Consider the following 136,760-nt stretch of genomic DNA (forward strand, 5'->3'; position numbering starts at 1 on the left):
TTCTGTCAATTTTACTTTCTCCTGCAGGCCCTAATTGGACGCTCTAAAGGGCCGGTTTTGGGCCCTAGGCCTTGAGTTTTACACATGTGGATTACAGCTATGTTGTCTTCCCTACATTATACGGATAATCCATCCCTCTTATTTCGCCTTTCCACCTGCTCTCAGGATGTGCGTAAGCGAGATACACCCTGTAGGGTGTTCCAGTGTGTTCCGTAACAGAGAGACTACAATTATCAGAACGTGTAGTGTTTTATGAATGTTGGAGGACTCTGGTCTCCTCCCACAAGACGAGTAAAGGAGAGAACAAGCATCACAAAGAAAAGATCAAAGTTCTAACTAATACACCTCAGAGCAAAATCTGTAGTGACTAACCAGTACTCTCTACTCATTGGAAAAGGCAGAAATTCTTTATAATAACAGGTAACATGCGTTGGTATAAGGCAGGGGGCGGGTTAACCAAAACTCTTCCATTGTTGACCTTTAAAAAAAACTGAGCACTTTGTGGCAACATATTAAAGTCCCATTAAACCACCCATCCATTTTCAGACACACTTTGTCCTATTTCGGGGTCGTGGGGGTCTGCCGCTGCCTATCACCAGCTCTCACTGGGCGTTAAGCGGGGGTACACCCAGAGTGCCACTCCGTCGCAGGGCAACAGACACACAGACAAACAACCACTCACACATTCACTCCTATGGGCAATTTACAGACTCCAATCGACCTAACGGTCATGTTTTTGGACTGTGGGAGGAAGTACCTGGAGGAAAACCACGCAGCACGGGGAGAACATGCAAACTCCACACAGAAAGGACACAAGTGTCAACCCCAGGGTTTGAACCCAGAACCTTGCTGTGAGGCAGACCTGACAACCACTAAGCCACAGTGCGACGTGCGTCTACAAAACATTGCACATAATTATTAGGGATGTCCCGAGCAGCCTAGAGTATTGGCCGATAGCGATATCGGTCCGATACGATAACAGCACGAATCATACATACTTGTATTTATTTCGTAGTGTGGAATGTTAGAAAAGGCTTGATTATTTAAAAAACAGACCCATTTATTATAAACCAAAGGATTACATATAATTAACCTTTTAGAATAACAATATTCTATAATTGAATTAAATACATTTAAAAATAAATAATATATATATATTTTTTTTCAATATAAAGATATTGAAAAAATAAATCCAAAAAACCAATATATGTCAAATCAAATTAAATGTAATCTTCCATGTAATCCTGTTTACAATTTCTGCATTGTAATTGATAGTCAGTACTTTTCACATAGGAGCATGTTGAAGACCGAGTCTTATTATATACGCCCCTTTCTGTTCAGTAAAAGAATGTCCAAGTAGATGGTCGCCGATCAATTCTGCGAGATTTTTTTACATTATAACAGGCACAACGTTACCAAATCAATTGTTTGTTACAAAAAAAAAGAAAGAAAAAACAAAAAACAAAAAAACTATTTTGTTTGTTACAGATGTCAATAGTTTAACGTATGTTTGATTTACAGATGACTGTAGTTTTCAATCAACAACATTTCATAAATATGTTTAATTTGAACAATAGTATGACAAGTTTTTAAATTGTCATCCAATGAATTCCACAACCTAATCCCAGTGACAACAAAACCTCTCTGTTTGAGTGAATTATATATAGTATAGTATATTATATCGGAGATTTTGGATGCAGTCCGATAAAATCCGATTTTCGTTTTCTGGCTGATATCGAACCAATATTCGATATCAATATCGGATCGGGACACCCCTAATAATTATTATTGTGGCGGGTTTGTGCGAATTCAGCCTCCAGGACATGAAAACAGCCATGAAACGTTGTCTGTACAAAGTAAAAGTCAAAAACCTCATGATGGCAGCCTCTGCAGAAATCCCATTTAGTATATACAGTATGTTTGATGTACATGTATAAACTGTGTATATAAAACTTGTGCAGAATATTTATTGAATGTATCTTGTGAAAATAGTGATATGTTATTTTTTTGTGTGTGTGTGTGTGTGTGTGTGTGTGTGTGTGTGTGATATTATGTAAAGGATCTTGCTTTGTTTTGTTGTGATGGGGTAGGTACGTATAAGCTCGGCTTCAACCTACAGCCTTTTGGCTGAAGAATAAGACAATTGAGTGTTGTTTGTTCTGTTTTGTTTTTCAGAAGACTGCCAAAATAAAATTCCAATAAAAAAAAATAAATAATTAAATTAAATTTAATGATTGATTACTCACAAGGATCAATGTTAATTTTGTTCATTTTGTTCAGACTGAATATTAATTAAATGTTATAATAATAATAATAATAATAATAATAATAATAATAATAATAATAATAATAATAGATTAAGACAGCATTTTTATAGCTCTGTCAATCAAAGTGACAACATAAAAAGTCTAATTCAACCTGTGGTATAAGGAAGCTGTTGTCACTACATGAACCATACTGGAGCTCCTCCACCACTAACTGGGCTTGGCTACAGCTAACGCCTCCAGTAAAGCAAATGCAAAAGCAAATGAGTGTCACTTTATCTTTACCAATAAATGCATCAGTATAACGGTATCCCTCCATAAAGTCCTACTTAGTACAGAGTAGAAGTTCTATAAGCAGCTCAGACTCATTTTTTCAGATGTGTATGAAAAGCATAAAATAATACGTTTGTGTCGCCTCCAAACTACAGCAGGAAAGTCACTTCAGGAAATTTGCTTCAAACAACAAAATATCATATTGACTTTCACAATCTGCATAAAAAATAAACATGGTTGCACATGTGCAGAACTACTCCCACAATCCATTGACCACATCATACAACGGTCCAAGATCAATACTGTCCATAACATAATAATGAAGTAGATCTGAAGGAAGGATCCAAGTGTCCGCTTCTGCAGTTTTCAGGCAATTTCTGATTATTCAGGGCCTGAAAGTGCATTGGGCTGTGACTTGGATCAGACATGAGTAACTGCAGACACAGTGTACAATAAACAAAACGGAAGCAAAAATACACAAAATTACTCTAAAAACACACAAAATGATTTAAAATACAGTAAATCAACAGAAAAGTATACAATATGACACATAAAATGAATCCAAAAACAACAAAAACACAGAATGACAGAAAAATACACAAAAACAATATTAATCAAGTTGACTCCAACGATACACAAAATGACTCCAAACCACACAAAATCAACAAATTACAAAAATGTTCTCCAAAAACACACAAAAGACAACAAAATATACAAAATTTCAACAAAAAATACAAAAAATGACTGAAAAACACACAAAGCAACAACAAAAATACTGAAATTGACAAGAAACACACAACAAAAATACACAAAATCGCAAAAAACAACAATATACAAAAGTTTACACCAAAAACACACGTGATTGCAACAACAATGCACAAAATGACATAAAAAAAATCTAAAATCAACAACAAAAATGCACAAAAATATCCAAAATTACAAAAAAAATGCACAAAATCACAGAAAAATATCCAAACGGCAAAAAAATACACAGAATGACAGAAAAACACACAAAGCAACAATGCTCATTTTGATGCCAATAACCCACAAAACAACAGAAATTCACAAAAAACAACAAAACAGAAAAAACCCTTTGTTTCTCTCCTGTATTAAAGTCATTATTCTAAATACTGACATGAATAAAAGTTCACTCACGTTTTCACTGTCTGTTAGACGACGTGTTACCTTATCTTCAGCAGAGGCTCGTTCACGCCATCAACCTCAAACAAACTAGCCACGGCTCGGATTTATGTACAGAAGCTTCAAGTGGGTATGTGGTCCCCAAACAGCCGGTCATGGCCCAGTGCATGGCCTTGAGTCAGCAGATGACGGCCCACGATTGAACCAGTAGCGAACCATTTTTGTTTTACCCAGTTTACAACATTTAAGGAGTGATTTTTGTGCCTTTAGATTTAAAGTCAGCGTGTGTTTTATGAGGTTCAGCACTTTAAACAATGAATACTGAAAAGTTTTTACACCCCAGACCGTTTCCGTTTGTCGGAATTGTGACATCGCATCACAACTTTTAAGAAAATGAACTGAAAATACTGAGGGAAAAAGACCCTGAAGGACCGTCTATGGTGGGAAAATCACCACCCAGCAATAATGTAGCTCTCCACTAAGGTGGTGTGAACACAGGAAGTGATGTCACTGAGAAATATCTGCAGAGGATGGGTGGGTTCCTCTGGCTGTCAGTGTTTCCGCAGAAGATGACGCTCCACCCTGTGGCTTCACCCACCGGCCGGAGTGAAAAAAGGGAGCTCGGATTTAAGGAAAACAGCAGCACTCTGACTTATCAGTGCTTACACAATCGCTGCGTGTCACCCCGTGTCACCCTGTGTGTGTGTGTGTGTGTGTGTGAGGCGTGGCTGCAGAATGTCCTCCAGAGCTGGAAAAGCCGTCACACTAACGAGCTTCTAATGAGCTGCATGAGCCGGCAGCCGCAAACCGCTGCATGCACAGCAGCCAGATGTTGGAGGAGGTGTGGGGACACTGGGCTCAGGAAGTGTGTGTGTGCGTGTGTGTGTGTGTGTGTGTGTGTGTGTGTGTGTGTGTGTGTGAGTGTGCTGGTAATCTTGTTGTGTTTGGCTGAGCCGAGGCCGTCAGTGACCCCAGGCTGCAGCATCAGCAGAGGGTGAGGCACCTCCAGTGTGCTGCTGCTTCAGAAAACTAGCTTCGCTAGCAGTTAACACACCACGATTCCCAACCTGTGGTGCGCAGACCTCCAGCACATTGCATAGGTAACTAAACTTTGCAATATTTGCAGATGCTTGCAATGTTTTCAGAATTCCTGCACTTTATTCCTGACATTCCAGCATGTGCAGAGAAATAATCACACACACTGGACTATTTTCTGTGCTTTTAGACAATAAAAGGCACATATGGAAAAGGTCATAATTAGGGCTGGGCAATATATCGAGTTTTCTATTTTGGCGATATAGAAAATTACAATATCGCCTATATCATATATGTCAAAGTCAAGGCCCGGAAGCCAAATCCGGCCCTTTGTTGGTGCATCCAATTCGGTCTTCAGGAGAAAATAAAAATGACAGAAAAAACATGAATCATTGTGTGAATGAAACTCATCAATATTTGCAGCAACTCACAGTTGTCCCGGTGCTTATAGTGCATGATTGCAGTGACTTTTAATGTTAAACTGTTGAAAAAAATGCTAAATTCTTACAAAATTTTTCAATTTTCCTCAAATTATTACATCATATTTCTCTTAATAAAATAGAAATTGGTCACAAAATCTAGGAAATATAAAGTGAAGATCCTGCTGGGACTGATATCTGTCTACATGAAGTGCAAATCCTGGCCTATATCGATGTACATACAGTCTTTTTCATAGCTTGTTTTGTCTTAAAATACTTGTTTTCGCAGTCGCTGCCTTTGCTACTACTTAGAAAAGCACAGTTAGATGGACTTCTGAGTGTGTCCTAACCCTGGCCTTCCTCTAAGCATCCAAACTAAAGAACTCACTCACACATGCTGTCCCTTATCAAAAAAGAAAAAAAAAGTGGGACATATTGTTCAGCTTTTTGTTCATAAATGAGCATATTTGGTATTTTTATCAGCAAATTTAACCCAGAATTGTCTTTTTGGTAAGACTTAGTTTGAATTCAAATATCAAAATATGAGTTTCGGTCTATATCGCCCAGCCCTAGCCGTAATGTGATGTATCAGTGAAGACAAAGTAGTCAGGTATGCATGAATAAAAGGGTTAAACTCCAACTGCACACATAGGAGAGTGTTGAGAGAAGCTGCTGATGCAAAGAAACAAATTAACCTGGAATGATGATGATGATGATGGGGGTAAAAAGGTTCAGGGGGCTGCTGGTCTGAGGACCCTCTCCTCTGCTCTCCCTCTGCTGAGATAAGGAGCCCCAGGCAGCAGCAGCAGCACCTGCAGCAGCAGGCGGCGCATTCTTGTGGCCGCCGTCGACCATTTAGGCGCAGCTGGTGGGTCAAGCCAGGAATCTCACCCCGCCCTCGCAGTGCAGGCCCGTGTGTGTTTGTGCTGCACTTAAGCTCCACCGCACTCTGGAAACTGGGTGTGCAACACGGACCTTCTGCTTGGAGTAAATCAGTACCCAGAGGCCCCGCTGGAACATTTATCTGAGCAGGTTAGTGACGGCCGGCTGAAGGGAGCTGGGGTAGGGTGCGGTTTCCATGACGACAACTCACATTTGTGTGGTTGTTTCGCCACATGGACGTGCTCCATCACTGCTCCATCACGGTTCCTTGGATCAATCATTCACTCAGACTCGCCCGCGGCAAGAAACGCTGAGCGGTGCAAACGGTTGTCCTGCAGGACAAGCTCAGACCTGAGCACAAAGTCAGCAGACCAACCTTTAAACATCTGGAGACCTGCAAGAGCACCTGATGGCTGCTTTCTGAGAACATCAGCTGAGGAACCACATCTACAAAAACTCATGCAGACACGCTTCTAATTGATTTAATCGATCTTGAATCGATGTAATTGAAATTTTCCACAATCACTTCATAGGTGCAGGAGTAGATTATGTTAGTGTTTTACTCTAACACCAGTAGGGTTGTGCTTTAGTCAGTGTAGACTACTGCGCCTGTGCAACGCCACAGTGCATTCAGTGCAACCGCTTGGTGAGAACCATCTTATTAATATCCAAGAAAAATTTGAAATATGAATTAATCAATACTGAATCAAACCTTATTAATCAGAATGGAATCGATTCCAGAAATTGGCCATGATACCCAGCTTTGGACTTCTAATCATCTCGAGATCTGCAGAAACCTCAGGAGAACTTCATCTACACTTCCAGACGCTGCACTGAATCACATGTCTTCATCACAATGTAAAGAGCCCCAACTACAACCATATGAGCACTTGCAGGTTCTCCTGAGGCGCACCGTGGGGACCTCCTCATGCAGTGCACCTTCCTCTGGAGATACAAGGACCAGCAGGAGGTCCACCATCATACACTTTATGAAGGTGTGTGAACTTCTCATGAATTCTCCCAGGATCACAACTCTCTCTCTCTCTCTCTCTCTTATTAACACACACACACGCGCGCGCACGCGAACACACACACTATACAAAGCATCAGCGATCCGCGTTAAGCCCGCTTGTGCGTCCCTTTAAAGCCACCTGTGGACATCCGACCAATGACAGCCCTAGTTTTCTGCCTTACCCGAAGTACGCAGCGGAGGGTCCGGGTGTGCTCAGGACCAGGACTAGCAGAATGATTGAGCACCATCCCAGGAGAAGGTGTCCATCCAGCATTTTGCTGCAGCTCCACAGAAGATCATCTCGGTCCTCCTCAGGGCGGTGTGCGCGCTGCGCCGCTCCGACACGGCTCTTAAAGCGCAGCCCGAGGCCACGCCCACCGGGCTGGAACCAAATGCGTGTGTGAAATACAGTGTGTGCGTCTCTCTCTCACACACACACGCACACAATATGGGTTCATTATAATTTTATATATTCCAATAATTCTGATTTAGAATATAATATTGACTTTAACAGCATAATCATGACTTGGATCTCATAATTTGAATTTAATTTATTTTTATGATACTGAGTTTAATCTAATATTTCTGACTTTATATATTCCAAGATTTAAGATATAGTGTTGACTTTAACAGCATAAATATGACTTTAATCTCACAATTCTGATTTTATATAGTCCATTAATTCTAACTTTAATCTGACAATTCGGACTTTATATAGTCTCGTCATAATTCAAATTTTTATCTCATAAATATGATATTCTCATAATTCTGATTATCGAGAGATTTTTTTTCCTGACATTACATAATCTCAGAATATATAGAATTTTATTTTATACACTATAATAACAGACCCTATTTGGTTTACAACACGTCTCAAACTCAAATATTATATGATTGACCTGTTGAAATATTGGTTTGCGTAAAAGTTACTGGAAACACAAAAAAAACTATTCCTACTCTATGCACTTGAGCGTGTGCGTGTGTGTGTGTGTGTGTGTGTGTGTGTGTGTGTGTGTGTGTGTGTGTGTGTGTGTGTGTGTGTGTGTGTGTGTGTGTGTGTGTGTGTGTGTGTGTGTGTGTGTGTGCAACTGATGCAATGCATACAGAGTGTATAACTCGTGCCAATTCTCAACTCCTGTGCCTGGTTGAGCTTTTCCCTAGAAACAAAATACAAAATGTATAAAAGCACAATCTTAAACACATATTAACTTATTTACAACAGTGATCTAGCATGTATACATTCCCACATTCAGCTCAAACAGATATGCGCGCAATTAAAAACATTATTTACAAGTGGGTCCAACTTTGATTTGTTTTAAGCCACAGCTTCAGCCTGGACGTGAACATTTTGAACTCTGTGATGAATTTCAGATGGGTAGGCAGTGAGTTCCACAGTTTGGCCAGTTTGATGGAAAAAGCAGACTGACCAAACGTGGTCCTATGACTGGGGATTGTGCAGTTATTGCTGGAGGTGCTTTTGGTGACTCTGTTGCTACTTTGTCTCTGTATAAAAGAACTTAGTGGCTCAGGTGCAAGGTTATTGATGCAGTTTAAGAGAATATAATTTATTAGGGGGGATTCTGCAGCTATCCTGACTATTTCCTCTCCATCATCCCCTATGCTGCATGTTGGATATAATAAATCATGTGTGACTTTATTTGCAAATCGGCCTTGATCTGATTGATGTCTCCTCCCGCCTGCCCAGATCCTCTCTCTGTCTGTGCTATTATGTGTGCAAATAGACAAATTTGACATTTCAGCCGCACACCACATTGTGGGATCGGGTTGAAGGTCACAGTAACCAAAATTTGAGTAAATGGCCAACAAGAGAAATGCAAACTGTTGTAGCGGTTTTGATGAACAAGATGGAGTCAAGCTTCAGGGTTGCTGGTCAGATGCAGTGTCATGTTTTAAGCACTTGGAAAGCTCCGCAATTTTTTTTTTTTTTTGAGGATTTACAGTTTCTGTAAATCAATTAGATACACTTGTAGTACTTCGGTGTGGAGACTGAGACCAAAAGTGTTCATGTATGAGAGCATGTCAGCTGATAAACATGAATACAACAACCTGCTGCGTTTTAGACAGCCTGAAACCAACCAAGCCCCTTTAAAATCTTGTTGAATTTAACTGAAAGGAATGAAAGATCGTAGCATGGATGAGGTCACATGAGGATCTGGTCTTTTTGTGTGAATACAATACATACTTCTCACAATACTGTATATACAATAATGTACATTGCATTTCTGCTGTTTCCATTTTACAAGTGCATCAGTACCATTTGCACAGTTCTTAATAGAACAATGTGGGTGGGGCATACTGACTTAAGGCGCTTTAATACTAAAAACACCTTCACAGATCACTAATGGCAACCGATGAAAATGGGGTGCAGAGACTGTATATTAGGTCAAAAGTCACATTTATTTTGAGCTTAAAGGATTTTGACATATTTAAATATTCAACAATCCGCCATTTCATAATATAATAAGTTATTATTTAATCTACATATTGATTTAGTTTGAAGAATCCCCCAAAAAAACAACCTGTTTTTTTTTTGTTTTTTTTTTTAATGGTGTTTTTTTATTTTAGTTTCAAGGATACAACTTGTTTCCAGCCACTGTAGGACCATGGAAATGTCATTTTATGACTCAGGATGATGTCTGTCATGGAGAGTTACGGCTCATAACCGGACATAAATCCCTTATTTACCTCTCTCCTGTCAAAGTGAACTTCATATCCACTCTGAGACATCCGTCATGTCAGCACAGCACAGCACACACTTTTCCAGGCCCTCGCGTTTCCTTAGAAGAAGAGCTTTTTTTTTTTTTACTCAGTTGAGAACTGACTGCTGCAGGACCTTAATTGACCAGTTTCATCCTACTGGACTGGCCTGACTGGACCACAATCAGTGTCTTTGGCACAAACACAGGCTGGGAGTGAAATGCACTGATTTACTTTGTGTTTTCCAGCCTGTCCTTTAGCTCAGGTGAAGCCTGAGGAATGCAGGCTGTGAGGACATAAGGAGAGTGGACACTAATCCTTGCATGTCTCTGAGAGCTGAGTCTGATTCCCACAACCTTCTTAACACCCCTCCTCTTCATCTCAGGACCAGCAAAACAGAGTCGGCTTCCCCCGAAGTGCGGCTGGGGGTGCAGACATGTTGAGTAACACTAATCTGTTCAGGCTGTCGGGGTTTCCCCTGCAAGCCTCACCAGTTCTCCCAGCTTGGCTGAAGACGTGATGGTGTTGTTGGAGGATCGGGTTTCAGGAGCACAACACTGCACATATGAACCTGCAGGATCTGAGGGCGGAAGCAGAACCAACACAGGACGGGTTCCTCTTATCCTGCTTTCACACCGTGATAGTCCCGGACTCAGGCCTAATGGGCGGAGAACAACTAATGATCCTTTAACCTTGGTTTGGCTCTGTTTGAGTTCACTGGGCAACCCAAACAGCCTATGATGCAATTGTATAGTTAGTCACTTGGAGCAGTTACTGAAATAGAGCCATTTCTGGGGAGACAAATAGAAATGAGAAGACGAGTCTTTTCTATTGGTCTTCACAGCCTACAGTGCCTTGTGCTCCATGTCATCTTTGTTACTTCTTGTGTTTTTCCAAGCCGAAAGCTTTTGCGTTCATATCGCAACTGAATTGCTCTAGATTTCCATCGCAAACGCTACAAGTTCGGCCAAACAAATGTTGTAGAATTCGGTGCCGGATCCACTCTAGACTTTGCATGTTCACACTCTCCGAAAACAAGGCGTACTTTCCTGGCAAATGTACTTAGAGTGGTTCCAACGCCCTAGGATTGGACTTGTGAAAGCATCATGAGAAACATCTACAGTCTGAGGAGGAGGGGGAGGCGCTGTAATGCAGAAACATTACGTCTGTAGCAGAACCAGGTACACGCGGTGACCAATGATCACTACAAGTTCATCAGCTAACACAGGTTGGTTAACGGTAGGGATGGGTAGCGAAATCAGTACCGATTCACGTAAAATCAAACGGTACCATGTTTTGGTACCTAAATGCATCCTTGTGGCTGTGAGACAGTGAAAGAATAGGCAGTTTCCCGTGTCAGTCTGTTAGCAAGATAACTTAAAAAGTTATGAATGGCTTTGGATAAAAAAATTTCAGGAAAATTGATAAATGGGACAAGGAACAGGTGGATACATTTTGGTGATGTTTGATGAAAACATATACTCATTTTAATCTAAATTAAACATTGAATCTGAATCTAACATCGCATGTCGAGATTTAGTCCCCAAAAGTCTGATTGTGAGGCAAAGTTTATGATAAGAGGCTGTCATTTATATAAACTACTATGTAGTAGAGTTATTTACAGCACTAACACCATTATATAATTACATATAATATAGTTTGTGAGATCATCATCACAATTCTTTTTCTTTTTTATTCTTTGTCTCAAACTTCATGGCAGAATCATCATCAAAACAATAAAAACAAAACATGGAATACGTATGTTTTCATCACTATAGAATGAAAAACAAACAACAAAGATTTAACACAAATTGAACATATGTATCTTTCAGTTTGAGCAAATAATTATTTAGTCCTGACCCTCCTTACTATCAATGACCAACTGTCAGCACAAAGTGGTCAACATGTCCGATCAGCCAAATGAATTGTAATGAACAATGAACAATAATGTAACACACACACACACACACACACACACACACACACACACACACACACACACACACACACACACACACACACACACACACACACACACACACACACACACACACACACACACACACACACACACACACACACACAGGTGAATGTGTTGTATTTATATTGTGTTGCAACTCCCTCCTCTTTGTTCTTTTTCACAAATCCTTCCAAAAGCTTCAACTGGATTGAGCTGCCCACATCATCACCAGAACCCCCTCCATCCATCACATTACCCCCGTCCTGCAGGCAGCAGCTCCACTGGACTACCACCATAACATTTTAGATGGTTCTAACAGTCAGATCCATTCACAACCTCACCCCTCCATATCTCCCTGACCTCCTTCACATGGCCAATTCCTCCCTTACCCTCAAATCGTCTGCCTCCATCCACCTGACTGTCTCCTCTGCCCGAACAGAGAGGCTCTAGAACTCACTACCAACTGAAGTCAGAAATCACTTCCACTCATTACCCATTTATTCAAGCTTTCACCCTTGTTTTTAGGCTGGGCTACCGGACAAAAAACACCACTCACTTTGTTGTTGTTGTTGTTCTTCTTCTTCTTCTGTACACTAGTTAAAATTGCTACTCCTCTGTTATTCGTGAATGTATTGGCCTGAAATTGGCCTGAAATTTGCTAGGTATAATCTACGGATGTGTACGCATTGACGCTCGGAGCCCGGTTTTTGATTTGAGGCCCAGAGGGGCCCCAAGGGACCCAAAAGGAAAAACAAAAGTTGATTTCTCATTTATTTGCGAGTCAAATATTACGACGGTTGGTGGTACCAAATCATTGGCACATACCAATATATAAATAGTGTCCATTACCCTGTGCGTGTCATGGGGGCGCCAGGGGGGCCCCATTTTTCAAATGACTACTCCTCCCTTAGTTCTTGTTATATCGGAAAGCAGTTTGGTATGAATACTTTATGAATGAATATGATGAGACGCTCTGAGCTCTTTTTTTGAAATGGGGCACGGGGGCCCACCCCCCATTTCCGGTCATTTCCAAATTTATGGGAACATAGTTGTGTGTTATATTGATTCAAAGGTAATTCAACATATATTACAATTATGCCTCGCAAAATTTGATTAGGGGCCCACACCCCTTTTTTTTGTCAATTTCCATCAAAGTCGTTTTCTCATATATTTGTGAGTCAAATATTCCGACAGTTGGTGGTACCGAATCATTGACACATACCAATATATGAATGGGGCCCATTACTACGTATGCGCCACAGAGGCGCCAGGGGGCCCCCATTTTTAAATGACTACTCCTCGGTTAAAGCTCGCTGAATCAGGCTGTAATTTGACATGGATATTCGATGTCAAGAGCCTTTTTGAAAGAGGGGGAGGGGACCCTTTTCCGGTAAATTCTAAATTTATCTGAACGTAGTCGTGTGATGTATCTTTTCAAAGGCAATGCAGCATAGATTACGATTTTACGTAGTCTAATTTCATTTGTTTTACTCATTAGAACTTGTTAACAGTAATATCATCATCAAATCTTGACCTGTTTCTATAACTTGTGCACTGTTGTGGTTTTTAGAGATTGTTTCTTTTGTCATGTACGTAAGAATTCCCCAGAAACCCGAGAGAGAAGGTAAGGAGGTAGGAAAGCAGTGAGGTCACACACACACACACACACACACACACAGAAAGCCACATACTGTGTTGACATGTGCAGACTTGTCTGCTTATTTAGTTTGATGGAGCGTCCGAGCTGCCCCTGAGGAACTGTGGAAACAGCAAGTACATTGAAGACAACAACACCGTTTGTTTCTGAGGTCCATTGCACAAAAGTAGGATTCAGTCATCCAGGACAAATGACTGAGCTGAGTTCAATGAATCCAAAACAAGAGCGTCCAGGTTTCAGTGGTGGTGCAAGGACCAAGCCAGGCTGAGCAGACATGGATCCATCAATCCAGGTTAAACCAGCCCTGGATCAGTGCATGCACGGCCACCATCGATCGTAGAGTCCCAATGGCAACCAGAGCACCGTACTTTTCTCCGTCAAAGGCAGAAATCCTCATAGAGTTATTAAACAAGGAAAGAAAGCATTACAAAGGCTTGCCGAGCGGAAATACATTTGCTGAAAGCATCACAATTACAATACAAATAGTTCATTAGCATATCCCTCTGATTATAGATGTGGGTGACATTGTGCAAATGTAACTCCATCAGACTTTGTAACTCTTAGATAAATAGACCAACTCAATGACTTAGCTTTGTGTTACAGCTTAATGAGTCCATCGGTGCATTGGACACCCCTCAGGTGCCCAAGAGGCAGAATTTGTGAATAGGAAATCCTTTCACAGCATGAACGTTCAGCTGAACATGAACTTTTTGATATTGTCAGGTAATGAACACTATACATTGGTTGTGATGCGCATGGATTGGGTTAATAGTGACCAAATTACCATCTTATCATTTCAGATGGTCTGCATTCTGCAGTGGTGACGGTCTGATCAGTAATGTTGTGGCAAAGTGGTCTGACTGAGTCTAGGACCTCTGGAATCTATCAGCACTAATCACAAGGTGAGCCACACATCTATTAATCAGCACTTTTTACATCATGACCGCGCCAGAATGTCACTGTATTTCTGTGGTATTGACAAGTGAAAGATCTGCTATGTTGAGGACGGACGGGGGGCGGTGTCTCCTGACACCATACGCAGACCTATATGTGTTCAATATTTTGAGTTAACATGCATGCTTTCCCCCCCCCCGAGACCCTGAAAACACGGAGCAAGCGAGTCAGAAAATGGATGGATGGTTGCATGCTTTCAATTGAAGTCAAACAAGAGGAATTTGTGTTTTTTAATTCAATATGAATTGATTTGGCTTTGTATGATATTAGTGCTGCTGTATACTGTGTGTAAGCCTTGAAGAGAGGCTACTGCATCCATTCATTCATCTGTTCTTTTGTTGCATATTTATTTGTCCTGCATTTTTTTTCAGTGTGCAGACATGCACGTTATAATATTTTCAGACCTTTGAATTTGTATTTATTCTCGTGGTGTATTATATGCTTTGTTTCTTTGCTTTCTGACCTCAGATTTGAAGGAGCTGATGGTTTACCTGCTTTGATTCATCCCAATTCATGTTCCTCTTTTACGTGTATTCATTTTTATATGGGATGTGTTCTTTATATATATTTCATATATATTTTATGGGAAACTGTAAATCACGTAATGATTGCTACATCATCTAAAACAGCTATTCTCAACTGGTGGGTCGGGACCCAAAAGTGGGTCGCGGACGTGTACTGGGTGGGTCGGAAACAGCTGGTCAAAAATAAAGACTTAATGTCTCTCGTAATGGACTTGTCTTTTATTTTGAAAGACACTTTTCTTTTGACAGGCACGTATTGCACAGAAAAATATGTGGATTTATGTTTAAGAAAAACTTTATATATAAGCTATTTTTTAAATACTGACTTTGGTTGGTCAAATTCTAAAAAAAAAATAAAATAAAGTGGGTCATGATTTAATGACCGTAGCAAAATGTGGGTCCCGGGTGAGACCAGTTGAGAACCCCTGATCTAAGACACGTGTCAAACTCATGGCCCGGGGGCCAAATCCGGCCCTTTGGAGCATCCAATTTGGTCCGCAGGAGAAAATAAGGGGCTCACAGTTTTTCCAGGGGCTTATATCACATGATTATAGTCATTTTTAATCTTAAACATTTAATAAATAAATAAATAAATTACGAAATCCTTAAATTTTATTTAAATTATGACATAATATTTCCCTTTATTAAATACAAATTGGTCACATAATCTAGAAAATTTTAAGTGAAGATCCTATTGGGACCCATATCTATCCCTTATTGCTTCGATATTGTCGGTTTAAAACATATTTTGTATTTTATATATATACGTAGAAGTGCAAACTATGGCACAATAATGTGGAAAATGACTTGTTTTCCAGCATTAAATCTGTGGCCCACTCAGAACAAACTGCTCTGTGTTTGGCCCCTGAACTAAAATGATCATTCATCTGAAAAATGTTGAAATAACAACAGTGGGTTTAGTTGAATGTGTGCAGTGGAATAACTGAGTGTTGACTGAGATACAGTAAGAGATGAAATAGATCCTGATCTGGAGCAGGCTTGCTCCACAGAATACATCGCCATGGTAACTTATGTACAACCAGATCATGGATAAGATAATCCAAGATATCCCGACTTAATCCTTATCCTACTTTTGTACAATGGGCCTTTGGTGACTGTGTTCCATGTATCCTCATAGCATGGACCACATGTTTCCATCATCCAAAGTAACTCTGTTCTATAAGCTAACATACATGAGACATGCTAGCAGAAACAGCTGTAAAGCAGTAATAAATCACATTTACCACCTGCAATAATTTGGATGCAAATATGCAGAAAGAAAGGAAAACATCTTTAGGTTAAAAAAAACAAAACACACACACACACAAAGGAGACAAAACGACAGAAATAATACAAAAACTACTCCAAAAATACACAAAACGACAAATAAAACCAACGCATGCCATGTGTAAAACGTGAAACGCAACGCTTCACCGCAAAAAGACAACATCAACATGGCAGCATTTGAATATGACACGACCGCTGCACAGACTGTCAGAAACAAGCTGTGAGAGATGTGGAGGAAACATTTTAAAATTTTAGAAATGTCCTTCATTGCAGTTCTCATCTTTACAGTTCTACCACTGCACGTCATATGTATCTTATTGCATTATTTGGTTTTAGGTTGTTGCATTTTCAAAATCATTTTAAAGGCTCAAAATGTCTTTTGTTACAATACTCTCAATTTATCTTTTTTTTTTATTTTATTTAAATGTCCTGTAAGAAACATTTCTTGCACTTGTTTTATAAGTCAAAATATTGGGGGAAAATTAGCCTTTTTTTTTTGTTTACGTTTGACATGCTTCAGAAAAAGGACTATTAAAATGATTGTTGCTTAGTATTTATGATGGTTTAAAATTTTCTGTCCCTTAAAAAGATATATTATTATTATTATTATTATTATTATTATTATTATTATTATTATTATTATTATTATTGAGGGATAACATTGCAATCCTCTGCTTGACAAATCGCAACACAAATAGTTGTTCACACAAAACAGTGCTAGCCCGCCCTCTGCTGGATGAGGTCCGTACTACTGCAGGAGTTCCATTTACTAAAAATGGAATACTAAATAAAAAAATACTAAATTAAACGAATTACCTGTATAAAAGAACAAATGTCAAAGTGCAGTAGAAAACAAAACAAAAGGAAATTCAGTGCAAGAATGAAATGAACTAACAGGGAACAAATAACATAATGTTTCATAGTGCAAGTAACATTTTCTTTGAATAAATCAAAACTATATTAAACTGATCACTTCCATAAAAAAAAAAATAAAAAAAATAAATAAATAAAAATGTAAAAGTGCAGCAGTCAAAAATGCAGGAAATAACCAAACACTCTTTACAATCAGTGGCAAAAAAAAAACTTCAGAAAAAAAAGGATTTTTTTTTTTTTTAATTCAGCTATTTTTTGGTCCACAAAATGTGGAGTACAGTACATGCCGACGTAAATCAATATTTTTGCACTTTAGTTTCACATTACATTTTGTTCCCGGTCCATATCTAATGCAGTCTAATCATTTAATGTCCTTTTTTTGTTTCTGCTACATTTTTATGCTTCTCATTATTACTTCCTTTGTGTGTAGGCGTTTAGTTTAGTGTTAATGATCTTTAATGTCAATAAGGAAAGGATTTTAGGAAGATTGGCATGAAAATGTCTGTTTGTCGCACCACACCTGTCGTACCGCTATCCCCCACCAGAGGACGCGCCACACACTTTGAGAAGCACTGAGCAAACTTTCAAAGTCTTTATTTTTTAAAGAACAAACACCTGAATTAAAAGTTAGTAGTTAGTTCATTTTATTTATACCAAAACATTTTCATATAAATTTGAAAACTGAAACTTTTTTTTTAAATCTAAAAACAAGCATAATGTGTATTTATGTACTTTTATTTTTATGTATCTATTCACAAACAGAAATTACAGAACTCAAACTGAAACTATATGACAATGTAAATCTGTATTTATTCATTAATTTGTGCGTTTTGGAATGTCATCATTTCTATTTATAATAATATTCAAACATAAACCATTGCTGTAGCTGTTTATGCTAGTGGTTTTAAAATCTGGTTCAAAGTACAATGTAACTGAACACAGTGTTTACTATCTGTAGTTCTCTCCTGCCTTAAAATATCTTTGCAATAGACACTTTCCATCTCAGAGAAGAAGAAAACATTGTTAAAATATTATTTTTTTATTATTCTGAATCACTTTAGATATCAGAATTCTGACTTTAATTACAGAGTTCTGAGTTTTAAAGTCAGAATTCTGTCTTTATTCTCAGAATTCTGAGTTTATTCTCAGAATTCTGAGTTTTAATTTTAGAATTATGAGTTTCAATCTCAGAATTCTGACTTTAAAATTCACATGTGGCCCTAATCCTCTTCTTTAGTTTCAAGACTAGGTTCTGAAATTGTTTATTTATTCATTATTTGAATTTAACGTATTATAAATAAATTAAATTGATACGACGTTGCCGATTTCAGGTTTAGATTCGGTATGAAACTTGATTTATGTAAATAAACCACTAACTACACATATACATTGTTATGCTAGTTTCAAGTTTAAGTTCTATAACTGTCAGGGTGGGTAAATCAATATTTAATACAATTTATTTAATACGTATAAATTTATAAATAAATGAATAAAGAAATAAATTCATAATACATGCACAGTGTCCGTGTCCTTCCAGACCAGCAGGGGGCGCCTGTCCGCTGTCCCGGTGGTTAGCAGTATGACAGGAAGCAGCAGGAGGACATTCCCCCGGTGTCCGTGGATCAGTGCGGGCTTAATGCGGATCAGGGCGTGTGTTATGAGTGTGAGGGACTGAGTAAAGGTGGGAAATGTTGCCGCTGCACTGCTGCAGGCTCAGCGGCCTGTCGGTGCTGCGTTCACTGACCTCAGCGTCTCTACACAGCAGCTCACGGTGAGTTTCTGTTAATGAAGTGTGACAGCTCGACCGGTGACCCCCTTCCTCCGGTGATCCACTTCCGCCTGCTGGTTGCTATTGGTTACCGTAAAAAACACAAAGTTTAGCTGGATGAGTGATACAAGCTATACATTTAACACAATTATTTACTATAATTTAACACAACCTCTTAATTTTATTTTTAAATTCAACATATTATTATTGTTGTTGTTGTTATTATTATTATGTTTTTATATAAAAACAAGACGCCTTACTTTGACAGTTTAAAAAAAGCATGAACAATATTAACAAAATAAAATATGATCAACTGAATTAAGGTCATTCAGAGAGAAGATTGATGTACTTTTGTTTAAATTTTGGACATTCCCATTTATAAGTAAGTGTAAGTAAATATTCAGAAATATTTGCAGAAAATTCAAATTTTAGTTAATTCTTCATCTTTTGACCAACTTGATTTTATTTATTTTAATCATCAGATAGCTTCTTTAGTTTTATTCTAGTGTCAGTCAAATACATTTAAATAATGTTATTTATTTTATGTTATTTATCATTTAGTTTATTATTTTGAAAAGTAGTGAAATTACTGTTGGGGGGGTTATGTCATAACAGTCTCACAATTTTAACACTGATACCTAGGTCTGGGCAATATATTAAGATTCACGATATATCAAGATTTTCATTTTGGCGATGCAGAAAATTACAATATGAGCTCTAACGATATGTTTTTATTTTATTACTTATTTTGTATTTGAAATACTTGTTTTAGGAGTTACTAAAGTAGAGTTAGATGGATTTCTGAGTGCAATACCGAACCCTAAACAAGCCACAATACGGAACTCACTCGCATGTACTGTCCCTTATAGGAGAAAAAGCCAAAAGTGACCGATGTTGTGCAGTTTGTTAATAAATGTGCCTATGTGGCATTTTGCACCAGCAAATTTGTCCCAGATTTGTCTTTCTGGTCAAACTTTATTGAGTTAAAATATTTATATTTATATCGTATATCGCTATTTTAAGGAGAAAAAAAAATTGACACAATGAATTTTGGTCCATATGGCCCAGCCCTACTGACACTGTGATGTTACAAACTTGACTATGGTTCATGTGTCTATGTCGGCTCTCTGTGCTCTTACATTTCATCCTATGGTCTTCATTGCAGGTTTTCGGTGCTCAGCACCTCAGTGCAGCAGCCAGGGGGCGCTGTTGGTCGTATTTGGACCCTGACCCATAAAGCCGCCTCCCGCTGCACACTCCGTACCAGAGCCAAGCCACCTATCCTGAGGCTGGTCCTGGTTCCAGCAGCAGCACTGACCGCCTCCGCCCGTCTGCTGTGTGTGTCCGCTCGCTGTGAGGCCGACGTAAACAACAATAAGAAAGCTCCTGGCTCCGCCCACAAAGACGCAGCGCCGGAGTTTAAATGGCTCCTCCTGTGGGAGTTCATCAGACCGCAGTTGCTGGCTCTCGTCGGCGCAGTGGTGGTGAGTGTTTAACTGACCATTAGTAAACTTGTTTCTGTGAGGACATCAGTGCAGAGTCGTCTCTCCACAGCTCGCCTTTGGAGCCGCCGTCCTCAACATCCAGATCCCGCTGATGCTCGGGGATCTGGTTAACGTGGTGGCGCGTTACCTGCGGGAAAACGTCGGGAATTACACCAATGAGATCAGAGGCCCCGCCCTGCAGTTACTGGGACTGTACGGCATCCAGGTGAGAGGAGAAAGGAAGTGACACACTGATGTGAAATGTAGAATGCTGCTCTATGCTGATTGGTTGAAAGCTCATGTGGGCGTGTTAGTGATGAAATAAACTTGTTTGATGGTGCAGGGCCTGCTGACCACAGGTTATATCATCCTGCTGTCTCGGGTCGGAGAGCGTGTGGCTGCAGACATGAGAAAGACTCTCTTTGCTTCATTACTGAGGTACAAACATAGTCAGACACACATTTCTATGGTAACATACATTTTATACAGGCTGACCTACTGTGGTCCCCTGACTGTTTCCACGGTAACATAGCTGGATGCTATGGAGCCAATGTCTACTTCCTTCTTAGTGAGGATGTGTTTACATACGTATCATGGTATTAGTGACTGTAGTAACAGGAAGTTACTATGGTGTGGTAATACTGTGGTACCCAGATTGTTACCATGGTAACATGTCTGCATGTTGTAGAGGTTAGCTTTAACCTAGTGAGAATGTGCTTTAAAAAAACGAATCACAACATTAATTGCTATATCAATTAAATCGGTTACTATGGTAGCAGAGTCTTTTTACAGGCTGACATAGCGTACTGTACTTCCCTGAGGGTATTAAGCTGATGTGGCTAGATTGAGCTTCAAGAGGCATCACAGAATTACTATCTGTTGTAACAGATTCGGTTACTATGGTAACATTCAAGTTAAAAGCTAATATTTGGCCGTGCTAGGGTTACATGGCTGTCAGTGTGGACAATATGGTACTTTTGCTGTAATTGGAATGTGTCTCAGTGGGTATAACAAAGTTGATTACCATGGTAACAGTCAGGTGGGACAGAATTCTATTTACTATTGATGTGTAAAGTTTGTGCTCGCAAATGTTTTCAGCGCGTCACCTGAGATCGGATGTAACTGTGTGGTTGCTGTGGTAACTTACCATTTCCCATCAGGCAGGATGTGGCTTTCTTCGACGCCAACAAAACGGGGCAACTAGTCAACCGACTGACGGCGGACGTTCAGGAGTTCAAGTCGTCCTTCAAACTGGTGGTTTCTCAGGTAGGCTGAGCTCCTGTCCCACCCTCTGCCTCTGACTCTGTGTGCTGCTGATACGGTGTGCTTGTGCAGGGCCTTCGCAGCATCACGCAGACGGTCGGATGCTTTGTGTCGCTGTACATCATCTCTCCCCAGCTGACGGGGCTGACAGTGGTGGTGCTGCCCTGCCTGGTGGGCTCCGGCGCTCTCATCGGCTCATTCCTCCGAAAACTCTCCAGATTGTCTCAGGAGCAGGTGTGTGTGTGTGTTAATGTAGCACCAACAGGCTTTGGTTAGCTTTGCACGTCAAAGATTAAACTAAACTGGATCAGAGGGTAAAGGGGCGGGGCTATGTTACCATGCCAATTAATATGCTATATTTGCCTATAAGCTATCAGACAGTCTGTGTGTAATCTTTCTCATTGCCCATGCTTTTATTTTGAAGGTTGCCAAAGCAACAGGCGTGGCAGATGAGGCCCTCGGCAATGTGCGAACGGTCAAGGCATTTGCTATGGAGGATCGAGAGCTGCAGTGAGGACACACATATGCACACACACACACACACACACAGACATGGAAGTGTGTGTGTGAGATCGGTCTCTGTGGCGTTCCCAGCTTATACGCGGTGGAGGTGAATAAGTCCTGCATGCTGAGTGAGCGACTTGGAGCAGGGATCGCCGTTTTCCAGGGTCTTTCCAACGTTGCCCTGAACTGTAAGCAGCATCCTGGTGCCCTGGACAGACTGAGAGGGATCGGATGGATGTGGACCTCACCCAGTCTGCCTCTGTCCTCTCAGGTATCGTCCTGGGAACCATATTTGCCGGCGGCACACTAATCTCCAGTAACCAGATGTCTCCAGGGGACCTGATGTCCTTCCTGGTCGCTTCTCAGACAGTCCAGAGGTAAAACATTATGGACGCGTCACCAACATATCCCGACTGCTGCTCACACTCCTGTCTGAGCTCACCTCCTCTCTGTGCAGGTCTCTGGCCAGCATCTCCATTCTGTTTGGACAGGTGAGGAACAGACGGCACAGACACACACACAGGTCTGAGGTCATGGGTATGGAGCACTACATAAACAGCAACTTTTCACAACATTTAGCAACAAACCACATTTCTCATAAAAATGTAGTATCAATGTTAAATATATGTGTTACATTTAAACATAAATGTTAAATCTAAATGCAAAATAATAAATCTAAATGTTACATTTAAATATAAATGTTACATTTAAATATAAATGTTAAATCTAAATGCTAAATATTAAATGTAAATCTAAATCTATTCCATCTATTGTTCAATCAATGAGCTTTTGCTTTGGTACTTTCGGTGAATTTGCATATTAGCTAAATATTTAGTTTTACTTTTGATATTTAGATTTAACATTTACATTTAGCGTTTATACATAATGTTTGGTAATGTTTGGGACTTCATACTGAGCTGACAGCAGCAAAAGAGCAGAGCGGAGCTCACAGAGGAATTTATTTACTAAACATGAACTTTTTCTTCTGAGAAATGATACGATACCTCAACATCAAACTCTATCATTTACCATCTGACTCTGGCTCTGAGGTAATCATCTACTGCTTTTTTATTTGCTGGCTCAACTGGAAAGCTAAGTAGCAAGCTAGCTAGCTACAAGTAGCAAGCTAACTAGCAGAAGAATGGCTCTTTCCACAACAGAATACAGCAGTCTCCTCCAAAAGATTACTGAACTGGAGACTACAGTGCGAGGAATACAAGTAAACATTGAGGTTAATGGACACTGTGGATATGATAATGATACGACTGTGCCGCTGTTTCAAAACAGCGGAGTGGATAAAGCTAACTCGCTACCAGCCCGTGCTAACAAAGCTATCAGGCCTAGGGAGGATCCTGTTCCCGTTGATAAGCCAACAGGTGCGAGTCCTCCCTGGAATACTCTGGGAGCTAAGCCGAAGAAAAAGTCATATCCACTTCAAAGGCTAACGGGCCGAGCAAAGCGCCCTGATATCAATAATGAGACGGACTGGCCTGCACTGGCTTCGCAGACTGCAGCCTCAACATCAACTCCCTTGTCTGCCCAGGCACAAAAGTGGACATCTGCTAAAGGCAGGAGTATCACCAAGTCACAAACCCAGTTTCATGTAGAACTGGGTAATCGATTCGCCCCACTGCTGAATGACCAAGGATCTGGCTCTAATGAGGTCAACACACAACCTTCTGGAACTGCGAAGACTGAAAGTGCTTCAGGAAAACAAAAGCGACATGGTAGGCCAAAGCAACAACCTCACACACTGATAGTGGGAGACGTTTCTGTTAAAGATGCTCAGAAGATGTTTAGCAGCAACGTGAAAGTGATCTGCTTACCTAATGACACAGTATCAGACCTGGCTGACAAAATCTTGCATATCGTTGCAGATTACCCACATTTGAAAAATGTTGTGATTCATTGTGGGTTAAATGATTTAGCCAAGGAGGAGTCTGAGGTGTTAAAGCAGGATTTCACCCATCTGCTAAAAACTGTGAGCTGTATACTGCCTAAAGTGTTCATCAGTGGCCCGATACCTCCAGTCCGCAAAGGAGATCTGAAATTCTCAAGGATTTACTCTTTGAATAAATTTCTGTCTTCGGCTTGTGCTGCCCTTTCACTAAATTTTATAGAAAATTTTCCTATTTTTTGGGAACGTCGTCATCTTTTTAGAGCAGATGGACTGTGTCTAAACAAGGCTGGAGTAAAACTCTTCACATCCAACTTGTTTTACTTCACCAGTCACACTGCTATCAGTTCTGATAAAGACAGAGGACAACATGTACCATCGGAGAACAAAACAACAAGGAAAGAACATGGAGTCAATGAGCTTCCAGCAAGAAATAAAAATCGCCAAAATGAAGAGGTCAACCCAACCCCCGCATCTCAGGACCCACCTGCTTCACCCCAAAATTCACCTACTTCCACCTCATCCAGCTTCTCTCCTACCCCTGCCTTCTTGGATTTAACTGCCCAGATGAACGAGCTGGTTCTGGCTGGCACAAGACTAACACCCCACCCTTTACCCCACCATGGTCAATCTGCACCACCCATCCCTCCTCGACGATACCAGGCTCAGGATCACTCTTCTCCTCAGGCCAGCTGTGTTCAACTTAGAGCGACACAGGCCTGATGTGTGCTGGGTCCAGACTGCAATAGCTCTATTTTTAGGAACAACCAGAAAAAGTCAGGGCCCTATGGAGTTAATGCAGCTTCTTTAATTCCTGTGGTGACAGGTAACACAGGTAAAATTGTGAAATTAAAGAAAAGCAAAAAGCTTTATAGAGATAAAAATTTGACTCCTATAACATGTCATCCAAAAAGTCCACCAGTGTCTCCAGTAAAGTCTTTAAAATTAGCTCTTCTTAATGTTAGATCTCTTGTTAACAAGTCACTAATAATTAATGATTTTATTTTGACACATCACTTGGACTTTTTATTTCTCAATGAAACATGGTTGAATGATGGTATCAGTAATACTATTCTCAATGAAAGTTCACCACAAGACTTTATTTATTTAAATAAGTGTCGTACTTGCAGGAAAGGTGGTGGAGTTGCTGCCATTTTTAAATCAATATTTCAGTGCAAAGAAATAACATTTGGTGATTTTATCTCCTTTGAATATATGTCATTCTTACTGAAGGGTGATTCAAGAGTTCTGTTTTTAGTCGTTTATAGGCCCCCAAAATATTCTGGAGAATTCATGGATGAGTTTGCTGAACTGCTGTCAGTTGTATGCACTGAATACAACTTTTTAATAATAACAGGTGACTTAAATATTCATGTAGACAATAACATGGACAATACTGCCAAAGAACTGTATGCTTTAATGGATACTTTTGGTCTTACACAACATGTGACTGGTCCGACACACACTCAAGGTCACACTTTGGCTCTGGTTATCTCTAAAGGTGTTGATATCTCTGCTGTTGATGTAAGAGACTTAGCTCTATCTGATCATTTCTGTGTCTTTTTTGACCTAGAGACTGTAACATCTGTTCCCCCTAGTTATGTGTGTTTAAAGAAAAGGTACATAAATGAGAACACAAGTGCACAGTTTATGGAAGCCATAGCAATGACACCAACATTGAGTGCTGAGACAGTTGATGATCTTCTGGATGAGTATAATAGAAACGTCTGTAATGTCATAGATGTGGTGGCTCCAATCAAAACTAAGAGAAAACCAAACACACAGAAAACACCTTGGAGGAGGACTGAGATAATGCAGAATTTGAAATCTGACTGTAGAAGAGCTGAGCGTAAATGGAGATCAACAAAACTCCAAATTCATCTAGAACTGTACAAAATAAGTCTGCGAAAATTCAATGATGGCTTGTTCAAAGCAAGGCAGCAATACTTTTCTGAAATTATTGCCAAAAATGTCAACAACTCTCGCACGTTGTTTTCTGTAATTGAAAAGCTCACAACCCCCCCAGATCAGATAGCCCCTGAATTACTGTCAGCTGGAAAATGCAATGAATTTGCTGTATATTTCAATGAAAAAATACAATCAATAAGGTCAAACATCAGAACAAACCAGCAAAATCACAAAAAGCTTGAACAGCTTCAACCACTGAGGGATGAGTCAACTACAATGTTAGAGTTTATTACAGTGAACCCAAAAACAATAGAGGAGACTGTTCAGCAGCTGAATCCATCAACGTGTTGCCTTGACACAATACCCTCAAACTTCTTTAAAACTGTTGTAAAGTCAATTGTCACTGATTTGTGTCAGATAATTAACTGCTCATTCCAATCAGGCACCGTACCAAAATCCCTGAAAGTAGCTGCTGTGAAACCGCTGTTAAAAAAGAGAACACTGGATGCCTCTATACTGGCTAACTATAGACCAATCAGGAACCTTCCATTCATGGCCAAGATCATTGAGAAGGTGGTCTTCAACCAACTGAGTCAATTCTTAACATTCAACAAAATATTTGATAAATTTCAGTCAGGTTTTCGTTCTCATCACAGCACTGAAACTGCTCTTATCAAAGTGATCAATGACATAAGGTTGAACACTGATTCAGGAAAAGTATCTGTTCTCATTCTGTTGGATCTAAGTGCTGCATTTGACACTGTAGATCATACAATTTTGTTGCACAGATTGCAAACATGGGTTGGACTAAATGGAAAAGTAATGCAATGGTTTAAGTCATACTTGGAGGAGCGAAGCTATTTTGTAAGCATTGGAAACTTTGAATCTGACAGATTACCAATGTCCTGTGGGGTTCCTCAGGGATCTGTTCTTGGACCCCTTCTGTTTAACCTTTACATGCTTCCTTTAGGACAAATTTTACAGAACTGTAAGGTTGATTATCAGAGCTATGCAGATGACACACAACTATATCTATCACTGAACCCAGATGACCATGGTCCCATTGAGGTGTTGTGTGACTGTTTAGAAAAAGTAAACTGCTGGATGAGTGAAAACTTCCTTCAACTAAACCATGACAAGACGGAGGTAATTGTCTTTGGTAACAAGGAAAAGAGGACTGCTGTCAGCAAGTATCTTGAGTCTCAATCTTTAAAAGCTAAAGACCAAGTCAAAAACCTTGGTGTTCTGATTGACTCAGATCTTACATTCAGCAGTCAGATCAAATCAATCACAAAAACAGCCTTCTACCACCTAAAGAACATCTCCAGAGTGAAAGGTTTAATGGCTCAGAAAGACCAGGAGAAACTGGTCCATGCTTTTATCTCCAGCAGACTGGACTATTGTAATGGTCTTCTGACAGGAATCCCCCAAAAGAGCATCAAACAGCTACAGCTGGTTCAGAACGCTGCAGCTCGGGTCTTAACCAGAACAAAGAGGTCAGAGCACATTACTCCAGTTTTAAAGTCTTTACACTGGCTCCCAGTCAGCCTCAGAATAGACTTTAAAGTTCTGCTGCTGGTGTATAAATCTGTGAATGGGTTTGGTCCAGAATACATCAGTGACATGTTAGTCAGGTATGAACCCAGCAGGTCTCTCAGATCTATGGACACAGATCAGATAGTGGAGCCCAGAGTTCACAGTAAACATGGTGATGCTGCTTTTAGTTGTTATGCTGCAAAGAAGTGGAACAAACTGCCAGCAGAGCTGAAGTCAGCATCCAATGTGAACATTTTTAAATCAAAGTTAAAGGCACTTTTTCTCTACTGCATATGATTGAGAGAGAGATTTTTTGTCATGTTGTTGATGTAATGATGATTTTACTGATGATTTTAATTGATTTTACTGATGATTTTAAATGTTCTTATTGATTTAAATGTTCTTATTGATTTTAAACAATTGAATGTTTTATCATGTAAAGCACATTGAGTTGCCTTGAGTATGAAATGCGCTATATAAATAAATTTGCCTTGCCTTGCCTTGCCTTATATTTAGCATTTAGATTTAACATTTAGATTTAAATGTAACATTTAAAATTTTGATTCAGCATTTAGATTTCATATTTAACATTTAGCATTTAGATTTTATAGTTAGCATTTAACATTTAGATTTAACATTGACATGATATTTTTACGAGAAGTTAATATCACAAATTTCACAAATGCTGTAAATCTGGTCAAAAGTAACAAAAAATTCACAAATGTTTTTTTAATGGTGGTCTGTTGCTAAATGTTGCAAAAAGTTGCTGTTTATTTTAGCATGCGCAACTTTACAATTGGCGCCTCTTGTGTGTGTGTGTGTGTGTGCGTGCGTGTGTGTGAGTGTATGTAGGTGGTGCGAGGGATCAGCTCTGGCGCTCGAGTCTTTGAGTTCCTGTCGTTGGAGCCGAAGCTGATGCCGAGCGGTGGAGGACGGATCCCGTTTCATTCCCTGACTGGACGGGTGGACTTCATGAACATCTCCTTCAGGTTACTCACAGCTCACACACACACTTCATCACATGATGCTATGTCCCTTTACCTCTGACCTCTGTCGTGTCCGCAGCTATCCAACACGACCCGGCCAGCAGGTCCTGAGCCGGTTCAGCCTGACGCTGCCACCTGGTAAAACAGTGGCAATCGTTGGGGAGTCGGGGGGAGGTGAGGTTTAGCTTCGGCACGACAGCATTTCTTTATTAACGATGCGTTAATCAACTTTCTCTCGCTGTAGGAAAATCAACAGTGGCGTCTCTGCTGGAGCGTTTCTATGACCCGAGCTCTGGCATCATCATGCTTGATGGACTTGACATCCGGACCTTGGATCTGTCCTGGCTGCGAGGCCAAGTTCTGGGGTTCATCAACCAGGTCCAGAGACTGATCTTAACCCTGCTGAGTATCAGTGAATATCTGATGAGTCACAAACATAAAGAGATGCTAATGCTAAATCTTTTTGGGTTATTTTGCAAGAGAAGACTGTGTTTTAGTGCAGTGGTTCCCAAACTTTTCACAGTCCCGTACTCCTTCAGACCTTTTACCTTAAGCCATGTACCCCCTACTCCTGCACACTTAAAAATAGCCCTACAGTGAAATTTGCCATTGAATTTAACCTATCCTATTGAGGAATACTATATAATAAGAGTAATAATGATAATAATAATAATCTGTAAGGACACAATAAAAGATTGTATTCAGAATTATTACATTTATTTAAGTAATTAGCCTACTGGCATTTTCATTGAGAAACAATGTTTTTTCTGGAAAAACAAATCTACAGCTGCCTCAACGACCCGGCCCCGGATAAAGCGGAAGAAAATGGATGGATGGATGGAAAAAAATCTCCCAAACATTTGTTGATTGAACATATAGCATATGCATAGTAGTGCATCATATTCATCACCCTGAAACTGTAAAATATAACCCACTGAGGTGAGGTTTTGCACAGAACTCTGCAATATTTGGCTGAATTTGAGAGTTCTTCACGCAAAATCTTGTTCTGTATTTAGTTTTCATGTTTGCCAAAGCTGAAAATCTACTTTCAAAGTACGTGGAAACAAAGGGCATCAAGCACGTTTGGCTAGCGAAAAGGAATGTAGCGCTTGTCATATCTGCACTTTTTTCATAATTTTGCTGATTTACTGTCACCACTTACAGAGACCAATGTGTAATTTGTAGCAATGCATGGAGGCTCCTGACTGCTGCTCTATTTATATTCTAGTTTCCAATGTTGTCACGCTGTTTTAAATTTTTATTCACATGCCTCCTATGACAATTCACATATCCCAGGGGTACCCGTACCCCATTTTGGGAAACTAGGTTTAACTGAAACTGTTAAACTTTGTGTCCCTGCAGGAACCGGTGCTGTTTGGTTCGTCCATCATGGAGAACATCCGCTTCGGGAAGCCCGAGGCTACCAACGCTGAGGTCATTGAAGCAGCGAAGCAGGCCAATGCGCACCGCTTCATAATGGCGTTCCCAGACGGATACAACACCGTGGTCGGTACGTGCTTGTTGCTCCTGTCCACTAATGAGCCGTGTGTTATGTGACTTCCTCTCTTTCCATCTTTTTGCAGGTGAGCGTGGCGTGACTTTGTCCGGCGGCCAGAAGCAGCGCGTCGCCATCGCTCGTGCCCTCATTAAGAACCCAAGCATCCTGGTGCTGGACGAGGCCACCAGCGCTCTGGACGCTGAGTCGGAGCATGTGGTGCAGGAGGCGCTGGACCGCGCCACCAGGGGGCGCACAGTGTTGATCATCGCACACCGTCTCAGCACCATCCAGAGCGCCGATCTCATCTGTGTCATGAGCAATGGGCGCATCGTGGAGGTCAGTGATTGGACAAAACACCGATTGTTTAAAAAGATCCTCCACTGTTTTTACATGTGTGGCCTAAAACCTTTAAAATATTTTTATTAGGAGATCTATGCCTAACAAATCCCAATATTATGCACCATATTCGTTTTATTGACTTTTATAAATAGGACTACTTTATTGTTTTAGAACCTGTGTTCCACCATCTTGAAATCACGTGATTGATGACGTCCCAAGCTGAATTTGTCTGTAAACATCCCATTGTTTTCTATTGGAGTGAAGCATTCAGCCTGCCTTTTAGCTCATTTAGCAGCTTTCTGGGTACAATGACAATTTGTGCTGCTTTTGGTTGCTCTAAATAATCAGGAAATGTTAAAGATGTTGATGTAAACCTCTTTTGTTTGAGTAAAGGTCGGTTAGGAGAGCTATTCTTCTCTGCTTCATCGTCTACTATGAAACCGCACAGTTGAAACTGTCACCCCCTGTGATCACAAATTTGTTTCAGGTCACAACTGTTTTTATTCTCTTTTGGTAAACAAAAGAGATTTACATCAACATCTCAAACATTTCCTGATGATTTAGAGCAACCAAAAGCAGCAACAATTGGCATTTTGAGCGAAAAACCTGCTAAATGATCTAAAAAGCCGGCTGAATGCTTCATTCCAATAGGAAACCATGGGATGTTTACAGGTAAAATGAGCTTGGGATGTCATCAATCACATGATTTGAAGATGGTGGAGCATAGGTTGTAAAGTAGTCCATTTATAAAAGTTCATAAAATGAATTTGGTACATGATAATGTGTTTTGTTAAGCATAAATCTTCATAAGTACATTTCAAAGGTCTAAGTTCACATTTGTAAAAACAGTGGAGGATCTCTTTAATGCTAACTATCTTTGTTATCGTCATGGAAACGCGTCATTCCTCACATGTAAGCTCATGATGTATCATCTGGAATTAATTAGGTGACCTTGTGTGCATCATGTGTCTGCTTGGACAGGCGGGGACTCACCTGGAGCTGCTGAGCAGAGGCGGGCTGTACTCAGAGCTGATCCGCAGACAGAGGGCCGAGGGCCACAAGTGAGGGGGAGACAGGATCAGCAGGGAATCACAGCTTTACACAGTTTACCTCATGGTCTTCCATTGTTGACACAAAAATACATCCAAATGTTTTTTTTAAACATCTATTGTGTTTCTTTCGTCAGTCTTAACAACGTATTACGTTTGTTGTCTTCATCTTTCCTCATAGAGTGGAGGTGATCGGATGTTTTCTTGTTGTCAGTGCAGGAAAGACAAACAAAATCTCGTCTTGCTTATCTGGTACAGCAGCAAGCTGAAAGTCAAAGTTATAGATTATTCTGACACTTCCTGAAGCCTCTGACAGATGTAAAGATTAATTTATGACTGACATTGTATGTGTCAGAACAGCAGTTGAATGAATCCTGCTGTGATTTTTGTAATTGATCCATGAGATGCACCAGGACAGGGGAAAACCACTGCAGGTGTAACATAGAAACTACTGGTGTAAAAAAGCTCTGCATTTAGTAGAACAAATAAAGTGTAAAAGCTAAAGGAGAAAGTATGTTTTTAAATCATGTTCATGTGGAATTGTTGAATTTTTGCTTAAAAATTTTATATATTGTGATGAGCGCTATGAGGTAACTTATTGTTGTAATTAGTGCTATATAAATAAAGTTGAATTGGATTAAATCTTTTGACGTCTAAAAGTAAAAAAAAAAAAAAAATGTGAGAAAAGATTTGTACTTTCATAACTGAACTCTCAGCTTTTTTATCTGGGTTGTCAAGTTGAACAATTTCTTGCCTTTGGTGCAGGTTTAAACCGCAGCAAAACACTATTGTTTATTTTTTTGTCTTTGCACAGGGGAGTTTTTCAGGGTTCAACCTGAGAGTCCGGTCAGTTAAAACCAGGATCTAACACATCTAAAACACTTCTAAACTGTTAAGCATTTTCTCATCATTAAGTTCCAAGAAACTATTCATCAAATCACTCATAAATCTCATCAAGTAAAATGACATTTTATTGAATTGTGACTTACTGAATCATCATTCTTTTAAATGCTGACAGGTGTAATACACCCTATAGTAACTACTCAACAAACACACATGGATCTGTGTCTAATCATACATGCTTCAGTTGTTCTCTATTATTAATTGACTAAATAACACTAACTTTCACCCTAAAACTGCATTCACTGATTTAAGCAATGCAAAGCCCCTACTTAATTTTGTTTATTTATTTTAGTTTTTCCTTGCTAATTGTATTATGAATAACATTGGTTGCATTTACTCAATCGTAGGCATGTTGCACATACTTTAATTTTTGTTTTGAGAACCTCGCACATTTGTTCAAAACCTAAACAACCCAATCGGGGTTGATTTTGCAATCCTACAGGATTGTCACACTAAGAACTGAGACTCTCTAAGCTTTATACAGAAAAATACATAAAGTGTAATAAGATATATAAATGAGATTAAAATAAAGTGAATATTGTTCTCAATTATTTATTGCAACAAAGGTGTTGTGTACTATTTTGATCGTAAAGTTACTAAACACATCCAAATCAGCGACCCACAGTACTTCCACTCCTGTACTCCCAGGTTATACTGTATGTGATTGTCTTTTCATGTTTCTAACCGAATTACCTCTCGTGGATGAATAAAGTATTCTGAATCTAAACCAGAAGTCATTGGGTGGTAGGTGGAGGGGGGAGAGGGGGGAATCAGCAGACGGAAATATTCAAGTTTCTATTATAAGTTATTTAATTTTTTTAAAACAGAGTCACTAAAGAGCTTAATAAAAGAGGTTGGTGTTAGAATGGCAAATTGTGACTCTGACTCTCTGACTTTCTCACTCATCTGGTGCTGAGCACTGATGAAGCTATCAGTGTAGGTGACTAACATTCATGTTTATGATGAAAACTACAGTCTAAATAAATTATTGTCCTCACAATTAGATTCAATCGACTTTACGCAAAATGTAAACAAACCAACTCATTATCTTAAAGGTGCAGTCCGCAACTTTCAGATCCCTCTCCCCCCCTCCCCGCTGCTCTCTTGCCCTGCCTCCAAACTTTCCAAAGTTCCTCCCTCAGAGGAGCTAACAAGCTAACTGTGATGGCCACGGCCACACATGAAAGTTAAGTTACACAGTTATCATTGTTTCTTTGTGTTTCAATTAATGCACTGTCTGTTAATCCTGATTTTCTTTGTTTTTGAGTTACCTGTGGAATGTCTTCCTGGTCTGGCAAAAGATGGTGGAGAGGGCGGAGCTGACTTTTATGCTGAGACCCACGCCCACCAGACCAGACCGAGTCATTGAACTCATAGGGGGATTGGGAGTTGGTTATGTTAGATTTGTGTGTTAGTTGGGGGTTGTGTGGGTTGTGCTAGCACCATGCTGTGGAAGTTACTTCTTGGGTAAAATAAAACCCAAATTGTTCAACTGCAAACCTGTTTCCTGTTCCTTGGCTACTTGGTCCACGACACTAACGTTAAACAAATCACAAGGACAGCCTTCTTCCACCTTCGTAATATCTCTAAAATCAGGAATATCGTGGCTCAGAGTGATGCTGAAAAACGAAATGCATTTGTTACATCTAGGCTAGATTATTTTAACTCACTACTTTCACAATGTCCCAAAAACTTACTAAAAAATCTCCAGTTAATCCCGAATGCTGCAGCCAGAATACAAACTGGAACAAACAGAAGAGAGTATATTTCTCCAGTATTGGCTTCCCTTCATTAGCTTACTGTAAAATCTAGAATAGTTTAAAATCCTCCTGTTAGCATAAAAAACTCTGCATGATCAAGCACTTGTATATCTTTGAGACCTATTAGTGCCCTATTGTCCGGGCAAATAACTCAGCTCTAAGTTTGCTGGCATTCTGGAAGTTCCTAATGTGTCTAGAAGTAGAACAGGAGGAAGAGCTTTCAGGTACCAGGCCCCTCGCCTTTGTAATCAGCTCCCAGTCTCAGTATGGGAGGCTGCTAACCTCTCCACCTTTAAGGCTAAACTCAAAACCTACTTATATGCTGAAGCGTATACCGTATATTAGCATTAAATTAACTGCTCAAGTGCATTTACAGTCCTCGCTGTTAGATTACAAATAAACTGGAAGAGATTCAAATACTGATGTAGCTGGTTATGATTTATAGTCTGCATAAACAGGACTGAATCATAACATAACCTAACCGCTAAAGCGGACATGGGCTTGTCTGTAAATGGTCACATTTATTGGTTCAAAAAATGAGAAGTGATTAAAATGCTGATGTAGCTGGTTATAATTGACAGTCTGCATAAACAGAACTGAATCACAACATAACCTAACCGCTAGAGCGGACATTGGTTTCGTCTGTGAACAGTCGCATTTACAGACCTTGGAGTTGCTGTTAGCTTACCAATAAACGGGAGTAAATTCATTACTTTTATAGTAAGTATTGACTAGGCCACTGGGAGTGAGGCCTAAGGCCAAGGCAGGCTGACTTGATAATACTGTATCATGTTTTCTACAGTCAGTGCCTTCTCCATGCCTTTCTCTTTCTTCTCTGTTTCAGGTGTTGTGAAGCTGATGATGACAGTTCCTGATGTGCGGTTCACGGCTCAACTAATCTGGGACACTCTGATGTTCTATCTCTCTATCCTGTTATGTTCATCCTTAGGTCCACTAACCCCAACCAGTCGAGGCAGATGGCTGCCATCTCTAAACTAGAGGTTAGATCGGGCCCAAAAAATCCAGCCTGACCCAACCCGAGCCCAACCCATTAACTTAAATTGTAAGTCCGAGCCTGAAGCAAACCCGACGTAAATTATTATTATATTGAACATATTGCTGCTGGTAGAATAGTAGCGTAGTACCTCGCGCGCCTACGGGGAGGGGCACACACACCGCAGCCTTGCTCAAAAGGTATTATTATGACGTGACTCGAGCCGTTATCACAGTTTTACAGGCTTTAATGGAGGTAGTAGTAACATGCCAAAAATAAACAATCAAACACACAAAGAACCGTCTTACACCATCATACACTCACACTACCATGGGAACAGAATTGTTCACTCTTTCCCCGCTTACGCCCGCCTTTTCCCAAGCCTCCCAGCCAATCAGCACTCAGAACACATGTAAACAAAGAACCCAGTTCATTACAATTTTGCAGACTAGACTGGGCGGCCCATGCGTGCAGCACAGACCTGACTGAAGCACGCAATCATATTTTTTCCCTGCGCTCAAGCAGCAAGTGAGGAGTGGGCAAAATCAGCAAATAATATTCAGTGAATGTGATATCCCGCCGTTAATATCCCGTCCCGTTATTAGCAGAAATCACTTCAGAAATGATACCGCAACATTATAGAAGTGTTATTGTGTTTATTAAAAAATAATATTAATGTAATAGAGATATAAAAATTAAAAAAATCTTGAAGCCCGACCCGACCCTAACCCGACTCTAATGCATGACATCTCAGCCCGGGTCGGGACGTCTACTCTGGACCTGGTTCTGCTTGAGATTTCTTCCTGTTAAAAGGGAGTTGTTTCTTCCCACTGTCGCTAAATGCTTGTTCATCTAGATCTTGTTAGGTTTTTCTTTCTCCATCCATCCATCCATTTTCATACCCACTTATTCCCGTTTAACAGGGTCGCGGGAGTCTGCCGGTGCCAATCTCCGGCTCTCATAGGGCGCTGGGCGGGGGTACACCCTGGACAGGGCGCCAGTCCATCACAGGGCAAAGGTTTTTCTTTCTTATTATGATTATTTTTTATTTTGATACAAATAAAGTTGAATTGAATTAGAGTAGTTTTCGACAGAGAGTATCTGTACATTGTTCACGTTAAGGTTGTTGTATTTAATATCCTTTTTATTAAATCCAAGCATTTGTCCTTCTATAGAGGTGCTTATCAGGTTTTCCTGTTTAAGAACTAATAATAAAAACAGCTGTACACAACTACAAATCAATCAAATCAAATATACTTTATTCACCCATTAGGAAGTTCATTTAAAAAGAGAGCGTCAGTGCAGCAACAATAAAACACAGAACCAATAAAACAGCACATATCCATTCACATATTCTAAAGGGAGTAACCATGACAACTGCTCAATTCCAAATGACCCTCTTTGAAGAAATAGAACGCTGCCTTTCAAGAGTACATTTTAGAACTCTCTCACCCTGGACTGACTTCAGTATTCTGTAGCACCGCAAAGAAAGCCACAAGTTACTTTTTAGGATAAAATTTTCTTGGTCTAGTTTTTCTGGAAAACAAAATGAAGAACTCAGACTTCAAGAGGCAGGTTAGATTTAAAGATCCTCTCTGTTACATTGCGATGGACACAGATAGGAAGGATGAACATGGAACTTCTGGAAATGACAGTAAGATAATGAACACTTCCCATTCAATTTTGATGGCTGAAATAGAGGCTTTGCAAGCTGAACTCAAATCGATTGAGGAAATTCAAACCCCCGCAAAATTTCAAAAAGGCAAATCAAAAATATGTATCCCCAACTTGGAACTAGTTACGAATAAAGTAAAGACAGAGAAGCCTCAGGGCAAACATGCCAACTCTGTGGAGGACAACTTTGCAGTTTGTAAAGAAGAATGTAAAGAGCAAAGTAGGGGCAAACTGCAAAAGGCAGCTCTCGTTTTGGAGGAAAAAGATAATAAATATGTTGCTTTAGGTGTGGGGGAGAAACTTGCACCAAATGCGACATACTCTGAGGATGAGCCTTGGGATTCTGAGGAGGATGGAAGTATTGAAGAACAGGTGGGTTTGAATAAGCAAGCCTGTAAAGACTGGACAAGACAGCAAAACGAAATGGAAGTCACTCAAAATAATGAGGAGGAGGATGACAAGGTGGATGAGGAGGAGGAACTTTCTGTAAAGAGGTGCTCACAAAATGATGAGGATGGAAGTATTGAAGAACAGGGGGGTTTGAATAAGCAAGCCTGTAAAGACTGGACAAGACAGCAAGACAAAATGGAAGTTGTTGAAAATAATGAGGAGGAGGGTGATAAGGTGGATGATGAGGAGGAAGTTTCTGTAAAGAGCTCACAAAATGATGGTTTGAGAAGTGGGGAAGATAACTCGTCAGCAAATGGAACAGGCAACAAAATGTTGGCATTTATGAAATCTAAAATGAGGGCACTGAAATTCAAAATCAAAAAACCTTTCAAGAGGGGTTTGAATTTAAAGAAAAAGAAAGACAAAATGAAAGTGGCTCAAAATGATGAACGCGAAAACCACCTAAATTTGCAAAGTCAGATTGAAGCCAAAAACAGAGCAGAGTCATCACCGCATTACAAAGTGGAAAGCTTGATTGCAAAGCTCGATGTAAAGGAACAAACCTGCCATCGCCTGAAAAGCACCATAGTAATGCTAGAGGATAAGCTCTTCAAGAATACTGAAGCAGAGAAAAGTGCTGAATCATTACTCCATTTCAAAATAGAGAGCTTGACCGCAGAGCTTGGTGTCAAGGAACAAACCTGCCATCACCTGAAAAGCACCATAGCGAAGCTAGAAAATGAGCTCGCTAGGAAGACTGAAGTCAAGGACAATGTTGAGTCATTACTCCAATGCAAAATAGAGAGCTTGACCGCAGAGCTTGGTGTCAAGGAACAAACCTGCCATCACCTGAAAAGCACCATAGCGATGCTAGAAAGTGAGCTCTCTAGGAAGACTGAAGTCAAGGACAATGTTGAGTCATTACTCCAATGCAAAATAGAGAGCTTGACCGCAGAGCTTGGTGTCAAGGAACAAACCTGCCATCACCTGAAAAGCACCATTGCGATGCTAGAAAATGAGCTCTCCAAGAAGACCGAAGCTCTTGAGAAAAGCCTGACGAATGAAACAGCAGTGACGAGCCGCCTAGAAGAAATGGCTGTACGTTCTAAAATAATTTCAACTGAAAATGAGACTCTGACGGAGCATCTTGCTATACAGCAGAAAGAAAATTATCATTTCGAGAAAGTGATAGAAATCCTTTCTTTGCAAATTCGTTGTCTCCAAGAGGACAATTCCAAAAACGCTGTTGCATTGCATATACAAAACGAGAAACTATCAGCTGAGAAAAAGATGCTGGAAGACAGGCTTGAGCTGGCTATACAGACTCATGAGGGGTTCATCAGCAGGAAAGACGCAGTCATTGAAAAACTTGAAAATGACATTAAGGAGGAGCTATCAAGTACTTCTACAGCACAGCAAAAACTTGCTGAAGTGACATTGTCTTGGGAGTCTTCCATTCAAAAAAACCAAGAATTGGAATTACGACTTGAAACAATCTTGGCTGAAAATACGGACTTGAAGAAGCAGCAGAAGGTCAATGAAGAAAAAAATGACATAAATAAAACCTTTAATAGCTCCAATGAGTATCTGCAAAACCAGAAAAAAATGTTAATGCTGAATAACAAGCTGCAACGTGAGTCGGAGTATGCCCGACTTGATTTGCAGCGGGCTAGGAAGCAACTGACTGAAGAACGCAATAGTCGAATTCAACTCGAAGATTTCATTGTGAAGGAACAAGCTCGGTTGTCCAAAGCATCCAATAAGACCCACTGTTGCAAATGAACAACATCATTACAACATCACTTTTAGGTGTTCCAAAAACCAACTTGCAAATTGCAAAGACCATATTTACATAGTCATTAGGTTCTATTGTTTAACCTTGCAATGTGCTTGGATGGTAAATTTGTATATAAGTCCGACCATCAGGCCATGAAGTCATACAACTTACAAACTTTCCTGGATGCACTGAAGTGGATATCTCAACCCTAAAGTAAGTAAAATCTTTGTGTTTATTAGAATGTCTAGAACATGTACTTACTAAATTACCAAGACAAATTCCTTGTACTGTCCTTAAAACTGTACATAGCCATTAAAACATTTCTGATTCTGATTAAATGCATGCACCAACTTAGATTTCCAGCTTGTTATGTCTTTGTTGTAGTTTTACAACACTGGGTGAGGTATGGCATATGCACCTTGCACAATGCATGGGTCATAGCACTTCTCAAAAGTTCACATATTGTAAAAAAAATACTTTTAATCTGTTTCGACCAGAATTGAGTAATTCTGAATGAAAACATAATTTCTTGTTGTGGTATTTCAAGCCCTTCCAGTCGCAATATTTGAAACTGTGGCTGTATTTTATCTGTAAAAATAGATATACAGCTATTTTTTGGGCTTTGTTTGTTTGGTCAAAAATCTAAAGTCAGGCGCTGTTTGTGTAGGAATATTACTGTGTGGATGTGGGGACAGGTGTGGATATGGGCTGAGATTTGTGCCACTAGAACCTGAAGTTGAATAGTTGGTATTGAATTTGAAAGTAACAACTTGAAATTTAATTTACTGTTTCGAAACTGAATTAGTAACTTGAAATTGTATTTTTTCCTGTTGAAAAAAAAAAAACCCATCTTAGTACATTAAAAAAAATTCAATATATTTTTGTTCTTCATTTTCATTTCATTTCATTTTATTTTTTATTTCATTCATTAAAAAAAGTCAACAACTAAACCCTTGTTGGTTTAGTTATCATTGGGTATAGGTCCGTACTTTTCATGTCATTCTTAAATTCATTTGATGCTGAAGGGTTTCCCAGATCTATATTGAAGTCACCACACAAAATTAATGATTTGTTATTAATTTTTTCAAACATCTCAAGGATTTTGTCTGTAAATAATTCAACACAAGGCCCTGGTGCTCTATACACACAACAGATCAACATATTTTTACCACTATCATTTGTTAGTTCTACAGTAAGCATTTCCATCAAATTTTCCACAGCAATAGTTTTTTTGTTCAATAATTTTACATTTTAGATGAGAATCAATGTAGAGGGCTACACCCCCTCCCATCTTACTTACTCTGTTGACATAAAACATATTGTATCCTTCGTCATTGATATCAGAGTCCTTCAACCAGCTTTCAGTTTTAGCAATCACTTTAAAGGTTTTATCTAACTGACAAAGTAGTTCTTTTATTTTTACCAAGTTACACTTTAAACTTTGACTATTAAAGTGTATGACAGATAAAGCTTCATCAAGCACCTTGCTGATTTCAACATTATATTGTTGTACAAGTATAATAATTGCATACATTTTCCTCAGGGTTTAGCAAGTCATGTTCAATATAATTTTCTAGATCATAAATTTTATCATTGTTAGTGTCTACATGTGTGTCCATAGTTCAGTGTATGTCCAAGTGTATCCAACCTGATTTCTCCATTATCACTCCATCACTCCCGCTCCATCACTCCTCGCCTCCCTTGCGATGCCGCCATTCTTCTTCGTGAGGTGTTCGTTTATATACACGTTCGTTCCTTTCAGTTTTTTAGCTTGCATTCTTGACTATGGGGATGTAAGTGGTCTGGGGGGTTGTAAGTATGGTGCATTGTTCTAGAGGTTAGGCTAACCACTATTATTTCCATTTCAGAATGCTGCCAGCAAGGAAACGTTTTTACACTGTGAAAGATGCCATTGAAGCTATCCAAAATGGAGAGAGTGACTTTGAAATGGAATCAGACTCCAGGATGCTGGTCCAGTGGACAAACAGAATCAGACACCCATTGATTGCCCAGTTGATGATGATGTCCTGGGTCTGCTCCATAGTTTTCATTCTGTACATTTTTTTTTGCCCAATAAATTTTGATTCATAAAAATATGACTGCTTTGTAATTATTAACATGGTCGGGCTGAGATGTCACGCATTAGAGTCGGGTTAGGGTAGGGTCACTAACATTGCAGCACTTATCGGTGGGGGTATAGATGTGGTTGAGACTGCCCTATTTAAATGAACATTTTGCTCGTTAACGTGGAGAGGTGAGTGCACAGAAGCACAAAATTACATTTGAAGAAGTTCAATTGGAGGCTGGTGGACGTCTAAAAAAAAAAAAAGAAAACATTTTTTTGTTTTGTTTCGTTTTGTTTTTTAAAAACTACAACTTTAAAACGTAATGGTTTTTCCCCCTAAGTTAATGTGGCTGCTCCTTCAGGTCCTCTACCTTTGCTCTTATCAGTCCATGAAAAACAGGCAGAATTGGACAGAATTCATCCTATTGATCTGTTGATGCCATTGATCTGAGTTAATGCAGCAACAGTCATTAAATCAGTCGATCAGCAACATTTGAAGACAATCCACTGAGCATCATCCTGCAGGTCTGAGCTCCTGATAGTGCTCGGCACGCACTCTCATTTGTGAACATATTGTGCCATCACAATTTTTTTTTAACTCATATAGGCTATATGTTTCCAATTAGATGTTTAATATTTCCTACATTTTAAGTCGGTTTTATTTTGTGTTTGTGTTTGTTTGCGTGTTTCTCATAAACGTGCTGGGTGCGAGTACATTTTTATGCAAATTACTTTCACTTAAAAATTATTTTGACAATGTTATTTTTACTTGTATACTGCCCCACTCACATCCAGCAAGATGGCCGCCCTGTAGACAGTGCCGTGTACTGCTGCTGCTACTGCTTCTGCTGCTCTCCGCAATTTCCACAGAAACAACCTTTACCGTTCAGTGAGCGCCGCAAGATGGCCGCATCTACAAACGCATCTACAGACGGTGGAGACACTGCTCATCACCTGCCGTCAGAGAAAGACATTTTGCTACTAAACGCCAACAAATAAATTAACAAAATGCGGATAGAGATTTATTGCCTTTTAAACCAGCTAAAAAAGAAAGATAAATTACTCACCAAGTATACGGACACAGTTGTACAGCATTACTGACTGCTGTATCCATAATATTCCAAGTGACAACGACATAGTTCACTGGGAGAATCCGGGTCCAGGACTGTCCTGTTCCACACCACGCCTGCCATCGTGGGCTGAGGTTGTTGTCCGCGGACATAAACAACAGAATAACACGAAAAATGGCGTCCCTCTTCCTCCGTTTACCCTCTACAATCGTTTTGAAGCTCTCTCATATAAAAACGGGGGCAAACAGTCCAATTAAGCCGACTAAAACAACCACCAGGAAAATGCCTCCACCACCGCCTGGACTAATTTGCCACCGGCCAAAAACTCTGTAGCCCGTCAAAACCTCCTCAAAGCTGCAGTCCAGAGGCATGCTACTGCAGCACCGCTTTAATGCCAGCTGATGCCGGAGGATCACCCACAGACATCAGCTACCAGCTTCAATGTGGACTTTTAAATATCAGATCGCTTTAGTCTAAACTAAATAGCTCACACACTGGCAAAACACACCTTAACTTAATCACTTTAACTGTAAATCTTAATTATATTCATGCACTTTGTATTGTTGATTGACTGCTTGTATTGTATTTATGTACTTTAAGCCTTGTGAATAATCTTTTTTTTGTGACCTGCCAAGGGACAACAGATGCAGATGAGCATTTTTGCTAACTCTAGTGCATTTCCAATATGTATTTTTTTTTTTTACATTTGTTCATCAATGTGCACTGTCCCTTTCAAATTGAGGTTGAATTAAGTATCATTTGTTACCCTAACCCCACTAGATACCAGAGGTGACGAGTAATTAAGTACAAATACTTTGCTAATGTATTTAAGTACTTTTTTCTGGTATCTGTACTATACTTGAGTATTTATATTGTTTTGGTGACTTTTTACATTTACTCCTTACATTTTTAAACAAATATCAGTACAGTCTACTCCTTACATTTTAAAAATGAGCTTGTTAGTTTTAAGACCTTTGAAGATGACGTCACAACATAAAAAGGTGCAAAATGTTGGTAGTTTATAACAAGGTATTTCAGGTCGATGCGTTTGTTCAGGCATAAAGAGAAGTGTAACCTGCTGGACGTTGTTGTGTTCCTCAAAGATCAACCAAACCAGTACGGTGTCACGGACTGAGTTTACCTCATACTGAGATCAGTTATGAGAATATATGTGCGTGTGTGCACACGTGCATATATGCTCATAACTGATTTCAGTATGAGGTAAACTTAAAGTTGACAAACTGATGATTATATCATCTAAAGTACTCAACGACAGCAAGATTTCCCAATGCCTAAGGTGAACTAAAAGCGGATTAAATTGAATAATCGAGGCATGACGCAGCGCTCAACATCAAGCTGTGATCATACTGTAGTTGGAGGCTAGACACTTTACTCAGAAAAACAGGATTTATTTTACTCGTAAAAACAGAAACTTTACTCATAAAACAGGATTTATTTTACTCGTAAAAACAGAAACTTTACTCATAAATACAGGATTTATTTTACTCGTAAAAACAGAAACTTTACTCATAAATACAGGATTTATTTTACTCCTAAAAACAGAAAATGTACTCATATATACAGGTTTTTTTTTTTTTACTCCTAAAAACAGAAACTTTGCTCATTAAAAATAGGATTTATTTTAATCGTGAAAACAGGATTTATTTTACGCATAATAACAGGATCGATTTTACTTGTAAAAACAGAGACTTTACTCATAAATACAGGATTTATTTACTCGTAAAAACAGAAACTTTACTCATAAAAACAGGATTGATTTTACTCGTAAAAACAGAAACTTCACTCATAAATACAGGATTTATTTACTCGTAAAAACAGAAACTTTTCTCATAAAAACCAAAACTTTTTTTTATTCAAGTGAATGCATTATGCTTCCGTAGAAGGGACATTTGTTTTACTTTTTACTTTATTAGCATGTACTTCTTTACTTTTACTCAGGTAAAAGTGCAACTTCAATACTTTCACTTTTACCAGAGTCATTTTTTATTCAGTATCTATACTTTTACCTGAGTACTGAACTAGCTGCTTGTTGCTCCTGCATTGTTGTGTTAGTAACACACACATCCGTCCATTTTCCATTTATCAATACAATTTTATCAATTCTAAACTTGCAGGTTGTGCCTTTATTATGAAATCTAAATAATGATCAAAATCACTAAATAAAGTGCAGTGTTTCATATTAACTTCGTTTGAATTTGTTATATTAGCCCTTTCTTGTGACGTCACCAATGTCCGACAGAGTCCTCCAGTCCAGCAGGTGGCGGTGTTTCATTTTTAAAGTCGTCAAGGAAGCGGTCGGGTTTGTCTGTTGTTGTCTGTGCTCCACAAACTGACGGCCATTGCAATCGGCACCAAAACAGACGGGCGGGTTTTAAGCTGCTGTGTCAGCCTGCAGGCGGGGCGGCCTAGTGACCGCAGTGAGGCCGAGGAGGTGGACAAACCCAGCGCTGCTAACGGCGGGCTTTCTCCGCCGGACACCGATTTACACGGAGACGATTTGCTCTGAGACAACATGCAGAAATACGAGAAACTGGAGAAGATTGGGGAGGGTGAGCTGTCTGTCTGTCTGTCTGTCTGTCTGTCTGTCTGTCTGTCTGTCTGTCTGTCTGTCTGTCTGTCTGTCTGTCAGTCTGTCAGTCTGTCGAACTATGACACACACACACACACACCTGCTCCGGACTCCAACCTGTGACTCTCTGTCTCTTTCAGGGACGTACGGCACCGTCTTTAAGGCCAAAAACAGGGAGACACATGAGATTGTGGCTTTGAAACGAGTCCGACTGGATGACGACGATGAGGTTTGTTCCACCCACTGACACACATCTGTCAAGTTTTGGATTTGAAAATAGGGGAAATTTTCTCGTGCCTGCTACGATCCGTCCCAGCACCCTAAACAAGCTCTAGTATCTCTTATATTTTAAGATAGGTGTACAATATATCTAAAATAAACACTTACTAAATACAATGATGTGATTACAATCTGGTTGGTCTACCTTTATTAACATTGAAATGCTATGAACATTCCTACTAGCGCTGGGTGATATGGACCAAAACTCATATCTCAATATATTTCCTCAAAATGGTGATATGGATAGATATAAATCTAGATAATTTTATTTCAAATGAAGTCTGACCAGAAAGATAATTATGGGTTAAATTAACAAACAGCTGCACAATATGTGCCACTTTTGTCTTTTTCACCTCTATGGGACAGCACGTGTGAGTGAGTTCTGTAGTGTGGTTTGTTATGGGGAAGGTCTTGGTGAGAACACACTCATGAATCAATTAACTGAGCTTTACATGTTTTTCTGAGAAGTAAAAGCAGGGACTCCTAAAACTAGTATTTTTATACAAAATAAGCTATAATATATATATATATATATATATGTATATATATATATATATATATATATATATATATATATATATATGCAATATTGTAATTTTCTATGTCGCTATAATAGAAAACTCAATACATCTTTAATCTCAATATATCGCCCAGCTCTAATTCCTAAATTATAAAACAGCCTAAATAAAAACATAAATGTGTATATGAAGCTCATGTGTTTATTTAATATACTTACAGTTTATATACATGTCAACACGTTGCATATTTACTGTTAATTTCACATTGTTTGTCTTTAAGTTAGACATTAACATTTTATTTTATTACATATTTTCTTATAATTTCTCGTGCTCACTCAGGTGGTTCTCTGGTATTCACTAATGACTTATTAGACACATTTATTACAGACTTTACATCCTTTAACACTTTTTAAAGCGGTGTATATTTGTGGTGCTTGTGATTGGCTGATTTTTCATGGTGACTTACGTTGTTCCTTCCGCTGTGGAAGACGTTAAAATGTCAGTTATTAATCTAACAGAACGTGTAACTGTGTCCCATCCTGCTGCTCTTTAGGAAGGGGAGTTGTTTCCGGGTTTGTTGCCACTGTCGGCACTATTCTCGCGAGAACATTTCAGGTAGTGTTCTCGCGAGGCTAGTGACGGTGTTCAGTTTAGTAAGGCATCTTTTAATTTTTATTACATTGAAACACGGGATATTTACGGGAAAATACTAATACGGGAAGATGGCGGGAAAGAGAGGTAAAATATGGGAGTTTCCCGGCCAAATCGGGATACTTGACAGGTATGGACTGACCAGTGGACACCACACGTTTCTGTTAGTAGAGAAACACAACCGTTATCTGCCTACTGTTTTGTGCCCGCTACACCAGTGTTTACCAGTTAGAGCGTCACAGTGTTTCTGTAGTTTTAACAGGCTTCTAATTGTTGCATCTCTGAGATGTTAAAGTTTAAACATGTGCATCTTATGCAGTGTAACTACCTTGTGTCTTGTTGCACATCTCGATTTTGTGTTTCAGTTCATGACTGAGTGAAAGTAAACCAGTGAGAACTGGTGCTGGTTTGTAGGTAGAAACCAGTGGAAACAACAATCTTCTCTTTTAAAACCTTATAAACTGTATATATGTAGGGTTTTTATAATGTTTCTCTTGTGTTTGTGTGTTTTAGGGTGTGCCCAGCTCAGCTCTGAGGGAGATCTGCCTGTTGAAGGAGCTGAAGCATAAGAACATCGTGCGGTGCGTCCGTTAGAACGTAAACGTTAACCCGGTTCACCTTTGACCCCTGTGTTTTTGTATCCACAGGCTGCACGACGTCCTGCACAGCGACAAGAAGCTAACGCTGGTGTTTGAGTACTGTGACCAGGTGAGACGCACACAGCGATCACACAAGTTACATCACCACTTTAGTATTACTATTTAAAACCCTATTCACACAGGATTAGTTTTACCTAGGGACCGCATGTAATAATTGCAGAGAATGTCTGTGATGTTAATTGTGCGAATTGGCCAGGTCAGTAATTTGTGAAGTAAAAATTCCCCCGCAAATTACCTACTATATGTTGCTGAACTCAGAGGTCCTGTGATAATACTAATCCAATGTGAATAGGTATCTCTGTGATTTGGACAGAAATGGGCAGGATTTGATGCGTGATTACTAGGGGTGTGGAAAAATTTCACGATATATCGCGATTTTTTTTGGGTGCTGATTTTAAATCAATTTTTTTATTTAATTTTTTTTTTTTTTTGTATATTTAATCAATATTTTTCTGTATTTGTGCAATATGTCAGTGGTGGTTACAATGCTTTAAATGTGTTGCAATGGTTATTTGATGCACTGTGTGTAATGCCTGCAGTGTTTATATACGCACAGACATTTTATTTTTATATAATCTGTTCAGATCAGTACATAAACTGACGCAATAAGAGAAATGATTAATTTTTCTTATTTTTGTGCATCGTCAGTAACTCAGGGTGATTTATCCTTAACGTTCTCATCTACAGTTGTTACAATGCCGTCATTATGTTGTCATGGTTACTTTGAGACTTCTACACAGTAGTTTCAGTGAAAAGAAACTTGTTGCATTTTATTTTATGATGTCAGTGTGTAACACTGTATACAGCAACTTGATTTTTCATCTCTACATTTAATTCTGATATTAACCGGGTAGAATATCACGATAATATCATGTCGTGACCAAAGTATCGCGATACGTATCGTATTGCAACATCCTTGCCAATACTCACCCCTAGTGATTTCGCGTTGTTTTGTTTCCGGGACGCATGTTTATTTACATTTGGCAAAGAATTGAGGCTGCATTGGAGTGTTTCTTTTGGGTCCTTGGCTTCTTGGTGTCCGCCATGTTGAAAACAATGTGAGCAAATGTTACGCAATACACAGCGCGTTGACATCATTCAGGAGATGTCCGTAAATTTCAGCAAAATGTCAGGCTTCGGCCACGTAAAAAGCAGACGTTGGGGGGTGATTTATTAATTACATGGGGTCCCCAGATAATGATTATTCAGTGTGAATGGGACTTTATTCTGTGAAGAAGAAAAAAATTGTGCAAATATCCAGTAAGATTTAATGGTTTAATGAAGTGCTGTATACATGTATGTGAACAAACAACATGAAACATTTCTAATATGTTTACCTGAGGGATGGATGGGAACCTTTCACATGTGAACCCATACTCTGTACCTGTGAATCGGTGTCTGTACTCAGCGGTACCAATTTTTGGTACATTTATGTGGTAATAAATGATAAATAACAAAATCTCCAAATTTTCCAATTTACCACATATATTTCTCATAATAATAGCAAACTTTAACAAATGTATCAAATCATCATCTAACTGTTTGTATTGTCGCAACATTTTTTTTTATTACAAATTTCCTCATCATGAAAAGTCTGGACGATAACGCACAGTGTTTTTTTTATTCATTCGTAATAACGCACAAATTAAAAAGCAGCTCTACGTGACAGGGCTCTATGGTGAGAGTATTTCACTAGCATTTGTGCACATACAGTAGGTGAAACAAAATTAGTTTTCACTTTTTCAATTAAAAGAAAATACTTTCAATAAATACATCCAGGAAAAGAAGGGGCGAAGGAAATTGAAAATCGAGTTTTCAAAGTAAAAAAATCTGGATTTTGTTTTGAGCTAAAATCCTGCAGCCTTTATACATGTTAAACTTAATATCAGATTAATAACTCACCACAACAATCACACTCTGGGAATCAAGCGGTGCACCAGGGGTGTTACCGACTACACATGATCCACACGCTGCTTGAGGAGAGGAGGAAAACACTCACTGACATTAACAAAAATGACCAGATTTGTTGTTTTTTTTTGGGGGGAAAAGTCACTTAAATCCAATGGGAGCTGACCAAACCTGCTACCCATCATGCTCCACAATCTGTATATAGTCGTTCTCCAAGTGCAGACTGAAAGAAAGTGATCGATATGACTTTAAAACGCTACATTCCTGAGTGTCTCAGGTGAGTGAGAAGTCGCTCTGCATTCACAGGGACATGATGCACTTCATATTTTACTCACAAGATGGTGCTGCCGGCTGAACGTTTAACGTTTATAGCTCTGTCTGTAGAAGTGTAGAACAATACACATGTGACCGTGCAAAAGCAATACGTTTCAAACAAACCAAAGTCGTTTAATGTCAGTTGCACGTTTGGACAGTAACGGATAGGAATAAGTGTTTAGTATATATAACGTGTGTGGTGTGTGTGCAGGATTTGAAGAAGTATTTTGACAGCTGTAATGGAGACCTGGACCCTGAGACTGTGAAGGTAAGGGACACCATCACTCCTCACGTGTGCATCTGTTCACTGTGCGGTACTCAATGTGGGAAGTAGAAGTGATGGTACTTCCTGTTGTGGAGATCAGCTGATCATCTTTTATCTGATGGAGGAAAACCACACGCTGGAGGTTTAAGTCCATTTTCTAACCAAATGTTGTGCATCTATATCAGGGTTGGGGTCAATTATAATTGTAATCACATCATTGATAATTAATGACAAATATGGCGTAATTGTAGTTTAAAAAATATGTTGCTGTCATAATCATGATTAAATTGTAATAGAGTTTAGATAATTGACTTTATAATTGTAATTGTCATTCTATAAAAATTGTAAATTATAATTTAACGCAAAACTGGGGAACCATGTTACAGTTCTATGTACAGTTCTACACATATGTAGTTAACAATTACTAAATTATCTTTCATATGAAGCTTTTTCCCACATTTCCACACTTTAAAAAACATTTAAATCGAGAGGTAGACTCAGACGTCCACACCTAAAATATGAAAACCTATATTTTTATTGATTAGGAAACCTAACGAGGTAACTAATAGATATAAAATATATTGTTTTTAGTGTATTTTACAGATGATTTAGGACCTGTTATCATAACGGATGCTAACACTAGAGGAAGGTTAACTTTAATCAGCTTATTTTTTTCCAGGCTCGGTAATTGTTTAATAATTGTAATTGAACTTTAGTAATTGAGAACGCCATTGTAATTGACTTTCTGAGGATAAAATATAACTGTAACATTATTGTAATTGGAAGTAATGCTGATCACTGTGATCATAATTGAGTTGTAATTGAACATGGATAATTGAAAATGTAATTGTAACTGAAAAGTGTAATTGAGCCCAACCTTGGTCTATATACTGTACATGCTCCTGTGTGTCAGTAGGGGGAGATATGGAGCACATTATGGCTCAGTTTGATGGTGTATTTACATCATTTGCTCTGCTGCAAGACTTTAGTAAAGCTTAACATGAGATTGTGGCTCATACATTGTTAGTTTACTGACTGTTGTATGTGTGTGTGTGTGGGTGTCCTCAGTCCTTCATGTACCAGCTGCTGAAGGGTCTGGCCTTCTGTCACAGCAGGAACGTCCTCCACAGAGACCTGAAGCCTCAGAACCTGCTGATCAACAGAGTGAGTGTGTGAACACACACAAAAGTTTTAGTATCTAAAAAACAAGTACTTTTTTTTTTTTTTTTTTGGTCATTTATAGAACACTTGACACATGATTATTTTTGCACACGTGGTGATGATGGATGCTGAAATTGTTGGAAAAAAGTTAAATGTTATCACTGTATTAGAGCAGGGGTCACCAACACGGCGCTCATGGGCCCCAGGTAGCCCACATGGACCATGTGAGGGACCCTCAGGAGTTCTAGTCACCAATGACGCCATCTAAAATGTGATTTACTTTCCAGAATTTAAACTGACAAAGATAAATACATATGATAGATGTAGTTAGTACTTAATAGACTTAAATACTGCTGCATGTGATGAAGTTTTTGCATTAAATTAACCATCTTTAAATGTTTATTTTCACTGAAACATTGGTGTATGGTCACTATAACATGATATATATATATATATATATATATATATATATATGTGAGATACATTTTTCAAAACGCAAGTTGGATTTTTGTTAAATTTGACATGTTTCACAATTATTTAAAAGTTGTTTGTTAGTGAAATAGGAACATGATGATTTTCTATAAAATGTAATGAAAATGAAACAATTGCATAAATTACGAGCCTCAACATTTCCTACCTTTTTAAGTTACTGCTAGTGCTAGCCTCACCTATTATCTTAGGCTCTAATTATAGTGAAACCCTGTAAATGTAGTATTTAAAAAGTGCTTTTATACTGGTAACCCATCAGACTGTACAGTACCTGTGAAGTAGCTCAGTTTCAGAAAGGTTGGTGACCCCCGTCATAGTTTTCTATTAAATCAAATACATTTTTGTGTTTTACAGTGAGCGCTGTATTAGAGAAACACTGCAGACGCTCCGATGTCTAAGTGTGTGCTATAATTGTGTGTGTGTGTGTGTGTGTGTGTGTGTGTGTGTGTGTGTGTGTGTGTGTGTGTGTGTGTGTGTGTGTGTGTGTGTGTGTGTGTGTGTGTGTGTGTGTGTGTGTGTGTGTGTGTGTGTGTGTGTGTGTGTGTGTGTGTGTGTGTGTGTGTGTGTAGAACGGGGAGTTAAAGCTGGCTGACTTTGGTCTGGCTCGAGCCTTTGGGATCCCTGTGCGTTGCTACTCTGCAGAGGTACGAGTTCTCCCCGACACACCTTTCATTCACACACAAAACAAACAAACACATAAAGTAATTGTGTGTGTGTGTGTGTGTGTGTGTGTGTGTGTGTGTGTGTGTGTGTGTGTGTGTGTGTGTGTGTGTGTGTGTGTGTGTGTGTGTGTGTGTGTGTGTGTGTGTGTGTGTGTGTGTGTGTGTGTGTGTGTGTGTGTGTGTGTGTGTGTGTGTGTGTGTAGGTGGTGACATTGTGGTACCGGCCCCCTGACGTCCTGTTCGGTGCCAAACTGTACTCCACCTCCATCGACATGTGGTCAGCAGGATGTATATTTGCAGGTCAGTCTGTGACACACACATTAGTTCACTGAACACAACAACAACAACACTATACCTGACTCCTCTGCAGAGCTGGCCAACGCTGGAAGGCCTTTGTTTCCCGGGAACGACGTGGATGACCAGCTGAAGAGGATCTTTAGATATCCTTTAGTGCACAAGACACATCTTAAGTGTGTAAACGTGCATCTGTGTGTGTGTGTGTGTGTGTGTGTATTTCAGCATGTCATATTTCCTTTAGGGGTGGACATTGCCATGAATGTGATGATACGATACACGATTTGCATGTCACGATACATCTCGATATATACCGTACCAATACTAAACAATACCATATATGTCACGATATCATTAATTTAAAGAAGTTCAAAATGGTATGAAATACAATTTATTTCATTTTTTTTGTGAGAACAAGTAAATGGTAACTAACTGTAATTCAAGTACACATATCAAAAACAAGTGGTATGATTATCAAACTGTTTAACTTTTACTTTTACAACATGTTCTGATTTTGTTAAGTTCTTAAATTATTCAAAAAGTAATCATATACATCTATAAAAGTGCTGAGTATGTTTAATGAAAATAAAGAACAATCAACTTCCACTGACACCTAATGACCAGATATTTACATGCTATTACATGATTTAAAAAAGTCTATTTGGACATATTTGGATCAATACGATAACCAAGCAGTAAAATATCGCGATATATCTCCGACTCAATGTTTTTCCTACACCTTTAGTTTCCTTAGTGTTTGTGACACGCTGTTAGGTACTCCGACTGAGGAACAGTGGCAAACTATGACCAAGCTCCCAGACTACAAGGTAGCACACACACACACACACACACACACACACACACACACACACACACACACACGCGCGCTATAAGTGTATTAACAACTATTGAATATTAACACACACTCACCCTGTGTGTCGGTACAGCCCTATCCCATGTATCCCGCCACCACCTCACTGGTCAACGTGGTTCCTAAACTCAGCAGCACCGGACGAGACCTCTTGCAGGTGCACCTGTTCATTTCTCGTGCACGTCTTTTTGTGTGTTTCCGTGCACGTGAGCGCTCACATCTGACCTCCCGCTGTGCTCTTCTCCACCAGAACCTGCTGAAGTGTAACCCGGTGCAGAGGATCTCTGCAGAGGAGGCCCTGCAGCACCCGTACTTTGCAGACTTCTGCCCTCCATAGAGTCCCAACACTCCGCCCCTATCACCCCACTGGGCTGCTCAGAACCAGTCCCTGCTGGTTCTGTCCCAGTATGAGCCCTCTGTTACACACACCAGCCTGCTTGTCCGTTTAAAGCTGTGGGAGGTTTTCTTTATGTATTTATTATATATAGAAGATCTTCTCAGCTCTGATATTCCTCTTCAGTGTTTAAAGCAGAGGATCTCAACCTCAGGGTCGGGACTCAAACGGGGGTCGCTAACCAATTTTCACTGCGTCCAAAACATAAAACCACATTGTGCTTTTATTATGAAGGGTATACATTTATGTAGCAGCAAAAATAGCTTTTTTTTTAATTACAAACTAAATACAATGTGCTGTACTTCTTTCTTCTTTTAGTGTATTTTGTGGATAAAACTTGCTTTTTTACTTTGTGTTGTTAGAATGATCTTTTTTGCTTTGTCTTTTCACAATATGAATTTGCCAATAATTTAATTAAATTATTTTCTGAAATAGTAAATTTTCTATTTTACTTCATTTTTGCTCTCACATCTTTTTTTTTTTTTGCATTCAAATGGCAATTTATTAAGAATAAAAATGTTGTTGTTAAATTTCTACATTTGTTTCCAACTATCAATGAAAAGAAATTCTATTTGATTTCACCACATATAGATATTACACAGATATTAATGGAGAATATTTACAAGACTGTGAACAAATCAAGCAAACTTTTCAACATCATTTGTTTCTCGTGTGGTCCTTCTATTCTGTGGCTAGCTTACATAAATAGGTTATAAATTAAACACTTCATTTTTTTATAATAAGTCATCAAAACTTAAGGTGAAAAAATATTAAGGGTATTTTTCATCGTTGTTAAACATAAAACTAGGTCCTGTTTACCAGATGAGCACACAACGGTTAATGTAAATAAAAAGCATTTTATACCTGAAATAACACGGTAACACTCTAGACTGACACAAAAAAAATGTTTTACTTGTAAATTTTGATTATATTGCTGCTTAGATATTGCCTTCTACACTTAATTTTCTTATTTACTGTATCATTAAAGCTTAGTAAATCGAATTATTTATAAATACATTGAAAAGATAATGTTAATAAAATACAAAAAAAAAGTAGTGCAATATTTTGATATTTTATGAATGATAAATTTAGAACGTTAAATACATTCAGATAAATATATTAAAAAGCAAAGAAATACAAAAATAAATTAGTAAAAAATGTTTTTTTCAATACAGTAAAAGAAAAATGCAGGACAAGGCATTGGCACAAGATACTTTTTACATTATAATTTAGTGACCTCAGCCTGTTTAAAAGTCAAAGGAAATTAAAGCAATAAAGAATTTTCAATATAATTTGAAGAAGAGTAGTTGTTAATGAAATCTCCCAAATATAAAAACAAATCTGACTATTTTTAAGTACATAAAATACATAAACATCTACGTTTCAAAGCCTGCAGAGACGGTACTGAAATGCATCCTCTTCAAAATAAAAGTACAGTGGGTTTTCTTTTTAAAATATAACTCGTGACCCAGTTTTAAGTCCTGACCCATGAGTCGAGAACCTCCACCCTATCCCAAACCAACTGACATGATGCATTCAAAGACTCCTGTGCGTGCAGCCGTGTTGCGTTCACTGCCCATTGAAGGAATCCACAGCTTCAGTGAACGTCTCACACGGCCACACTTCAGCAGCTCATTCCTCTGAGTTTTACGTTTCAGGCTTTGTTTTTTTTTTTTTACATTTTTTGTTGCACTTTTTTTTAATGAAATGAACTCTGAGCGATGCGTTCAGGTGAACACCGTTAGACTGGTGCTCGAGCATGTGTGTATAAGTTAATGTTATAAAAAAGCTTTTTAATCTTAATATTTGATGAAGACGATGCTTCATTTGGATCAATGATGATTCTGCTTATACTTTAGTAAAAATCTGCAGAAATGTGAACAATCGTGTGGTTTCTCCTTGAAATGGGAATTTTATTGAGGTAGAGCTTTCACAGCCCAAATTTTTGGGGAAAAAGATCACAAATTTCCTCAAAGAGAACAAGCTTATATATTCTAAAAAGCAGCATCTCTATGAGAAAAAAAAAATATTGAAAAGTAAGTGATCAGTGATTCATTTAAAAAAAGATGGACTGGGACTGGAGAGCAGTGTGTGATAATTCTTTATTTTACAGCTTCATGTTAAACTCACACAGTTACAGAGTGTGAAACCCTAATCTCATCCACTTCCACCTTTTGTTTCATGCTTTCTCAACTCGCAGGTCTTAAAAATTAAGAATTATGCTGTACTTTTATTTTGAAGGGTACTTAAGCAATACAATGCACACTTAAAGTATTCTGAATCTGAATAATCATACTAAAAACAAATGTCCTGTACTACTTTCTATAGATGTTCAGATCTTTATTTGCCTTTTTTAATTAGTATTTTTTTTTAAAAATCTGTTTAGATTTAATGCTATAAATCGGCCAAATTTAGTGTATTTAACAAAAAAAAAAAAAAATTGCCTACATCATTGACTTTACCTATTCTCAGCTGTTTCAACCACACACACTGAAATAGTGCAATGTCGCCGCCCATTGGTCACCGAACCTAACAGGTCACAGATTTCGGCGCAACACCGACGTCCCTTCTGCGCAACGTCCTAAATGTCATGCGCTCACGTGCAACCGTTTCGTCCGCGTGTGCAAGAAATATTCAAGAACTTTTACTCGAGCGTGTAAAACCTACGTGAACATGTTCAACTTTAAGACGCTCTCGCAGAAATGTTTCCAAGCTTGACTAAAACTTTAAAGTACTCGCCCTAAACCATTTATGTGTGCACATAAAAAAACAAAACAAAATGTATTCAAGTTTGACGTACTCGTGTTAAACTTTTTCTGAAACATGTTTGCGTAGAACTTTTTGCTAATTTTGTAAAACGTTTGCACAATTGAACTTAAGCAAATGCATAATACAGCGTAAAAGTTCTAAAGCCTGTAGGAAAAATGTTGTACGCTACGGGCTTGTGTAAACCTCGATTAAAAGTAGGCAATCCATACGGAAACGTATGAATAGGTCTGGAAAACGTACGTTTCCGTGTCAACAGTCCCGGGGTCTATTGATACGTTTCCATATGAATAGATACTTTGTTAATATTATTATTCACGTCACTTTTTAAGTCTATTTATGTATTAAATATCATGTATCATATTTGGTTTAACTTCTACATCTTTCCCAATAATTAGTGGATTAAAATGTTTTTGTTGAGTTTTGCTCGATTTTTGTTTTAGAACAAAAAAAAAAAAAAACATGTTTTAGAGTAAATATGTCAGCAAAACAAATAAATTATGACGTAGTGTGTTTTAAAGAGGAAAAGTACATTTAACTGCGGAGACTGCCACCTACTGTTAAAAAATTACGAATAGATGACAGAATACCCTTCAAAATAAAGACACCCAATCATTTTCTGACATTTTTGGTTGAGCCAATACCACGACTCACTAAAAACACATCAGTGGCCCACTTTTAGGTCCTGCCCCACTGGTTGAGAAGCATTGCTCTAACTGGTCCTCATTTACTGGTTCCTAGGACACGATGGAGGTGGCACTGGTTCTACAAACCGATGGAGTTGTCTGAAAAGTTGTAACTTTTGTTTAGAACAGAAATCTGTGACTCAGCAGAGATAATAGCTGAGTCAGTGTATAACACCTCAGGCACACTCTGCTGCTCTATGATTGGTTGTCGGTGCTTAAGAGGTAAACGTGATGACGTCGGGTCTTTTCAAACAGGTCGTCATGGGAACGGATCACCAGAGCAGCATCATTGTGTAACACAACGCCATGTCAGTCTGCATCTTATATATATGAGCGGTTCTCAAGTCATGGGCCGAGACCAGAAACTGGGACGCAGGCTTAATCCAGAATGGTCCAAATAAAAGCTAAAAGCAGCTGAATAAAACCCCAAAAATGAATACAAAGTCCAAAAACAGACAATGATGGACTAAAATGACCAAAAACTGATTAAGAAGTTTAAAAAAACACACTAAAAAGGACCAAAGAAAGACTAAAACTAGATTAAAAAAAGCAGAATAACCTCAAAAATACCAAGAAAAGACTAAAATTTTGGGGGAAAAAGAATATAGCGGACCAAAAACCATTGAAACAATAGATAATGACAAAAAATAGACAAAACAGGCCACAAGGATTAAAAACAGACTGAAGAGGACCAAAAAAAAAAAAAAAAAATGAAAATACTAAACAAAAGTAGAATAAAAACAGAGCAGACAAAAAAGACAATAGAAACGGACTAAAAATCAACTCAAAGGACTAAAAGCAGACAAATACAAACTAACAAAAGACCTAAAAAAGACTGTCTTTGTCGTAAAACTTTATTTAGAATTGAAGTTGTGACTTGTACTCGGGTAAATGTGTTGGATCTGTGACTCATGAGTTGAGAATCACCAAACATTTGAATGGATCTGGGATTATTGCTCGACGCCCTCGTCATCCCCTTAAAGGTCAAAGGTCAGGAGGAAACAGTGATGGCTGCTCTCCGAAGGTTTGTGCTTCACACCAACAGTCGTTAAAAACATAGTGTCACAGTGAAGCATCTGCGTGTGAGTATCAGCGTGACCGTGGACACACGTAGACTTTATTACAATCACATCACAGATCAGGACTGAGTACATCATGGAGAGCAGGTTGAGTTTGTACATCACACACACACACACACACACACACACGGAAGGCTCAGGTGTTTTGTGTCTGTTGTTGTAGGCGCAGCTTAAACAACAGCAGAAAACAGGAAAATGGTCATCCTGGATTCTCACCAAAGTTAACATCATCCGCTAATGATTTTTCATCGTTTTTTCTCGACTAAAACTACACTAAGGCTAAATGTAAATAAAGGCAGAGGGACTACAATTGGGATTAAAAAGATGGGTAGTTTCATCTCGATGCAGAAATGTAATAAAAAGGCTTCAAAAGTCTGAAATGAACTCGTAATAAATTACATTTTCTACAAAAAAAATAAAAAAATTCAAGTGAGAATGCAAAAAAATACTAAACGTGTGAGTTTTTAAGCATCACAAATTATGTGCAATTAATAAATAAACCTAGCTGTGAGTCCTTAGTTGAACACTGGGGGTCGCACTGTTAAAGCAATACGCCTTTATCACGCTGAGCATGCCTGACCCAAAGTATAGTAATAAATGTAGTTTTACTTTCTCCAATTTAATTCATTTAATTTAATTCAGAAAATGCTGGGCTCAGGCGTCGTGCTCAGTTTAACACTTTTTGATTCATTTGGATTTTTCTCAAAAAATGTTGCCATTTATTTCCAAAGACGATTAACGCAGATTCCAACTCAAAGCCAACCTGCTCAAAATGAAAGGATGAAACTGTTGCTATGGCAGCATAAAAAAAAAAAAAAAAATATTTAAAATGTTTTGCCAAATTTATTGAGATGATTCTCAACACACAATACTTGGCAAAAACTGTCAAACTCCCTAATTTGCTTTTTGTGATTTGATTTCTATGACAACTATAAACATCGTACAGTATTCTCACTTGCATTTTCTCTGGAAATGCAGTTGTTTTTTTTTCGTAAAAAGTCAAATACAGTGAATACCTGTTAATAACCGTTTTGTGCCTCTGTAGATACACCGTGATCTCATTCCTTAAACAAATCTGCTATTCATAATATGTTGCTTTCATAATGTATTTAACCTATTTGCACTGAAACAAAGGCAAACTGTGTGAAATGTCATTATTTACAGGTTATAATGCTGCAATTTTTTGTGATCCAGCCCACTTTAAGATCAAATAGCCCCTGAATCACTAAAATCAGGGTGACACGCTTGATCAACGACGTGCAAATGTGATGAGAGCTATAAGCAGCAGAAGGATGAAGGTCACTGAAGGTCAAACAGGAGGTCAGTGAAAGCAGCCTGGTTGCTGAAGGCCTCACAGTGATAGAAACCCTGTACACACACACACACACACACACACACGTGCACGCGCGCAGTGGTAACACAGCTCAGAGCCACTTCTTGTGAACAGACAAGGGGTCGGCAACCTTTTAGCCCCGCCCACACACATATCACTATTCATACAATTATGACATTCCCAATAACACGCATGAGCCCAATAATGCACTATATCACAAACAGGTGTCCTATATAATCACTACATATTGAATTAATGGTGTATATATATTATATATATCTATATGTATGAAAATGTAATGTACACAGAACAGTAATGCTCAGCATTGCTGGGTGCTGTTTAGCAGCGTGGTGATCGTAAAAGCTCATATTCAACCACTGAAACACTTTTCATCATGTACATCATAAAACTTATTTACAAGAATATCAGCGCTGAAACTGTGCAATTAGAATACTTGACTTTAAAGGAGAGATATTTATTCACATGTGGGTTATTTTTTGCAGTGAAACACAATAAAACCATTGGAGGTTTACTGGTGTTTTGGTAAAATCGGTTGTGACCATTTTAAGTAATGACCATAACCAGCTGTTGCTGTGACTAAGTCACCAGTTGATTTTAAACATCACTAAAGTCACTCATTGTGATTCTTACTTGTGTTGCATTATGTAACTCTGTCACAAGCTTTATGGAGGCTATAGCAAACTGGTCAATACTCAATGGCACAAGTCGAGCACTGTTTTTTTTTTTTTTTTTTGAAAGAGCGTGGCTTCATTTTCACCAAAGATCCTGTATTAATGTAAGATAAACACTCTCTTTCCTCTTTTAGTGCTGAGGTTTCACTGTAAATGTTCATGAAATGAGTCTGATGATGTACTGGATGGTCAGAGGGACACAGTAATTGGTCTCAGAGCCTCAGCAGAGGAGCTAAGGAGCCGCATGAGGCCCTGGGGCCGCTGGTTGCCGACCCCTGAATTAGACGCTGTGAACACCTGAGTTCTGCTCTGATCATGGCTCTCATGGTGGGGTTAGATAATCTATACATTTGCTCCTGTACACCAACGCTTCACAGTTTACAGCCAAAAGCCACGCCCACTGCCCCGCCCCCCCTCTGCAAAGTCGTCAACAGGCGAACTCCTCGAAGTTTCCTAAAGTCGGGTGACGAGGTAACACGTTCGACGTGAATCCGAGACTGTCCGAGTGACTCCGGAGGGTGTCACAGGTGCTCTGCAGGAGCGAGAGGAGAGAGAAACCACACGTTTGGTCCTGATTACAGAAACCCAAACACACACAGCAAAATCCACAAGGTTAATATTCCAGAATTACAAACAGGATACAGTGTTTTCTGTTCTGTGTATGTATGTGTGTGTCCTTCAGTAACAGCTGATCACCATGAAAACACACGTCCACAGAAAGTCTAACCCTGCATGCATGATATGAAAGCATCTCAGCAAAGCATCTGGAAAGGTTATTTGACACCAGCCTCTACTGTATGGCCTTTTAATGGCCTGGTAACGATTTTAGCTCGTACACCCTGAGAGGTCTTTTTAATTCTTTGGGTTTTTGAGTGTGAGGATGGGAGGTAGTTTTGGTCAAAATGATTTGAATTGAATATTTGGGGCCTCAGAAGGTGCAGGAGGTTGTGCTGCCCCATGTGTATGAAATGATGACAATGAGGACACATGGGGGGTGGGGTGAGGTGGGGGTGGGGGCAGCTAATGGCAGATGGTGTGCTACCTGGGGGCATGTTTAGGCGTGACACCGGGGCTGGTTGGGTTCTCTGGAAACTCCTGGAATAGACATGATGAAAAGAAAAGATGGGTGAAGGCGATGGAAGAAGGAGCAGACAGGATGTACAGAAATGCCATCAAAAGAGAGCCTTCAAAATAAAAGCTGGGGATTCATGTCATTCAAAGTAGGATGTGAGGGAGTAAATCAGAGAGTGCGTCCCAATAGTCCCTCATATCTCCTTTCCTATCCACTTTTCCTCCACCCCCAGAAGTGTTTATTTGGCGTCCATGATGATGAGCATTCCAATTTTCTAAAAGCTAAGGAAAGGAGGTTCAATGCTTCCTTTGTAACCTCCTTTAGCCTATGAAACACTGACGTATCCATTACCAAAGGAGACCAGATAATGCTGCCCCACAATTCCCTGCGGCGACTCATCCGAGCGTTCATGGAAACTCACGATGACTAAAAACAGAGCGCTCTGTTGTTCAATAAAAAGGTATCAGAGTCATTTTTTGCCACATTATGTCTTACTCAAAATATTTAATTCACCGAGGAATGATTTGTGTGGTTGTACATTTGTATCTCTATGACATTATGTAGGTCTATATTTTGCATAAATGTAACTATTTCATAAAATCCCACTTATTTGGGAATAATGTTGATTTCTGAGTGGAAGGTGAGAATGAGCAACCATTCTCAATGTGACGTTCTTTTAGTTTTACTGATGTTCCTCATAGCCTGGTAGAATCTTTTCCTTTGATTTACATTCAAACCGTGTGATATTTGAGATTATATCACAGGGGAAAGTGTTATAACTGCGCTTTAAGTAGTCCATTTTTGAAAATTTTTAGTTTTTTTTTTTTCAAAACAACGTGACTTTCTTTTCCTAACTCCTTTCGGAAGCCTCCTAACACCTTTACTTAACCCTGTGACGTCATCCACAGGGTTAAGGAAAAGTGAATAGGAAAGGGCATAGGAGGGACAATTCGGACGCACCCTCAGATCATGGTGAGACTCCGCCCTCCCTCTCTCCTCAGTGATTGGTGGAGCATGCAGGCATGTTGAGGTCATGCAATATGAAAGCCGAACCAAACGGAGGAGATGAAACGCTCCAATGGAGCTCACAGAACTGGACCACACACTGATGTGGACTGGAATAGCTTTAGAGACTGGAGCGCTGCCTCAGGAGAGCAGGTGAACCACTCAGCTATGATTAGAGTCAGTGTCTGATTCACACACAGCTTGAGAGTTGGTTTCACTGACCAAGTAACTGATAGACTGACCAACTCACTCATTCTCTCTGACTGACAGAATAACTGACACAGGGAACAAACAACTCAGAGACTAGCTACGAAATAGATCAGACTGACTGACCCAGTTACTCAGAGAGTACGATTGACTAAGTGACTTAGAGACAGATTGTCTGACTCAGTTTGTCTGACCAAGTGTCTCGGAGACTATACAACTGATCGACTGACTATTGCCTGACATACTTCTAAGACTTTGACAAGATTTGCAGAAGACTCCTGAAAAACTGCAGTCTCACCACCGATCACATCTAAGGACACATTTTAAAGTATTTAGTCACAGACAATAATGATTTTACAAAGACTGCGAGCATCCAATGTCACTACTTCAAAGTTTTGGTAACACTTTACTTGAAGTTTAATACATAAAGGCTGACATTATGCTGTCATTATTATGACGTGACTCCTGTCATTAGCATGAATAAGGTGTCATGAAGGCTGTCATTAAGTGTTTTTCGTTACCTTAACACCTAACCCTAACCCAAACCCCACTAAATCCCTCCACCTAAACCCAAACAAATACCAACATGGCTCCAAAGGTGTCATAGTTTAGCGAATGACACTTAATGACAGCCTTCATGACAACTTATTGATTGATTGATTGATTGATTGTTGATTGATTACACTAAATTAATCTCAAGGGGAAATTCAGTTTCAGTGACATCCCGACCAAGAAACATGAAAAGACAATCACATAACATGGGGGGACAGGAATGGGAGAACCGTAGAGCCGCCAGCAGTAGGGAGGCGCTCCGTTTCTCAGATGAGAAATTTGGAACAATGGGTAAGAATAAGAGGTAAAAAAAGACAAAACAAACTAGGCTCTTGTAGAGAGGGGCGGAGTTTGGGATCATGAAAGAACTCCTCAGCAAACATTGTGACAAAAGCCAACAAACATAACATTCAATTCCATACAACAGCACGTTAGCACCAAGGGGATGGGTTTTTAGGATGAGTAGTTCGCTGGTAAGCCACAGGGTGACGCTGCCCTTATGGCCTCGCCTCCTGCTGCCATCTGCAGGGAAGGAGGAGGGGTTGGGGCCGGAGGAGATGGTGAAAAAAACGGGTTGTGTGTGAAAGTGTGGGGGAGTGATCATGTGAGCATATGTCTGTTTTCTGAGACTCTGCTGCAGTCTCTCACAGTTAATCTCAATGCCAATGACGTGGGACAGCGTTGCCGTAGAGATTACCTCAAGAATTTGTTAGCCGAAACTAAGGATCCCAGGTGTTCATGGGAAAGTGAGGTAAAGGTCAGAGCATCGAATCAACATACCGTCCATGAAACAGTGAAAAAAAAACAGACCTTGGCAAGAGGCTGTTCATCATCAAGTTGTTTTCAGACAGGCTAGTAACAACATTGACTACCAGCCCTATTGTTCCTGGTCATTCATATCCAATAATGTGGCCATTTCCTTTGACAGGAACTCTCCACTCCGTCTTATAAGTTCACCACGTTGGATTCCATCTGAGAGTTCCGAGAGTTCGGCCCCTTCCGTTGATGACTAGTGTCTTTCCAATAATGCTGCCAACGTAATCCAAATTTTACAATAAATCAGGAAAATGCCAGTTTTAATCAGCAGACAGATAATGACAGTGTAATGTCAGCCTTATGTATAAAACTTCAAGTGTTACAAAGTTTTGGACCTTGCTGTACTTGGTAAATCATTGTTGTTCCTTTCTCGTACAAAAACGTGCAATAAAAATTGTCATTTTTTTTATTATTGTTTACTTTGAATAGAAAAAAATCACCTCCAAATTGGAAGTTAACTTTAGAGTAAAATGTCATTTTCCTTGTCTATGTGTTATGTTGTCTCTTGTTATGTTTATTGGCCAGGTTTCCTGTTTTTGGTTTTGTTAGTGCTCATCTATTGATAGACAATTGTGTCACGTTACGCAAAGACTGAAAAACTTGCGATAAAAAAACACATTCTAATGTTGTCTTAAGGCCAAGACTAGAAAAAGGCTTTCTCAAAATGTCTAAGATTAACAGCTTACAGTAAAGGATCTAAATGACGTTAGCACGCTGCCACTTTAGTCAGACGCCAAAGATTGAACTAGGACTAAGTATTTTGTCTAAGACTGAAAACCATTAGGTGTAAGCCTAGCATGAGTGAATAATGAAAACTATGGGGCACTCCTCATCTCTACTACCTTCAGTCCAAGCTCTCAGAGGGTGAGGAATCTCTTCTTAGCTAAAAAAAAAACCCTTACCCCAGTTAGACAGAGTGCATGCTGGGAAATAGGTACATTACCAGGTTGTCGCTCTGACAACGCTGCGGACGCTTCTTTCGCAGGAAGTAACCCAGAACTTTGTCCTTAAACACCTGAAGATGGACAGAACAGGTACCGGGGAGACAGACAGGACTGGTAAGGGTTTATGTGTGTGTGTGCATGTGTTTGTGTGTGTGTGTGTGTGTGTGTGTGTGTGTGTGTGTGTGTGTGTGTGTGTGTGTGTGTTGGTATCAGAGCTAATGTAGTGTTTTACCTCATACAGGTAGTCAAAGATTTCCAGAATGGTCAGCACGCTGGCTCCGATAAACAAACCCATCTGACCTCCAATGTCTCCTGGAGAGTTGAGAAGAAACTACCATCAGGACGTATCTGTCCTCACTGTCCTCCCAGCATGTGTTCAGACACACTTTTCAATCATTTTCACTCAGTTATTAAAAAGGAAACTGACAAAATGTGCACCAGCATTATAGTGTGTTTTAAAAATGTGTAGAGTACTGACATATCCTACTCAAGTAGGAGTACTGTTCCTTGATTGAAACTAAGTCATACGTAAAATACTCAAGTACAAGTAAAAAGTAGTTCAAATAAATAGTATTCAAAGTAAAAGTTACAAGTTACTTTCACCGCCCACGTTTATTTTTGGTAATAAATTTTGCCACAGTTCCCTTGAATAAAGTAAACATCTAATGTACTGTACATAAACTTAAAAAGGAAGAAAAAAAAATCACAGTTGGAGCTTAATTTATTTTCCACAAAGGCATCTGTATAAAATAAAAGGTTTGTCAAAGTGTAAATAAATTCCATGGTTTACTTTGGTCCACATACTGTAAGTAGCAGTAGGCTAGCTCTTCTTCTGGCAATGTTCTGAGAAAATAACCAGCATTCAACGCTTTTTTTGACGAAGTGCATTACGTTTAATCTGGTTGGTCGGGTATGACTGTTGTCTGGTCATTTCATTGTTTGTGGTTTCAAAATGTTTAAAACCCAAAAATAATAATTTACTCACTAATGGTTGGGTGTAGAAATGTAACAAATTACTTTACTTCTTTTAAAATGTACTAAACGTAAAATGACTGATTTAGAAATATACTCAAAAAAGTACAAGTACCCATAAACACTACTCAGTTATAGTAACGTGAGTACTTGTAATCCGTTACTTTCACCTCTGAAAAATGCATAATGGTCCCTTAACTGAACAAAAATAACTGATGATTATGAACATTTATGATCATTTGTAGACCGTTATTAAATCATGTCAAACCCCTAAACCTGTCAGATGTTCAGATTAAGTTCAATTAAAATATTTACTTTGTAATTATGTGTATGGTGTGTGAGACAGCCTGGATAGAATGAAAGACAGGGGAGGGCGGTTCAGGGAGTGGCTCTGCTTTGGGTAAGCAGATGCAGTGAAATGGCTGGTACCTTTCTGTTGATATTACGTAGGAGAACTTGTAATTCAATGCTAGAGAATAGGATATTTATGATAATAAGTGTCAAAAGTAGAGATGAAACAGCAGCTTTATGCACATGCACAGTGTTTAGATTAACACACAGGGTCTAAAATCATTGGAACACGTACCCAGCAGCCCGGCGATTTCATACGCCTTCTTCTGCTCGATCTTCTCATAGTTCAGAGCCTCAAAGAAGATGTCCAGCACCAGGATGTTTTCTCTGGAGAACGAATCTGCGGTCAGCTGACATGACGTGTGCTGGAGAACACGCGTGTGTCACATCTCTACTCTCATTATTGTTACATTGAAGGTGAACGATGGAGACTCAGCTCTGCTACACATCAAACAAACCTCTCAAGTTCCTCATCAGCTCCTCACGGACTCCATCAGCACTCAGATGTCCAACAGAGGGTTCGGACTCATGCATGTCAGATTGAACATGCTTACACACAACATGGGCTAATGTTGTAACTGTTAATCAGAGAGCTCTGGCTCTCAGCGTACTGTGGCAAGGATTCACTCAGGGGTTTAAGAGCAAAGTGACTCCAAAAACACACAAAATGAAATCAAAAATACAGAAAGTGAAAGAAAAATACTGAAAAAGACTAAAATAATTAACACAATGACAGAGAAATACACAAAATGAGAAGAAAAATACACAAAATGACTATACCCAAACTCCTAGAATGTTTTGGTCTTTGCTGTAGAATCATTAAAATTCCATCCATTAGCGCATACAGTTGGTGTGCAGTACTTTTTATTTTATTTATTTATTCAGTTTATTTCCGACATGGTTGCATTCACAGAAGTTTTGTTATTCCTCTTTTTTTTTTTTTTTTTTGTACATGCCGAAAAAGGAGACGAGAGAAGCAGTTTGCCTATCCAAGTCCCGTCCCCTGTTTTGTACACAGAAAATTTACATCAAAGCTTGTCTCTCTGGTCAAACACTGTGTTACTGCATGTGATTAAGTGGCCAACCTGCATTCGTTATTAGATTTCATCATTTCTATAACAAACATCTAATCAAATATTTAACTACTGAAGTAATTTTCTTACTTCAGTTACTTAAACTGTCATTATTTACTGGTTAGGTCAAAATGCCAACAGCATGGGTAAGTTGGTATATAATTATCATATAATTTTCTTTTCTTGGTATAATATCCTCCCCATTCACAATCTGTAAAAAAAAAACAAGGCCTGCTGCACAAATTAAAGAAAGAGACATCAAGTTTATTTGATGTTTCTGAAACTATTGAACAACAGGTCCGTGACCACCTTTTGGGTCCGTGCCCACAAGTTAAAAAAAACAAACTCTGATTTATTTGGATCTTGGTGCAGATACCACACAGTGCTCATAATGGTATGGCTTATTGATGAATGTTATGTATATATAAACCCTAATTAGAGCAGCTTGATTAAGAAATGTCAACAGAAGGCCACGTTTAGAGACAAAACACATTATTAACTGATGTTAACAATGATAGTATAAATTATGATGAATAGTTAGGTGTTTAATAACCTCATGAATCCATCTTTAGGGGTAAATTGTTTTAACTCCTGTGATACTGTCAGAGGGGTGTCAAAATAACTACTACTATAAAAGTGGGAGCTGTTCAGGAATAAGGTGAAGTTATTGCTCTGCCTTGTAGATGTATACATAAAGATATACATAACATACAATACTTTTAATGCATCAACGGTATTTAGTTGCCCCCTGTTGTTTAGACCCGGCTTGGTTTTTTGTTGGTTTTTATGTCGGTTACTTTACCTTAAATAGTGCGACTCCAAGTGGAAAAATAAGGACTAACCATAACATTACTGAATAATAAGACATACTGTATATAATTGTAACTGTGGGTTTGACACCCCCATGCCAAAGTGTACTGCTTCGGAGTACCTGTGCTGCAGTACCTCACAGTACCAGTAGGAGTGCCCTTGTACCCTTTGAGGTACTTACCCGATGTACTGCTCAGTTCTGTTGAATTTCTTAGCCAGATACTTAGCCGAGGCCTTACTGGGGATCCTAACCATGGACAGCTCCTTGCCGTAGCGAGTCATGTTGCACGGCGTCTGACACACACAGTAATCGTTGTCTTTCTCTACCAAAAAGTCTGTGGATGATTAGAGTCAGTTCAACATCAGCATCGTCAGGGCAGCGAGCACAGAGGTGACAAAACAGCCGCTGCCATCGTTCACTTTCCATGAAAGCAAATAATGATGGAAACCAGAGGAGCGCCGCAAGAGAACGCGGGCTCATCACGTTCCATCAACACGTGGACAATTAGCTTTAGCACCATCTAAACAGAATTTATAGCTTTTTAACCCAGAATGACTATGAATCTGACAAAACCTTTATTTGATTAATGCTAAATCTAACTGATGTCAAGTTAAACTGTTACTAACTTAGACTACTGCCAACTATAACTGATGTTACCTCAGAGTACCACAAGGCTAACTTATGTTAATCTAACACTAATTCAGAGTCATGATAAATTCAGACCTAAACTCTAATTTATGCTAAAACTAGTACCATTAACTTTTATTCTTTAAAAACTAACATGGATTCATATGACACTAAGAGAGGCTAATAATAAATCTGACTTATGTAATGATAAATCTGACTTATGTATCCTCAGAGAAACATTAGGCCTATGTCTCTAGTTAAACTAACAATGACTCAGACTAATGCTAAATCCAACTAATGTCAACTCCGACTGACGCTGATATAGAATAATGCAAACTAACTGATGATTACATACCAGTAGCATTAATCCCTATACCTATGTTTTTTTGATAGTTTTTTTAAACACAGAATGAATATGAATCTGACAAAACCTTTCTTCGATTAATGCTAAATCTAACTGATTGTTAACTCAGACCGTCACTAACATAGACTCATGCACACTGTAACTGGTGTTATGCGAGTCCCATTGAAACTGACTCATTTTGTTAACTACAAGTTACATTAACCCTGACCTATGTGTGTAAATAACACTATCTAAGACTAATGCTATGTACAACTGCTGTGTACAGGCAGAGGCTACAGCGTGTTTGTGTGTGTGTGTGTGCTCACCTAAAGCAGGGTCAGCACAGTCCTTGTACTGCTCAGGCGTGCATACTGTGGCAGTTCCTGTTGAAGAAAACAATAAAACAGTGTTTTCATTTTTAAATTTGTTCCAAATTCGTAATCATATCAATTGGAATAAAGAAATAGTTCATTTCTTGATAATAAAAGCCAGGCATCAGAAATTAAGAATCAAAAAAAAAAAAAAAAAAAAAAAAAAAAAAATATATATATATATATATATATATATATATATATATATATATATATATACACCGTCTGTGCTATACTGTGTTTTGGTCATGTGACTGTTGTGGGCGTGGCTTACCAGGCATGTGGACCATCCGACAGTTGCAGTTCTCCAGCAGGTAGCGAGTCTCGCAGTCGATGCGACACGCTGTGATGCTGTAGGTGGAGAAGAACTCAGAGTCCATGGCCGAGGACTTACAGTCGCCCCACGGTGGGGGGAGGTACTGGAGCTGGAGGAGACACGCATACACACACACACACACGCACACGCACACCTCTTGTTAGTATGTGTTTGTGCAATATGGATGTGTAAACAGAGCAACATGGACAACTGACAGACATCTGTAATCAGGAAGTCACCTGAGACCTGATAATCAGTATTAATGGAGGAATCCTGTACGCACTGCGTACAATTTTTTGAAGGTGTGGGGGAAAAAAAAAACTTCTCTGCTTCTTTTTAAAACAGAAGCCAAAACTCGCCCTCCCTTACCAATACATTTTGTGAACGCTTTTAGCGACTGTTTTCTCAATAGTGACATAATGACAAGTCTATGGATTTTATCTTTTGTTAGGGGAGATTCTTCTGGTCACTGTAGTTCCGGGAGTGCCACCAACTTGTGACGCAGGTTTTTTTTAATGTTTTTTAAATAGGTTACAGTATTAGCTATTGTATTGTATTTGTTTTCATTGCAAATTATATCTTGATTTCAAATGGCAGTTTTAGGGATTCATTTGGAGCGTTTACTACCACCAGGCTGTTAAACAGCACCCAGCAATGCTGAATACTACAGTTACACATGGGTAGGGTATAAAGTATATGATTTTTATGAACTTTATTAATTAAAGCAGCAATATGTAGCTTTTTTTTGGCATCATTTGGTCAAAAATCCATAATCATCTTTGAGCATATTGTAATAAAAATGTTCAGAGTGGACAGTGAATCTCATCTCCTTCTCCTGGTTCTCTAAAATTACATTTATAAATCCAGGAGTGTGACGCTCTTAACATCTGGATGTCAGCCAATCAGAGATCTTTCTACTAACACGTGTTCTCCAAGAGCTGTTTTTGGTGCTACGATTGGCTGCTCACATGGTGTCAGAGAGAGAGAGTGATAACAGAGAAGATGAATTGCATGTAAACCAAGAGAAGCTTATTCAAGTTGAATTATTTTGTAGTCTGGATGCGGAGTGATGGTTATCAATCCGCTCAGAGCGGAAGGCAGCTGGGATCACAGCCAACTGTGTTAGCTCTCTGGCGGGTATGAGCTAATGGCCACTGCTCAGGACAGTAAATACAATGATATGTGTTATACTGTTACAGTCTCTAAAACACCAGAAAAATCCCTAACCCTTAGAGCGTTCAGGGAGGTTGAGTTTCGGTTGCGGTATCAAAACGGAGTGGAGAGAGGATTCTGCAAACTGCAGCTTTAAGTACTGTATATAATGAGATACACTGCATTGCTGTTACTGTTATTAAATTATTAATAATATTATTAGTTTATTCTTAGTGATAGATGACTCAGTCTCCTGTTTGGTGGGTGGGGCTAAAATTGAGTTGTGACATCACTATGTGAGGTTTTTACACTATTTGGAGCTAAACCAGTGAAACTGTACACCATCTGATTTTTTTCCACCACTTCAACTTCAAACATTTTCCTTTTTTGAACATTAACACCCATTACCAAAAATATCTGCTGCTTCACGTGCTTTGATGCCTTTAAATAACAGGGATGAACGAGACAAGCGAGATGAAAATATCTTGCTTTGCTGAACAGAATTTAGCAGAAAAGTGTGTCCTCACTGGACGACACCACACAATCGCCTCATGGAAACGATTTCTGGGAATGTTTCCCACTGCACCTCATTGTCCTGATGATTAAATCCTGCAAACTGAATGTTTCCCTCATAATTTGTTTTTATCTGTGTTCTGTATCTCAATGGGAGGAACTAAAGACGTTCATCATGGCAGAACCAGGTAAATTGTATTTACAAATTTTTGTTTTAAACGTGTCACCACCAGGGTTGGGGTCAATTATAATTGCAATCGCGTAAATTGTCATTAATTACAATGACCTAATTATGGTTAAAATCATAAATGAAAAAATCTGTTGCTGTTGTAATTGAATTCAGATAACTGACTTTGTAATTGTAATTGTCATGAACATTTTATAAAAACTGGCTTACACATATGTCGTTAACAATTTTAAAAACGTACCGTATTTTTCGGACTATAAGGCACGCTTAAAATCCTTTAATTTTCTCAAAAATCGACAGTGCGCCTTATAATCAGGTGCGCCTTATGTATGAAATTAATATGTCAAAATGTTCAACTTTGGTAAACTATGAAGCTGCACCACTTGATGGATTTTTAGTGCTTCAGGGCTACCGTAGTCAGACGCCTCGTCAGTGATATGTACCAGTACTGTGCTTCAACATACTGAACTGAAAAAGTGAGTGTAATGTTTTTTTTTTTTTTTATTTTATGTGTTAAACCTGAACAATGTTGAGAATTATTGTTAATGAGTTGAATAAAGTTTGACTTATCGGACTATTTTGTTTTGCTTAATGAGCCTTATTAATAATAATAATAATAATAATAATAATAATAATAATAATAATAACAAACCGGTGCGCCTTATGTATGAAAATAGACCCGGTCAGACCCATTCATTGATAGTCCGAAAAATACGCTATTTCATATCAAGTTTACCTGTCAGTTCACTTGAGGATCACTTTACCATTTAAAAAACAAATTGAAAAATATTAATACCAATATTATTATTGATAAGGAAACTAAACAAGGTCACCAAGAGATGATAAACAAATTAGATGATCGATAAAAACAATTTGTGTTTATGGGGTTATTTACTAAAGGCTCAGTTATTGTGATTAATTGAATTTCAGTGTTAGGAACGTTACTTTAAAAAAGTAATTAGTTATAGTTACTCACTACTTGTTCAAAAAAGTAACTGCGTTAGTAACTGGATTACTCTATAATAAAAGTAACTCATTACCAAGGAAAGTAACGGTAAACAAAAGCTGCTACATGTCAAAGAATTCACATTTTTGTGTTGTGAGGTGCTTCATTAAATTTGAGTTGCTTACAACAGATGTGGACAAAGTCTTCACTCCTGGATATAATAAACACTTCACATGTACATTCTTGCCTTTGACCACAATTATTTTAAAGTAGTGTTTGTATCGCCTTTAAAATGCCAACTTTTCATCAGACTGCTCCACGCTCACCATCACTGCTGCTTCATCAAATCTGTAGTGTGTGTCGTGTGTGTGTGTGGGTCGCGTGTGTGTGTCGCGTGTGCATGTACGTGTGTGTGTGTGTATGTCACATGTGTTGTCACGTCGCCTTAGCCAATCATAATTGCTCACTTTGTTTTTAACCCGCCTCCTCTTGCTGGCACATGTGTAAAAACACTGGCTCTGATTGGCTACCATGAAACATGACGCCGCCTGAGCCAATCATAATCGCTCACCTTGTTTTTAACCCACCTCCTCACTACAGCTGAGTCCGTTGCTTTCGGATCATCAGTTTATTCAATCAATGCATGTAACGCTTCGCATTTAACGTTCAGTAATGATAACGGCGTTGTAACGGCATAAAAAGTAATTAGTTCGATTACCCCGTTACTGAAAAACAAACGCTGTTACATAACGCCGTTATTTTAAACGTCGTTATTCCAAACACTGTTGAATTTACCAGTTGCTGTTGACAGGAGACAAAGGTTTGAAAACCAGGAGCGACGCCAAAGCCCAGCTGGTCGATGAAGGGAGGCTCGTCCTGGCTGTGGATCTGAACTTTGATGCCCGCCTCATACGACGTCTCGTCTGTGGACACAGCAGAGGAGGTGACAGTGTGTAGACACAAATACACACAACACAGGACCCCATCATCTGACAAAAACCTGAATAAAAATGGATGTGTTTACCTAGTGGTCAAACATAAAACTAATAATGATTGGAATCAATTACAGTTACACACTTGTTCCCAAACTTGTGGTAAACTTTGGCACAGTTGTGGCAAAGTGGGCTTCCACCTGAACTTTTTTGTACAAAAAAATGAGTATCTTTGGCCTAATGTTTATTATTATCACCAAACTTGCTGCAATTGATGTTCATACATTAGTTTAACAAGTGCAATACCCGTAGGAAGTATGTATTGCTATAGAAAAGTGGGAGGTTAAGTAGGTTTTTCATGGATGGCCAAATGAGGTTGTGTTTGAAGGTGAGATGTTAGGGACATTTTGGTATGTTGTGAAATGTGTAGAACGATAATTATTGTGTTTTTATATATTTTGGCTTTTAGCAAGGACACTGTAGGGAGTTGAACCCCATCTATTTCGATTACAGTTTGTTGTCCTTGTGGATCCGGATCTCCTCAGACCGGAACATACTCGTTTAGTGTCTTTAATCCACAACAGTCAGTTTAGATACGCACAGAATTTGGAAAGCCTTTACGAAATAATTTATTATCATTACAGTCCAAACAAATCTGACGTTGCACACCCTTGAACCAAGCAGCAGCCATGTTGAAAGTCTGATCTTTTCTTTTCTTGATTGCAAAAGAAAAAGAACTGCAGGATTCAGTTAAATATTGACAAAAGAAAATTAAGATTTGTCGAGAGTTGATGAATTAGTCTGCTGTCATTGATGTCTAACTTCATCACTATTATCACCAGTAATTATAGAAGCTGAATCCGCAAAAAATATTTGAGGAGAAAACACACACACGCACACACGCACACACACACACACACACATACACACACACACGCACAGATGACATCTCTCTATACTACATTGGAACATTAGAACATTAGAAGATTGGACCATAGCAATGACATCATCACTGTGCTAGGACTGATGACATCATCACTGTAGAGGTAGGACCAATGTTCCAATGTTCTAATGTTACTGATGACATCATCACTGTAGAGCTAGGACTGAGGACATCATCACTGAAGATTAGAACATAGGGATGACATCATCACTGTTGAGAGCCAAGACTGATGGCATCATCACTGAGTTTGTCGATTCAGGCGGTGAAGCGTCCAAAAAAATCCAACGTTCACACCCTTGAACCAAGCACCAGCCATGTTAAAAGTCTCAGCTCTCTCTGTCCCTGAACCGCAGAGATATTTGAGCCACAGACACACACACACGCACACACGCATACACACGCACGCACACACACACACACACACACACACACACACACACACACACACACACACACACACACACACAAAGAGATTCCTGATTCCTTGCTTTATAGATACATTATTTCTGCTTTTGTAGCCTTCCCTACTGAGAATTTGCTTTATATTTGATGTAAATCTCTGGATTTTTTTAAGCGGACTACAGCTTTCTGTATTCAAAACATGATTTATTAACACTGCCAAAATTTTACATCATCCGTAACCACTAAGGGTCCTACTTCAATCTGAACAAAAATTTGCCATGTAGGTCATGTAGAAGCTTGGAAAAATGTTATTTGTTATGAGTGTGTGATTTTTGGAGAAAAGTGGCTGGGGTGCTTAGTTTAATTTATTTTTGTTTCAATTACTTATTCAATAGGCTTCACTATTTAAAAATATTTTTGTTAGTTTGTACAGCATTTTCTTGTGACCGTGCCTAATCATCATAATATATCAATGCAAACATACATTGAACTATGTATCCATATTTTGTGCAATTTTTCTCTCTCTCTCGGTGCAATAATAATATGCATAACCATCTATTAATGCTAATCATGTGCAATAGGGTTATGTGCAATAATATTAGCACTTAAATATCTAACCAGGCCAAGGGTGGTGTGCAATAATTTTAGCACTGGCTTAGGTCGAGGTGCAATTTCTTATTAAGACAAAATATTAGCAACGTTTGCACTTTAGCACTTTATCATCTGCCATATGCACTTTATCTGCAATGGTAACTTTATTTCTGGTGTGTCCTAAGCTAATTGTTGTTATATTTGAGTTTTTGAATTTCATTGTATTGTCCATGCTGTTTGATTCTTGAGTTGTCTGTTTTTTAAATGTTCTTGCTGTTGTACACAATATCAACCTGCCGCAGATTACAAATGGAAACTAGCCTGTGGCTACAATCTGGCACATGCACACATTTGTCGATTAATGTGAATTGTTCCTTGTCATGAATACATAAATACAATTGTTTTAACTTTGTTAATTATTTATTCATCATGTAATGTATATTTATATATTTTTAAATTTCTATTATTCAAGTATTATTTATAATTATTTCCTCTTCTTCTTCTTTTTTTTCTAAATGGCATTTTTCTTTCTCTTCTTCACATTTGATTTTTGAGCAAAATCTTACCACAGGCCAAAACAAACCAAACATCACTTGTAGAATTATTGTGACTGATGTATTTACGTCGTTTTTCCTTAAAACTGGGAATCAAATATATTTCTAATCCACAGGTTGGCAGGACAAAACCAAGCCATCATCTTTGTTGGAGTAATGGTACCATCTGCTTTAGGTTTTCATCCAGGGAAACACAGATGGTCACAGCATGCAGCAGAATGGCGTAAACGACCGTGTTATTGAAGGCGATATCAGACTGCTGCTGGAACTTGTTCAAATGAAGGAGATGAATAAACAACAGCAGAGCGCGTGACACTTCTGGCACCATTTACTGAACAGAAGCAGTAAAGTTAAACAGCACTGAAAGATCATCATATAAATATCGATATTTCTCTTGGGCTTTGAGCTTGTACTAGTATGATTTAGTGTGTTTGAAACTGTGCCAACAATTGGTTATAGCATTTTATTTATTTTATTTTATTATTAGAGGACTTAAACCCATATTCATTTTCTGGCTGATATCGGACCGATTTCCGATATCAATATAGGATCTGGACACCTCTAATGACAACAAAAATACAAAAAGTAATCCAAAAACACAACTAAACTATACAAAAATGACAAAAATATACAAAATGAATACCAAGATATACATAGCAGGAAAAAAATATATCCAAAAATGACAGGAAAATATTAAAACAACAACAAAAACACACAAACCCTTTCTATCCTGGATTAATGCTCGGATTAATCATTATTTTAAATGCTGACGAATGTGATGATTATGTGGCCCTCAAATTAGACAATCATATTTCTGAGGCTCTAACTGACTTGAAAGTTGCCCATCTCTGGTTTAGATGCAGAGAAGAATGGACGAAAGTGGCTTTGGCAACAACTATGTTTTTTATCGTTCTGAGGGAGCGGCACAGAGGATCCGTGCAGTAAACAATCTCCATAACCCCAGAGACATACGCGAATCCATGTCAACGGGAACCTTATCTGGTAACAAAGCTGATAAACTAACTTTGGCCACATTCCCCAGCTAACGCAAGAGGGCCTAGAACTCAGCCCTGAGGAACACCAATGCTTTGTAGGAGGGATGCGCACTAATTATCAGTTCCATAACTTGACCTTTAATGAAACACTGATACATTAATTTTCTTTTTAGCCAAATTATAATAAGTCGAACTGATTAGTTGACCTCATAACAAAGCCTGAAATGAGAATTTGTACCAACCCTGCTCAGTCAGCGCCACTACCTGCTAAGCTAACCCAAACATGTGTGACTGCTCGCTCATGGAGTTCCATCACAGTCTCAGAGGAAGACAGCATGTTAAATGTCTGCAATATGTGGAACACAAAGAATCATCTTCAAGTTTCCTCATCCCTCACCTGGAATGACACCATCTCATGATAGAAAATATGAAACAGCCAATGTACAGACTGACAGATATGGAAACATTCATCATCTCTCCAATTAAACAGTGACTTCATGAATAATTTGTTTCTACTTGTATATTTTGTCATTTTGATTAAACAGGAACAGATCTCTTCTTTATGTCTGTAACAAAGGATAGTTATAAGATCATTTGGAAAAAAAATAATTCAGTAATTAGTCCCTGTTTAGACTTCCACCTGCATCAGTGACTGATTGATGGGATAGACCAAGATGTGTCTGACCTGTCTCCCCCCACACAGGAAGGTACTCGTCCTGCTGGATGTCCAACATGATCTCTAGTCCATTCCCGGTGCCGCCCTTCAACGTGGTAAGCAGTGGATTCCCGTCCAACCCAGAGTTAAAGGTGTAGCACTTTCCATAGCGTGTGTAGATCTGCACACAGGAGACATCATGTCCTCATTAGAGGGTTCATGGAGTTCAAACTAAACAAACTGAAACTCTTTTGATGGATAGGAGGAATAAACAAATGCCTCAGCAGCTTGTGACACAAGTTACGATGCAAGTTACCCGTCAAGTCAGTCAATACAATCTACAATAAACACACACAAATACAACTTTGACTATACTGTGTGATATGGATATTAGAGTCAAAACTCCACTGCTCTTATTGTTCAGTACATTCAAACTGCTGCAGTAAATCAGTATATATCTACTATAGAGTGAGAGAAAAGAACCAAACTATCATCTGAATATCAATGACTACGGTCTGCAGACAGCTGTGAGACATCCAAACCCCATCTATTCCTTGTATAGGGCTGTTGATTAATTGCACCATTTATTGAAAAAGCACTACGCAACATAACACCTGTGAAACAAGTTCTGCAGAAACACAGAAGACACTGAAAAGAAAAATACACCAAATTCTTACAAACAAGGCACCTTAAAGCTGCTATCCGGAGTTTCTGAGAAATGTCTCGATGTCCCGCCCTAAACAGCCTCACCTCCTCCCTCTGCCTTTCCCAATCTACCAGAAGCCACGCCTCGCGGAACATAACAAGGTCGCATTGATTTAGGTCTATAGGTCAGGTTAGAGCCAAAATCACATTTTGCTGTTGTGACATGTAGCCTTGTTTTCGTGCACAGTTCTGCATTCACTTTTGCTTTGACTTCCTGTTAATGAGACATAAACAGGAAGTCAAAGCCTATTAGCTGGGTGCAATCGGCGATTGTTTCCATTTGTATAGGGGTCTATAGGACGAAGGAGGGACTTATATACATTAATGTATATGAATGACCACCGGCTGTAGACCATAGTAAAATACTAGTTAGGTATTTTTTTGCATTTCAAAAGAATCATACATAAACATAGATTTCTCAGAAACTCCGAATATCAGCTTTATTTGAATTAAAAGCCTGAAAGCAAAAATATGGGTTTAAAACATAGACAGAATTGGATTAGAGGAAGGTTGTTCTGTAATTACTACAGCAAATGCCCAATCACCTATATCTAAGTGATCTAGAAGAAATATAAGGCTGCAGCAGTTCAGACTAATAAAAATGGACAAGCAAATCTAAAAAAAAGTATAATAATAAATCCTAAAACGTAATGATAAAGTCACGGCTATGGAGGTGCCACAGTGTCACTTTGTTTTTTGATAAATGCTGAACTATAAGTGACACATCAGTCATAGTTTTTAATTCAGAAAACATTTCTCCAAGTGAAGTGATCAGAAGTCGACAATAATGGTCCCACAAGCATAGGAAATCAGCATAGCTAAATAATGTGCTCAATCGTGTCAAATACAATCTGTCAAAATGACCAATGGCCTTCAGATTTTTCCCATTACCATTTAAAAAAAAGGTCAATGGCGAAAAATATTCGGTTTACGCGACTTCTATTGAATTCAACTTTATTTATATAGCGCAAAATACAACAAAGTCATCTCAAAGCGCTGAACAGAAATATAAAGTCCATAGTAAAAAAGAAAGAACCCAACAAGATCCACTTGAACAAGCATTTAGCGACAGTGGGAAGAAAAAACTCCCTCTTTTGTATAGGAAGAAATCTCCAGCGGAACCAGGTTCAGAGGTGGCAGCCATCTTCTTTGATTGGTTGGGGTTAGTGAACAGAGGGGCAAATTGGATAGTATAGAAGGATAGTCCATCTGAGTGTCCCAGACTAGTTGAACCATGAACCATTGATCAGTCTATTTGAGTGTTCCAGACTAGTTGAGCCGTGAACCATTGACCAGTCCATCCGAGTGTTCCGGATTAGTTGAGCTGTGAACCATCAATCTGGAACCGCCAGCTCCAGCATCAAGGCACCTGACACAGAAAAGAGAGCGGAGGGCAAGGAGAAGGCACAGACTGCAGAAAAAAAAAAGAAAAAAAAATATATATATATATGGGGTATATATGGGGTGTAAATGGTGTGAAGCAGTGTGAGCAGTATGATGGGTTATGCAACAAGGGACAGAAGTGGGGGGTTGTCTACAACCCGGCACAACTGCGTCTGCATGGACATTATCCCATTGCAGCCCATTAGAGCTATGTGTAGATGGTGGATCGTGTTTGAATATAATGTTGGTGTTCTACTATATAATCTTACTTCTTGGTTGTTATTTTTAGGTTTAGAGCTTTGTTCCTAGTGGTTAGGTTAATGCTATTATATGGTATACGCTTTAGGATATAAGTAGGTTTTGAGTTTACTTTTAAAGGTAATGAAAGTAGCAGCCTCCCGTACTAAAACTTGGAGCTGGTTCCAAAGGCGAGGAACCTGGTAGCTGAATGCTCTGCCTCCTGTTCTACATCTAGACTCTTTAGGAACTTCCAGGAGACCAGTAGACTTAGAGCGGAGTGATCTGCCTGGACGATAGGGCACTAACAGGTCTTTAAGATACACAGGAGCTTGATCACGTAGAGCTTTGTAGGCTAACAGGAGGATTTTAAACTTTATTCTAGATTTTACAGGAAGCCAATGGAAGGAATCCAACACTGGAGAAATTTGCTCTCTCCTGTTAGAACCTGTTAGTATTCTAGCTGCAGCATTCTGAATTAACTGGAGACTTTTTAGTGAGTTACTAGGACATCCTGAAAGTAGGGAGTTACAATTATCTAATCTAGATGTAACAAATGCATAGATTAATTTTTCAGCATTACTCTGGGCCAAGATATTCCTGATTTTAGAGATATTACGAAGGTGGAAGAAGGCTGTCCTTGTGATTTGTTTAATATGAAAGTTAAAAGATATGTCAGTATCAAAGATAATGCCTAAGTTTTTTACTGTGGTGCTGGGTGATAGACTAATGCCATCCAGAGACACTATTTGCTCTGATAATTTATCTCTGAGGTGTTTTGGACCAAATAAAATCACTTCGGTTTTATCCTGGTTAAGAAGGAGAAAGTAACAGCTCATCCAGGAGGTGATGTCTTTAAGACAGGTCTGGAGTTTTAATAACTGATGAGTTTCATCAGATTTCATTGAGAGATAAAGCTGTGTGTCATCTGGCATAGCAATGGAAATTTATATTATGTTCTATGATAATGTTACCTAGTGGAGGCTTATATAATGTAATGAGTATTGGTCCCAAAACTGAACCTTGTGGAACTCCATGATTAACTCTGGCGTGTGCTGAGGAGAGATTATTAACATGAACAAAGTGGGTTATGTCTGATAAGTTGGATTTAAACCAACTCAGCGCTGTTTCTTTAATCAGATAAACGCTTTCCAGTCTCTGCAGCAGTAGATGATGATCTACTGTATTGAAGGCTGCACTGAGATCTAAGAGCACCATAACTGAGACCAACCCTCTATCTGAGGCTAAGAGGAGATCATTGGTTACTTTTATTAAGGCAGTCTCTGTGCTGTGATCAGCTCTAAAGCCAGATTCAAAGCTCTCGTATAAATTGTTCCTATGTAGGTGATCACATAGTTGACCTGCAATGACTTTTTCACGAATTTTGGAAACAAAAGGGAGATTGGATATTGGTCTATAACTGGACAAGTCACTTGGATCGAGGGTAGGTTTTTTAAGAAGAGGTTTGATTACAGCGGTTTTAAAGGCCTGTGGTACATAACCTGTTGCTAGAGATGTGTTAAAACAGTTCACCATATTAGTGCTAATTAGTGAAAGAACATCTTTAAATAGTGGAGTTGGAATTGGATCTAAAAAATAGGTTGTTGGTTTAGAAGCACTAACTATTGAGGTCAGTTCAGATAGACCAAGTGGAGTGAAACTATGTAAATAAAAGCTGCATGTTGGGGATACCTCAGGAGCTGTTTTGTTTAAGAAATTATTGAGCACTCCTGCAGGGGGGGGGCATTAGCTTTGTTTCTAATTGTTAGAATTTTATCAGTAAAGAAGTTGATGAAGTCATCACTGCTCAGGTTAACAGGAATAGAGCGTTCGACAGAGCTGTGGCTTTTGGTGAGCCTGGCTACAGTGTTGAATAGAAACCGAGGATTATTTTTGTTTTCCTCTATTAGATTTGAGTAATAGGAAGTTCTAGCTTTTGCGAAGAGCTTTTTTTTAAGTTAACAAACTCTTTCTCCGGGCATGTTTGAAGAGGGCCACTTCCTTTCCAATTTCTGCGATGCCTGTTTTAAAAGTCGCAATTCAGAATTATACCAGGTAGCAACCTTTTTATGACATATCGTCTTCTTTTTAAGTGGAGCAACAGCATCGAGAGCTGTGTGCAGTGACAACATTGCACTGTTGACAAGATCATCAATTTTTTCTGTCGTTAGACATTGATAGCTACTATCTGTTGCGATATCATATGGATCAGAGGTAAGCAGTGATGGAACTAAATATTTAAATCTAGCTACAGCTTTTTCAGACAGTGATCTACTATAGTGTACTCTTCTCTCAGATTTTAAGCAGGCTGATATTTTGAATTCAAATGATAACAGGAAGTGATCTGAAAGAATAGGATTTTGAGGATATATTGTCAGGTGGTCAAAATCGAAACCATATGTTACAACAAGGTCCAGGGCGTGATTAAGATAATGAGTTGGTTTGTTTACATTTTGTGTAAAGCCGATTGAATCTAATAGTGAGGTAATTTATTTAGGCTGTTGTTTTCATCACCATGAATGTTAAAATCACCTACTATGATAGCTTTATCAGTGCTCAGCACCAGATCAGTGAGAAAGTCAGAGAATTCAGAGAGAAACTCCAAATATAGACCAGGAGGACGGTAAACTATAACCAGTAAAGTGGGTTTTTCTATCTTGTTTTTGGAGTAACTGATAAGTTTGAGTGAAAAGCTGCTGCCACTCCTCCTCCCCGGCCACTCTCACGGGGAATATGGTGATTACCATAATTGGGAGGGCTGGCTTCATTAAGAGCAATAAAATTTTCATTTTTGAGCCAAGTCTCTGTGAGGCACAATACACCTAATTGATGGTCAGTTATAAGATCACTCACTAAGAGGGATTTAGATGAAAGTGATCTGATATTTAATAGTCCACATTTAATGGTTTTTTCATTGTTTTGTGTTATGTTTGTAGTTTAAATTTTGATAAGATTTTTATGGTCAACTCCTCTTTTGTGGTCTTTAATTTGTATTGCATGTTGTTCTGTACTGCTCATCACAGTGTTTATGGGGTATAATTGCTCTATGTTTTGAGCAAGGGACTTATTTATGGAAGTGTATGTTGTAACTGCCGGTTTATTCTCAGCTAGTCATGCACTTGTGGAGTTGTGAATCACAGACTGTAGATTTAATTTTAGCATTTGTGCTCCATGTAAATTAGGGTGGACACTGTCTTTTTTGAATAGATCAGCACATTTCCAAAAGAGGTCAAAGTTATCAATAAATGTGAAATTATGGAGTTTGCAGCAGGACTGTAAGAAGTTGTGCTGCTGTAATAGGCGACAAAATCGGTCTTTACCCCTATTTAATGTAGGAAGAGGGCCAGAAATGAATATTGGTTTCCCACTTGCCTTTAGAACAATAAAGAGAAGGTTAAACTCGTTCATGGTCTGTATTGATTCACGTCGGGTGGTAACGTTCGTCCCTACATGTAACACTATTTTAGTGACAGTTGCTGGCAGTGTGGGTAACATTTGATTAAGTTTGTTTAAGATAGTGTGAACTGTAGCACCTGGAATACAGTGTGTGATGGCATTAAATAATCTAATATTCCTTGTTATTGAATCACCGATAATGAGTGTAGTTTGTGAGAAGAGAGTGTTAGGAGTGAGTGTGCACCTGTTATACTTGCCGGGAACGTCCGGCGGGTGGATCACAGCTGGCTGTGGTGGAGTTTCCGTCCTCGGAGTTGACTGGCGTTGGAGCATCTGTGTGGGAATGTCTGGTGGTGCTCGTGTTGCAGAAAGCTGCGGGAAAGTCTCTGTTATCTGCTCCGGTTTAGCGTTGAAGCGGCTCTGCTTCAAACGGTGCGAGGGTCGCTGATGTCTGTGGGTGATCCTCTGTCATCAGATGGCATTAAAGCAGTGCTGCAGTAGCATGCCTCTGAACTGCAGCTTTGAGGAGGTTTCGATGGGCTACAGAGGAGGTTTTTGGCCAGTGGGAATTTAGTCCAGGCGATGGTGAAGGCGTTTTTTTGGCAGTTGTTTTGGTTGGCTTCATTGGATTGTGGAGAGTAAGCAGAGGAGGAGGGACGCCATTTTCTGTGTTATTCTGTCGTCTATGTCCGCGGACAACAAGCTCAGCCCACGATGGCAGGTGTGGTGTGGAACAGTCCTGGACCCGGATTCTCCCAGGGAACTGTGTCGTTGTCACATGGAATATTATGAAGGAAGGGTGACAGCGCTACTGACTGCTGTACAACCGTGCCTGTATATTTGGTGAGTAATTCATCTTTCTTTTTTAGGTCGTTAGAAAAGTGAGGAATCTCTTCCCGTAGTTTGGTAATTCCTTTTTTGGCGTTTAGTAGCAAAATGTCTTTCTCTGATGGCAGGTGAGGAGCAGCGTCTCCACCGTCTGTAGATGCGTTTGTAGATGCGGCCATCTTGCAATAGACAACAATGCAGTTTCTCAATTAGCTGGTCAGGACTCAAAAGTGGGTTATCATGGACCTGTTCAGTGGGTCAAGAGGCTTTTACAATGACAAAAATTAAATTAAATAGGAATCAGGTAATTTATTTTGAAGGTGGTCTATTTATATAGCAGCAGAATGCTGCTCTCACAAGTTGAGGTATTGTGGAGGAGGCAAGATTTGTGGTTAAATTAAAGTTAAAGTAAAGATAAAGCAAGGTACAAATTGAAAAAACGAACTTACTGACAAACTGAAAATTATGAGAAGAAGCAGACTGACCAGGTGAGGCCATACTGTGTTGAAATACTTCTTTAAATAGTGAGGGGAAGGTAATCATGAGGTGATGAACACCTGAGTGCAAAGAAGGGGAAGCCTCATCACTCACTCGTTGCACACAGACTGAGTATGCTCCTAAACACATATCTGGGACATAACACACTAACATATATCTAAGAAACTAAAACCAACTATAACTATGTGGTTTGCCCCTAAAGCCCTGACGTGGGCACCTATAGTACGTACAGTTCTGAAGTTCGTGGATGTGCAGGTCTCTCCTCTGAACTTGCACCGTAACATCATCTTTTCCAGCCGGTGGCCAAGCCGACCAATCAACTCTGTGGTGTTGGCTTGGTGTTGTGACGGCAAACTGTAGTTGGTGAAGTCCAGCAGGTTGACAAGGCTCTGCTGAGGACCTCCTGTGAGGATGTACATGCGTGTGGTAAAGGTCGGCCCGCGTCAGTGAGGACAGCCGAAACAGGTTCCTGTTGCAGAAGGTTCCCTCTGTGCGGCTCAGAGAGACTATCTGTCTCCATATTGTCCTCCTGTCTCCTGTCCTTAAAGTCTTGGAGCTTTGTTTCTCTCCCACAGAGATCACACCTCTCTTCTAAAGCAGCGATGGAGCAACTGATGATGGAGCTGTGGGAGTGTTTCAGCATTCATCTCCTCAGAGTCACAGAGCACATGCTTGTCTTTAACTGTATTTAGTACAGATTTAGATTTTTCACATTCAGATGGTTGTACAATTAAAGCTTGCACATCCGTACACTGTGAGAACAAAAACAATGAAAAGCAAATTACACTGTGCATAACCAAGGACACAGGGACTACATTGGTCTACAGAGAGAATTACTCATTTATAATTACACAATACACAGCCATGTTGAACACTTGTCATAAGAAGTATTCTAGCATTCGTTTAGCAGAACAACAACTTGGATCCTCACATCACACACGTAGCAAATAACCGCAAACAAATAACTTAAATATCCATTTATTTAAGTACTTAATATTCAACATTTGAGTTAATAGGGGTTTTGTTGTCTGATAAACTTCATTGTATGCTTTCCTTTGACTCTCGTTGGAACCTCAGAACTAAACTTCGTTCCCATTTATTGGAAGCACGTGACAGCAATGACAACATTACCTCAAGTTGCAGAGGTCATTGGTGAGTGAGACTTTGATCAGAGACAGCTCTGTTCTTACTGTCTTCCTTTCCTTGGAGAGGTGCAGATTCAATCAGTGTTTATTTATCAGATGAGTTAATGAGCTCAGAGCTGCTGGAGTCTCCACTCATCGCTCGTCAGTAGTTTGAAGCAGGGGATAATCTGATCGCAGCAAACTGCAGTGAAGGCCGTATGTCAGCACAGAGCTGTCCTGCAGACACAAAAGCAGGCCTCACAAGGTCTCTGTGTCTGCAGTCTGCACTGACTATGATCTTTCTGGTGTGTCTGCGCACTCTTGCTCCATCTGCGCTCTTTGTCTGCGCTCTTACCCTGCTCCTTCTGCACTTTATTCCTGCTCCGCCTGTGTTTTTTATTCTAGCTCCATCTGAGCTCTTTTCCAGCTCTGTCTGCGTTCTTTTCCTGCTTCATCTGTGTTCTTTCCATGCTCCACCTGCACTCTGTCTGCGCTCTTTTCCTTCTCCGTTTGTGCTCTTTTCCTGCTCTGTCTGTCTGTACTATTTTCCTGCTCCGCCTGTGTTTTTTTTTTCTAGCTCCATCTGCACTCTTTTCCTGTTCTGTCTTTCAACTTTCAGTTCCGTCTGCACATTTACTGCTGCCTGTCTGCACAGTTTCTGCATAGTTTCTGCTCCGTCTGTGGTTTTTTGGCTTCGTCCTTCATCTTTTTTTCTCAGTCTGCACCCACTTTTCTCCATTTGTACTCCATCAGGTCTACAGAGGTCAGTCAGAGAGAGTGTTTTCAGCTTCAATTTGACAACAAACTGTGGCCCAAATTGAGGAACAATGAAAGTTTGAAAAAATGAATGGTGTTTTTTATATATATATATATATATATATATACTTTAGTTGGATAAAATGTAAATTAGAACTTAGCTTTTCATCCTCCTTCTGCTACATCCACCCCCTGTGTTACCACATTACCACAAATGTACATTTACCAATAGCCTGCAGTTTTCAGCCTCAGGGGGAAAATATTGATAATACTTTTATTGTTCTGTGAGCAGATAATGCACACAGAAATAAGTTCAGGAAGCGTGTTTTCCTTGCATTGGGGAGACCTCTATTGGTGTCACTCAATAATGCAGCCTTTGTGCATCCTTTCTGGCAGGATGGATTTTTAATTTCTGTTCCTGAATTGGTGCAATCCTGCTGATCTTGGACCTAAGTAAGTAGTAGTTCATCATTTGTATTATTGAAAGCGTTCACTTTTTTGAGAAAAAAAAACAAGACAATATCCATTGTTTTCATTTGTTTTTGTAAGATCAAATTTTTTACAAAAACAGCCTTCTACTACCTAAAGAACATCTCCAGAGTGAAAGGTTTCATGACTCAGAAACATCAGGAGAAACTGGTCTTTATCTCCAGCAGACTGGACTATTGTAATGGAGCATCAAACAGCTACAGCTGGTTCAGAATGCTGCAGCTTAACCAGAACAAAGAGGTCATAAGTCTTTACACTGGCTCCCAGTCAGCCTCAGAATAGATTTTAAAGTTCTGCTGCTGGTGTATAAATCTGTGAATGGGTTTGGTCCAGAATACATCAATGAGATGTTAGTCAGGTATGAACCCAGCAGGTCTCTCAGATCTATGGACACAGGTCAGATAGTGGAGCCCAGAGCTCACAGTAAACATGGTGATGCTGCTTTTAGTTGTTATGCTGCAAAGAAGTGGAACAAACTGCCAGCAGAGCTGAAGTCAGCATCACATGTGAACATTTTTAAATCCAAGTTAAAGGTAAAAAATGGACTAAATGGACTTGATTTATATAGCGCTTTATCACCACACTGAAGCAGTCTCAAAGCGCTTTACATATCAGCTGATTCACCCAATCACTCTCACATTCACACACCAGTGGGACAGGACTGCCATGCAAGGCGCTAGTCGACCACTGGGAGCAACTTAGGGTTCAGTGTCTTGCCCAAGGACACTTCGACACATAGTCAGGTACTGGGATCGAACCCCCAACCTCTCGATCAGAAGACGACCCACTACCACCTGAGCCACCTGAAGTGATCTTTTTCTCTACTGCGTATGAATAAGAGGGATATTTTTAATCATATTATTGTTGATTTTATGTTTTTACTGCTGATTTTAATGATCTTTGTGATTTTTTAAACTGTTTAATGTTTTCTTTTGCACTGTGATGTGCTATACAAATACATTTACCTTGCCTTGCCTTTACACACATACAAGCCTCACATTGAAAATGAGAGCTGAAATTACATTGAATGTAAATGCTTTACTTTGAAATGGTGTTTTGAAACAAAAGCCATGATTGTGAAGCAGAAGCATTGATGAGTAATGTGAAGATGGTGGAATGATCTCTTAAATCCTGTGAGTGATTGATCGTACCATCATTAGCTCCTGTAACAGTCGGATGTTTAAGTTCCTGAGTGAGAACTGACACCCTGACAGAGTCCAACATCAGCTGAAAACACCAACACTGGGTTCTGATGGAGACGCACAGGAGGAGCGTCCAGACATATTAAAACATCTCTAACAACAGTAGGGAGGAAATTAAACAATCAACATGTAACTAAAGCTCAAATGGAATCTGATCACCCACTCTCACCCTCCTGCTCAGAGCTAACTGCTCTTTCCTGGATGTACTGCTCTGTAGTACTTGGCCTGTTGTTTTTGCTCAGTGGTCTTTGCTCTGTAGGTAATTCTTGGTGAGTGGTTTATGGTCTGCAATTTCTGGTCAGTTTTCTGATCACGCTGAGGGGAATCCCGGTGCCGATCTCATTTTGATATGATTTGCATATGTAAATGAGGGCGTGGAAGGTGAGGGGGCACGTGCACGCTCATCCACGTTGATTCGGATATTCAAAGGACAGGCGCTTGGATCCAGTCGTATGCACGGGTTCATTATCACTGCTGTGAAATAGGGGTACACCTGGTCTGCAATCATTGAAATGTTTTATTTCCTCTTTAGTCTGTAGGTTTTGATCTTTGATTTGTGGTCTGTAGTCACAAAATGATGCATCAGTTCTGAGCCCCCTTGTCTGGGGAGTTCCCCAGACTTGTCTTTCCTAATGTGTGTTTTCTGGTCTGTGATACCTGGTCAATGATTCTTAGTTTTTTTTTAATTTAACACAATAGAAAAAACGCTAGAAAAACTAAAATAACAGTAAATATCAACTGTTGCCTGTGACCATGTGAGTATTCTTGTGGTGCTGCAGCATGCACTGTTATCTTCACTTCCACACGCACAACACACACACGCACGCGCGCGCAGCCATGAATGTTTAATCAGTCTTTTTCCAAACCCAGTCTCCAGTTTCTGACATTTAGCTAGTTTGGCCTTTCTGGGAGAAAACGTGAAGGTGACCCAGATCAAACTCGCTGCTTCAATCTCACACTTTGATCTGAAAACACACCGACAGGGACGCAGATATGATTTGATAATAAAATCTGACCTTTAATAACTAGTCCTACTCTGAGCAGACCTCATCTCTCTTATATATGGGCGAAACTAAGACACACGACACTGCAATGTTCGTGGTTTGGAGTCTCAAGGTCGCATTGACAGAAGGAAGCTATGAAACGCATTAAAAACAGCCAATGGCAGCTCCCCCCCAGGCTGTCATCATTCTGATCACTTTCATGGAAATCTAACCCGGCTCAGATCCTGCTGACACCAGTTTATCCGAGGCGCAGCCCGGAAAACTGGGGGGAAATCAGGCTTTAGTGCACAAGGATGCAGGAGGAAATAAAAAGATACCAGAGGAAGTTTTGCTCCTCATTCCAAAGATACTCACTTTAATACCACTGATGATGTTGGTCACATAATAGTTTCTGAGACAGAGAAACAACTGTGTGTTCTGGAATATTGAAACTTGCCAATTTTTAATTAATAGCTGCTGCTGGGATCAATAAAGGAATTCTGATTCTGATTCTGATTAATTCATGTGTTTTGGGACTCATTTAAAACCTGTATCAACAAAAAACACTATTAATAATAAAAGATTGAAAGCTTTACCCGTTGTAGATCGCTCATGGTATGGCAGGACAGAGAGAAGGCCAACGTTGCCACACAGAAGACGGAAAAGATATTATAGTGATTTCCAGGTGGACAATTCCACCAGAGACGTACTTTCCTTTTACCTTTTGTTATCACACCAAATTTCATATCAATGCAGTATTTTTCATTTTCCAGTTTTGAAGTAATTCTCAAAAAACATTAACAAAACAACAAGTGAAGTGAAATGTTCTTGTGAGTTTCAACAGACTGCAGCTATGAGCTCTCGTCACAGGTATGTGATTTCTGTGATGAGTCGTCATAGCTGCAGTCACATGTTCTCTTCTTCTATGGTGTCCTTGTGGTAGCACACTAAAGAGGAACATATGTCTGCTGTATAATTCAGCTCAGAACTGTGGAACCATATGGTGCCTGATTGTATCTGAGAGGATTCCTGTATTGTTAAAGGCTGGATTTTATGTTTCTATGATGATTCATTAATTCCATACGTTTGCATCTCACGTATTTCTCACTGTGATGAAATCAGATTTCTCTCAACAAGACTAAAAACTAAAGAAACCATAATATAAAGGGATCTTTGTCCATTCAGCTCTTGAATGACTGTTTAAAAGCAGAGTAAAATCAGGCTCATTTGTGGCTGTGACACAAACTCTTAGAAATGCTTTCCTCAGGCTAAAGACAGGCTAACTGCAATAAGATGAAAAACTCTAACAGTCTGTGCAGCGACTGTTTCATTTTCTTCCCAATTACCATAATTCTAAAGGAAACCTATCAAACATAAAGTCACAGACAATAAACCTAAACTTAAACATAGCTGTGCGCATTCCCCACAGACTTTCTGCTCTTTTAGAAATCATTGAACACGTTGGAAGTGTTGATGACACGGAGTGCGAGCACTCTGTTGAGTCATCTCTGTGTGGGCGATGCGAGTCTGCACTGCCAAGGCATCATCATATGTTTACATCTCACTCTGAGAATAAGGTTATCTCAGTTCTGTCTGATTAAAATTTGTTGAATGAATAGTGTTGAATCAGCTCTGAAGGATCCAAGCTTCATTCCCTATTAGTAGGTTGAGCAGTTCAACACTTCTATTCTCATGTCGAAGCAAGTTAGCTTATTTACCCTTTGAATTAAGTGTTATTGCAATAGTTAATCCTGTTCACTTTGCTCATAGACTGCTTGTTTTGTGGATGTTCCTTGAGATTACAATTCTACAATTCAATTTAGCAGACGTTTTAATCCAAAGTGATGTACAACACAAGCCGTTAGGGTTAAGGGACTTGCACAACAGCAATGGTCCAGGTTGGACTCAAACTGGTGACCCTCCGATTACAAGCCCGCTTCCTTTAAAAGCTCAGCCATCAGGCTTCTCAATGAGAAACCAGCTCCCAGTTTAGGTACAGGTTCCTGGCACTCTTTCTACTTTCTCGTTCTTTAGGCTGCTGGGGAACCGTTTCTGGTGCACCATGCAGTTCTTTATCTTCAAACTACATTCATTTAGATGTGAATTTGTGATGCTTTATTGACTCTCTCTGTGCTTTCCTGCAGGACAGCACAGAAAGCAGAACAATATTTTACCTATCTACAATTATTTTCTTACTCCTGCACTCAGGGTTGCAGGGATCTGCTGGGACTTGTCTTACGCGGCCATAGAAAAGAACAACTACTCGGTGAAGAACACGGGAGAGAACCCACAAAAGCACAAGGAGAACACCATCTTCCTCACACTCCAGTGAAGGCTCATTTAAAGGCAGTTTATCCTTTACTAATGTTGCTAAAGTATAGAGTTAAAATATAACTCAAATAATTGATTTAAATGCCATAAGATGTTGGCGCTATATGAATCATATTGAATGGATTCTTCTGCTCTTAATTTCTCACTTGGTGCGTACTCACAGTAGTGAAGTTCTCCGATCCACAGTCTTTGCCTCTGTACTTGCAGTCCAACAGCATTTCCTCAATGTTGTGACTGGTCCTCTGCACAAACTCCAGCATGTTGAAGGTCTTGCTTGGAAAGAACTTGCTGTTATCGGTCGGCTGTCCCAACGCCGCCATGAAATCATCAAAGTCACTCTGTTCCACGCCCAGGAGCCCGGCCATCCAGAAAATGTCATTCCTTCGGATCTGGGACTTTCTAAAGCTGTTGTAGTTGCACAGGGTAATGGCAGGAAAGTACATGACTGGGCTGTCCATCTCATCCAGGAGGGTGACGTGGGGATATTTACAATACTCGATCACACGATCCGCCACCTGCAGCAAGAAGATGGAGAGCGAGGCGCTGAAGGCGGCAGCCCACAGCAGGCGACGGAAACTCACGCCACCCGGCAGGAAGATGTGGCTCAAACCGTGGAGGGTACAGTTGGCCCCAAACACGGTAATATCTGAAGGTGGACGTGGCGCTTTTTCTTCTGGACTCCCCATTCTGTTCTGAGTCTTTCCAAACAGTGACAATGAGACAGAGTGACCTGGTCCGACTGCTGTGAGGTCCTTAAGAGCACTGAGAGCTGCTTGGAGAGTATAGGACTAAATACAAGGAGGTGGGGGAGGAGGGCAGCACAGGAGCAGGGTCCGGTTTCGCCCTGAGTCCTGCGGGAGAGGGTGGGCTGGGCACACATATCCATAGGCAGATCTTAGAGGGCACTTTGGATCCAGAGGATCTGCTTTCATCTGGGAAGAAGGACCTGATCTGGTCGATGGGATAAAAAAAAGCAGAAACCTGATGATGCCACATCTATTTTTTATTTACCCTGCCTGCTTTTGTTTTTATGTTAACACTAAATATAGGGCAATATTTTCACAACAACTGTACATGTTTTCTCTCTCGTTAAAAAGATTTAGTAAGTCTATAATCTTGCATAATTATTACCATCACAGACTCTCCCTAATGAAGGTAAGCTAGAATTTATAACGGGACAAAGATGTAAAAACTATGTAGAGTACATTAAGGGGAAAACATCACACTACTCAGACACCATAAACATGAGTGAAGAGAGGGAGTGAGTGTGTGCTTACAAGGGTGACAGAGCTATTTCTCAGAAACAAACATATCTAAGTTATATGTCACGAGAGCCGTCTCGAAGCCTCAGACATACCTGCGTGTCCACAACACATAACGTTGTTCATTCAACACGCACACATATCCATGCTGATTAAACCAGAGAAAGAAACGCAAACCCCGCCCACATCAGATTGTCAATTAGTTACTAACCATTTCTCACAGAGCCTGCAGAACCAGGTTTTCAGATCGTGTAACAAGAACAATTTAAATCTCTCGGATTCTCGTGAAGCATGTGAAACTGGAAACCATCATAGTTTGGCATTTCTCTCTAAATGTCGTTCTGCCTTGCACTCAGCTGATGGTATTGTGTGCATCTCAGGAACCTGCAGTATATCTCTAGGAGAAACTTCAGTGATTCTAGTAATTAAAGCATAAACACCATCTCCCTGCAAAGGTCAGAGAAGACGACTAACCCACTGTCTTCATCATCACACACTAACACTGTGCCTGAGCATCACATCCAGATTGTAATATAAGACAATCTGACACCAAATCCAAAAGATTCAGCTGCTCATCTCATCAGGGGCAATAATTGCCTGTACCAGGCTTGTTAAATCACAAGGACATCAGGAGACCATCTGCAGAGCAGCAGATGATGATGATGGCGACGATGATGAGCTTACGCATGTGTTCCAGGTAAAGGACATATCCGAGGAACAGCTGCAGCTACTGTGCCCCCTCCTGCATGTACACGCACACACAACCACGCACACATGCAGGGCTTTTGTGGTTTCAGGGCTGTAGCTTTTACATTTCTCAGGGTTCATTAGGTGAAGATGCTTCTGTCTGAGCGAGAGCTTAACTGACGCAACGGAAGCACACACTTATACACACACACAGAGCCACACTATTGTGGAGGCAGTGGTTTGGTACAAACAGTGATGCTTTCATTACTGCAGACACAAACAACAATCAGGAACAACAACAGCAGAGGAAAAATCCTGTTCTGATGGAGTATTTTCTCCAATCAGCCCAAACCTCTGACGTGACTGCACCAGTTTTCACCAGCTAATAACCACAGATGCAAAAAGCAGAAAAGTGTTTTGTATGTGTTATGGTGATGACATCCAATTACTGAGGGCCAAAGCAAATCCACCACACACTGACTGTGTGTATACTAGGGCTGGGCAATATATCGAGATTCAAGATATATTGAGTATTTTATTTTGGTGAAAATGACAATATTGCCTATATCAAGATACATCTTCTTTTTTTTTTACCTTGTTTTTATTTATGCAATCGCAGTACAAATCACATTATACAAATATTCAATATTATTCATACAATACAGTCAAACAGTGTCCTTTACATGTTTTCCATATTTGTGAGATATATATTTTATAGCTTATTTTGTATTAATCTACTCGTTTCAGGAGTCGCTGCTTTCGTTATTTCTCAGAACAGCATGGAAAGCAGTTAAGTGGATTTCTGAGAATGTACTAACACAGACCTGCCCCTAAACAAGCCACACTACAACACTCACTCACACGTGCTGTCCCTTATAGGAGGAAAAAGCCACAAGTGGCACATATTGTGCAGCTGTTCATACATATGCCTTTGTGGCATTTTTCATTAGGAAATTTAACCCAGATTTGTCCTTCTGATATGACTTTATTGTGTTAGAAAATATCAAAATTAATATCGTATGTCACCATTTTGAGAAAAAAATATTGAGCTTTGGTTCATATTGCCCAGCCCTAGTGTATACAAACTCAATGAGAAAAAAAATAAATGTATGATTTGCTCATGACATATGCTGATGTATGGCCCCTGACAGTCCTGTCTTTGACCGCTCCCTTTAGGATGAGCTCAGAACAGGTGCTTATTATGGCTTGATTAAATCAAAATTCACTGAACTGGGACAGAAGCGGTCGTAAACGCAACCTTTAGTGTTTCTAAATTTGTTGTCACTATCTACACACCTTTAACACAACCTTGATAACCAACTGCAAAACATGCTGAGCACCTCTTTTTCACCCGTTGGACATGCTTCACAACACCTTTCCACACATCCATATAACAATACACAGGTTGGGGGGGCGTGGTCAATTACATTTTTCAGTTACAATTACGTTTTCAATTACCCGTGTTAAATTACGATTAAAGTGACCAGCATTTTTCCCAATTACAATTATTTTTTTAACCTCAGAAAGTCAATTACAATTCATCTCAATTACTGAGCCTGAAATAAATTACCTAATAAAACCAAAGCTTCCTTTTGTGATAGTATCTCTTATTATAATAAATCAGTCTGTGTAAAATACGCAAAAAACAAATATCTATCCTATCTATTAGTTTCCTTGTTAGGTTTCCTAATCAATGAAAACATTATTATTATTACACATCAATTTTATATAGTGCTTTTCTGGGTACTCAAAGTCGCTTTACAATGAGGGGAGCAGTGTTGGGGTCGGTGCCTTGCTCAAGGGTGCCTTGAGGTGCTTGAGAGGTGCCCTGGCACCTCTCCAGCTACCAGAGCAACTTCTGTTCTTTTAGTCCGTACTGGGACTTGAACCAGCGACCCTCCAGTTCCAAACCCATGTCCCTACAGACTAAGCCACTGCCGCCCCAAAAATATAGGTTTTGATATTTTTGGTGTGGGCGTCTGAGCCTTTTTTTGTGTCAGTATATCCCTCCATTTCACTGTTTTCAAAGTGGTAAACATTTTATTAATTAACTACATACAGTATGTGTAGAACTGTACATAGAACTGTAACATGGTTCCCCAGTTTTGTGTTAAATTACAATTGATAATTTTATAATTTTTCATGGCAATCACAATTACAAAGTCAATGATATAAACTCAATTAAAACTTAATTACAATTATGACATCAACACATTTTTTAAACTACAATTACATCATAACTGTAATTAATTATCAATTATGCAATTACAGTTATAATTGACCCCCAACCCTGATATGCAGGCTGACAAAATAATCAAATTCATTTTCGTTTATCGTACAATTAACTGATTTATTGATTATTGTCCGAGGGCTTCTTACTTTTTATTTGTTCATTCATTTAATTGGGAGGGGCAGCACACATTCATGGACATAAACAATGCAGTGATGTAAACATGCTGGATATAGCAACAACAACAAAAAAACTAATTTACATCCGTAGTCCCTTACATCTAACATTAAACATCACATAAACAAAACCAACCATACATGCATTACAAACATACAGGCAGAGCTCAACACAGGTTATAAGAAGAACGGTTAAAATGAAAGGAAGCAGATCAGTCAGGACTGATTATTCTTTAGCCATTTCTTCGCACGAGTTTTAATGTTATGATTAGGAAACAGTTCCAATTGGTGCATCCTTTGACTAATAATACGTTTTGTCCGAAGGTGGCTCGTCTGAACGGCAGTTCACAGTCCCCTCTAGAAGTGGCCCTGGTGCCGACACCGCTGTCGATTTCCTATTTATTAAATTCCCTCAGAGGAGGCTGGCCAAGGACATTTAGAGTTTTGTAGATGAAACAAGTCCGTTTCAACAACTTTAAATTCTCAAAGCAGTGTTTATCAAGGATGTTACGCTGATGAAATTAGTGGGTTTTTTTTTTATATCTTTCTTGAAGAGCAGTTTGAGTGTAATTGCTCCCAAGGAAAATGTGATTATGTGTGTGATTATGTCACAAAACGTGCATGCGAGTTATTTCATGATGAGTCCTGATATTAAATAAATAAAAGGTTTCCCCTATACAGTATAATCTCACAAACTTGCTGCTTGAATGGTCTTTTTTAATGAGAAATTATTCAAACAAACAAAGAAAAGAACAGTCATCCTAAAGGTCAAAATATTTTTCCAATTCAACATTTTCCAAACCTGGAAACAGTTCATATCAAATTCCATTTCAGTCCATACAAAAAAGGAACCTAAACAAAGCAATACTGCAGAAATATAGCAGGTAGGTTCTACAAACAAATTACAACTGCAAATAGTAAACCCCTCAAGGAGACCATTCTAAACTGCAGCAAACTGTGAACAACAAAGTCCAGAAGATGTGACCTTTTCATAAAATTATTTTATGTGATCATAGGTTTATTTATCATGGAGACAGAATCTGAGGTAGTGCTTGTCCGTGGTGCCGCCTGCTGCCTCCATTTGATGACGCATACAGAGATACGACTCTGCGGTGTTGACAGATTTGGTGTTTTTTTACTTCCGTTTCATGGTTTCTACATGATCTTATGAAGGCACATTGAACATAACACGTTCCTATTCATGGCCTTTCTGATCAACAACCAGCCACTTTCTTGAGTTCAGGTTTCTCCCTATTATGTTGTTACCCACATTTAACATGAGTTCATAAATGTAGCAATACTTACAGCCTTTTTTATTTTGAATTTAATTTATTGGTGTTATTTTATTTAAAAAAGAATTGCACATTTTGATCAAACTTGTTTTATACAGATGCCTTTGTGGGAAATAAATGAAGTTCTAATTGTGTAAGATTTGGTCTTTTCCTTTTTAGGTTTATACATGAAATGTTTACTGTATGCAAGGGAACCATGGCAACATTAATTACCAAAAATAAATGTGGGGGAAGAAAGTAACTAGTAACTTTTACTTTGAGTACTATTTAATTGAGCTACTTTTTACTTGTACTTCAGTTATTTATGCATGACTTACTTGTACTAGAGTACAATTTCAATCAAGTAACAGTACTTCTACTTGAGTAGGATTTATCAGTACTCTTTACACCTTTTACAAGAACACACTCAAAATAAAATTCATCAGATATAAATACAGTATATTATTTTCATATTCACCCAAAATATGAACGATTGTTCACTAAACACGTTGTTATGGCAATTTTTACATTCATCATCATATCGTCAAATGTCTGTTCAGGTGTACAATTTGTCATGTTTTAATACATGATGACTCCATTACTCTTTGCACTTTTGAACAGCTGAATCATGTTAGATTAAACAGTACAGATCGTATTGTACTCAGTGCAACACAGAGTCTCTGCTGAAAGCCAAAACTCAAACTCACATGCAGATATACACGAACGCACACACTATCAAGGATAGATAAGAGTGGCGCCCAATCTTCCTCATAATATACACGTCTTCATCATCCTCAAATGTTTCCACTGTTGGGAATCTGACTCCCCCCTTCTCCTTACCTCAGGGTGGAACTTCTTATGTTATCTGTATAAAAGCTTAAGCTGTGAAACTGTTAGACAGAGCGGGTCTCTGTCTTCGGATCGCCTGGCCGGGCGGTCACCAATTCTTGTTCCACTTTGTACTCTTTTTTACTTAGTTTTATAATAAACCTTTTTTATAAAATCATCAATGCCTCGCCTGGACTCCATCACTCAACCAGAGCAATAAATCATGTCTCCAAATGAGGTCAACCGCAAATTTGCCATGACAACGTTCAGAATGGTCCCATGGAAGGGACTTAGTCTGTGGGCGACCACATCCCACTTCCAGGCCCTACCAGCCAGCACTCTACCCAGGGACAAGGCACCCTGCCTGGCCCAGGGGCTCCGCAGTTGCCCCTTGTCCCATGGATGTGACTTAGCGAACGTGGCGAGTTAGGTAGGATCCCAGGAAGGCTCTCGCGGTCGTCCAGAGGTGCACCACCGGTCCGTCTTGCCCACCTGAGGTGGAGCCTGAGTGCGTGCGATATGACCCAAAAGATGGTGAGCTATGCCTGGGCAGAGCGAAGCCAGAGGAAACTCTGGTGGAGGCCCGCAGCGGTCCTGATGTGCCAATCGGTAGTGATCTGAGTATAGGGGCGAAAGACTAATCGAACCATCTAGTAGTTGTTGTTAGATCTTGTTTAATAATGTGAGATTTCTATCTTGGAGGACGATCAGTGGTAGGACAATAATTATGTGTGTGGTTTACTTTTTTGACATTAAAAAGGATACATCAGTACTATTTACACCTCTGAGAATGAACACACAAAACAACATTCATCAGACATAAACACAGCATGTTCTTTTCATGTTCACCCAAAATATGAACGATCCTTCACTAAACGCGTTCAAGCACAACACTGCCAGTAACAGACCATTGATACACAAGCGGCATACCAGTAATATAAAAATATAATTATACTGGTCAGTGCTAATTTTTCAGCTAAAAGTGAAAATACACATTGCTTTAAAGGTGCAGTCCACAACTCTCAGATCCTTCTCTCCCCCTCCCTCCCAGCTGCTCTCTTGCCCTGCCTCCAAACTTTCCAAAGTCCCTCCCTCAGAGGAGAGAACAAGCTAACGTTAGTCCGACAGCATCATCACAGTAATATAAAATGACAACAACACACTGTCACTTACAGCAGCCCACACAGAGGCTGCTGCGCGCACACGAACACAAGCACTACAGAGTTCTAGTGTAACAATTACAAATTAAACATAATGTAAATCAAGCAGCAGTAATTACCTTTCAAGCAGAAAAGTCACTAATTCCATCTTCTACTCCTCAAGACCATACACTGCAAAAAAGACGGCGCTCCAGACCCGGGAAAGGGGCGGGGACTGTGAGCAACAGCTCTCAGATACTCCATCAAACACAATCCTGGCTCTGATTGGTTCTTTTTGCTCGGTCACAGTGCATTCTGGCAATCTACCAAAGGCTGCAGGAGCAGCAGGGGGGACTCAATTAGCTTGTTTTTTTCACACAAACTACTAGTTTGATGTACAGCTGTCCTTATACAGTGACAGCTTTAGCAAATATTAAAAAAAGTCACTTTTATAAGAGTTGCAGACTGCACCTTTAAGTTAGTTAGTTGCTGGTGGTTAGTGTTAGAGGAACAAATTCATAGGACACCCTCTCTACCTTTAAGGTTAGGCTCAAAACATTCCTCTTTGGTAAAGCTTTTAGTTAGGAACCAGCTCATAGTTAAGATGCAATAGGCATAGACTGCCGGGGGGGTCTGGCATGCTCGGTTGGAGAGGGCGTTAAGAGAGAGGTCATTTAGGTTAGAGAGGGACCGGAGAGGGTCCCATTCCTCTCTCAAACACTCCCTCTATGTCTGCTTCTTCCCTTGTGTGTTTGCTCCTGTACTCCTTCTGGCTTTTGTCTTGCAGGTCCGTGGGATCCTCAGTGTGGAGTTACAGAGTCTCAACAACTCTGTCTCCACCCTCTCCTCTGCACACACCCAACACAGCATAACGTGGATGGCTGTTCATCATAGGAATGGGATCCACACAAGGTTCCTGCTGCTTAACAGAAGGTTTTCCTTGCCGCCATGATGAATTCATGTTGGGTGTGGGATACATATGTATGTGTATATACGTATATATGCATATGTGTGTATCCATAAAATGAAGAGTCCGTCCTTAAGACTGCTCTACTGTAAAGTGTCTTGAGATACCATTGGTTATGATTTGGCGCTATACAAATAAAAGATTGATTGATTGATTGATTGATTGATTGATTGATTGATAGGCTACCTAAATGATTAACACTGTTTACAATGGTGGGATTTGTGAGCAGTGCTGTCAGTCATTGGGTTTGGTTTGACTTATCAGGCAGGCTCTATGGTGACATAGTTAATTATTCAGGAATTATTCAGGGTGGATTGATGCTGCTTTATTGCATTCTGTGTTTGGACTGCAGTCAGAGTCACAGATGTGGTGTGAAGGTCTCAGGGAGCTCGATGCCACCAGCTCTCTGTTATACACATCAAATGTGACGGTTTGGACTTTGTGTTGATTTATGCTTGCATTTGTGGACGAATCAGTGTTTGGTGTGTCAGGCCCAGATGTCCTCCTGAAATGTTTCCCTGCTTGTTCAAAAATCGATAGTGCTGTGAATGTCTGCATCTCGTCTTCAGCCTAGAGGCACTTTTTTGTGTTTGTGTTTTATGTAAATCAGAGCTGAGCGACGCCGCCGCTTCCGCCTACAGACAGCAGCTCTGCGGGAAGCTCTTCAGCTTCAACTGTCTGTTTGTCTCAGCAATGGAAGCTGCTGGTAGCCCTGAAAGTTTATCTCATTAATTTAATTACAGGCAATCTTATTAACCTCAAACGAGAATGGATTTTGAATTAGCACAAACCTCAGGACATAATTGTTAATGTTCTAACAATTATTATGATGGAGTTGACTTTCTGACTGAAGGTTTGAGTTGTTACTAGATGAGGTTCATGAGAGTAAAATGAGTTGAATACACTGAGGGGCAGATTCACAAAGATCTGAAATAAAGGGTGGTAAACCAGTCACGTCTCTAAATCCTTTGGTGACGCAGTTTCCTCACCTGCTGAAAGGAATTCACCAAGATCGCAGCAATGATTAGTACACGTGCAGAAGTGGTGGAGACCGCCCTATTTAAATGAGCATTTTGCTCATTTAATGTGGAGAGGTGAGTGCGCAGAAGCACACAATGACATTGAGGAAGTTCAATTGGAGGCAGATGGACTTCTCTGTCTGCTGCACAAACATTAAAAATAAAATAAATAAATAAACCAAGAAATTGTTTTTTTTTTTTTTTTTTTTAAATAACTTTAAAACCTAATGATTTTTCCCCCCTAATTTAATGTGGCTGCTGCATCAGGTCCTGTATCTTTGCTCTGATCAGTCCATGAAAAACAGGCAGATTTGGACAGAAACCGTATTATTTGATCGGTCGATGCCATTGATCTGAGTTAATGCAGCAACAGAGTCTATCAATCAGTCGATCGGCACCATTTGAAGACGATCTACTGAGCATCATCCTTCAGGTCTGAGCTCCTGAGTAGCACTGTGCAGCCACACTCTCATATGTAAACATTGTGCCATCACTGCGTAAATTATGCATCTGATCAGCTGATTCTGGCCTGATGCTCCATCCATCAACTTGACACGAGAGTTTGACGGTCAAAACATCGCTGGAGCGGTGCGTCACAGCATCCTTTCTCCACCACAGCCACACCAGACTCCACTCACACTCACACCGCCGCTGGTGTGCAGCACTTTACTCTGCATTTTCTTATTCAGTGGCGGGTAAAAATTGACTATTGTTTTATTCAAATTATTTTATAGAATATACTAGAAAGGTTAACTGGAGCCTTTTTTTCCTTTGATGTGTTTTGTGTCAACATTTACTGCAGCTGATCTCTGCGTGTGTGTTTGCACCCGTACTATTTTCCGGTGCTAAAACAATCACAGCAAACAGTTTCAGATTTGATGAATTGCATTACGTCCACTGCATTAATATATTTGCATTTCTCCCTCCAATTTTTTTTGCGCCCCTTATGAGATCCGCCTACTTTACATACTGTATTGATCAGTGGGAAACGCGCTAAATAGATTGAGGGTGCATTATGACGCACAGTCCTTATTTCCTGGGGTTTTTTTTTTTTTTATCTTATTAGCGCGTTGAGTGACATTTGCACACATTTTAATACTCCTAAACATTTAGTGAATCCGCCCCTAAATGTCAAACACAAACAACATGGGGGTCCATTCAGTCAAATGAAAAAAAATCTCTACTCAATCACGACACCCTCATCAGATTATGACTCAGCACTAAATGACAGACACTTGTAACACACTCATTATCACACCTGTTCACCATTCAATACACAAGCCTCTATGACACTTGCAGATTTCTTTACCAAACCAGTAAAACACCATGAATACACATGTGACGCACCAGGAACACATCTGTAGCACACGTCCACCAGTAACAGGCCTATAACACAATAATATAACTAACGTCACAGAGCTAAATTAAATGATTCTAAAAAGAAAACTTACATTGCTTTGAGGTCTATATACACATCCAAACAAATAAAATGATAAAACAAAATTATGCAACTTGCATTAGTTATGACTTCTTTCAAAAGTATTGCTTTGAAACCAGTATTGAACATATAAAAGTAATATAAAGTGCACCTTGGCTCACAAGATTATCCTGTATAATAGAAACAATCACACATTTCAACATTTACAAATTTGGAGCCAGGGAAACCAGATGATCCTGTCTTTGGCACAAGTTCTTCTGTCATCATGTTCTACTAGTTCTGCAGGTTCAGAGCTTTCAATGTCCATTTACACTGTTTATCTTCCCCCCGCCTCGCAGTCGCATGATTCTTATTTTGAAAAGGGTCCGTAGCGTAGCATTCCAAACGTTGCGTAATCAAATATACCAATGATGGTATATTAAAAATTCATATCATAAGGAAAATATACACCGGTATTCAGCATGAACCAGTGTACCGCCCAGCACTAATCAACCACCAACACTACTTCATATCCAATTACATATGAATTTAGCAGAAAAAAAAGGTTTTGGGGTTTGGTTACCATTCAAGAAGATGCTCAACTACAGTACTTTTTTTCTTTCAGCTCTTTGAGTGTCTGCCAGTGTTTTACCAGGTCCTCAGAGGCAACCTTATGATCCCTGTCCTTAAGCAGGGATCATAAGAGCCTTCTAGCACCTCTGTCCTCACTTTACATCTCCTCCTTCCTGACAGCCACAGCAAAACATCTGCGATGACTTTGTAAATCTGCTCGAGGGCCACACATTTACATCTTCAGCTGCTGTGCAGTGCACAGAAGCTCTCTATGAACAGCTTGCAGGTTTCATATCAAGGTATACACTCTGGTGACATGACGCACAAACACCGCCCGCCTCTTCAGTGTTTCATTATGAGAACAGACAAGCCCCTCCAAAATAAATAAATAACTTTCATAAAGCTTTTTGTTTGTGTATTAGGCATGAGGAAAAAATAACCATTGTGCAGTTGGACAAAATGTAGAGCATAGATGGAACTGTATGTCATATGTGGTTTTCGGCTGCATTTAATGCATATTACAGATGTATTACTGATGTGTTCCATATCTGTTACTGATGTGTTGTAGGTGGGTGGTGTGTGTGCTTTGTGTCTGTCTGTTTAATATCTATTACAGGCAGTGTTGGGAACGTTAATTTAAAAAAGTAATTCGTTATAGTTACTCACTACTTGATCCAAAAAGTAACTGCTTTAGTAACTGAATTACTCTATAATAAAAGTAACTCATTACCAAGGAAAGTAACTATTTTTGTTACTGTTAAAAAAAAAAAGTTGCTATATGTCAAATAATTCAGATTTTTTAGATGCGTGTGTCGTTGTGAGGTGCTTCATTAAATTTGAGTTTCTTACAACAGATGTCGACAAAGTCTTCACTCCTGGATATAGTGAACACTTCACATACACGTTCTTGCCTTTGACCACAACTAATTTAAAGTAGTGTTTGTATCGTCACCTTAAAAATGCCAACTTTTTTCTCTCTGCTGCTTCATCAAATCTGTAAAGGTTGTGTGTGTGGCGTGTGTGCTGGCACGTGTAAAAACCCTGGCTCTGATTGGCTACCATGGAACATGACGCCGCCTTAGCCAATCATAATCGCTCAGGAAAAGGAAATTCAGAACGAGGACGAGGTGCTTGTGAGTGGTGAAGGCCAGAGTTACTTAAAGCTGTTGTTACTGCTGTAAACAGTGTGAAATGTGGCAGGTGAAGATAAAGCGGTTTGAGAGGCATAGCACCAACAGAGCGTGTCAGCTACAGGACACACTTGAGCCCACATCATGTCACACCTTCCCAGTTGAAACTCATCATTTCTGGAAGGTGCAGGTCCACAACAAAGGCACAGCTCACCTCTTCCGCGATGTGTGGGTTGGGGAAGAGCACAGCACGTCAAATGGTTTTCCATGCCGCAGACACTGCAGTGTGTCAGGATGAATGAAGCATGTGTGGATGCAGCCATGTGGCAAGTTTGTCCGCTTGTAGATTTGATTGTACGCACATTTTATGGTTCTCGTATATGTATACATTTTCCCTCAGAGCCTTAATATGAAGATATTTGCATTCCTGGACCTAATGGCTTACTCTTCACATCTGTAAGACTATAGGCTTGGATATTTAGGATTACGTGGATGAGATGTATGAGATGAATCTGACCACCAGCGCCGTGGTTTCTCCACATTTCCAAAATGTTTGTGCGCCAGGGTCAGAGTTATAGCACCGGTGCGCACACTCAAACTACACTGTATATATTCTCATAAATCACAAACTTTGCGCAGGAAGTGTCGTGCGTATCTTTCAGGCCCCGTTTTGTGCTTAACCAAAAGTTTAAAATGAGGCCCCACGGCTGGAAATTGCTGCATGAGTTATCCTACATGGGGCACTCAACTCAACAACAGATTACCAAACACACAGCCTGTACATCTGTTAAACGTGACCAACCAGACCGCACCTATTTCCAACTAATGCGCTTTGTGTACTGTGGAAACAGCATGTCAGTGCTTTGTGTAGTGATGAGCTGTCTACTAAAGATCTGCTGTAAGAGCCAATCTGGTGCGGTCAATAATTATAGCCAACTCCCCACTCACATGGCTCCTTTATAGGTTTAAATGTGGACGTCCTGCAGGAAGAGTTAGGAGCTGCTGAGTTCTGATCAAACCCTGCAGTCTCCACTTAGACTGTAGATCAAAACAGGGACAATGGACTCTTGGTATGGCCCAAAGAAGACAGAACAAATAAGTGCAGTGCTAACTTTTATTAATGTTCCTTGTTGTCTAATTGTATGGGACATAGGAGTCTGACGATATCTCGATATGGGAATATTTTTTTTGCACAATCAGTTATCGATATGCTCGCGCTAAATGTCGATTTTATTTATTTTATTTTAAATTTGTGTTGTTTTTTTTTAATTTAAGATTTATTTTATTATTTTCAAAACCTTTTCTGCTTTTTCACTAAAATGGGTTTTAGGTTTTCACAGAAATGTTATCACTGTTTGTTGAAGGAACCAATATATTGTTTACTGGAATATTGCACTATAATGGTGTCACTGGTAAGAAAGACCCTATTTTTTGTTTACAGAAAGCACTATTGGAGATACTTATTCATTTACATTGGTATGTTGACACTTATTTACAGAAATGTTGCACTAAAATAGTGTCACTGTTCATAGGACACTTTTTCAATTTATTGTCTTTCAGAGATAAAATAAAAATTGTATTTTTCACTTAATCTTTTTTTTCTTGTTATGTCATTGATTATTGTAGACTGATTTCTGACCGATATATCAATAATCGCAATACCGTCATATCGTGAGATAATCGTCATCGTGAGCTGTGTATCGTATCGTGAGGTACCCAGAGGTTCCCACCGCTAATGGGACATGTTAAATCAATCAGGAGTAATCTCTGTGGGATTTTAAAACACAGTGGGTGTCTGTGTAGAGCCTCTGATTTTCCATAATTGTGGAAACCAGATGGAAGTTGACAAAATTCCCTTTCTGAAGCTTTGGCAATTTCTTAATTATTACTTGTTTAATCAAAACTCACCAGAAATTGCAATATGACAGAAAGTATACCCTCACATGCAGGTTTGGCCCAATATGCATTTTCACACAGTTTTTCCACATAAACAAGGGCACTCGTCCTGATCAGTGTTGGGGCGGTAACGCGTTACTTGTAACACGTTACCGCCCCAACATCACTTTTGACAGTAACTAGTACTGTAACGCAATATAATTCTAAAGAAATAACGCCGTTACCGTTACAATATGGTGCGTTTGTCCGTAACATTGCTCGCTGCAGTGTACTTCCTGTTTACAGTGGCGCTACATATTTTTGCGGGATGCCGTGCCAAACACGGTAAAACAGTCGAAGAAGAAGCATTGTCATGGCGAATCAATGCGAGAACAAGACGAGCTTCTCAGAGTGGAAATGCGCAAATTATTTTTGTCTCCAAAAGATGCATCAGTGAAGCTAAGCTAACGCTGCGGCTGGATTTTAACGTACTGTGACTGTTATCCAGGGACAAGTCAGCCAAACTAAGTCACTGCTAACAGCAGCTCATTAGCCTGATATGTTTAGCATTGTGTAGCTGAGAAAAATGCTGTGAATTAGTTTTTTCACATTTTCAACAGCAGAATATGCACCTGGAATATGCACAGCTTACTTTACATTATTACTTTTAGTTACTTTTTTCCAGTAACGCATTACTTTTTGGCGTAAGTAATCAAAATAGTAACTGAGTTACTTTGTGAATGAAGTAACTAGTTACTTTTTTTCAGTCACTAGCATAACACTGGTCCTGATGTAATATAACGTAATAGGACGGACTTCCCCACCTATACGAGACCTATACTGGAAACTGCTGTATGACACAGACTTACCCCTCACCTACATGTTTTTGGTCAATACCACAAATTTGCATGATATTTTACATTGTAAACCAGGTGACCTAATGTGTAGCAAGTTTAGGAAAGAGACAGAAGTCAAATCTAATCCGATGTTAGCGCATGCTTTAGGTCAAGCTGTGCAGCAAAGAAATAAGAAACTAACAATAGTTAACACAATTACCCATATTAAGCATATTTGGTACGTTTTTGGTAAGTTTAATAGCCAGTAATAACATTTGAAAATTAGGATAAGCTGACGAAATGGAAACAAAATAGAAATGGGTAAACTCTGAAAGGTTAACTAAAACTACAAAAAACAAATGTATTTAGGTATGAAGTTGTGCTGTTGATTGATTCTTCTCCAACTCTTGACATTTCAGTCAAAATATTTCAATTTGACATTTTTTTTGTTGTAGAAATGTATGAGTGACTGGCCTTTATGGGTTGAAACCTCGCTATTACAATCAACTTTTGCTTTTGAGTGAGAATGGTGGTTTGTGACCTGTGTACTCGAGATTGATTGATATAATTGTGAATAGAGAGGAATAATCAGTATTGAGTAGCTAGTTAGCATAGCGTAGGGGGGTATAGACTGTGTAATAAATGTTGCAGGAGTCTCGCCCTGCATCATCAAGAAATTTCTTGAATTTCCAGCCTAGACACTTATCAGCCAAGACCTCTGGGTTTAGTTACTCTTTAATGCGTGGTTTGACTGCTGGTTCTCTAATTGGCCCCAATAGTCCAAGCACTATGTATCACAGAGTTAAATACAGTTTTAAGTCACTGCCTCAGTCACTGAATGTCATTTCGTGAGAAACTCTGACATGGCAGCAGAAAAAAAAAAGGAGCAGGTAGAAGTTAAAGTGAAGGATGGTGAAGCACACAAATTAGACAGCCTCTTCATCCGCCGCGTCTCCGATCAGAACATCTCAGCTCAGACAAAATGTTCCCACTTCTGTCCTCATCTGCGTGTAGACTGGTGTCACTGTGATAACACGCTGACTAATGCCTTCAACACCAAACAAAACAACATCACACCAACACAGAGATGATGATGACAATGAAGGGGTCCCAGGTGTTACTATTATTTGAAGTCCTGCAGCTAAGCAGCTGTAACGAGTCTCTGAGAGACACAGCATATAAATACACAGACACACGCGCACAGGCAACCTGATGTAGAGCTACAGATGGATCTACACGTGAGACACAATCAAAACAAAAACATCAAAAGTGTTGGAAAGGTTATAGATTTGTTAACGTAGATCAAAAATGGGAAACTGGCAGCTATCGGTTTAATTTTGTGTAGCTCCCAAGACAAACAGTCAAAATGATGACGAAAAACATGAAATTACTTAAAAATACACAACAATGCATAAAAAAACAACATAAATAACACAAAAATGACTAAAAATTATTTTAAAAATTAAAAGCAAAAACACACAGAATGACAGAATAATATTGAAATTGAAAAAATATGGATAAAGATTCCAAAAAACACAAAACAACTACAATACACAAAAATCACAGGGAAAAAACAGCAACAAGTTCAAATAAACAACAACAAGCTCGATAAAAGTATACGTATATATCAGATGTATATGTACCTGTATATACATATGGAAGGTGGAGTTATGAGATGTAAACTCAAGAAAGTTCATTAGTAGTGGGTGGGACGTTATACAAAGTTCACGAGACAATGACTGGAAAAAAGACCCCAAAAATTCAGTTTGAAAAATAATAATAATGAATTGGATTTATATAGCGCCTTTTTTGACTAACTCCGGGCTACTTACATATTTAATCTGGGTAACGTCAATTTTTCTAGTTAAAGTCCAAAAAGTACCACTCTAATAATAAACTACAAAAACAGACTGACAATTCATGCCAGTATAAAATTAAAGCCGTATCATGTCAGTATTCTTCAAAAGAAATATCCCTATATGTACATGAACTTTGCATCACAAGTTTTATTTAGAAAATGAAATAAAATGTATGTAAGTTATGGACATTTTATATTTTTAACAATATTAACATGTCTACATTTAATGGCAGCAATTGAGACCTTTGGACATTGACTATGTATCCTGTAGTTAAAAAAAAAACAAAAAAAACATGCTCACTTGGGACAGATGTAGCAAAAATGGCAAGGTATATGCTTCACCCCCCCTTTACAGTATCACAATACTACTTTTACCATCAAAGATATAGATGTTTTAATATTGTGAAATTTTGTTGCACGACATATGGTCCAACCCATTATTTCATAGACTTGTGAGCATAACTCGGCTGCTGAATGTATGTGTATGTGTATGAAATCCCTTTTGGACACATGATGCAACTGCGTGATATGTGTAGATGAACAGTTGGTGTCAAATTAACTTTTCCATTTACATTTTAAGCAGATTTATTTTGGGGGCCATATAAAATTATCCTCCATCAGTTTCTCATGTCTGCTCTCATATGATCAAAGTAGTGCAGAGAGGCCTGTACTACAAAGTTAGATTTTCTGTTATCGAGGGAACTTCAGTGTTAACCCTGAGTTTTCTGTACTACAAAACTGGTTCACTTCTTACGTGGGCAAATCACCATGGTAACGTGTGCTGAACAGCTAACCTGTTCTAAATGGCTTGAAGATCCTTAACGTTGGTGCGTTAATAGTAATAGAGGTGCGCTTATGAGAGATAGAATATTTAGGGGTGGATGCAATCCTTTCATTTTATCAAATGACATCCTTTATGAAAGGTGGATTTTCATCTGACAAAGCTCTACCACAAATATCTGCCGTAATAAAGTGAAACTAACTGATCAGAGTGCTTTCCATTTATGATTGTATAATCTTACAAATTTCTGCATCAACAGAGTCGGCGATTGTCTGCCAGCATCCCTTCCTTCCTCATTTTTCCTACAGTGTTGCTTTTTGAGTGAATTATGAAATTTGATTCTTCATATTTCTTAACAATAATTGTCTGTTCCTCGATGGTGAAGTATGTACGGTTTCTCCATGTTTGTGACGCTGCAAACGCCACCCCTTGTTTGTGAGCGAGCAATAATCCAGGTTGCAAAACCCCTGAGTTGAAATAAAAAGTTGACAACCAGCTGAGATTGCAGATGTCTAGTTCAGTTAAGCCCATTAACGGAGAGATGTTAGTTAGATATGTTCTTCCAGTTTTACAATACAGGGTGTGCTGGTGTTTCCTTCTTTTGTTTGCTTTACAATAAGTGACATACAGTAAGTATGTAAGTATGGAGGTAGATTTGTGTCTTTATTATTCAATCAATCAAAAAAAAAACAGTTTCAATCAAAGAAAAGAAGCAATGCAATTCTTTTTTTTTAATTTATTGAATAATAAAGACACAAATCTACCTCCATACATAAGTTTGTGTATGTATACATGTGTAATCAATCATATATATGTATGTGTTAAATTGTTGTTTGTTTGATAAAATAATAGGAAAACTATTTAGACTTTTCATTTTGATTATGTTTCTCTGCTGTATTTATTAATTTCAACCACATTGTTTTCATAAAAATGTTTATCATTTAAATATTTTTGCGCTGCTTGTACATGGATGATAATTAGTCTGAATTATGACGCAGCGGCTCTCTACAAGCTGTTTATCGACAAGTCATGTGACCCGGGCTGGGTGTGGAGAAATGCAGTAACCACAGCGGCGCATCTCTCAACGGGGGTCACCATGGCAACAGAGCCACCATCAGCATCAGCAGCCGAGGAGCATGTCGGAGAGAATGAGGAAGAGGCATCCGATGCTGTCGTGAACAGAAACTGCCTCCGATTGTTGGATGAATTTTCCATTTCAACCATGTTTTCATTTATTCACGGCCGTCACCAAACAGAACGGATTCTCTCCTCCAGCAGGAAGTTTGAGATTCCTGTTGGTGACTCGCTGTCCTTACCCAGAAACTGCTGATGTCACAACGGTCAGACGCTCCCATGGGCTCAGCGCATTGAGAGCACAGAGAAGGGTTAAACACTGAAAAGGACAGTTTGTAATCACAGGCTGAGCTGGAGGAAGGACAAGCACCGTTTTATGCTATTGTAAATTGAATTTACAAGCAGTAAAAATTAGTAAGGTTTTTACTTTCACTCCCTTTTCATCTCTCAACATGTTTTTTTTAAATACTACTGGTTTTATGTTCACTCACTAATCTGCACAATACAATTCTACAGCACATGCACATCATCAGAAACCTGCAGCATCTCTTTATTAGCTGAGGTTCCATCAAGAATGAATGACTATTGTCTTCTTTACATCAGCAAACGGTATTTATCGAGATATTAATTAATATCAATCTTCTCATACGTGACATAGAGAAAGACGGTATGGTTTAATGGTTTATATGGATATAGTTTTTTGTTAAAGTTTATTCTAGTTAATTAGGATAGAGAAAGAGATGTTTTGTTTAATTGTCTGCTTCTCCCACACACTCTTTTCTATGAGGCGCCAATTGTAAAGTTGCGCATGCTAAAATAAACAGCAACTTTTTGCAACATTTAGCAACAAACCACGGTTAAAAAATGTATGACTTTTTTATGTTACTTTTGACCAGATTTACAGCAATAATTGTGAAATTTGTGATTTTTTTGTCTTGTAAAACTACATCAATGTTGAATCTACATGTTACATTTAAATATAAACGTTAAATCTAAATGCTAAATGTTAAATATAAATTTCACAGGTGAACTAAATATTTAGCTAATATGCAAATTCACAGTTTATATTCTGCATTTAACATTTAGATTTAATGTTTGAAATTAAGATTTAACATTTACATTTAAAATTTATATTTAACATTGACAAATTTTTCTGAGAAAAAAAAATCACAAATTTCACAAATATTGCTGTAAATCTGGTCAAAAAAAACACTGAAAAAATTCACATACGTTTTTTTAACGTGGTTTGTTGCTAAATGTTGCAAAAAGATCCTGTTCATTTAAGCATGCGCAACTTTACAATCAGCGCCTCGTACCTTTCTGCGTTCACTTACAGCTTTACACAGACAACATGAAGACGTACACTACCAGTCAAAAGTTTTAGAACACCACACTTTTTCCAGTTTTTTACAGAAAATTATTCAGTTTATCGTGTCATTGCACTCTGAAATGAAAGCACAGAACAAATGAGCAATTAGAGTTGAAAAAGAAATCATGGAATCAATTTATAGACCAAAATGTATTCTAAACTTTTGACTCATCAAAGTACTGCTTTTATGCAGACAGAGTGGGTTGGAAGTAACCAGGAAAAGTTGGAACACCTGTAGGAATTAGTAGCACCAGCTTTCAAGGCTGATTCAACCTTCATTGCTGCAGAACAGCTTTAATTGTTAATCCACTTCATGTTCCCTGAAAAAGGCCTATTTGTATAATTCTGAAATGTACATTATTTTTCAGCTTTGGGTAATTAAACTACGGATGCACCGAAATTACATTTTTAGCCCGAAGCCGAATAAAATATAAACGCTTGGCTGAATACCAAATACGGTTAAGTTTTTCACAATTTTCTTTTAATAGTGCATAAATAGCCTAGCATTTTTTTAAAGAAAGTAAATGTTTTTTGAATATGACATTTTCTAAATATTCCAGTAGCTTTTGCTTTTCATAAAAAGCACAACATTTATATTAGCCCTTCAAACAAAACATGCATTCCAATAAAAAAGCTAAAGTGCATTAAAGGGGAGGTATGATGAAAAAAATCACTAATGGTTTAGGTACAGACAGTGATATACATTCTTTTATCCTCATTCAGAGGGACAAAGTTAATAATGTTCTGTTTCCTCCGTCCCTTGTTATTCCACGTTATTTAAAAAGTCAGCTCCAAACGGGACAGAGGGATTTTGCCCACGTTGGTAGGTGACGTCACCTAACACGCCTCCTAGAATGCGAGCTCCTCCCTCTCCAACTATTTAACAGCTAAAACAACACTACGGTTTAATATAGAATATATATTATACTTTATTGTCATATATGTAAATTCAAACTGCTGCACCACTGGACGCCCAAACTGCACTACTTTTTCTGCTGCCGACCGTGTTGGGAGTCACTGCTTGGAGCCACGGACCCATTGTTTAGAGCTGTTACACTTACACTAGAGCTGTTAGCACTCCGTGCTAATGCTACACCAGTCTATGCAGACCTGGTGTAGTGTAAGGAGGAAACGATGGGGATGTTAATGTATTTGAGTCTCACAGCGATAACAGACTCAGTTGTGGAATTGGACGGTACCTCTAATCTCTGATTCTCCCGTCATCTCCAACATCAGCATAAGGTAACATAGGAAGAATGTAACTCAGATCAGGAAGTCTATCCAGGCTCCTGCCTCAAAACAAGCCACACTTACACAACTCACTCCCAGTTTGGGAGTCGCTGTCTTATTTTTAGAAAAGATAACGAGTTATGAAATTAACGCATTATCCTAATAGCGCCAATAATAATTTGACGCGCGTTAATCGCAATTTTTTTCTCATTGGTTTTTTGGGTGTCCATGGTTCATCAGAGGCAAGTTTGTACCATTGCGAGCTTGGTGCCACTTTAAATAATGATGCTGCATTATAAGAAGTATAAGCCTAACATTGTCCAGTAAATGTAGTTTGTGTTGTTCCGCTGTATTCTCACCCGTGGGATGCAAAGTGTGTGTGCGCTATGAACGTCGGTGAAGTGCAGTGTCCAGTGTGTCAAAAGAGGAAATGACTAGTTTTGTTTACACCGCCATGCTGGCAGGAAAAGTCAACCTGTATAATGTGCTTTTTACCTCTATCGAAAAAGCCACAATGAAGGACAAATTTCCACATCTACGGTAACCGGTAGGACTATGTATATGGAGCAAAACTCATACCAATATTTTGTCTCAAAATGGCGATATACAATATACACCTTGATCATTTTTATTAAAATGAAGTCTGACCAGAAAGACAATTCAGGGTTAAATTTGCTGATGCAAAATGACAATTATTCTGCCAATTCTATTAACAAAAAGTTGCACAATGTGCCACTTTTGGCTTTTTCTCCTCGAAAGGACAGCACTTGTGAGTGAGTTCTATAGTGTGGTTCAGCAATCCATCTAACTGAGCTTCATATGCTGTTCTGAGACGTAGCTAAAGCAGTGACTCCTAAAACGAGTGTTTTAATACAAAATAAGATATAAAATATATACCATTACAGCCCTATGATTCGGATATACATAACTGTAATAATAATATTTGCTAAGATTTATATAGTGCTTTTTTTCAAGGGGAGACTCAAAGCGCATACAAAGACCATTAGTCATTCACACAAGTCACTCTAATCAGTGGTGGTAAGCTACAATGTAGCCAAAGCTGCTCTGGGGCATACTCATAAGTTCATGCACAATTCATACGAGGCAATGTGGGTAAAGTGCCTTGCCCAAGGACACAACAACAATGACTTGGATAGAGCAGGATTCGAACCCCCAACCCTTTGGTTATTGGACGACCCGCTCTGCACCACGGTCACCCATGAGTACTTCATCGCCTTTCTGTCGTCTAACTCGGGGGAATCTTTAAGAAGCAACAAAGTCTAGAGGGGTACAAATGGACCACATGTATGTTCGTAATGAACCTTCAGCTTTGTTGACAACCTGCTAAAGACAGGGTCATCATCAGTGGCAGGGTAAGTAAAGATTGAGAGCCACAGAAGGTGGGGAGCATGATAAATATTGAGGGTGACTCATTTTGGGATTGTTCATACTGTATGACAGTCTCTAATATGGTGTCAGTCATTAGCAGCTTTGGAGCTTTTTTACTGCTGAGTCACTGATTAAAACCTCAGATATACAGTAGTAAGTACACTTGTCACAGATAGTACAAGAAATATGATGCAGCACAGAGACCTCTCTCTTTTAAAACATATTCCCTGCACTACACACAGTCGGTTGTGTTTAACAATGCCTTTTTGGATTTATTCAAGTTCTAATTTCCAAGGAGAAAAAAAAATTATTGCTTCCTTGTGAAGTAAATATTCATTTAAAATAAGCACTTTGAACAAATACTGAACCTTTGTTGTTGTGAAGCACAATACATTTGCAGGAACAGAGCTGCCTATACATTCCATTCACATTGCCACGACACAATACACTGATTGAGAAAGAAAATTATGTGATTAAAAATGTTATATATGTATAAATATATATATTTATAATGCTCATTGAGAGCTGGAGAAAGGCACCGACAGAACAAAATGCATAACTTTAATGCATTTCATAACCCTATGACCAACCACCCCCTCCAGATCACAGTTCACCTTTTGCGACCCCACATTGTTGCAGTACTGTAAATAATTGTATGCAAGTGGTGAACAGCAAACTCACTGTTTAAAGTGTCCCGTCTACATGCTCTCAAAACAATTTGACGTAGCTGTCGGATCGATCCCATTATGCTTTGCTCTAAAACAGGCTGACAAGTGGTATTAAAACTTGAATAAATTACTGATTTATGAGGAAATGTGTGAGCTGTCACTATATTTCAGGTTATTACGACAACTTAAGATGCAAAAACACACACTGAGTCGGCCTCAACTGGTTTTAGTGTTCATCAAACCACTTCTGATTTGTGTCAGAGAGCGTGGTTTACTTCAAAGTTCAACATGGTGTACATGCATGTTTTGGGCTAATATTACGCTATTACACGCTATTTTTCACAGAAAAGAAAAGGGCAATTTAAAGTCTACAAAGTGTGACAAATGGAAAAATATGTGCAAATATGCCCACAATCCTGTTCAAACTCTTGAGCTACATGTTAAGGTAGTGTGACCATGTTATCCAGTAATTGAAAATGACTGCAGAGCTTCATCTGAAGTGTGTTTTAAATAATGTGTTTTGATGAACAAGTGGTTCAGATTAATATGACCCCACTCAAATCTGAAAAGGCACTGGTACAAAGACAGGTTTAGCTGTTGGTTTATTAGTACAACTGGTGACAAGTCCACCTGGTGACACATCGTGCAAGAAACATTGATTGCACCATTAATCAAAGGGCTATGTGGGATTCACTAGTTTGCAGTAATTCAAGTTTTCATAAATAATGTTTTGGAACCATATCACACGTTGCCATGGTATTTTTCCCATTAAACTGGTGTCTGACGTTCTAGCAGTGTGGCAAGGTTATTATAGTTAACTAAAGCGAACAAAAAAATTAAAACTAGAAGTCAAAAAACATAAATTAAAATGAACTAAAAATGAAAATAAAATAAGTGTTTTTAAAAAACTACAATAAAAACTAAAACTGTATTGTGTGTTTACAAAAGTAACTAAAACAAACTTGAATTATTGCTATAAAACCCTTTGTTTTCCTCTTTTAAATGTATTTTATTTGATCTGTTTTTAATCAGATCAACTGGTTTACAGTAGCTGTGTATTTACAGTAGCTTTATGGTAAGGAAAGGACGTTTAGTCTGAGGGTCCCCGGTTCGAATCCAACCTGGGTTTGTCCCTTAATCCCATGTGCTTTGGATAAAAGTGTTTGCGAAATGAAATTGTCACCCTGTACTCTTTATGGCACCTCATGGTTTATTATGCCACATGTCAACATTCTGCCTGCGTAATAGCCATTTCAAAAGTTATGTGTGATGGACTGGCACCCCATTAGGGATGTACCCCTACCTAGAGCCCAACGACAGCAAGAGATGCACACCAGCAACCCTGAAAAGGAACAAGTGGGTTGGAAAATGGATAGATACCATGAGGCAACCATCTTGTGGACTTTTGTATTTGATTTATGGGTAGCTGTTAATCAGTCTTTTTAACACATTTTTAAAAATATATATATTTTCTTTTCTATATGTTCTGATGAGAATTGTGCCTGACAAATACCCCAATCTACACACATGCACTGAAACTAATGAAAACTAAAGTCAAACTAAGCATTTTCAAAAAAAACGAAAAACAAAAATGAAACTAATAGAAAAATCCAAAAATGGAATTAGAGACAATCTGAAAAATAAAATTGGAGGCCCTATTGAAGAAACATGGTGAAAACAACTGAGTGGCTTTCTAGCGTTTTTCTGTGCATTCATACAAATATCAGTAATTAAATTATCTTAAATATTTTTTTTTATGTTATAATACGTTTTCTTTCGGTTGGAGTATGGTAACACTACTTTTGGGTAATGTGTGCATAAAATTTTTGATACCGATTACCACAACTGCACATTCTGTCTAACACCGCAAACACACACACACACACACACACATTCTCTGAAATCCAATCTGCTGAGCAGGTTGTTAAACGCCTTCAGATCTGTGTTTCCTGCATCAACACGTGGCACTGATACTACTTGACGATTCAAGGTCAGGCCTCATCACTCCCACAATCCTTTGCATTTTAAACAATCATCCTGCTAATCACACCTGCTGTATGAGTCATGTGTGCAGGGTGACGGTGAGGAGACATTCAGTGGGTTTGTTGGTGTTTGAGCGGGAAGCTAACGGAAGGAATAATTAGTTTAATTTCAGGTTCATACTTTACCATCTTTTTATTGCATGAAGAACTTGAACACTTTCTTTGCTTCGGGTGACAGTTTGTTGTTGAAAATGGTTGTTGGGAACAGAGGCCAGACCCGTTAGACCCCACTGGTTTAACTGGTTCCAAACTAAGAGCAGAGTAAAATGAACCATCTCATTGGTATTGGCTTTAAGTGAGAGCATCAATACTTCTCATTAAAAGGCAGCAGAAGGTACTGCTTGTTATGAAGGGGCTGGACCATGTATGAAGCAGGAGATAGTGAAGTGTCTGCAGAACACAAGTGATGTGAGGAATAGAGAAGTGCAGTGTAGGGAAACAGAGTTTAGGAAGAACTAAGTCATTAGTGTTTAAACAACTGGTCATGAAGGTGTTGGGTCGTATTATTGATTGTACAGGGGATATTAAGAAACGTTTTCTACTTTTAACTATGAAAACAAAAAACTAAACATAAATTTATCAAAACAATACCAAAAGCATTTCCAGGACTCACTAAAACATGTCAGACGAGGCCTTGGCAATATATCAAGATTACAATTTAGGTGATATAGAAAATTACAATATTGCCTATAACAATATATTTTTCATTTCAAAGCATATTTTGTATAGGAGTTGCTGATTTTGCAACTTCTCAGAACAGCATGAAAAGCACAGTTGGATGGATTGATAACCCAGACGTATCCTTAAAAGAGTCGCACTACAGAACTCACTCACACATGATGGCACAAATTGTGGAGCCGTTTGTTAATAAAACTCCCTTTTTACGGCATTTTGCATCAGCAAATTATACCATAATTTTGTCTTTTTGGTAAGACTTCAGTTACAATTATGAAGATTTATATCGTTTATTGCCATTTTGAGAAAAAATATTGAGATTCAAGTTTTGGTCCATATTGCCCAGCCCTATGTCAGACTCACTAAAAACATGTTAAAGACTCACTGAAAACATGCAAAAGACTCACTGAAAACCTGTCAAACTCTCACTAAAAACAGATTTAAGGAAACAGGTCCAAGACTCACTGAAAACATGTCAAGAGACTCGCTAGAAACAGGTACAAGACTCACTGAAGCAGCTTAAAGACTCACTGAGAACAAATCAAAGACACATTAAAAATGATTCAAGGAAAAAGGTTCAAGGCACACAGAAAAAATGCCCCTCTGAGCCTCGACAAACGGGTTTTGACGCCCTGCTGTAGACTCCACCCCCGACTTCTCTGTACTCACTGTGGTGAAGTTGATGGCGTAGCAGTCCTCCCCTCTGAAGGTGCAGTGCAACAGCATGTCGCTGATGTCGTGCCCAGTGCGGTTGTAGAAGTCGGTCATGTTGAAGAGCTTCGGCTTGAAGTTCTGAAAGTTGGCCTTGTCCTTGAGGGCGCCAAGTACCTCAGGGTCAGCCAGGTGAGGGTTGGCAATCTGATGATCATTGTTAAGGAGAGCCAGCAGTTCTCCCACATGGTAAAGATCGTTCTTGGTGATTCTGGAGAAGCGAAACTCATTGAGGTTGCAGAAGGTGATGGAAGGAAAGGTGAGGTTGGTCGCTGCCACCTCGTCCAGTTTGGTGACGTGAGGGTATTCCAGATAGTAGGACACGCGGTCCATGCAGACCAGCATCAGAATGCCCAGAGAACCCAGGAAGGAGAGAGTCCACAGGAAGCGGCGGAAAGTCATGTGCCCGTAGGCAAAAATATGGCTCATGCCATGCAGGGTGGAAATGCTTGCAAAAGCCTGCAGGTTGGCCGCCCGGGCGCTCACCATGCTCTCCTCTGAGCTCCCCTTCATGGCCATGAAGAACACCGAGAACTTCAGGTCCAGAATCCTCAGTAACAATAAGTACTGTGTAGAGTGCTTCTCACTGCAGAAAGAGAGAGCAGCAATCAGGATGGAGGTCTGCCTCTGGAGCTACTTCATACATCACAACCAGTATGCCATTGGGGTCCAGACCATCCTTTTGGTCCTTGGTGAACCCAACTGGACCGCAGACCCTTCTTTAGGCTCTCTAATGTTCTCCTCTGCTGCTGTTTAGAAGCTGCGAACACAAAGACAGAATCACCCACCTCAGCAGAGCCCCTCCATTCCTGAGAGCGCTCAATACGAGGAGACGTAGGGTGGGAGAATGGACGATGTGACGTGTGGGGAGGGGGTCTGCAATAATAAGCAGCGTTAAGCCTCAGCAGTCAGCAGGACGGTCCCCTCCTCTGACTGCTCTGAATGCCTCCACATCGCCGTGACAACCGGACCCCACCAATTCCCTCTCAATGAAGAGCAGTTGCCGCTTGTCACTTCCATCTCCAGAAGACCTACTCCTTCTCTGTGATGTGAGGATGCAGCGGTCGTCGCTCTCTGCCTGAGCTCGCCTCAGTCCACTGAGCGTTCAAGATTTACATTCAGCTCAACGCAGCGCCCCCCCCCCCACCCCTGTGAGACCCCCTCTTTTTCAGTCAACATCCATCACTGCTGAACTCCTCCTCCTCTTGCTTCTGACTACAGGTAGCATCTGTTTCATAGAATCTGAATCAAGAGAAGTGAATCACTTTCATGTGACCAAGTTTGTGCAGATAAACAAGGACTTAAGACTCCAGTACAACTGTTGTCTCTGTACACATCTTTAAGAGAATAATTTGGGATGGAAACAATAAGATAAATATAATTTTAAGTTACATCAACCAAAATAATATCAACAATAAGAAAAAAACACAAAAAAATATATTATTTACAACATTAGGCATTATATGATTAGATTATGTATTGTGTGTATGCAAATATGTGTGTTTGCATGTATAAATTCACCTACTATGTGTATACAGTATTTACTAGGGCTGGGATTTTAATGCATTAATTGTGATTAATGAATTACAGAAACGCAGTTAATCACTTTTTTTTGCACTCCAGGCATTTCACGAGTTTGTGGTACATCCATAATACTGATGCACAGACTACAGCATAAGAAACAGGAGAACCCGAGGAGAAGTTGTTGCTGTGCTTTGTGAGCTTTCATTTTAGTTCTTAAAAACACACGGGGTGGGAAAATAAAAGCCCAGTTTGTGCAAATTGTGCAAGAAATAATGTGCAGTCTACCCTACCCCCATAATGTTAAACAACTATCACGGACACTGAGACGGTGCTAGGTGCAACATGCTCCAAGCAGGCAGTGTTCACACTCAAGAGGACTGTCCATGACTGACAAGTGAAAAAAACTCACTGGTGGATAAAGGATTGCAGTGGACAGTGGTAGAGGATGTGGGCGGGGCTAGAAACGGTGCTACAGATAGCATCATCTGACCCGACTTATGAACTGCTATGTGGAAAGATAATTCCAAACAAACTTCATCAGCTTCATCACTTGGTCTGTTTATTTCACGCCAACTGTTTTGCAATGTTCAGTTTCCACTTCTCTGTAATGTTCTGTACTAAGTGCTGTTTTCAATTTTAATACACAAAAACTCATTTGTTTTAGAAAGTTTACAAAAAAAACCAGAAAAGTATGAATATCGCCTACATAAATTTAAGTTAGTGCTTTGTGAACAATGCAATCATGTTATTTATGCATAATGCATGTGTGCAACATAATGTAATGTGATGAGATTAATCGAGATTCATTATTTACAAAGTCTCATATTATTTGGTTACTTTTCTTAATTGATTCCCACCTCTAATATTTATATCCATATCTGTACTTCATTTTTTGCTCTACAAAGTGACTGCATTTGTATATCCATCCATCTATCCATCGTTTATTATTTGATATGGTTGTTATGCATGTGTGTATAAGTATGTGTGTATTTTGTATGCATGAGTGGGTACATGTCTATGTTTATTATTTTGCATGTGTGTGTTTATATTATGAACATATACACTACTTTAGATAACACGTGTACAAATGTATCTAATATACACATGTGTATATTAGATATTGCACATTTGTGTACTAGGGATGGTGGCCTGTCAACATTTCCACTTGTAGACATTGACAGCATTCTAGACGATAACCAAAAAATTATTAGTTTGTCTTAAAGTGACGTAATGATGTATCAGCAGCATGTGTTTTTAATCAATGTAAGTGTGATAAATATAAAGCAACCGATGAAAAACACACCCACAAGAAGAACATTTTGAAATGATCAATTTTCGAGTGGTAAATGCACAAACTGTGGGGCATTTGAACCTGCCGTGCTGGTGCACGCTCACATGCACGCGCATGCATGGAGCTGCTGTGCTCTGAGAAGATGATGTGCTTGAAACAAAACTTGCATCGTCTGGATATACTTTCTGCTCAGGACTAAGGAGTGACCAAGTTGTATGCAAACTGCTCAACACAAAACGTTCATGCTATAATTCAACCAGATTAAACATCAGCTGGACGTCAGCACACAGTTTGGGGAAATGATGTAATGACGTCAGGGCAGAAAGAGCTGAACAGTAATTCTGATAACTTACTATTTGTTTATTTTGTATGGTTGTCCTTATTTAATGTGATTGTTGATCACATTGTTTATTATCCAAATATTTGCAAGATTTAAACTAAAGAAATGCTTGCAAATGCCATACATTGAACTAAATAGTATCTGAACTAATACCTAGTTATTTTCAGATAAATGTTAAATGTAGGGCTGAACGATTTTGGAAAAAAATCTAATTGCGATTTTTTTTCCTCAATATTGCGATTTTATATATTATTTTTTCAAGGGCCTCTTGTCATGTATTTTTCAATGAACACAAGCAATAAATCAATCTGTTTCATAATAAACAATTTTAGATTTATTTAAACTTTAGATAAATATAAAATGTAAATTTTAAAGTACAAAAAACAATAAAGCAAACAAATCTGTGGCTTTACCTCTTCAACATATCAAACTTCATGAAACATGTAAACAAGTGGACTGCACTTCTGAACACGCTCTGAACTTAAGAAGACAGCACAAGAAAAAAAAAACAAGAAAATAAATTACAGCTTTTGCGATTAGAAAATTGCGTTTTATGATATTTCGATAATATTGCAAATGCAATTCATTGTTCAGCCTTAGTTAAATGCACACAATATTTTTATAGAACATTTTTGACCTCGTAGATTTTTCTTGTAGTCAACGAGACCTTTTTTCATAAAACCTGCATTTGTACTGCACATACTTCTGAACCTCATTTTGATCTGAAGGAAATTCCACAGAAAATGGATCAGCCTATGATCAGATTTCTCTACTTTTATTTTGAGAACGATTCCAAATCTAGACCTCTTTGGGATAATGATTTTTATTTCCATTGATCATTCTTATATATTCCAATGAATTCCCGAATAAAGATTTTCAACTGGAATATTTCATTCATTGAGATCTAGGATGTGTGGGTTACATTTTTCATTTTCTTTTTTTTAACAGTGTATATATCTATTAAGGGTGTAACAATACACCTTTTTGCGGTCACATCATCATCAGGGACATTTGCCTTATCAACGCCCTTTGCCATTTTAAGAGGGGTTTACATTTGCCTGACAACCGCTATTTACACTATTTACCGCGGACGACACGAAGGTTTCACTCAATGTTGTACAAATATTTCAGCAGATTAGAGCCAAAGGCCAAGCTCTGATATGAAGGGAAGTTACATATGGTTGGCTTGGAATCATGTCCACACCAAACACCTCAAGGTTCACGGAAAAACGACCAGACAACATGGCCAGATCTCCAATGGTCTGATATTCACGAGTAGCTCATTAACAGCCCTGGCGTCTACACAATGGAGAAGATGATGCCTATGTATGTGTTTTTGTGTCTATATAGGCCTGTGTCATCATGATAATTGGCTCGTTACATGATGTGGCTATGCTAGGCTAGCATCGCTAATATTGTATTAATAATAATACAGCCTACATTAAAAAATAAAGCGGTATATGAAGCACATTTGTTTATTTATTATACTTACAGTTCATATACAAGTCAACACATTGCATATTTACTGTTAATTTCACGTTGCTTATTTTCCAGTTAGACATACGAGTCATAAACATTTCAGTCATTACTGAATAAATTACAATTTAAATGTAGGCTAATTCATAATCAATGTCATAAAATCAGTCAGGGAGAAATTAGATCCCCAAAATACACAACCTACCAACGAAATGTCTACTGCAAACATACGACCACTTTGATTTTTGGCTCCATCTACGTTTGTTCGCCTCAGTGCTTGGATCCATAATTTCCGTTTCTGGCCTTTTTCTGTCAGTATTCTGTAAAAGTCTATGTTTTCCTTCAGCCAGGCATGGTTATGAAAAATCAGCCAGACTGCAAAATCAGCGGTAAATAGCGGTTGTCAGGCAAATGATTACCACTCTTAAAATGGCGGCGCGTGTTGCTAAGTCAAGTGCTGACGTCACGCAAAAAGGTATATACATGTATTTGTGTTGAACCGTTTTGGTACAGGACGTTCGGTTCAGGTACAGGGTTGTGCACGGATGAGTTTCCGGAACGGAACTGAAGTTGCGTGTGTTTACTTCCGCCTGCAGCTACACGTGCAGCCAATGTATGTCATGGATAACGCTAGCGAGAAACAAAATCTGGAGGACCCACCCCTGTCGCTAAAGTCTCCTGCTTGGGAACACTTCGGCTTCCAGGTGAAATGCTGCAACGAAGAAAGACCGGTGGATATGAGGGCAGTGTGCCGACATTGTTCAGCTGAGATGGGGTATGTTGCCGGGAACACGACGAACATGCTGACTCACTTGAAACGGCAGCACCCGAGTGGGAATATCAGTCAAAGATATAACAACTGCCATCAGAGTCTTTATAGCAGCAGATAAAAGCTGTTAACAAGCTGTGAGGAGCTTTTTTTTTTAATATATAATATTTTGTGTATTTTTTGTTTGAGAATATTATTATTGCAAGGCAGCACTTTACAACAGAAAAGTGTTTTTTTAAAACTTTATTTTCATATTCTGTATAATGTTAAATTCATTGTTGGTTTACTAAAGTTTTGAATGAAAAAGCAAATTTATGTTTTGCATTTGTAACTACCAGCAGATCTGCACTTACTGCAGACAATAAGGACAAGTACATTTTTCTGGCCAAAAATATGAAGGTCTAAACCAAGGGCTACATGCTGGAACTGTGCTGAGCTTATTTCTATAATATTTAATGTATTTTTTTGTTTGAGAATATAATTACCAGGCAGCACTTTACAATTATTGTATTTTAACTTTATTTTCATATTCTGTATAATGTTAAACACATTGTTGGTTCACTAAAGTTTCGAATAAACAACAAGCAAATTTATGTTTTGCGTTTTGTTCCATAATGTACCGAAAATGAACCGAACCGTTACCTCAAAACCGAGGTACGTATCGAACCGTGATTTTTGTGTATCGTTACACCCCTACTATCTATATAACAGTAGCACCAATACTAAGCAAAATCAAATTTAATTTAAACTTCAGTAATATGACAAAATGTTGCTTTAGTTTAACTTTCATCATCAGAAATATTTTTATTTGACAAAAGTAAATAATGAATTGGATTCATAAAGCACTTTACTTGGCACTATTGTCTCACTCCACGCTTAGTGGTGATAAGCTACTACTGTAGCCACAAATGCCCTAGAATAATTCCAGTCAACTAAAATTATTCTACTTATTACACTGTGGGTCAAAAGTTGCTGTCTCCCTTCAGAGGAGAGTGGACCACCACTCAGCCTCATTACCATGACAACAGGCTGCCCGCCTTTTCTCAACACCTTAGCAACCAGCAGCACAGGCCATAGCAACCCTCTACCCATAATTCAATAGGGCCACAGTCACAAACAGAAACCAACACATGATGACTCAGCTTATAAACCTGCTGACCAATCAGAGGCCATAGTTTACATATGATAGATTGTGAGGTTGGGCTTTTAATTTTGTGTATTAATATGTACAGAATAAACATCAATTTAAAAAAAGGGCCTAAAAACACACATAGATAAATGTAAAAATAATTATATTGCATGTATATTTTTTATAAATGACAAAAGTATACAGTTTTATAAAAAAAACAATTTAATATATAATATTGTATCAGAATATATACAGACTAGGCAACTGAAAATTTAAAAAATTGGCAAAAATGACAACCTGAATTTGTTCTTTTTACTAATTAAATTGAAAGTAACAAGAAGACAGTCATCAACATCCCCCGCCAGATTGGTTCTCATAACACACAACTTTTTCCTAAATCTAACTTAGATGTATATAATGAAATATCACATAAAGAATGTCAAATCTTAAACATTTTCTAAATGGTAAATAGACTTGATTTATATAGCACTTTATCCCCACACTGAAGCAGTCCCAAAGCGCTTTACATATCAGCTCATTCACCCAATCACTCTCACATTCACACACCAATGGGACAGGACAGGGACCACCTGAGCCACGGTCGCCAACTTTTCTCAGAAAAGCTGTCCCCTTTGAAGGTGCCTCAAACAAGGTCAATAACTCCGGAAAAAATACTTCTCACACACTTCTCATTTTCGAACTCCACCAAGGTAATGATACCATGAAGCGACACACCGAATTTAGTTATCCTATCTTAAACAGTTTCTGAGAAAAGCTGTCCCTTTGAACTCGGACGAACGGACAAACAGACGGAGTCATCTTCCACGATTTGTGGCGGGGGATAATAATGCAGGAAAAATAGAAGACTGACCTTGACTTTAAATATTACCTTGAGCAAAGATCAAGGTCACTCATTGAAAGGAAATGTTCAATGATACCAGTCTGAGCACTGTATCGCAATTTGTGGCCAAGTTATAGGTAAAAACGTGGGTTTTTTTTTTTGTTTTGGCTGAGTTTCGTCGTCCTGAGAGTGTTGAGGTCTCACTTTGTTGACGGGACCTTGACCTTGAAATTTTGGCTCCAAAAAAGGTGAACTGCACATCCTTGACATTGTCCCTATGAGATGACATATGTGTCATTAGTGGATGAATTCCATGACAAAGGAGTTGCGGAAGAAAAATAATAAGAACTCCTACGGTTACAGGCTGCCAGCCCAACAACAGGTAGGAAATGACAAGTTGTTAACATAAAATACACATTGCTAACACATACTGACCCTATACAGTATGTATGAGTGGATATACCCAGGTGGCATAAGGTGGCAAATGCCACCTTAAATCAAAGCCTTCCCAGCCCAGTTGACAACAATGAATAAAGTTATGCAGACACTACAAGTCTCTCGGAAGTTCCAAGAGTTTTCCACGTTTTAACAATGTCTCCCTGATGTCTGCAAATGAACAATAGCCTAGATTTCTGGACAAACAAACAAAGTGCCCACGGCAAACAGTGTTCAAGCTGCTTGAACGCTGTGCATGTAGGGCCCTATTTTCCCCATGTGCGCCTTCAAGTGAAACAACCTGTCATCATTGCATAGGTTAGTGAAATACACTGTATATTAGAGGAATTATACCCGAAAAGGTTCAGACACATTTATAAAGGAAACTCGGCTCCAGGTCGGGCTTGGTCACATCAGCGCCATAAGCTATTATAACGCCATCAGATCAGACCCACACCACTCCGCATCCAGATTGCGAATTAATTGTGCATGTTCTCTCCACCTTGCATATACATCTCTTAGATTTACACACCATTTATCTCGTCTGTTATCACTCTCCCTCTGAAACCAATAAGTGGGGCAGACCCTGTGCAGTCACGGACGTCCAGTTTGAGTCCACGCGGAACTCCGTGGAGTCCGTTTCTGCCCGAGTATTTTTGGGACTTCAGATTGTTGCTTCACCACATCAGCCTTCTTTTTTCCACTTACTTTGCCGTAAAACCATTGTACCTTGCACCGCGATAGCGACATCTCCTGCTTGAATGTTCACCATTGCACTTGACTACAGAGGATGTAAGCGTACATCGACTTTAGTCGGGCAGCCGATAGGAACGCCTCAAAAAAGCTCATTGAGCACTTGTTATTAAAAATATCTCCGATTGGCTGAAAACACACATTACGTTCCTGGATTTCTATAGCTTAAATACAGAGCCAAGAGAATGAGCAGAGGTCCATTGTCCACTCAGAACACTCAAAGGTTACTATGGATTTTTGACCAAATGAAGCCAAAAACAAACATACATACTGCAGCTTTAAGGGCACTTCCACTGAATTCTACAGCAGACCATGAGATTGATCACAGACTTACTGATCAGAAATGTGAGAACGCATGCGCCGCAGATTTTGCTCCATTTAACAGCCAATTGAAACCAATGTTAAGGGACTCGCTCAGTATCCCACAGTGTTGGCCCGGGTGAGACCTGCCATTACAAGCTCAGCGTCCTTAACCACTAGGCCACCACTCCCCAGATACAGTAAATGGTGAGAAAATGTATGATGATGAACAGTTTGTATAAGTCTTTTTGACGTGTTTTTCTATTTTGTAGATCTTTAGTGTTTTAAAGCACCACAAATTGGATTTGTATAGTTTTAAATAACATCTTTGGAAAAAAAACAAAAAACAGGTGGTTTCATGAGTGCTTTTGCAGCCTACAGCAGATAAACCAATACGCCGTTAAGGCATCTAGTCTGCCGGAAATTTAAAAAAAAATAGAAGAATCCTCCACTCTCAAGGCATCAACGGGACGAAAACAAGTGTATAGTTATTTCAGAAGATGACATCTTCAAGTATTTCACCTCCGAGTGAACCAGTAAGTAACCCTGCACCCAGCAGAGGCTGAGAAAAATTAGTTCATGGCTGAGATGGCATAGTTCAGGAACAGCTCTGCTGTCAGGCTTATACTCAAAGGTACTACATGTTGGCCAGGCTAGCAATATTTATTGTTTTATACAACTATTAAGGTTGCACATCTCCCTGTGATAAACAATTTGGTATGCATCTCGATACACTGGTTACGATTTGATTAAAAACGATATCCTTTTATGACGACCGATTCAATACAGTGTAGGAACTATTAATTTGTTTCTACGGTAAATAATTGTTGTAGATATTTTATAAAATAAAGAAGCCAATTCTAAAGTGACAGTACAATATTTTCTTTTCAAATATGTAAAAGAACACATATCCCCAAGCATTGTGGCTAATGGCACTGGCAAAACAAAAACAGAACAACAAAATCACGTCAATGTATTTATTTTTAGACATGGAACCAAAAAAAAAAGGTCTGGCTGACTCATTAGATGGGAACTCCAGAGGTAAAAGTAGCACAGAATACTAACAACAAAATGCAACATTTCAGCCTGAGCATAATGTTTTCAACACAAGAGATAGGAAACAAAGGTGCATCATTTCAATGTAAACACGTTACACACCTATAAACAAACCATGTAACAATAACCTTATAATGATGACCCCTGGTGGTCATCTCAAAATGTGGCCTCAGGCCTGGGGAGCTAGAGTGGAAGGACAAAGCAGCAACCACATTCTTATCTGAACAATGCTTAAAATACTCATTACATAATTTTTTTCCAAACCTAAACTCTGCAGTGATCATTAGTTATTATCATCCTACATTGTGTTGAAGTGCTCATTTTTTTGGGAAGTTTGTTTTTAAAATAAGTTATTTTAGGTTGAAAAATAGGATTTTTGCGTAGCTCTCTTTGAAAATAGCATAAGCAGTTACGTCGTGAAGGAAAGCAGAGACCCCCTTACACTTTTTCGTTCAGTTTTTTCACCTTTTTTGAGCAACTAGTACTAGTATGAACCTCTATGATCTGTTCATCTGAACAAGACGTTGGTAGAATTTCCAGTGGGAAAGATACTTAAGTTTGTGGCGTAGCAGGGCTTCGTAACTCATCAGGGCAGTACGCTAAATGGGTGGGGAGTGTTACCAGGGTTCCACCCACCGGATCCTACTGCGCAGACGAAATTAAGTTAAATTTGCAAGTGCCCATCTGATCTCTCACTTGTTGAACCGTGACCCGGTCGCATCGGTTTATTGTTCACAACCTTAATAACTAAGTAATCTAAAAAAAAAAAAAATCACGTCATGACAGCTAAGGACATGTTTCTTAACACTCTAATTTTGATTTTTGGTATTTGTGACATATTTAAAAGTTGAAAATTTACAATAATTCTACATATAGCCCCTACATAGTCAAAAGCAGGTTTGCAGCACAGACTTCATCACCATGGCAGCTGAAACTGAGGTGTTTACGCTTTAATGAAACGGCCATTCCAGTTAGATCCCTCTTTAACTGAGCTGGACTCTCAGGTTTAACTTGGCTAAAACCCTGGACTAAGTTTGATGAAAAACCCTGGGCGTAGGTGTGTAAACCAGTTAGCGATGTGTCGGTGGTGACACTACTTCTAAAGCACTCACTGGCAGAAACCAGTCCCTGCTTAAAGTGCCAGGTTTTTTTAATAGACTTTGGTGAGACCTTTCAGATGACGGCAATCTTTCCGTAAACAAACCACTCTAACCACCACCTTGCTATCTGAGATATAAATAAAGCCTTAGAAATAATCACAAATTTAATATAATGTAGGTGAAAAAGTAATCATTTTAGGCTATTCTATTATAGCATAGGAATGGGGGTACATATTCCGGCTAGGGATACGTGATGACACTAAATGGGGCGAGAGTGGAAAATTAACAAACTAGAGCACTCGGAAAGCGCAGACCTCTGCCAAGTACAGCACGGGTGGTATTTTCTTTTGGCAGCCAGATCACCACCAAAATGTTATCACTTGTCCCATTATCAATTTCCTGAAAATTTCATCCAAATCTATCCAAGTCATTATTGTTGTGTCCTTGGGCAAGGCACTTTACCCACATTGCCTTGTATGAATGGGTATGAATTGTGCATAAATGTTGGTGGTGGTCAGAGGGGCCGTAGATGTGAAATGGCAGCTATGCTTCTGTCAGTATGGCCCAGGGCAGTTGTAGCTACATTGTAGCTTACCACCACTGGTATGACTGATGTCAGTGACTAATGGTTGTGAATGAATGAAGGTTTCTGTATGCGCTTTGAGTCTCCTTGAAAAAAATGTGCAATATAAATCTTAACCATTATTATATTATTATTTTTAAAATATGTATTGTAATCACATCATGTCCCCAGCTAAGATTAATTCCTAAAAAGCAGTTAATCCAGTAATTGTTTGTACTGATTAAGCTAATGGCACATTTTCAGATTAGATATACAGTTAATATGATACAAATTCATGCTGAGCACAAATTAAGAAAGTCTTGATCTTGCATATTGAATTGTTTTTGCTGTTGATATAATTTGTTAAATGGCTGGTATTGAATGATTTAATTATTCATTAAAAAAACAAAAACTATTACTGCAACTTTGTCTCTCTGATAATCTCAGGATTGAACAACTAACAGAGTGATTCCAATTTTACTAAAAGTTATTATGTTTTGTTGGGTGTGCGTATTGTTTGAGGGTGAAACAATAACTCTCACAGCTCACAGGGCTTCTTAAGTGTGTAGATGGGGTTTGATCTCTGCTAATCATTCGTAGAATAGATTGTCTCCACAAGTGAGGGGCTTAATATATGCATATCATATCCATTCATGGGAACAGCTCTGTATAAAACGATGAATATAGTTAGTCTCCATCTCCAACACACAAATGTCCACCAGAATATAGGAATTCATGTACAAAACCTCCAAATCTCCTTGAACATATCTTTCTTTCACAGATAAGGTAGGGCAGGACAACACCTGAGAGATGTCTTTTTTCAGGTTGAATTAAATTGCAATTGTTTTCCCACTAAACCGTGCATCCTGTGAACAAAGTTTTTTTTTTTTTTTATATCTCTCAGGCTCATAAAGACTTATTGACAAGTCGTGACCTATACTAGGATAGAAAAGACACGATCAAATTTGGCTGTGCTCAGCATTTTTGCCATTAAATCAGAATGCACAAAATCACTAGACGTAGATACTTTTTTTGATGAACAACATAGAAATCGCTGCATTCAGCTAATAGATGCATCATGTTGCGATCACTGTTGAGCCTTCACAACAGCTGTTAAAATGATGAGCTGTTATAAATGTATACATGGGTATAAGATAGGTGGTTTACAAAATGATAAATAAAGTCTGGCAAACAAATATGAGTGTAAATTATATATTTTTGTTCACTAATTCTCATCTGTGATTAAATTCAGCATATACACAAAATAAATGTATTTATATATGTATGAAAACAAAATCTGTACAATCTTACAATTTATTGCTTTAATCCTCCCATATATGACCTACTGTGTAGAACTCTTGGGAATCACTTTTAAGACTATAGTAAATGACATTGTTTTATTGTAAAAAAAAAAATAAAAATAAAAAAAGGGCTGTACGACTGATAAACAAAGCAGGATATTATGACCATACACATCCATTATTTGTTAAATCAAAACGTATGAAATTCAAAGATATTGTTTATTGGATATTGCTTTATCCATACGAGTCGGCTCACTCGTCTTGGATCAATGACGACCCAGAGAGTCTTCCGTCTATTGTGTATTTTGATATTGTGAACGACCTGGTTTTCTCGCCAAGCCCATACACAGCGGTAACCAGATGGTGTGTGGATGGGTGAGAGAGACGTAGTATCAAGTCATCAACGACAGATGTGTTGTGAAGGCCAAAGTAAGTAATGCAATAACGGTAAAAGGTCAGAATTTTTTACTTTCACCTGGAATACAATGAGAAATACAGGACATTTTAGCTCTACATTGTAAGAACTGTGTTGCTACTGTAGCAGGCTATTAAATGGGATTAGATTTAAAAACCCTGTAAAGCCAAAACCATTAAATAATTGACAAAATTCTAATTCTTTGAAACTGGAGTCTTTATTGGTTCTTCTGAACAAACAAACAAACAAAAAAAAAATCAAATATGAATGAGTTTCAAGTTGTATTATATTTTGTACATTAGGTCACAATCCTCAAAGATTCTTTTTTCTTGAACAAACAAAAATAAAACACAAACAAATCCAACAAATTGGTAATTCCAAACATATAAAGTGCTACTACAATGCAGCAATGACAAATCCACCAATGGCACTGGCAGGGTGGAAGTCTATCTGCTCCATGTCATTTGAATGCCCATCTATAATCATCTTCACTGTATTTTTTTTTACAATCTAATAACACATTGTGTATTTTTTCTTTGAATTTGTCAGTTTTTAGAGAGAATCAGTAAGCAAAAGGAAGTTACTAGCAATCGTACCATCCATTGCAACACCCAACTAGTCAGCAATCATCATGATACAGCAAGTTGCATATCTAATTTTGTGCTTTAAATGTACCAAATTATTTAATTTAAACATTTAATTAGTTTATTTGAAAAACTAAAACAGCATGTTGCTTGATGTTGTGTATAATACATGAAATACAATAAAATGACAATTGACTGATTTAGAGTCACATGACTTTATATACCTGCTGAATCAAATTTGATGTCATTTTCAACTTGGTTTTAATAAAACATAGATTATTAAATATGACGTTATTTCACATTGCATCAACCCAGTAACTGTTCCTATTGATGTTTCACAAAAAAAATTAATGTTTTCTTACCTTAACTTTTTCAGAATTGGCAAAGTTCTTCTTCAAAAACACCTGTGTCCCATTCCTTAGTAATGGCAATCTTGTATCATCACTGGAAAGCCTTCTAGTGAGCAAATTACTGCCCCCTGTTGGATTATTGTGTACTGCATGTACCCAATTGTATACATCGGGTTTTTTAGGGGGAAAAATGTCACACTGCTCATGTGGAGAGCTCAAAAACTCATGTATCACATGATACCTTTGGCATTACAGTCAATAATGCCACATGCAGTAGCTTGATATGAATTACATTATGATCATATCATCACACTAGAAAATTAGTAAAGAGCCGCTGCTATCAACACACCTGACAAGAAATGGGCCGAACAAATAAATATTATAAAGATAATGACGATGTGTGAAGTTGTTTTGTTCATCTGTGTCTGATTGGTGACGTGTTTCCTCCTTGGGGCGCAGTAATGTTTACAGTCCACTCTTGTTAAAAGTCGTACATGTGCAGAAATTCCTCATCAATACGAGTCAATGGAGTGTCTCGGGGCGCAGTTTGCCAGCGCCCAGAGACACTCTGCGGCTACACCGAGTTGAATGCAGCTGGATTATTTACACACCACCACCTCCCATAAGTGTCTGTGACAGGTGAAGCCATGGGACGATAGAAAAAAAAAAGCAAAATGAAATGAAGACAGCAATAAATAATTCTGCTTTCCTTGCCTACCCAGCATGGATAAACACAGGTAGGATCCATTTAAAGCACTTTACAGAGACGACAAAGAAACATGAACAAACTAGGAACAAAATAAATTTGATGATTTCAAATCTTGAATATGTCCATATTTTGTAAACTAGATCTTAAGTTATGCATGTTCATTTACCACCTTGGTCACCCCTTCCTTTGTTAAACTAACTAAAACAAAACAGGTAAAATCTGAAAAACAGAATAAAAAACAAATTAAATTTCAAGAAGTACGTACAATAACCTTGACACACACTCACTCACTCTATTGTATATACTAGAGTTTCTCAAATTGGGGTGTGTGTTCCCCTCGGGGTAAGAAGAAGAAGAAGGAAAATTAATAAATGAAAGCATTAAAATATGCAGTTCTATTATGTTTATTTCTTAGTTCAAAATGATAATCATACTAAATATCACCAGAAATTCACAAAATGACAACAAAAACACAAAATAAGAGAAAAATATACTGAATAATAAGAAGAACAGACAACCAACAACAAAATACACAAAATGACACCAAAACACACTAAATAAGGGGAAAACACAAGATTGCGACAAATTAGAGAAACATACAAAACGACATAAGAAACAACCAAACGACACCAAAAACACACTGAGATGGAAAAATTTAAATAATACTAACCACACACCAAACCATATAACAGAAAATGATGATAGAAATGACCTTGAATCGAACATGAACTGAAAAAAACAAGAATCCTTCTCCTGGTCCCACATCAGGAGGGAGATGACCATAAATGATAAAAAAAAAAAAAAAAAAAAAAAACTATAGAAATAAATCTATTTATGAGGCACTAAAAATTGTTTCTTTTCACTTATTTACACAGTGAGATTCTTTAAAAATGTGTTTCATCACTCATTCATTCCATCATTATGATATATAAATGTTTTGTCACAGTATTCTGAGCAAAATGTGGTAGTTGGATATAAGAGGGTAATTGAGCCAAAAAAGTTTGAGAACCACTGTTATACAGTATACTACATTTGTTTTTACTTATTTATGGGTTATGTGGCAATAAATTTGGTTGGTTTTAAAGCTGCTCTGTAACTGCATGTTTCCTTACTAATTTGTTCAAAGCTACACAAACCCTGTTTTTTTTTTTTTTTGGTGTATACATTATCTATTTTTGAGTTGTAGCCTCCCCTGGAGAAAAATGCACCAGCCGCCAAGCAGCAGAAAAGCAGATTCATCCAGAAATTGAACTTAACGTATCTCACCTTAAATGTTCTTCTCCCATGGCTCTTTGGTTATCAAATCCCTCCCTGAACCGTCTTGGTGGTAAAAAGCAACTTCTTAGGTTTTATAAACTGTTAGAATTGGTCAGATAAAGTAAATATTTGAGTTACGATCATTTGAGACACGTGTTCTCAATGATACCCGTTCAGGGTCAGTGGAAAACACAGGTACCTGTCCAAATTCTTTTTTTCTTTTTTCTTTTTCTTTTTTTTTTTAAGCCCGGGCAGGGCGTGAAAAAAATAACCCTACAGGTGCATGTGCACTAATAGCGTAGAAATTATTTACACGTATAAGTACAATATTTTGCTACCTTAAATTAACCTTAACCCTAAAAATTAAAGGAAAGATTCTTACTTTTTTCAACATGACGGACACACATGCGCAGTTCGCCAGGTGTGCGTGCCCATTATATACTGTAGTAAACTTTCACGGTAGGTTTATTCTTCACTGTTTTACTGTCATTTGATAATTTTAATAATTTTTGCACTTAAAATGTAAAAATGGTATAATCTACAATCGTTTAAAAAACAACAGAGCATATGTGTAGGTGTGGCTTTGAATCAGGTTTGGACTGGAGCCTGAAACGTTTGGTTTAAATCTGTCTAAGAAAGGCCTAACTCAAAACAATCAATAAATAAAGTTATAGTAGGTTTATGGAAAATGGTTGTAACACAAGGGCAAGGCAAGACAAATTTATTTGTATATATCGCATTTCATACACAAGGCAACTCAATGTGCTTTACATGATAAAACATTCAACTGTTTAAATCAATAAGAACATTTAAAATCATCAGTAAAATCATCAGTAAAATCAATTAAAATCGTCAACAAACACATTACATCAACAGCATGACCAAAAATCTTTCTCTCAATCATACGCGGTAGAGAAAAAAGTGCCTTTAACTTTGATTTAAAAATGTTCACATGTGATGCTGACTTCAGCTCTGCTGGCAGTTTGTTCCACTTCTTTGCAGCATAGCAACTAAAAGCAGCATCACCATGTTTACTGTGAGCTCTGGGCTCCACTATCTGACCTGTGTCCATAGATCTGAGAGACCTGCTTGGTTCATACCTGACTAACATGTCACTGATGTATTCTGGACCAAACCCATTCACAGATTTATACACCAGCAGCAGAACTTTAAAGTCTATTCTGAGGCTGACTGGGAGCCAGTGTAAAGACTTTAAAACTGGAGTAATGTGCTCTGACCTCTTTGTTCTGGTTAAGACTCGAGCTGCAGCGTTCTGAACCAGCTGTAGGTGTTTGATAGTCTTTTGGGGGATTCCTGTCAGAAGACCATTACAATAGTCCAGTCTGCTGGAGATAAAATCAAGAAACAAAGAAAACCCAGAAACAATGCTAGTTGTCATGCTTCACTTCTCTTGCTTCTCTGATAACTTTATTTCTGATTTGACACTTTGAAGTGAGCTTCTTGGTGGCTTTTATTTCAGACATGTATAATGTTAAAAATTAAAGAAATGCTAATAAAAAAGGGAAATTGCTAATATTATGCTTATGTTGTTAGTAGTCAAATAGTTTCTTCAATAAAAGACTCAACTTCAATTCAGTGACGTTTTTAGAAACAAAGAGTAATTTTAATTTGAACCCATTCAATACATTACTTTAATTCTGTGTCCTTTGTAATGTCCTGTTGTGGAAGAGGATGCTTTGAACAACAACGGTTTCCACCTGCCATCAAGACTAGGAGCCAGTGTCGGCGTCATGTGGGGGCATTCGCAGGCAGTGCCCCCCCAGCTGACCTACTGTGCCCCCCCCACACACACACACACACCCTTCCCACTACAGGGGGAACTTTTTATTAATCAAAGATATCTGATTGGCTATTGCAACTGACTGTGTCCATTCACACTCAGCGGACGGGAGTCTGCTCCACATACTGTGGTGTAATAGTTTTACATGTGTGCTATCGAACGTACCCTAAGGCTGTTGTTAGGATCAGCTAATAGAATGTGTATATGTCTATGGCCCGCTCTGTTGATTCACGTGTCATCACTCACATTGCTGCATCGCGACAAAGCAAGAGCACTAAATTCAGATGGAGGGCATTAAGTGAAGTTTGCGAATCTGTCGTCTGAAATAATCAAAATGCCTATGTTTTGTGGAGTTTACGGCTGCTCCAATCGTTCTAACCAAGAAAAGGAAAATATATTTTATCGAGTACCGAAAATTGTCATTCACAAGGTGAGAAATGTAAAAAGCTCACAGAACAACGCAGTAAAAAGTGGATTTTAAACCTACGTCTGCAGTCAGGAGGAGCAGAGTCTGCTGATGCCCAAGTCTACAGCGACCACTTGGTCAGAGGTACGTTAGTGAGCTAACTTTGTTTTTAGGCAAGGCAAGGCAAGGCAAATTTATTTATATAGCGCATTTCATACTCAAGGCAACTCAATGTGCTTTACATGATAAAACATTCAATTGTTTAAAATCAATAAGAACATTTAAAATCATCAGTAAAATCAATAAGAACATTTAAAATCATCAGTAAAATCAATTAAAATCATCAGTAAAATCATCATTACATCAACAACATGACAAAAAATCTCTCTCTCAATCATATGCAGTAGAGAAAAAAAG

General features: G+C 38.9%; 4 protein-coding genes across 8 annotated transcripts in view; 2 read left to right on the forward strand and 2 right to left on the reverse strand.

Annotated features, from left to right (window-relative positions):
• wnt9a (wingless-type MMTV integration site family, member 9A) overlaps positions 1 to 7,336 on the reverse strand; it is a 22,459-nt gene extending 15,123 nt beyond the window's left edge. The window contains exon 1 of the mRNA XM_028473555.1: positions 7,208 to 7,336. Within this exon, the coding sequence (XP_028329356.1) occupies positions 7,208 to 7,299 (92 nt within the window). The 5' untranslated portion in view covers positions 7,300 to 7,336. The remainder of the gene's footprint in view (positions 1 to 7,207) is intronic.
• An 11,274-nt stretch (positions 7,337 to 18,610) lies between these two features.
• On the forward strand, positions 18,611 to 31,872 carry abcb8 (ATP-binding cassette, sub-family B (MDR/TAP), member 8). Its single transcript, XM_028472379.1, has 16 exons — positions 18,611 to 18,769; positions 19,932 to 20,250; positions 20,321 to 20,476; positions 20,594 to 20,688; positions 21,411 to 21,516; positions 21,586 to 21,747; positions 21,938 to 22,023; positions 22,108 to 22,205; positions 22,289 to 22,394; positions 22,475 to 22,508; positions 28,211 to 28,347; positions 28,424 to 28,518; positions 28,589 to 28,722; positions 29,707 to 29,854; positions 29,928 to 30,178; positions 31,163 to 31,872. Exons 1-16 carry the CDS (start codon positions 18,687 to 18,689, stop codon positions 31,244 to 31,246), a joined length of 2,094 nt encoding a protein of 697 aa, XP_028328180.1. The 5' UTR covers positions 18,611 to 18,686; the 3' UTR covers positions 31,247 to 31,872.
• A 12,273-nt stretch (positions 31,873 to 44,145) lies between these two features.
• On the forward strand, positions 44,146 to 54,045 carry cdk5 (cyclin dependent kinase 5). Its single transcript, XM_028472380.1, has 12 exons — positions 44,146 to 44,433; positions 44,594 to 44,682; positions 46,415 to 46,482; positions 46,549 to 46,609; positions 48,995 to 49,051; positions 50,117 to 50,212; positions 51,268 to 51,342; positions 51,564 to 51,660; positions 51,731 to 51,800; positions 52,421 to 52,481; positions 52,602 to 52,682; positions 52,776 to 54,045. Exons 1-12 carry the CDS (start codon positions 44,397 to 44,399, stop codon positions 52,860 to 52,862), a joined length of 879 nt encoding a protein of 292 aa, XP_028328181.1. The 5' UTR covers positions 44,146 to 44,396; the 3' UTR covers positions 52,863 to 54,045.
• A 964-nt stretch (positions 54,046 to 55,009) lies between these two features.
• On the reverse strand, positions 55,010 to 119,022 carry asic1c (acid-sensing (proton-gated) ion channel 1c). Of its 5 annotated transcripts, XM_028472781.1 has the most exons (12): positions 118,733 to 119,022; positions 117,903 to 118,530; positions 76,836 to 76,986; positions 72,529 to 72,656; positions 68,894 to 69,044; positions 68,575 to 68,631; positions 67,459 to 67,612; positions 65,630 to 65,721; positions 64,304 to 64,383; positions 64,071 to 64,142; positions 60,518 to 60,570; positions 55,010 to 60,007 (listed from the first exon to the last, which is right to left on the reverse strand). In XM_028472781.1, the coding sequence occupies exons 2-12, from the start codon at positions 118,461 to 118,463 to the stop codon at positions 59,929 to 59,931; spliced, it is 1,578 nt and encodes a 525-aa protein (XP_028328582.1). In that variant the 5' UTR covers positions 118,464 to 118,530; positions 118,733 to 119,022; the 3' UTR covers positions 55,010 to 59,928. The 5 variants fall into 5 exon arrangements, with proteins under 5 accessions (XP_028328582.1, XP_028328581.1, XP_028328584.1 ...); XM_028472780.1 differs by having other exon boundaries at positions 117,903 to 119,022; XM_028472783.1 differs by lacking the exons at positions 117,903 to 118,530; positions 118,733 to 119,022 and adding an exon at positions 90,899 to 91,484.
• Between the last annotated feature and the right edge of the window lie 17,738 nt (positions 119,023 to 136,760).

This window comes from Gouania willdenowi, chromosome 17 (genome assembly GCF_900634775.1).
Source record: "Gouania willdenowi chromosome 17, fGouWil2.1, whole genome shotgun sequence".
NCBI classification, from domain to species: Eukaryota; Metazoa; Chordata; class Actinopteri; order Blenniiformes; family Gobiesocidae; genus Gouania; species Gouania willdenowi.

Excerpts from the sequence above, each read along its gene's own strand:
- abcb8 (XM_028472379.1), top strand. The coding sequence starts at position 18,687 with ATGTTGCCGCTGCACTGCTGCAGGCTCAGCGGCCTGTCGGTGCTGCGT. Across the intron at positions 28,348-28,423 it reads TTCATGAACATCTCCTTCAG|CTATCCAACACGACCCGGCC; the intron begins GTTACTCACAGC and ends TCGTGTCCGCAG. Across the intron at positions 30,179-31,162 it reads GCAATGGGCGCATCGTGGAG|GCGGGGACTCACCTGGAGCT; the intron begins GTCAGTGATTGG and ends CTGCTTGGACAG.
- cdk5 (XM_028472380.1), top strand. The coding sequence starts at position 44,397 with ATGCAGAAATACGAGAAACTGGAGAAGATTGGGGAGG. Across the intron at positions 44,683-46,414 it reads GACTGGATGACGACGATGAG|GGTGTGCCCAGCTCAGCTCT; the intron begins GTTTGTTCCACC and ends TGTGTGTTTTAG. Across the intron at positions 51,801-52,420 it reads CAGCTGAAGAGGATCTTTAG|GCTGTTAGGTACTCCGACTG; the intron begins ATATCCTTTAGT and ends TGTTTGTGACAC.
- asic1c (XM_028472781.1), bottom strand. The coding sequence starts at position 118,463 with ATGGCCATGAAGGGGAGCTCAGAGGAGAGCATGGTGAGCGCCCGGGCG. Across the intron at positions 64,143-64,303 it reads TCTTTGACTACCTGTATGAG|GTGTTTAAGGACAAAGTTCT; the intron begins GTAAAACACTAC and ends GTCCATCTTCAG. Across the intron at positions 60,008-60,517 it reads ACGCCTAAACATGCCCCCAG|AGCACCTGTGACACCCTCCG; the intron begins GTAGCACACCAT and ends TCGCTCCTGCAG.